General features: G+C 35.2%; 2 protein-coding genes, 1 non-coding gene and 2 pseudogenes across 3 annotated transcripts; all 5 read right to left on the minus strand.

Moving 5' to 3' along the window:
• Positions 1-41,321: 41,321 nt before the first annotated feature.
• On the minus strand, positions 41,322-46,919 carry LOC143621291 (callose synthase 12-like). Its single transcript, XM_077092762.1, has one exon. It carries the CDS (start codon positions 46,895-46,897, stop codon positions 41,612-41,614), a length of 5,286 nt encoding a protein of 1,761 aa, XP_076948877.1. The 5' UTR covers positions 46,898-46,919; the 3' UTR covers positions 41,322-41,611.
• Positions 43,873-43,948, minus strand: LOC143621293 (small nucleolar RNA J33). The gene has a single exon (XR_013151486.1). It is a non-coding gene; the product is annotated as a small nucleolar RNA J33 (small nucleolar RNA).
• Positions 46,920-56,288: 9,369 nt separating the features above from the next.
• LOC143621292 (26S proteasome non-ATPase regulatory subunit 2 homolog A-like) lies at positions 56,289-62,099 on the minus strand. The gene is made up of 24 exons (XM_077092763.1): positions 61,975-62,099; positions 61,798-61,898; positions 61,160-61,280; positions 61,020-61,079; positions 60,845-60,912; positions 60,489-60,531; positions 60,338-60,403; positions 60,170-60,208; positions 60,006-60,088; positions 59,726-59,840; positions 59,536-59,610; positions 59,281-59,439; positions 59,071-59,178; positions 58,886-58,987; positions 58,664-58,804; positions 58,479-58,583; positions 58,177-58,398; positions 57,961-58,074; positions 57,653-57,868; positions 57,397-57,570; positions 57,228-57,313; positions 57,037-57,145; positions 56,774-56,952; positions 56,289-56,697 (listed from the first exon to the last, which is right to left on the minus strand). Exons 1-24 carry the CDS (start codon positions 62,071-62,073, stop codon positions 56,622-56,624), a joined length of 2,661 nt encoding a protein of 886 aa, XP_076948878.1. The 5' UTR covers positions 62,074-62,099; the 3' UTR covers positions 56,289-56,621.
• A 12,165-nt stretch (positions 62,100-74,264) lies between these two features.
• On the minus strand, positions 74,265-75,141 carry LOC143621284 (riboflavin synthase pseudogene; annotated as a pseudogene).
• Positions 75,142-76,150: 1,009 nt separating this feature from the next.
• Positions 76,151-83,376, minus strand: LOC143621285 (DNA-directed RNA polymerase II subunit RPB2-like; annotated as a pseudogene).
• Between the last annotated feature and the right edge of the window lie 60,803 nt (positions 83,377-144,179).

Consider the following 144,179-nt stretch of genomic DNA (forward strand, 5'->3'; position numbering starts at 1 on the left):
CAAATTTGGTAATCTTTCGATAAATGGAGAATATTTAGCGAATTTATTACCATTTATTGGCGTTTATTCGGGAAAAATAGGTAAACTTCATCAAAAATTATGAAAATTGGTTTGAAACCTAGAAATGTTATGTTAATATCATTGGTAAAATTTTAGAACATTTGGAGATGTCTATGTATTTTTGTGCAATTGTCTTTTAATCAAGTTTTAACAGCCGAAAAACGCGCAAAAAGGAATTTTGGCCAAAGAGTTAGATTCTTAAGATTTGGCAGGGGCTATGTGATGATATTTATACCAATTGGAAAAATTATCGGATTTTTCGGATGTCGTTTGGTATAAACGGGCTATTTATTACTTAATTATAACACATTAAATGAATTTTTATAAATAGATAATTAATCATAAAATTTCTGAAAATAATTTTATTAAACTCTCTATATTTTAATTTATTTATACTAAAATTTCCATAATTTATATATAAGTACATAATTAGTTATGATTAATTAAAGATTTAAACTATAATTGCTTTAACGAAACCGGTAGTTTTGTGTTTAATGGACTGACTGGTACGTCAAATGTCAAAAGTGGTAAAATATCGTATTTTTTGATGAATTTTAAAAAAACGAACTTTCTACGAGAATTCCGGACAATTCGGTGGAATGTACGCGTTTTGTATAATCAAACCCTTGTGAAAACGGAAACAAAACATGCGATCAATCCAGATGCCGAAACTTCAAAATTCTTTCATAAATCAAATCATTTTATCAATCGATATGTTTACTCAAGTTTATGTGATCTTACCTAATCTCGAAACGCATAAACGGTCAACTTGGCTAGGCTTGGAAAACGGTGAAACTGAGCCAAATCCGGTTTTAAACATTTCATAGTGTACAACGTCACAATCTAAGACTATGGTCATGTTCTGGGCCTAACAGCTATACCCAGACTAGTTATGCAGCCCGATTTAGTTGAAGCATTGTACTGGTATTAACGGGTATATACCGGTTATAGGATTCAAGCTATAATTGAGACATTCTAGTTACTGATACGTACCACCAGCTCAAACAACATTAAGGTGAGTTTCCCGACCCCACTTTCTAAACTGTTTTACGAACTTTTGCGGTGGAAAGCTTGTTTATATATACATATCTATATACTTGAAAACGTGTGTTGATGTGAATTATCTAAGTACTAACACTTGAAAGTTGTCACAAACACAAGTGATTAACTTCGTGCCGGTGACGTGTGGATAGTACTATCGGTTTGACAAACCCAACAGGACAGAGCCTGAGGGGTATGCTGGAACATGTTAACCCAGTTGCACATTGTCATTAAATTTATTACATACTGCTATGTGGTGTTAGACATAGTAAATACTTGGGGCAAAGTGGTTGTTAAATGCCAACGGGAGTGCATGGGCAGGGGTGGCCATGTGTTTTAGCTCGTTTCGGTTTCACTTGTGGCTTAGTGTAAAAACATCAAACACATACATACATACATACATACATACATACATACATACATACATGCTGTGAATTTTATGAACTCATATACTGATTTTTGTCCGTACTCGTGAAACTTGAAACTCACCAACTAGACATATTTGACCCTTTTTAACATGCTTTTCAGGTAAACCGAAGTTGGAATGAGTTGCTTACATGCTTGGTGATAGAAGTAAAGTTGAATAGCTGTGAATAGACGCAAATACATAGTAATGAATAAGAAGCCTGTGAACCGGTTATGTGATTTTCATCTAGTTTGTAAACTTAGTACCTACCAATGTAATATGATGTAAATTAGTTTGTTTAATTTCTTTATAGACAATGTGGTTGATACCATTATTATCTGTTACATCCCCGTATTACGCTTCCGCAACTACCTAGTCGGGGTGTGACAGAAGTTGGTATCAGAGCCATTGGTTATAAAGAATTAGGATGTCCCTGGGATACCCTAATATAACCGTAGGCTCGATTAGCTCTGGGAATAAAATAATATTAAATAATATATACTGACGATTCTCATGATGAACTCGAATGGGCAAGTGGGTTATTAAGGTCCGGAACGTAATAACGGACTTGCTTGTACGTGGGAATTTGAGAAAAAGATGTTAAACAATCCAATAGGTAAAAACAGCAACATATGTGTATAAAATATAATAATAAATAATTATATATGTATATACACGAGTATCTATGCTTATGTGTATAAATACCTGCATGTATTTTATTATGATTAATATAATCCAAGGATATTATTCTTATTACTAACCATTGTGCAGGAATATGTCTAGGTCTACCGATCGGTTATCTATTGCGGTACCAGCATTACCTGAAGACAAGGAGGAACCAGAGGAGGATATGAGCGAGAGTTTAGGAGACGCGGTGGTCCCCCACGAGGTACCCACAGATCAACCCGACTTATCGGGTTATCGTTGTGACACCTATCCGCCTAGGGAATCCCCTAATAATGCTATAGGAAAGGGAGCCACTAGTGCCTACCGGACCCCGAGTGGTTGAGGGTGTTAACTGACCAAGTATTGGATAAAGCGATATCAATGAACCATCTTAATCAATTCAGACAGGAAACCCAAGAAGATGTTTGGTACCTTCACCAGAATATGAGGGATGTGAGAAGTTTGAACGCTGGCTACCGATGGCGTATGGATCAGATGAAATCTCAGTTGTGGATCGATAGGGCGATCATTGTAGCATTAATAGCGGTTGTAGTATGGTTGGTTTATCTTGTACGTATGGATAAGTAGAACACTAGTAGTAAAGTTTCATGTACATAGTCTTTTGATATCCCATGCAGCATTTGTAGTAGCATGTTGAGCTGGCTTGGGAATTGGTTACAGTTTAGTACTATTACAAGCACTAGCCCTTATCGGGTTAAGTCTATATGTTACTTAGTGACAAATTTTGATACGCATATACAAGCGCTGGCCTATACCAGGTTAAGCCTATGCGCTAATTTTGGATGCATATGTACAGTAATGATTATGATTAATAAAAACGTGTTTTCTGGCATAGTTGTGTGTTTGTGAATTGTAATATCGTGACATTGTGCATATTATGGTGGAAGAGATATTAATTATTATATATTTGAATATTTTATAGAATGACCCCAAAGAAAGCTAATCCTTTATCTGAAGCGGAAGTGGCCGCAATGATTGCTCGACAACTACAAGCAGTGATATCGACAATTGTAGCACAAGTCACTGCAGGCATACGTGCCAACAATACTGCTAATGAACCTACGAGCACCACTACGGCCACTGCTAATATACCCCCGCCAAATACTAATGTAGCCCCGGGTGTTACTATCCCGTTAACTACTGATAATGTGTTAGTGCACGGTTTTGGTGTCCGTAGTGATCAAATAAGTTATAGATAGTCTAGGTTGTATATTTAATGTAAATGACCCATTCACTATGGATTGTATAGTGAATGAGGCCCATTCGTTAGTTAACTAGACTAGTTCGTTAAGGTATAAGCCCATTCGTTATGGAAGCATAACGAATGAGGGCTAGTTCGTTAAGGTATTACCATTCGTTATGGAAGCATAACGAATGGAGTCTAATTCGTTATGAAGGTATAACAAACTAGACTTAACTTAACGAACTAGAGCATATGGCCTATATATAGGCCGCTCATGCTCATAATTTAGTATGTACATATTTAGAGATCTAGATCTAAATTATTATTCTCTCATAAGTTTTCTTCACACTAATGTGTTCATCACATAAATTATCAATAAAGTATCTATTTAAAGTATCAATTGTTCATGTGTTTAATCGATGTATCGACGCGGCTAGATCCGAGACGGGTTCAAACATAATGTTATAAACACTAATAATACTCGCCTGACTGTTAATGTTGTTGGGAACCCTGAAACCGTTTTGAACCCCAATAATGTCACGAATCCAAACCCCGTACCAGTTATCAACACAACTACTAATAATAACACTCGACCTAATACTGGTAACAATCGTAATAACCAAGAACCCCCACGTCAGGATTATGCGTATAAACAGTTCACATTGTGTAAACTGACTGAATTCAAAGGTATTGAGGGATCTAACGGATTGGTCAAATTTATTGAAAAGACCGAGTCCGTAATTAATATTAGTGAATGTCCACCAGACCATATAGTCAAATTCGCTACTAGTATATTTTTGGATCATGCTTTGATGTGGTGGAACATAGTGGTTCAAATAAGGGGACAAGATGCTATAAACCGTATGTCATGAACCGAACTTAAAACCCTTATGCTAGAGCATTTTTGCCCAAAAAGTGAGATTCATAGGCTGGAACATGAATTATGGAATTTGGAAATGAAGGGTGCTGACCATGTGAGATACACAAATCATTTTAACGAACTGTCTCACTTAATACTGTGGTTAGTTTCTCTAGAAGCTAAACGTATTGAACGCTATATTTGGGGCTTAACCCCTGCTGTGAGGAGTAGAGTTAACTCAGTAGCCCACCCAACATTGGAAAGTGTTGTGTCTCAAACGGGTGTTGTTACTTTTGATCTTATGAGAAGTGGTTTGATAAGGATGCCGGGGGAAACATCGAGTTTAAAATGATCTGATTGTGGAACAAGGATTGTTTGAACACCGGATCTCAGATCTGATGTATATATTAGACAATAACTCTAATACCGGATCTATTTCATTATACTATTGATTTATATGTTAATGTTATATATATTAGTATTTATAGTATATATGTGTATGTATAATATTAAGATGAAGATTGAGAGGAACGAGTTGGACAGAGGTTCGATAACTTTAACTCAATACTTAAATTAGACAGTGGAATAACACCACTATATATAGAAGACGAGTCTGATTCCTTAACATTCCATAATGAATCAGACACCGCCTTCGTTACATTACATATAACGAAATAAGCATTAACGAGTCACCCCCTGATTCGTTAAACATCCTTAACGAATCAGGAGTGATCTTAAATTAAGGGCTAGTTCGCTAAACATCCTTAGCGAACTAGCCAACTCCCTTAGCGAACTAACTTAATAACTTAAATGTTTATTACATTAATAAAACGACAAATACATTAACGATAGATACAAATACTCGAGACGCAAAACCGTGCACTAACAGACACCCCCTCGTCTTGAGCTCTTTGTTTTGTAAGTTACTTGAAACTTCTTGTCTGCCAATCCCTGCAGCTATGAATCCCATGTTCATGACACACCCTAACAACGCGTTGAAATTGCATTGCCAGATCATAGTCTTCACGATGCTCAATCAAAATCTTGTTCTTAAATAGCACGTCATTTTCGGTCTCAGTTAAATTAACAAGCCACATCGGATCGATGATCTTTATCAGCTCAGTCTTTAAACCTTTACCCAATACGATGAAGCCCTCACCAGTTTTGTTGTCGTAGTACCAGCGGTCGAAGGATAAATACATGTGTTGGTTTATCGTCTTCACCGGCACACGCTACATAGTCTTCGGCGGCTTTACTTTAAGAACCAGCTTTCTCCAACCTGTTTCGGATCGATCTCATAGATACGCTTGCGGATGGGAATTTGTGGTTTAAAATACTTAAAACCGTTGTTCACCTCAAACAGCAAGTGTTGGTGAAAACGACTTGCATGATAGTCCTCGCCACGATTAATAAATGGATGATACGCCAGAGTGCGTACATCCCATCACAGTAATGAGAGAAGATGAGATATTCGTTCATAATACTGAACGCCCTTCTCCCATTTAACAATACATACTTTTAAATCAGAATCAAAGAGCCAAGAAATGATATCACCTTGAACTTTAGACACGGCCTTGAAAGATGTCATCTGATTTGCTTTGGCGTGCAATGGCTTCTACCTTTAATTCTTGATTAACGTACCAATGTGCTTCAATAATCTTATGAGCCCTCTTGTCTCGACTAGCAAACCAACTTTGAATATCATCAAGAGAAGGATCGATCTTTGAGTCAAATCTCGTGTCAACAACGTCCTTTCCCTTGAAAGTCTTTTCCAGATGATCTTCTGCTTCTTTGACCGTTTCTTCATTAAATATAGGAGCACCCTGATCAACATTGGTATGTTGAAACAGATCAGGGTATTCCTCAGCAGTCACATCCTCGAACTCAGCCTCCTCATTCTCATAAATAAAACCTGTACTCATTTCAACATTCGGATTATTTAAGATCTCAACATCATTCATTACCTCAATGTCCTCCTCAGCCTCCAACACGGTTAATTCTTCATCATTCAGACCAAGCAAGATAGCAATCTGCTCTCGTGTTAGTGATTTCTCAACAAACTGCCCACAACAATCTCATCGGCATTAACCATGCCTCTAATCACCCCCTCACCATCAATAAAAATAACAGTATTGGCCTCGATCATCTTAATCGGTTTGGCAGCCGTAAAATCTTGATAAGTGATGATCTGCTTGCCTGAATCGTCAGCAGCACTTGTACCTGCACCAGAGGACGAGCCATGAGCTTGTTGTGGCTCACTACCCCCTGCACCCGACTCATTTGGATCTTCATCATCATTCTTGAGCTTCTTAAGTTCATCATCTTTACATGTAAGCTGCAAGATAAGATCTTCATGTTCTTTGATTTTCACCCCTGAGACTCAATAATCCCTTTTGACAGAAAGAAACATAACTTAGCAGCTTCCTCTGGTTTTCCATCATACGTTCTTGAGTCATACGATCAGTAGACATTTGATTTTCATACAAATGTAGTAGACTCAACACCATACCCATCTGCTGATCTTGAGGCAAAGCGTTAAAAGAAGGAGGAACAGGCTGAACTAGACCCATAGGACGACTGAGCCTCAAAAATGACATATCTGGTGGAGGCATCATCATTGGCGTTGGAGAAACCACCGATGTAGCAGTCGGAGGCCTTGGTATATTGGATATGATCGATTGGGGAATCATACCAATCCTAGGATCCGAGGTAAGCGTGGTCGTCAAAGTAAGCTCCGGAGTGCTAGTAGTAAGCGGCACAGCCAGGCGTTGAGGAGTGGACGACCTTGGAGATTAAACTCCAAACGAGATGCCAGCCCCAGCCGACACTCGACGTTTAGAAGAGCCTTCAGAAGCTAACTCTTTCCCTTTTCGCTTGCATTGAGCAGCAATTGTAGCCGCTAAATCCGCTTCAACCACAGCTTGTTGTTCAAGGATAGCAGCATCTCCATCACCACCATTACCACCATTACCACCTTCATCACCATCATCACCTCCATCATTCCCACCTGGTCCCTCCTCATGCTCAGAATCCGAATCGTCATGGATCCAGCGATCATTGTCAGGACATACATAATCTGGATCAACCAGATGACCAATCAGACGTTTGGTCGGAGGAGGATCCTTTCTGTAAATCTTCAAACATCGTACAGTATCAGCCGTCATATGATCTAGTGGTAGAACATCATTCACCGATGCTTGATCAATGACCAAATTGGGAATCAAGTCTTGAATAATTAACTGGAGAAATCGTGGATACATTAAAAACTTCTTTCATTGAACCGTTTGAAGACATTGTTCTTTAAGATGATAAAAAATCATCTCTGAAAAGTTGAACGGTTTGTTGAGAATCAATGCGACAAATGCCGACTGTAACATGATCCGGCATTCATCAAAACCACCCTTACGAACTCCCAAGCAGTGGATCAACACATGTAAGAGATACTTTTAGGTCGGGCATAATCCATTCTTGTTGTACATCAAATCATCAATGTTACCTCCATAATAAACCCTTCTAAACAAACCCTTGATCAATCCCTTGTCAAACTCACACGGATTGTCAATGTTGTCCCCAAAACGAAGAACACGTCTAATCACATCAGTATCCACAGTGATATCTGTTCCACTGATTGTAGCAGTAACGTGGTTGTCGGCTTCAACATACTGAGCGGTATTCAAAAATTGTCTAACTATACTCAGATAGACTTTAGGCCTTGCGGTTACAGCAAAATGTATCACCGAACGTCTCAGAAATGCTAGTAAAGTCCCAAATAAAGCTTCGTCTGCAAAGTTTGTACCGACAAAGGCACAAACATTATTCCTTTTGTCGTACGACAGTGCAGGCATCTCTAGTTGTTGTTGATGTTGTTGTTGTTGTTATTGTTGTTGTTGTTGTTGTTGAACAGCAGCTGGGGGATCTTGTTTCATATTATCAGCCATAATTTTAAACAAATAATGTCGAGAATCAGTAATATTCAAAAATTATATAAACATAACTTTGTAAACTTTTGAAGATTATCAATTTAAAGTATTAAATTACTTAAATAAAATGTCATTCGTTAGAAACAGACTGATTCGTTACATTATTATAACGAATTATTTGTTTCGCTATCAAGTAAATAAGTAACGAATGAGGACTAACGAATTACTATGAAAAAGGTAACGAATTAAGGTCTAGTTCGTTATTAATAACGAATTTAAATCCAATTCATTATAAATTATGATTCGTTGTCCTAATTCATTAAATTACTTAACGAATTGGGCGCGAATTAGTTCCAATTCGTTAAGTATAAAGAATGCCCAAAATAAGCTTAATTTTTGACTCAGTTAGTCAATTTCAAAATTAACCAAGAACTTCAAAAGTCAAATAAATAAACGGAAATCTGATACTACCCTAATCATCAACCTGAAACAAGATCAAAGACCACTATGGATCTCGAAAACAGATTCTGAGTACAATGACATCAATATAATGGTACTTAACATGGTATAAAGCACACAGATTAAGGTGTATATAAACCTCAAAAACACGGTAACAAACTTGCATAATTACCCTATCAAATCAATGTGAAATTTGACGAAAATCACTAAGATATGCTCGTCTATACCTTAGTAACTCATAGATATAATCAAAACAAAGAAAATCGAAGGTTGATAAATTAGTAAAAGTTTTGGCAGAGTAACAGTACTCAAGAGAAGAAGAAGATGATGATGAATAGGAAGGTGGTTCGTATGCACGCCGTCCTATATATCTGACATTGCACGATTCCCAATGTACGAATCAACTGATTCGTTTGAAATTTGAATTAACGAATCACCTGACTCGTTAAGTTAATTTTAACACGTGGCATAGCGAAATAGACTTAATTCGTTAATGTTGAAACATAAGACTAACGAATTAGCCTTAAGTCGTGTCTAGTTCGTTAAATATGCATAACGAATATAAAGTCATTTGTTACAGAGTGCGGAAGCGAATTAGGGTAACGAATTATAACGTAATTCGTTAAAATGACCTAATTCATTATTCATAATTAACGAAATACCATTTATTTAATTTTAAATAAATAAATTAATTAAATAAATGAATCAAATAACCAAATAAATTAAAGAATTAAATAATTGTAAATTTAACTTAAAATGAATTACCGAGGATCTTTATCTCGATAATCGAATATCTTAATGTGTTTTTCCGTTAAAAAACACTTAACTTTAATTAAAATAAATTATGTAAAAATAAAAACGAAAATCTTTTTGGAATTTTGAATTTTTGTTAAAAACGAAATATTTACCAGAAAATTATCCGAAAATTAAAACAAGAAAATATTTTTGTGTTTTTGTATGATTTTTCAAAAACAGTACAGATTTTTGGATTTTTGACGAATTTGAGCAGAGAATCATATTAACCAAATTGCCCTTCCATCACAGTTTTATATTTCAGTGATATTGTGACTGGGGTTAAGTCGGTCATTTGTATTGTTGTCCACTTAAATATAATAACAAACTTTCAAGCGTTTTTGTAATATGATTAACGGTTCAATTAAAGCACAGAATATAAGAACCTATCAGCCTCTAATCTCGGTTCAAGGTTAATTTGATTTTGCGATATCACACCAACTTGACTTAAACCATTCTATTGTTGATCAAAATTTGAATTTTATTGAAATTTATGAGCATGCATTGAGTTTCCTTTACTATGAGTGAGTATGCACGAGTCCATCTGTCGGCTTACATACACTGTATCCCCTGGGGTCCATTTCTTAATGGTATTGAGACACGCGCAAGGGAGGAACAATTTATGACTAACAACGGATTTTGATCAAGTCAGTAATTTGGATTGTACGAAGTACAGCAGTGATCAAGTTTAATGACTTTGGGTTTGCTCTAAAAGCGAGTGAAATATTCATGCATATGAATACCCAGATGATTAAGCCGCATAAAGACTCACAGTGTCCAGAACCTCAAAGCTTGTTATTTGCTTTATTTTATTTTTGGGTGATCAAACAAATATAAGGCTTGAGTATGACAGGTTATTACATTTCTGCCATCCTCGCCAAGACTTTTTCTAGAGACTAACACCTCTTTCAATTTGGCGTTTCTTTATGTTTATATCACATACTTTACTCTACTTGTTTGTTTTAAGACCTACCAATGCACCAATGCAATTAAGCACACAATCTTTTAAGCGTATTTCTTGCTGGATTTGGGGTCAAAAAAGTCAATGTACTATCATTTTTCCTTTTTGCTTCAAACTCAAAATTTTGAGAAGCATAAAACAAAATAAATTTAATCTCCCCAGTTACATTAAGTCTATAAATTAATGGCTAACCTATCAATTCACAAGTAAATAAGAGGACCAAGACATGCAAGCATGCTTCACAAACTTAAATAACCGACATAATTTTCAGCGAGAAAATAAACTAAAACGTATAATGAACGCCCCAACTACTTTCCATTATCAGGTGAATGGCTATCCCGATCATTTACAATTAAATGTCAGGACCAAACATATACAAGTATATGTCCTTCAAATTTGGGTAATTGACATACTTTTCAGCGAACATATGCAAAAATCTTTTTGGTTTTCTCTATACATGCTTGAAAACACAATTTTTTTTTGTCTTTTTCAATTTTGTTATAAACATAAAAACTTCACAATCTTTTTGGATATTCAGATTTTTCTGTACAAACATAAAAAGCACAATCTTTTTGTCTTTTCAATTTTTAAAATGTTTTTGGATTTTCAAAATATTTTAAGAAAAACAGTAAAGAAAAGAAATCACAATATTTTTTATTTTTCAAAAATTTTCAAATGTTTTTGGATTTTAAAATTTTTAATGTTTATGGGTTTTATCTATACAAACGAAAAACACAATATTTTTGTATTTTCTAATTTTTATTTTTAATGTTTTTGGGTTTTATCTATACAAACGAAAAACACAATATTTTTGTATTTTCTAATTTTTCACCCCCTAAAACCTAAAACCAAAATAAATTTTAAAATAAAAATTAACAGTAAAAAAAGATAGTCATCCTTGTTTCAGGATATCAGCAAGTGTCTTCAATCCATTTAAACCAACCAAAAATTGAAAACGATTTTTATCAAAGGCTTTGGTAAATAGATCGGCTTTCTGAAAATCAGTATGTACTTTCTCAAGGTCGATTAATTTCTTCTTAAAGCAATCCCGTATAAAATGATATCGAATTTCGATATGTTTCGTTTTAGAATGCTGTACGAGATTCTTTGTGATAGATATGGCAGCAGAGTTGTCAATCAAAATAGGAGTAGTAAGAAACTTCAAACCGTAGTCGCGAAGATGTTGTTGTATCCACAAAACCAGGGAACAGCAACTCGAGCCTGCAACATACTCAACTTCAGCAGTTGAAGTGGAGACCGTTGTCTGCTTCTTACACTGCCAGGAAACAAGCCGGTTTCCTAAAAATTGACACCATGCCGTGGTTGATTTGAAGTTGATCTTACAACCTCCGTAGTCCAAGTTTGAAAAGGCAGTAAGCTCAAAGTTATCGTCCTTGGGGTACCATAACCCGATGTCTGGATTTCCCCTCAGATACTGAAGAATTCGCTTAACCACAGCTAGGTGAGTCACTCGTGGACTTGCTTGAAATCTAGCACAAAGACAAACAGCAAACATAATGTCGGGGCGAGAAGCCGTTAGATACATTAAAGATCCGATCATTGCACGATAGAGGGTAGGATCAACGGTATCCTCCAATTCATCCAGTGATAAATTGTGACCCATGGGGAGAGAAGTTGAAGGGATTTTTCCGGCAGATATCTTGAATCGGCTCAAGACATCGTTCACATACTTGGTCTGGTGAATGAAGATTCCTTTCACAGACTGGTGAACTTGCAACCCTAAGAAGAAATTTATCTCTCCCATCGAGCTCATCTCGAACTTCGTTTGCACTGACTTCTCGAACTCCTTACACAACGTGTCGTTTGTAGACCCAAAGATAATGTCGTCAACATAAATCTGAACTAGGAGAAGATTATCACCAACAGTCTTATGAAATAAAGTGCAGTCGACAGTCCCTCGCTTGAAGCCATTATCAGTCAGATGGTCGGCCAAGCGTGCCATACCAAGCTCTCGAGGCTTGATGTAGACCATACAGGGCCTTGCTTAATCGGTAAACTCGGTCTGGATAATCAGGATCTTCAAAACTAGGGGGCTGTAGGACAAAAACTTCCTCATGTAATTCATCATTGAGAAAAGCACTTTTAACATCCATTTGATAGACCTTGATATTCTTATAAGCAGCATACGCCAGAAAGATTCGAGTAGACTCTAATCTTGCAGTTGGAGCATATACTTCAGTATAATCAATACCCTCTTGCTGATGAAAGCCTTGCACCACTAATCGTGCCTTGTTTCTTACGATCACCCCACGATCGTCTTTCTTACACTTAAATACCCACTTAGTTGGAATAGCTTTCTTGACTCTAGCAGGTTTGTCAATTAAATCCCAAACACCCAAACGTGCAAATTGCTATAATTATTCTTGCATGGCTTCTACCCAAGAAGGATCTTGAAGTGCCATACGAGGTGTCGTTAGCTCAACTTGGGATAGAAAGCAAGTGAATTTAGCAACATTTACAATTCCAGAGGAATGTAAATCTACATAAGCACACATTACGTTATTTTCACTTGACGAAGCGACTTAATGACATGTTTGTACTCGCACATCAAGTTCTCCAATGATGTTTTCTTGTGGATGATAATTATGAATCCGTAGCATGGGATTCTCAAACTTACTCGCATCCTTCTTCAGCATTGTACAAGGACACCCAAAAGGTTACAAATACTTTAAGTTACGCTTTCGATTGTTTAAAAGTTCGTAACTTTTCTTCTTGAGCCGTTTAACAGTTAAAATCCGATTAAGCGTATAGCAAGCTGTATTCACCGCCTCATTACAGAATTGGATGAGAAGCTTAGAATTAGCAAGCATAGTTCTTGCTGCTTCAATCAAGGTTCTATTCTTCCATTCAGCAACACCATTTTGTTGTGGTACATAGGGTGCACTATATTCTTGATTAGTTCCTTTTTGAATGCAAAGAAATCTAATACAGTGTTTTTGAATTCAGTACCATTATCACTTCGAATTCTCCTCACCTTTTGCTTGTATAGTGATTCGATCATGGTAATAAGGTTTTGTACCAAAACAGGTGTTTGATCCTTTGAACTCATAAATAAAACTCATGAGTATCTATAATAATCATCAGTGACAACAAGACAATACCAGTCTTCAGAGATACTAGCACGATTCACAGGACCAAAGAGATCCATATGAAGTCATTCAAGAGGAGTATCAATGGAATTCAATAACATAGATGGGTGAGACTTTTTCTTTTGCTTACCCTTCTTGCATGCAATGCAGTGATCAGATAACTTAAAGTTCTTCAACGAAACACCCTCAACTAAGTCATTTGCCATTAAATAGTTCATCTTTAGAACATGAATATGACCCATTCTACGATGCCATAGAATGGAGTCCTTCTCGATTGCTTTTGAAACATAACATGTTTCGATAGACGTTGATACTTTAGAACTCATATTTAAGACATAAATATCATTTGATCGAGGTGATCTCATGACAACCATGTAACATTCGTTAATTTTCAAACCCGAAAACCCGACCCATTTTAAATTTTCGGTTTTGTTTATGAATATATGTATATATATAAATGTAATTCAAGTTTCATTGTATGTATTTATATGTTCGTCAACCGATTCCTTTTGATGTTCCGATGTATTCGTATCATTCGTTTATTATATATATAATTTCCGTTATTTATTTAATAATAATTATGAAGTTTTATTGTCATTATTAACTCATGTTCTATTTTGTGTAATTCATTAACAAAATTTCAAGTTTTAACATGTTACTTAAATGAGTCGCAAACTAGCCCGGTATAATATAAAAATAATCCATAACATTTTATTTCATTTATATGATATTTAAAAGTATAAGGTTCAAATGGTAATTATAGTTTTATTATGTTTTAAATACAAAATGAAAGTTAAAGGGTTATAAGTGAAAATATGAAATTAATATATAATAATAATAATAATAATAATAATAATAATAATAATAATAATGAAAAGTAACAGTAGCAGCTCCCATTGTCTCATGTATTTCCGGTGAGCAACTCCGGCGGCCAGAAATCGGCGCCGAAGATAACCCAAGAATCGTTTTAACATTCGAACGATCCGTTAAATAATACCAAACGACTTCTCCATTATCGATAAACTTTATTATTCGATTAATTGCACCATTAACAACCAGATTAACTCTTTAATCGCCTCAACCCGCCGGAAGTAATTACAACGCAATAACGACCAATTTAAACGATAAGTCTTCAATCACTAGTATAAATAGGACGCCAAATATCAACTAAACTTGCACCAAAAAAATTTTAAGCCTCAAACACTCTCTATAACTCGTAACAATCTTTCAAGTTCATTTTCCGGCGAGGTTCCATTCTCCGTCAATCCGAAACCATACGAGGTAATTAGTATATGTTTTGTCATAGTTTTTGGCCGCCTAAAATAACCCCTAAACTTAATTGATCAAACATGGAACGGAATATCATATTTAAAATCTAGGGTTTCATGATGAAAAAGATGAACTTGTAGTAAAGTATATGTATATTCTTTTCTGACATTAAAACAAAACAAAGTAGTTGGTCCAGTGGTTAGAGCATATTAGTGTAGGCAGAAGGACCCGGGTTAGAACCCGGGTCTGCCCGTTTTCTTTTTATTTTTTTGAAATCATTTTTCTTTTAGATAATAACCAAACTAAAATTTATAAAACTTTATTAAATCAATAAAAACCATTTGTTTTTTTTAAACCATATCTATGATTTGTCACATAAAAACCAATCTTTCATACTCGAAAAATTCGTTTTAAACTCGTTTAAATTATATGTTATGTTTCGTACGTTAAAATTCTATAATTCGTTAACACTTTTAAAATAAAATATATCGTTAACATCAAAATTTCTGTAACCTTTATAATATTCAAACTTAATATTAAATCTTGTAATTTAAATAATATTAAATTAATAAATAGTTAATAATCCAATAAAATATAATATTATAATATCAACTTAATAAAATAATAAAACATACATTAAACACTTATAATTCCCGACAACCCGATTTATTTACTTTTATTGTTAGTTAATAATATTTTATTTTGTATATTCAATTCTAGTTCGTGAAGTTCAATTGCTTGGTTTCATTTACACGCTTTTGGTTTTATTTCAAGTTTGTCTTCAACTTCAAGGTGAGTTTCTCACACCCCCTTTTTACTCTTTTACTACTTTTGGGGGTAGCATATATATCCTATCCAAATTACAATTTTGTTTATTTATTATTTGCAAACTACAATTCGCATCATGGACTTGTGTGTTTACTTGTTACTAGCTACAAATTACTTGCTAATGGATTACTTCAAGATAGTATGATCATACGCCCCCCTTTGCGCTCAATACATTTGTTGTTATGAGTGGAAAAGGGCCTCATTATCCGAGTACGTTGGTGCACAATCCCAACTGGAAAGGACCTTACTTGCGCTTATCTGAGTACGCTGGTGCACAATCCCAGTTGGAAAGGACATTACTTGCTCATTTACACTTGTTCATGGAATTGTAGATTTTTATGTATTTATATCAAAACTTGTGTGAACTCACCAACTATTCATATAGTTGACCTTTATTTTATATATATGCTACAGGTACCTTATTTAGAAGATGTTGCCGTCACAAAGACATTAGTACTTATGTTATATTAACAAATGGTCAAGATGTTAGTTGTTCTTGTATTTCCTTGTATTTCTTGTTACAAACTTGTGTACTTGATATTTGAATTAATTAATGATAATATTGTCACTTAATAGTGTCACATGTGTTTTGGGCAATCTGTACGTCGCACCCGGGCGTATTCCGCTTTAGCCGGGGTGTTACAAACTATGTCCTCGGGAATCACGTATCCCGGTTTCAAGATAAGACACTCTTTATCAGTAAATACCGTGGTGTACTTTTTATCGCAGATTTGCGACACACTCAATAAATTATGGTCCACCTTGTCACAGTAATTGACCTTTTCAAAAGTAATGTGACCATTTGAAACTTCACCCTCTTGTGTTATCATTCCCCCAGAATTCCCAGCAAATGCTACATAACCCCCTTGAATATTTCTCACATTGGTTAATAGGTCGAGATTTCCAGTGATATGACGAGAACATCCACTATCCATTATCCAGTTTTCACCAGACACAGTCTTGGATGTACCCTACACACAAAGTAAAAGTGATTAGTTCAAAAAGGCAGCCCAGGCCTTAGTGTTGGGCACCTTTTGAGTTTCTTTTGGAGCATATACTTGAACAGATTTCAACTGTTGTTCAGCAACTTGAGAATAAGTTACCGGCTTTTTAGACTTTTGTCTTAGATAAGCAGCTTGAACGAGATTTGAATTTGTGTTCTTACATATGGGCTCAGTTGGAATAAATTTTGGTTTCACTTGACCATGTGTTTCATTCACATGAATCACCTTACGTGGATTCACGTTTGAAAACATAATGTGCGTATCATCCTCACAGGACACAGGTCGTTTCAGAATCTCCTTTATCACAGAAACCTGTTTCGAATGGTCCTTGACAAAAGGATGGAGATTTTGAGATTTCTGTGACTACAGTTTCTCACCACATGACCCTGTTGACCACACAGAAAGCAACTTCTCATGTCAACATGACCATGTTGAGGTTTGGCAGAAACATATGCAACAGAAGGTTGATAACTTACATTTTCAGTTAAGCGTTTGGCCAAATCATCAGAAGTTACAGACTTCTTTTTCATATAAAAGTCAAGGTTAGAACAATTGGAAAAACTTTTCAATGTATCTGTTCCAGTAGATTTCACAAACTGAACCTTTTTAGCATGTTTTAACAATTGTTTTGCTTTAATTAACGGGTCCGATGAGTTTGATGTTTTGGCACAAACATATTGACGTTCCAAATCTTTTAACTTGTCAGTTTCATTGAAAAAGTGTAGGTTCCTAGCCGGATCTACACAGGAGTATTTTGTAACACGAGGGTGCGGAATCCCCTACGTATACGATACAAGTTCTAACACGATGAACACGTAAATCACACGTAAACACACGAATATAAAGGAATACTTGTTATATTTCAAAGACAATAACCAAAGACACCAAAACACGTAACACCCAGGTTACCAAATATTGTCGTCCAAAAGTTATTTCCAAAGGAGCCGAAGTTAGGGTACATATAACACGACAACTTCGCCTAACATGCTAGGCGAAGTTGTCCTAACTTCGCTACCCCAAGTTCGCTAAATACTAAGGCAAACTAAACAAGTTCAACACAATAAGAACAATGTAACGATTACAGACATAAATAAACACGAGATAAATGAACTACTGGGATCATGCACCAACAGACTCCCCCTTGGCAGTAGCTTCATATCTCTAACACATTCGCTGTGTCTTGTAATCCAAAAATCACGTACCCACCGCCTTCAAGCATGAACTCTCTCTCACACAGACAGAGACCACCCTCTGGTACTTCTTTGCTTCGTCTTTCCATGCAAGAATATAGAAAATCTTTTTATCATTGTGTACCTGCAAATCAGCTTGAGAAAAATTAACTAAGTGCATTGGATCATAAACACTCAGGATCTCCTGTTCGTCTTCATCTTCCATCACAGCTTCAGCAGTTTGACAATCAACATACCACCACTTGAGATCCTTCAACACATCCTGGGGCCTTAGCTTCATAGGAACCTCTTTCAAACAACGAATCGGCTTGTACTTCATCACCATCCAGGGCTTGCCATCAGCCCGCATTCCCCGTTCCTTATCTTCAATCAACTTTCCCTTCTGAGGCTTCAAAAGCTCAAACTTTTTCTCCTTAACATTCTCCTTCCACACGATCTTCCCAACCCATCTCACAAAATCATCATCACTTCTATTTATCAATCTCAACCGAGCCAAATATTTCACTTCACATTCAGGAAAAGTGTTAAGCGATCTCAATGCCTTAGCAAAATATTGAATCCCATCATATCTTTTTATCACAAACAACTTTAACTGCTGATCATACAACCAGCAAATAATACCTTTCTTTGATTCAGCATAATCCTTGATATTATAACTCTTCTTGAACATTGCGGGTACCACTGGCTTCTTAGTTTTGAAAAACCACTGAGCACAGCCTTCTTTCCACCTAGGCTGCTCCTCCCACTCAGAATCACCTGACACATTTTCATCTTGAACCACATTTTCTTGATCAACACTTGGAATATCATGCTCAACACTATCATCAACTATCTCTCCTTCCTCTAATCCACTATCAATCTCTATCTCTTCTCCAATTTTCTCAATCTCACTAACAGTCAGCACATCATCACCCAACTCATCCTCATCATCAACAACCACTGTCTCATCACCTGCACTACCCGATGGACCAGCAGACTCCCCCTGAGATGTCGAGGCTCCAAAAGTTTGTTCAGTTATTGGCAGCTCACCACCTGCATCTTTCGATGCATTGGGATCATCATCTTTGTCCTGTCTTTTCTTCGTTCTTAACTCATCACCCTTGCAACTCAACTCCCCCTGAGATGCTAAGAACTGCTTCAGCTGATCAAACAACTTACCATGATCAACAAGCAGTGCAGTTTGAAGTTGATTCTCTGCCACCAGACGATTAATAGCCTGAGTCTGAATAATATTTACCCTCGACTGTTCCGCAACCACCCTTTCAAGAGCCGCAATCCTCTCAGAATCAGACAAATTTGAATCAAAATCAAAGTTAATGTGAGAAGTATCCTGAGCATACGGTGGTGGAATTTCCAAGCTTACAGGAATATCAGATGTCGGCCGTACAGTAGCTGTGGGTGAAATAGAAACTGACGACCCGGCAGTAGCTACCAATGTGGACTCAACAAACCTAGCGACCACTTCTGATGGAGTAATAGTAGGGGGTGGCAAAGAAACAATCTCCGGTGCTGACAATTAGAACATAGATGGAGCTATACCAGATGGTGTAGACACTAGCAAAGGGTCAGACGACGATGTTGGTAACATAGACATACCCGATAACGATGGTGGGGAAAAATGGACAACCCTTGAACTCTCTCCAGCTCTAGCCCTCTTTGATCTACGTACAAGTTGATACATCTCATCCTCAAAATCTGACTCACTATCATCAGAATCCTTCTTTCGTTTTCCTTGGATTCTTTCTTGGGCAACAAGAACACGATGTGCTTCCACAGCGTCATCGGTGGAAGAATCAGATAAAGTTTCCTCTGAATCCTCCACGGAAGCAATAGACGGACCCACCGATGGACCAACTGTAGTAGCAAGCATAGCAGTAACATCACTTGTTGAGGCTTGAATTTCAGCAGGATCAACCCTATCTATATCAAAGAAACCTTGCCCTCCAAAGTCAACCTCAAGATCAACCTGTTCTGTTGGAGCTGCAACAGGATCAACAATAGGAATTTCTTGAATAACCGGTGGTGGTGGAACCACAGGAGGTGGTTGAGGAATATCAACTTGTTGCGGTGCTGGATCATTAAATTCATCTTCTGGATGAGCAACATAAGCAGGATTCACTAAATACCCAAACAGTGATGTGTGCCTTGGCCTAAGTTCGGGCTTGCATCGCGCACTGGATGACCTACATTGTGCAAAAATCCTCTTGCTTATACTTTCGACGTAGCAGATAGGACGACGTTGTGGCAGATTAGGAGCAACATGATTGAGAATCATCTGTAAGAATCTTGGGTACATCAAGAACCGTTCCCGTGCCAATGCTCGTCGCTGACGATCGATCACATAAAATACCATCTGACTGAAACTATAAGGCTTGTTGTAAGTCAGTGCAGCCATTGCAGATTGCATTGTCGCACCCATACCATCTGAACCAGCCTTGCGACCAGACATGCATCAAGAAACGCCACTGGTCCAATAGAAAGCCCTTTCTCCTTTGAGAATCATCCAACGGACCTAAATACCCCATACGAAGAAACGCACCATTTCTGAAGGTAGCTGAAAACTCAGTAGGATCCTGAGTCGTCTCAACCCCAAACTATAACGCTTCCCTGATCTGATTAGCCGAGAACTGTACCACTTGATTGTTGACAGTAGCACCCATCACTAGAGGTTCAACCCGACAGTCATATTCGACTGTCCTCCAGAAATCTTCAATGTTCGGTAGAGATATCGATAGAGTAGTTGTAATAGCATGAAAGATACGTGAGCGAATGAGAAACGAGATGATCTCACGAAAGTCATCAGCTCCACAACCATCCAGATCCAAAGTGACATACATGTTGTGACCCGGAAAGAATTGTCTCTTATCATCTCCGCCTTCATCACCACACGTACCACCAGCACCAGCCACAGCAGCCATATCTGCAAAAACAAACGAGTTAAGTCAGACAAGTATGGAAACAGGTTACAACTTCGCTGATTATGATACTGGCGAAGTTGTAGGTAAAGCGAAGTTAGTTATCTTTGCAGAGAAAAGATCTTTGCTCGTCTGCAACACAACATAATAGGCAGGAAACGAAGTAGGGTCTCAACTCATAAGTAGAGTAACGAATACAGAGTAAATCACAGGTGACAGTGCAGCGAAGTTATTTCAAAGGCGAAGTTAGGCTTAACTTCGCTAAACTTAACTTTGCCGCAAAAGCAATTTAAATCCAGACTCTGTTTGATGTTAATATGGACAATCAGGCATTGATCACTTCTAAAGGATAATGCGATTTAGGTTCTGAACAACCTGTTATCCTCAAAATAATCGTTAATCAACCAAAAGAAGTGTTAATAGGTTTTGATAATAAGACCGATTAAAACAAGAAAGTGTGGAACGTATTACCAACTAAAATATATAAATTATGACACAACAAAGGCCGGCGAACCTAAAAAAACAGACGAGAAGTTGATAATAAGAGGTTTGAATCAACGGGTAAGTTCGCCGAGGGTTTAAGTAATAAAGGTTTAACCTAGTTCGACCATATGCTCACCATTTATAGTTTTTGAGAAACCCAGAGGCGAAGTTAAGTTAACTTCGCCCCTCTGTTAAGTTCGCCAGATACACAAATTCGCCCTAGTCAACTTTGCTTAGTGTAGTTCGCCCTTGTAAGTCCCCGGTGCGATGGTGATCGATACGAGATCCGCACGATGTCTAGGAGTGCGGAATCCTAGATTCGTTTATAGTGTTGGAGATGAAGAACACGAATAAACACAAACATACACACGAATGAAATAAACGAATCTGCAGATCCTTTATATAATATTCAAAACGCATTACATACCGAACGAGAAAAAAAACACGGCCGACCCGAGGTGAGCTCTACCTCGGGTCTGCCCACACGACTCTCTCTTTCTGTTTCTCTCTATGAAACTAAACAATTGAATAATTGAACTACTAACTTTTTCTGGATACCAAACCCTAAACATGACACACGTATATATAGATACACAAACTCGCGGGCTTGGGCTTGGGCCTATGGTGAAGTTGTCCTAACTTCACCAATAGGTGAAGTTGTTCCTAACTTCACCAACACGTGAAGTTGTCCTAACTTCACCAACACGTGAAGTTGTTCTAACTTCACCAACACATGAAGTTGGCTCCCTCCACAACTTCACCCAACTAGTCGGAATTGCATAGCAACGGTCACAGAATGCACCAACAGACTCCCCCTTGACCGTTGATCTCAATTCTAACAAACACAAAAGATCATCTGTTACAAAACATGCACCAACAAAAAGACGCTCTCGATTAGTTCCGGTTTAATGATACAAATCGGGATATCTTTTTCAGTGAACATAGTATTCATTCCCTTTAACTTAAAAACCCAAGCAGATGATGGCTTAGAACTAGGTGGATTGATGAAATGCATCAAGTCCTCATCAGAAATTTTTGGTTTTTCTAACATCATTGCCTTCACAGGTTTAACTTTCACATGTTCTTCCTTTTTCACATTAGGCTTGTGTGAACCATACACAGCTTCCTCAAATTCATGAGGTTCACAAAGAATGTGATTAGAACTTGAAATGTTCTTGTTTTTGTGTATAACCTCGGGTTCAAACACATCCACAATAATCACTTTGTCAACATTTTCAAAAAAGACTTTGTTGCTTTCTACATGAGGTTTTTGAGGTGCAAGTTGGGTTTTAATAGTTTCAGTTTTAACCGATTTAGCATTTTCTGAAATCATAGGTTCTTTCACGATCACATCTTCTTCTCTTTTAGCAAAAGGATTTACTTTATAATCATTGTGAAAAGGTGGTGGAATTTCAACAAAACATATACCTTTCTTTGAATCTTTTTGCTTACTAGATACTTCGATTATTTCGTTTAGCAAAAAGGAAGAGTTTCGAAATTTTCCCAACTTGTTTTTCAACTCAAGAACCTCATTCTCAAGCTCGGTTATCTTTGAACGATGTTTCAAGATTTCTTGAAACTTTGATCATTAATTGTCATTTTAACAGATAACTCAGCCTTGAAATCATGGTTACTTTTCGACAATGCTTCAATTTTTTCTCGGGATCTCATTTGAGATTCAAGAGATTGTCGATAAGTATCCTTTAGTGAAGCAATTTCTCTCACCAAATTATCATTATGATTCTTTAAAGACTCTAACTTAGGTTTGTTAATTTCACATTCAACACAAGTTAGTTTAACAGATGAAGTAGCAGAGATAAAATGACTAACCTCAATGATCTTAGCCATGCAAGCAAATGTGGTTGGAACATTAACACATGAATCATCATAATCGGATTTAGTGTTATTATCAGACGATAGCTCACTTCCGCTTGCATCTTGGAACACATCATTAGTCTTGAACATTACCAAATTTGCTTGATTGTCGTTACACAGCAATCTTTGTGACCAATCGGTTCCATTAGCTAACAATGCTTGAGACCTAGAAATAGATGGTTTCTTTTCAGCATCATTACCGCGTGGTGTAGAAGAATTTTGGTTTTGACCACGAGGACCAGTATACTCCTTTTTCGGCTTGTCACATTCTTTTGAAAAATGCCCGAACTCTTGACAATTGTAGCATTTCACCTTTAACTTGTCAAATCCTAATTTCTTGTTCAAAGCAGGAAAATCTTTCCCAGTCCTTTGCATGAATCTCTTAACCTTACGGATAATCATAGCCATGTTCCACATCAAGTCCATGATCTTTAATTCATCCGGATCAATCTGATCATAATCTTCATCAGTCAGATCACTTGTGGCTATCTTACTACTCACCAAATTCTCATATGAAGACATGAAGGCTGTCAGAAAAGCAAAGTTTTGTTCAGCTTCCTTCATGTTTAAACTTGGTGTTGGAGCAAATTGATTTATAGCAGATGAAATTCCAGACCCAACAGAAACACCAGGTGGTCCAGAATTACCAGTATTGTAAAAACATGCTCTTGGATCATTATAGATGGTTGTTGCATTCTCACTTGAGTTTTGAATAAGAAATGCAGTGATTGGTGAAATCGTTGAACTTAGAGGCATGCTACCACCATAAAATGTAGGATCTTGACTATCTTTTGAAGAATTTTGACATTTAAGATTGTATTCTCTTGCTTCAATCTTTTGCATAAATTCAGATGCAGTCAAGTCTTCATTATTGAAGTAATTGTTCTCCTTTAGAGCCATTAGAAATGTAGAATAAGAACTCGGTAGTGCACTCTTGATAGTGTCAATCTTATCAACCTTAGAAGTTTCCAATTTCATTTTATCCATCTCAGCAATCAAGTGATTAAACCTAGTCGTCATCTCCTCAACTGTTTAACCCTTCAATAAGTTAAAGTTTCGAAATTGAAACTTGAGCATTACCTTCTTACTCTCAGTTGTATTCCCCATACTCCTCATACGAATATGTTGGAATAAGGAAGCATAGATCTTTATGCTACCCAGTTGGTGAAAGATGATTTCGGGTAAAGCCATAGTAAGAGTAGAATAAGCCTTTGTATCAATCTCTAACGTTTTCTTCTCTTCTTGTGAATATTGAGAAATAGATTTAGGAGTGTAACCAATAGTGTCATCTACAATCATTGTAACAACATATACCTCATCTAAGAAATACGAACAGTCAGGGTGAACAGAACCCAAATGAGAACGAAAACGGGGTTCCCATTTAGTAAAATCGCAAAATTTCATCAACCTTGGACATTTCGAATGTGAACCTATCTCGGTATCAATTTGCAACATTTGTTGCATTAACATATTCTGTGAAGTAGTGCATACATACCAGCCATGTTTGTTAAATGATAATTTTCTCAAACTCTAAGGGTTAGAATTCAAAATTAGACTAACGAACTGTGAACAGTAGAGATAGCGAACTGTGAACAGTGGTTAATGAATCACAACTTAACGAAGTTAAGATTGATCAGGTAACGAATTAGAACTGATGTTTGACGAATTCGAAACAGTAACTTTGTCGAATTGGAAACAATATATAACGAACTGGTTCATGAATTGGGTCAAGTAATGAATCAAGTGATCAACGAATCAAGTGATTATCTTTAACGAATCACTAAGTATAAACTTAGCGAATTAATTAACGAATCAGCTACAATTGATAACGAATCAACTTATAGCGAATAAGATTGTTACAACGGTTGTAACAAACTCCTGATAACAATTGCCACGTGGCAAAAGTTGTTACAAAAACAGTTAACGAGGTGAGACACGTGTCACACAAATTGGTTGACACGAATCAGAATATGCAACGAGTTGGTTCACGAATTAACCAATACCCATAACGAATCAGCTTAAAATATTAACAAATTAGGCTGAAAGTTTAACGAATTAGCTTGAATCTTCAAATCTTCAAATATTCAACACCTATTTTCCAGATTTCTGGAAAACGTATGAATATTCAACCCAGTAACAAATTTGTAATACTCACTCGATACACAACCAAATCGTTCAAGTAAACTACCGAAACACTCAAAAACACAAGGCGAATTCAAATCGCATCATTTCGTAACCAATTAAAACTTAAATCAAAACCAATTTTAACCAAAACTATCCCCTGTTTCGGAAAAGTTCATATCCAAATCAAAATCATACCAAAACCAATTCAATTTCCAATACCAACTCACAAAACCTTCCAATACCTTAACAAATCACAAATCCAGTCCAATCAGTCCATATTCAATCCAACTTACACACAATTCGATTCAAAACTTAAACCGTAACAAACTTATACCAACATACCAATTATCAATCTACTAATAACAATTAACCACATGAATCAAAAGCAATCGAGCAATCGAAATCTCTGATACCACTTGTCTGAACATAAGATCTAGATCTGATGTATATATTAGATAATAAATCTAATACCGGATCTAGTTCATTATACTATTGATTTATATGTTAATGTTATATATATTAGTGTTTATAGTATATATGTGTATGTATAATATTAAGATGAAGATTGAGAGGAACGAATTGGACAGAGGTTCGATAACTTTAACTCAATACTTAAATTAGACAGTGGAATAACACCACTATATATAGAAGACGAGTCTGATTCCTTAACATTCCATAACGAATCAGACACCGCCTTCGTTACATTACATATAACGAAATAAGCATTAACGAGTCACCCCCTGATTCGTTAAACATCCTTAACGAATCAGGAGTAATCTTAAATTAAGGGCTAGTTCGCTAAACATCCTTAGCGAACTAGCCAACTCCCTTAGCGAACTAACTTAATAACTTAAATGTTTATTACATTAATAAAACGACAAATACATTAACGACAGATACAAATACTCGAGACGCAAAACCGTGCACTAACAAGGATGCAAGGGATCCCACAAAAAATAAACGAGCCCGTCCGAATACCCGAAATTATGTCATGACCAGTTCGAATGTGAAACAAGAGGCTTATAAAGGGACACTACCGAAGTGTAGGAAATGTAATTTTCATCATGCGGGTGATTGTAAACCGGTAATTTGTTATGGGAGAACTGGGCATTATGCCCCCAATTGGAGAACCCCCACCAATAATGTAAACCGACCACAGCAACCAACCTAACCACCTCGACCTCAACCAACCCGACCACAACTCAATCAACAAACCCCACCTACCATGAACCTCCGTACCTGCTATGAATGTGGTAGTACGGAACACTATCGAAGATACTACCCCAAGCTGAATCAGGGTGCAGTGAGAAGGCATAACCAAGCACAAGCATCAACATCCAACGCAACTAGGGGACGCGCTTTTATAATAGGATAGGGTGAAGCGCGTCATGATCCGAATGTGGTAACAGGTACATTTTTAGTTTCTGGTCAGTATGCTTCAGTTTTGTTTGATACGGGTGCCGATAGAAGTTTCGTATCTGTTAACTATTTACCCTTAGAAAATATGCCGGTTAGTGAGCTAACGAAACCATGCACTATAGAACTCGCTAACGGTAAGTCTATACTTGTTAACCGAATAGTCTGAAACTGTTCCTTTACCCTAAACGACCACCCATTTCTTATTGATTTACTCCTAGTGGAATTAGGAAGTTTTGATGTTATAGTCGGTATGGACTGGCTATCTGATGTCGTGCGTTCTGTGGTAATAAAACTATAACGGATGGAATGATTTGCTTTTGTACAAGATCGTGTTTTAAATTTATAAAAGTGATTTCTACAAAGACTAAACACACACAAAATAAGCAAGTGTACCTATCGTATATGTAGAATAGTATTGGTAAGAACCAAGTATCGATCCGTGGACACAAATGTTTCTAATGATAAATCGTTTTTTTTACTTTAATAGGAGGTTTTAATCATTTTGGGGTTAATTTTTGAACTTTTTATAAAATATAAATACTTATATATAATATATAGGTGACCAAGACAAGAGATTCTAAACGAGTTGTTCAATTACGTGAAGGTTACCATCTAAGATCAAGAATCCACTCCATTTTAGCATTGATAATTAATATTCAAACATGTGATAAACTTGCCATAGCAATATATGATAGATAGCTCCTTAAACCTTAAGTGAGCATCTTTGGCACTAAGGAGATAACATACGCATTTTAAAATCCACCCTTTCCTAATGTCATGCCATCTCAATGATGTCAATTTAAGTTGGCAAGTAGTTTCGTAAAATAGAAAGATTAGGATTGACTATGATTTCTCAAATACCAATTCTAACAACTTCGGGTGGTTGTAGTTTAGTCACACAACCTCCCCTTGGTTGATTTATGTAGGTTATAATTACACATTCCATTAACATATGATTTCTTAAACTAGCATGATATCCTAAGCAAAGCCATTTTCGGATTACCAAGACTTAGAGAAATACATCATAACTTATATCTCATCATTTCTAAGTACAATATAAGGATCCGTGTTTCGATAATGTATCAAAGTATTTCTATCTTTCAAGAACATGAATCGATCATGAACGATTGCCAATAGAATTGACAACCAAAAACAGCCTTCCGAACTCGATATGGTCGCTATGAATTTTTGGTAATGCCGTTTGGATTGACCAATGCTCCTACAGTGTTTATGGATCTCATGAACCGAGTTTGCAAACCCTACCTTGATAAATTCGTGATAGTGTTTATCGACGACATTTTGATATATTCGAAAAGCAAAGAAGAACACGAACAACATTTGCGGGTAATCTTGGAATTATTGAGGCAAGAAAAATTATACGCGAAGCTGTCCAATTGTGAGTTCTGGTTGCAAGATGTACAATTCTTAGGACTTATTGTGAACCAACAAGGAATCCAAGTAGATCCCAGTAAAATCGAGGCCATTAAGAATTGGCAAGTACCTAAATCACCGAAAGAAATTCGTTAATTTTTGGGATTAGCTGGGTATTACCGTCGATTTATTGAAAACTTTTCAAGAATTGCCCAACCTTAACCCTCCTAACTCAAAAAGATCGAACGTATGGTTGGGGAGAAGAACAAGAAATGGTCTTCCAAACGTTAAAACAGAAGTTATGTGAAGCTCCAATATTAAGCCTGCCAGATGGAACTGAGGATTTGGTAGTCTATTGTGACGCATCTCGTAAAGGTTTAGGATGCGTGCTGATGCAACGGAAGAAAGTAATAGCGTATGCCTCCCGACAACTAAAAGTACATGAGAAGAATTATACAACCCGCGACTTGGAATTGGGAGCAGTTATTTTTGCATTGAAGATCTGGAGATATTACTTGTACGGCACCAAATGTACCATCTATACTGATCACAAAAGCCTACAACACATATTTGATCAAAAGGAGCTGAACATAAGGCAAAGAAAATGGGTAGAACTGTTAAATGATTATGATTATGAGATTAAATACCATCCGGGTAAGGCCAATATAGTAGCTAATGCTTTAAACCGAAAGGACAGAGTTAAACCGTTGAGGGTACGAGCACTCGGAATGATTGTCCAGAGTAGCCACATCGAACAAGTACGTATTGCACAAAACGAAGCCTTAAAAGAAGATCAATTAGAAAAGGAAGAACCACACGGGAATGAAAAGAATTTTGAGAAGAAAATTGACGAAGTATTCTATTACAAAAACCGGGTCTGGATTCCAACACGTCATAAACTTCGTGAATTGATTCTTGATGAAGCACACAAGTCCAAATTTCTATTCATCCAGGTACTGATAAGATGTATAAAGATGTTAAGGAATTTTACTAGTGTCCTGGCATGAAAAAAGATATAGCTGTGTATGTAAGTAAATGTGCAACGTGTGCAAGGGTTAAGGCTGAATACCAAAAACCTTTGGGAATGATACAACAACCCGAAATTCCCCAATGGAAATGGGAACAAATTACCATGGACTTCGTGATGCACCTTCCCAAAACCTCTCGAGGGCACAATGCCATTTGGGTAATTGTAGATCGATTAACCAAATCCGCACACTTTATTCCAATCTGTAACACTTACTCTACCGAGAAGCTTGCCCAAATCTACATTGATGAAATTATATCTCGACACGGAGTACCTCTTTCGATTATTTCAGATCGAGACAGTAATTTTACTTCACATTTCTGGCAAGCATTTCAAGAAGTTTGGGAACCCGAATAGATCTGAGTACCGCTTACCATCCCCAAACTGATGGCCAATCCGAGCGAACTTTTCAAACCTTAGAAGACCTACGATGTCAAAGGGGCTTCTTACTCCCCAAAAAAATCCTCCTACATCTCTATATAAACGCTGGTTTATCAAGAAGACGCAAGAAAAGCACTTCGAATTATTTCGTGCTTGTGTACTGGATTTCAAAGGGAACTGGGATCAACACCTCCTGCTTATTGAGTTTTCTTACAATAACAGTTACCACAGCAGCATACAGGTGGCACCTTAGGAAGCCTTATACGGGCGAAAATGTAGATCGCCACTTTGTTGGACATAAGTGGGTGATACTCAAATTACAAGATCCGACTTAATTCAAGAAACCATCGATAAGATCCACAAGATTAAACAAAAAATGAAAGCTGCCCGTGACCGACAAAAGAGTTATGCCGATATTCGCAGAAAACCGTTGTCTTTTGAAGTAGGCGACAAGGTGTTCTTGAAAGTATCGCCATGGAAAGGTGTCATAAGGTTTGGAAAGACCAGTAAGTTAGCCCCGAGATACATTGGACCTTTCGAAATTATTGCAAAAAATGGTCCCGTAGCCTACCGATTGAAGTTACCCCTAGAATTAAGCACCATTCACGATGTGTTTCACGTATCGAATCTAAAGAAGTGTTTGACTGATGAAACGGCAATAGTACCACTGGAAGATGTTCAGATCAATGAAAAGATCAAATTCATAGAGGAACCGGTAGAAATTGTGGATGGGAAAACTAAACAATTACGACATAATAAAATTCCATTGGTAAAAGTTCGAACAAAAGGATGAATTCCGAAAGAAATACCCACACTTGTTCCCTAAAAAGAAAACCGTTGACATATCAAATTTCAGGGACGAAATTTCTTAACGGGGGGGAATGTGACATTCGTGACAAAACGAGGTATACCTTATTCACAACATAGCAAGTAAACGATAAATCGGTTAATTCGTAGTGCTTAAACGAGTAACTGACCGAAACTAATTATAACCCGTATATATACTGAGGGGTCATATACGAGTTATATATATATATATTATAGTGGCTAACATATTGATATTAGGCCCCAGTACGTTTTAAACCATCTAAAGAAAAAGGTTTCATTTATCGATACGCTATAAGTTTAAACGCAATCGTTAACATCAAAACGAGCATTGTAGCATCCGTTAATCCGAAAAAGATTTATAAAACACTTATATGACATGTTCTAAGCAATCCGTGAAAATATTTTGAATTTTTACAGCAAGTCAGTACATTTTTCTTATTTTACAAAAATGGGCTGAAAAACACTCGTTTTCGCGCTGTTTTTCGCACTCGAACTAGTTTTCGTGCAAAAAACCGAATCTGAATTAAATTTTGGACCTAGATTTACGCATGGAACGAAAACCGAGGAACCAATGGGCCAAAAAGAGGCCCAATGGGCCCCATATATAGGCCGGCCGCAAAAGGGTGGGACCCCCCTTTTGTTTCTAGCTTCTTGTATAAGTTATTATACATAGATATAATCACACATAAACCAACCTGGATCAATCTACTGCTGTTTTTCTTCATCCAGCATCCAAAACCTAGAGGTAAACACTTTAATTTTCATTGATTCCATGCTTGATTTACATGGTTTAAACATGAAAAATTAGTTCTTGATTAGTTTTAAGCATGTTTAACCATTCAAAAATCATAAAAATCAAGTAAAATCATGTTTTGATGTTAAACATGTCTACAAAGCAGTATCATATAGATTTTTGGTCAAAACGCGGATTAGAATATGAATGCAACGTTTTTACGGTTTGAAACCAAAACCGAAACCCTAATTAACAAGGTTGTTCCATGGATGATTTATGCTTGTTTTGATGTTACATAATATGTAGATACACTAAGTTCGCAACCCAAGACCCAGAGTGTAAGGCCCCGTTACCGGTGCCTCACTTTGAACGTTGGATTTACTCATAAACACAGTTCTATATATATCAGAGTTAATTAATACTTTCGCGAAATATTAAAAACTTTCATAAACATTACAATCACATCCATAACTTTGTATTTAACGAAAATATTGTCTTTCAAATCAAAAACATTAATTAAAAACGTCTTAGGTCTTCAGATGCCAGACTCTTTATTCTTCTGCCATGTGCCCCCGCTCAAGCTAGCTGTCTCATTCTACTCACATGTGTGCATACTAAAAGTCAGCTACGCTGAGTGAGTTCTTGTTAATCATACCACATAAAACATATTCATAACTACATACTTTCGTACATACTTCATACTTTCATACTTGCATAACTATACCTTACGTTTTAAAGAGCATTACACCCTATAGCCTTCGCATATATTATTAGGGTGTGCAACCCTTTAACCTTCGTATATATTATTAGGGTGTGCAACCCTTTTAACCTTCGCATATATTATTAGGGTATGCAACCCTTTAAACTTCGCATGTATTATTAGGGTGTTGTATTAGAAGGTGTTTGTGGTGTTTGATATTATACGTTCAATAAGTCTACCTAACTTACCATCTCATTTATGTTCCATTTTGTTTAACAGGACCAACAATGCTCGGCTACAGTTCATTTAACATTTGAGGTTGTTTAAAGAAATGGTAAGGCTCTTTTGCTCAATTCATTTGAGGTTTCTTTTAACAGGTCAACCAACAAAGACTTTTTTTTTTATCTATCAGGTAATCTGTCAATTAGGGATATTCTGTTGCAAATGATTTGGAATCAGTTTTGCGGCCTCTTTCCGAACTCGCAGATGCATTTCGAGCCCTAGCCACCAACCATGAATTCTAGGTAACTCATTTCGAATAGATTAGTCATTCATTTAGCTTAAGTAATTACTGACATTATAATAACTATGTAATTAATTTTATCAATTTTGTTTGCAGTTTGGTACAAAAGAAAGTCAAATTTTCAGTTTAGGCAAAATTTGGATGGATTGAAGAAATTAAAAGTGATTATGAAGAAAAGACACCTTCTGTATTTTATTGTCAACTTTGGTGCTTCCTTGAAGATTTGGATGAATTCAAGCATTTCAATTTCTTCTGCTTCAAGTGTGACGGTGAAATTATTCCAATGAGTTGCCTATCTTAAAACTATGTTTCTATCGTGTTTTACAGTTCTACATTTGTTATATATATACTGCAATTCATCTCATTTCATCATTTGACTAATTGACTTGGTGCTTTTTAAGTTTTGAATTGGTCGTGATTGCTATTACGGGCCTGGCGAGATTTGTCACTTAGATATAGGTTACCGGACGCTTTAGGTTGCTCAGCATCAACAACCACTTTTTATGTAGCCCACAAACCACATAGATCTAATGAATACAAAACAGTTTGTCATATTCATCATTTGACTAATTGATGAGTTTTGAATTGGTTTTGATTGCCATTACGGGCCTGGTGAGATTTTTTAGGCTGCTCACCATCAACCACCACTTTTTATGTAGCCCACAATTCCACAAACCACATAGATCTAATGAATACGAAATACTTGGTCATAAACAAGTAACCATAAAGGACGTTTAGTGTTGCTAAACTTCATACTCAAAATATTTAGGCCGTCATCCACTAATACTCAAAATATTTAGGCCACACACCGCCGCATCGCGGCGGGTCATCCACTAGTTGTAAAATAAAATATGATGTTATAGAGTACGGTAACATAGCAGTGAAAACAAGACATTTTTATTGATAACTTTCTATAGTGCTTACAAGGATTCGAAATATATAACAAAATACAAGGAAACTATTTAAATTCTCCAAACAACTCTTCTAGGTTCCTCGATAGATGTAACCTTCTTTTAACGATCCCTTGAAAAACACTACAAAATAATATTTATCGATTTTGACAAAGGTTAAAAAAACTATCAATATATTGAAATACTCATGCATTTTAATGAATTCCTACTAGAAAAAAAAATGATTTTGTAAGAGAGAACGATTATCATAATTCTCAACATATTATAATTTTAAATATAATAATAATAATAATAATGTAACCATCGTTTTTTTTCAAAGACAATAATGTATTCAAATAAGAACCAACAAAATATAGTTACCAACAATAAAAAAAAATATTAGGGACAATGAAACAACAAATTATGATTCTAGTACATCAAAATTGCATCATTTCTCCCAAACAGCACCAAATTTTATTTTATTTTTACCTTGCCACCGCCCAAAGGAAAGTTGACTTTGACTTCCGCTACTACTTTGCATGCATTCGTGTTAACTTCAATGAAGATATTGTCATTTCTTGTTTTCCAAATACTTCAAATTGTGACCCGAAAGATAGCTTGAATTAACTTTTTTTTTTGTTGGACTATGAACAGAGTGATTTTGATACTTTATGACGTCGGACATCGAGAAAGCGTAAAAAGATGGGAGTTCACACCACCTAGCAATTCCTTGCCAAATCGTATCCGTCTAGGAGCACATAACTATCTTAGCTATCCATTTATTCAAGGAAGACAACCACAACTTAGATAGTTGGATTTTTTTTCATAATAAACTATTAAAAATTTTGACACAACTAATATTTGAACCAAGGACACGTTTTATTAACTTATTTGTTCGGTCCCGTGCCAAGAAAATATTTGAAAATCCCTTGGAAGATGCCTCAACCTCAAGGTCCTCAATTATAAATATGAGAAATGGGCATTGGTTCATCAACAATAATTACAATTTCCAATAATTCATTTTGTTAGGGCACAAAAATTTAACACCGTGGATACGTTATCCTGGCATATGTTCTTGGATCAGTTATTCTTAGTCAGATCCTGTCAGAATCAAGGATCCTCAGTACTTATTATTTACTAACGATTGTTTCTCATGTGTAGGCTTGTATTTAGCAGGTGTAACGGCTATAAGACGTGGTCTACCTATTTATTCGCTACTGGAGACTTCTAGCACGTGGTCAAAAAGTGTTGAAGGAGTTAGTGGAAGAGTGGCGGATTTATAGGGAATATAGTTGTAGATATCTTTATTATTTATTGAGATTATGATCAATTAGGTTATACACTTGTTACTTCACGTTCATAAACATTACTCAGAACTCTCTCTAGCAGTTCACACACACTTAGCATATTTGTAATCATTGATCATAATCTCCACCATGTGTAACCCGATTTTTATTAATAAAGTGGTGATAGACAATTGTCATCACCTGGGGTTTTTGTGCCAGCGATTCGAACAAGATCAAGGGCTTTTCCTCGTAACAAATCCTTGTGTTTGTGTTTACAATCATTACCTAATCGTTATTATCATCATAGCACTAGACCTCACCTTACAAATTTGGTTACTTGATCCTAACGATTTTTGACCAAAACAATTTGGCGCCCACCGTGGGCAATTGGTGCTATAATCCATATTATTTCCTATCAATTTTCAACCTTATTACCTATACTGTTATCAATGGTATCTCAACAATATTATGCTTCATCCACCATGCCCTCATCCGTTTCTCACCCACCAAGAACTTTACCACCGATGCCTCCTCCGCTAGCAGCAGCTCCAAGGACCACCGCAGCTGGAAACAAGACACAAATTCCAGTGTTCCAGAGCTCAAAAACCACTGCTGCCACTTCGGTGGTTAACTCTAACAATGATGTTTCTGCTTTGTTTTCACAGGCAAAAGCATATATGGAGCAGCAAAGCAGGACGAACCAGAAGATCCTTCGTGAGATAGAAGATCTCAAGAATAGCAAGAGGTCACTGGAGGATCAGACTCCTTTGGTGCCTAGGATGCTGGATTTCACCACTCCAGGATCATTGGCTCAACTCGCTCAAGGATCGTCTATCCTTCAACAGGGATCCATGGGCCAGCAAACTCAAGGATCCTTGTTCATTCAGCCAGGATCATCTATCCTTCAACAGGGATCCATAGGTCAACAACCTCAATAATCCTCTTTCCTACAACAAGGATCATCCATCCTTCAACCAGGATCCTCTGGGATATATAACCAAGGATCCTTCAACTCCCAACCTCAAGGATCCTTCTTGCGAAATCAAGGATCCTCAAGACTTCAGCATCAAAGGTCTTCGGAGGTCCATGAAGGAGATATAATCCCCATGCAGACCATTGCCTCTGGTGGACCAACTACCATAGCAGATGCTTCTTGTCTTGGCTACACTTCTGGGATGCCAATACTCAGTCAACCGAGAGGTAACACATATAATCACATATCCTTAGACACTAACCTTGGCTCTATGCAGGATACAGGTATCAACCAGGCCATGGCTAAGTAGCTTCAGAAATTGAAGGATATGATATCCTAAGTACCGGGAGTGGTCTGACCAATTCCTGAAATACCAGAAGGGAGCCATAAGCTATCGAGGTTTGCTCCACCAATCTGTGATGCGGAGATTCCAAAACGCTTTCAAATCCCCAACATGAAGCTGTATGATGGGACCACTGATCCGGAAGAGCATGTGGCTCAGTATAGGGAAAGGATGGAGATCAATCCAATTCCTGAAAGGCTCAAGGAAGCTTGTCTATGCAAGGGTTTCGGATCCACACTAACAGAATATGCACTTAAATGGCTGCTAAGTCTTCCTCCCTATTCTGTTAATTCTTTTTCGCGTTTAGTTAACTTGTTCAACAGCCAATTTTCTTGTAGTAGGAAATTTGAAAAGTTAACTAGTGATTTGTATAGAGTTGTCCAACCTTACGATGAATCCCTAAGGGATTTTGTTACAAGGTTTGGTAGGGAAGCCCTAGAGATCCCTAATCTTGATATGGCTACGGCTGTTGAAGCACTCGAGATGGGACTTCAAAGGGGCTCCCCATTTTATGACGATCTTGTGATGACTCCATACAGGACGTTAGATGAAGTGAGAAACAGGGTACTCAGATTTATAAGGCTAGAGGATGACAAGAAAATCCAAGAACGACTAGGAGCCCCAACAAAATAAGAGTCACCTAACTAGAAACAAGGATCCTCATTCAGAGATAACAACTCAAAGCCATACTCCAAGTTCAACAACCAAATAACTACCCAAGTATTATGATATCCTTAGGAAGAATAGAAAGTTTGAGTGGACGGAGAGGCATGAGGTTGCGCTCAAAGCCTTAAAGGATTACTTATCCTCGAAACCGGCATTAATGAAGCCGGTGGATGAAGAATCCTTATACTCGTACCTAGTTGTCTCGGGAAATGCAGTAAGTGCTGTCCTTGTGAAGGATCATGAAGGTGAACAACATCCCGTTTATTATGTAAGTAAAAGTCTTCTAGATGCTGAAACCAAATATTCTCATTTAGAAAAATTAATTCTTGCACTTATTATGGTTTCTACTAAATTAAGACATTACTTTGAGACTCATACTATTATTTTAAGAACTAATTATCCTGTTAAGAATGTCCTTAGAAAGCCAGAGTTGTCAGGAAGTATGGCCAAGTGGGCTCTGAAGCTGAGTGCATATGAAATTCAGTATGAGCCCAGAACAACCATCAAGTCACAAGCCCAGAAAATTATATTAACTTAAAACGGAATAAAAGTTACACAACTGAAGGCACATACCTGATTCCCCCAAATCTGCCGGTGAATCGCCATGAATCATCATGGCCAATCTTTTTATGATGTCTGTCTTCTATTTAGTTAATTTCTTCTATTTTGATCTTCAAACTATTGAATTTGTATAAATATAACCATCAATAATCACAAAATCATACAAATTATCAAAAAAAAAAAAGTACAATGTCTAAATAATGGATAGCTATATACCACAACCGGATAATCCTACTTTCATACTAACTACCCTTAGAGTGTGAACCCTATGACCGGTCACCAAGCAAGGTCAAAACTAACAAACCTTTCTGCAAAAAGTTTTTGTTTCTCCAAATTCAAGTTATTAAATCATGTAATTATAACAGGCTTACAAAATGAATAAATACTATTGATAAACCATTATTACCTGTAATACGATCTTCAAAAGCCAACCTCAAAGGTATGGATGGAAGAGGAATCAGTCAAGAATTAGTTTAGGGTTTTGAGGTGTTCAACGATAGTTTGGGATATGGTCCAGAGGGAAGATGAAGATGGAGTGCCACCTACGGTTTCTTGATGCGATGATAGCAGAGGATATCGTCTGGGTTGAACGGGGGGTGATTTAAAGGCTTATGGTGAGAAGAGATGACGGTGGCTATGGATTAGGCTTTATGAGGTTGAATAAGAAAAAAGGATGGAATGTGTTAACGTGGAACGACGTGATAAATGGAGGGAGGTGATATGACCCGTTTAATAGTATCACGGGTCAAAACCGGGCTAAATCAATGACAGAGCTTCATTCAAAAATCAAGTAATTTGGTGGCTTTAGAGAGGGTGGGGAGCGACATGAGAGCGACACATAGGATTTTATGGTAGGCAATTATATAGATAGTTAGATATATATATATATATATATATATATATTGTATTTAATTTGTGAATTTATTTATATTTAATTAATATTGTAGATAATAAATGAACTGTAATTCTTTCTTTTTTTTAAATACTATTAAAACTTAAATAGTTTTTTTATTTTACGTGAAAAAGTTTTATTAATCTAATTTTGATATATTAATTTCATGAAATTATTTAAAATGTATATCTCGTGAAATCGTACTACTTTTCGTTTGCAAAAAGAATTCACGCCAATGGTATTGGGGAAGCATATTTAAACTCAAGTTTTCTTTTAAGTAATCATTAAATTATAAAGAGCTTGCCATTTCAAAAAAAAAATGAAAGTCAATAAACTTACTATGAAGTATGAACCGATGTATTTATGATAAGTGACAGGTTCAAGTGTTCAATTATTTTGAATGCCTAAAACTAAGTAAAAACCCGAAACTTTTCTTTTAAACTTCGAGGTTATAAGTTTGATTTATACTTCATGATTTCTATTTGAGATATAGATTACTAAGAACAAACCTATATAAGATAGTAAGATACTTAATCAATTTAAAATAATATAGCAGCAAGCCATCATTAACCTAATCAATACCAATTATTACCAAGTATATAACATAGAACTAATAGTACTCGAGATCTTAATTGTTTTCTATGATTTCATTTGTTAGCTACAACACGTAATTTATCCATTTATTCAATAAAGACAATTACTTGGCGGCCAAGGTTAGATCATTGGACTTTTTCTTAAGAAACTTTTCGATATTGTGACTCGCTAGTCACCACTAATATTTCCAATAATAACACCTTTTTTAAGGTTCTTTGATCGGTCCCATTTGGAAACACCTTAGAAGCTGTACGAATGCTCACTTATAAATATGTGAATACTGGCCATGGTTTCATTCACAACAACACATTCCAGAATTATTCACAACAAATTGCAGTTTCTTTGTATATCGAGTTTCTACAAGAAAAAAAAATGGCTATTGTATCAGGCTTCTTTAGCTGCTTCTTGGGTTCAAACAAAGTAGTAGACGATGGAAATGAAAAAACCGACGCGTCGAGCAAAGTTCAAAACAGTGATAGCAATCACGAAACAAAGGGCAAGGCAAGAAAAGGTGCACCAATCCCAGTTGCATACTTTCCTATTGGCTCAAACTTTTCACGCTTGTAAATCAACCAATATGATTTCATGTTTGCTATGAAGAGATCCCAACTGCAAGCGGAAAAATAGAGAAATGAATCTAATTATTAATTGATGTATATTTACATTCATTTTTATGTATTTACTATCTAATTTGTTACTTTTTTTATTTTTATCTAAAATTGTTACACATAGATAAATATTACACAAACACTTCAAATTATTCGGCTTCAACAAGATTTTAGAGTTTTTTTACTAAAACAGGGTGGGTGGAAAATTTACTTATTAAAATGGGTGATTTTAAAAGCATTTACCAAATTAGGTGATTTTTGAAAACCCTATTTTTCACTCCTACTTTTATTGGATAAAAGTATTTTCTATACAAAATTTTTATCTAAAATAAGATAGAAGTATAAAAAATTATTGAATTGAAAAATAAAAAAATATTTTTTTATTTCATCTTGTTTTCTTCAAATTATTAAATATTAAAAAAAACTGTTTTGAAAAGTTGAGTTATTGTAAACGGCTTCCTTACTAGGTGGTGCAAAACTAGTAACGTATACATGATTTTTTTTAAATAAAAAAAATCTTATGTTGTTTTTAACTATGCGAAACGTGTATTAGAAAAAAAAATTATACAAAACACATTTTTAAATTAAAAATTAAGGAATAGAAAAGCTCAACTAAAACAACTACATGGTTCAAAACTGCGCCGGCTTTGTGAGGCTCATTTACATATGTATGATCGAGCTTTTTTCAAATCGACTTTAATCAAGTGAACTTTAAACAAGCTGCTAGCCACGGACATTTAAAACAACCCTATAATTTTTTCGAGCTAAGTCTTTTCTCTTCATTAAGTTATAAAGACGTTTATTCGAACTATCTTGATTGTTTTCAAAAAGTTTTTGAAACATATATAAATAATAGTGTTACCATAACAAACATAAAACGAATGAGCTAATAATAAATCTTAGTCTAAAAACTTTGAATAAAAACGAGATGAGAAATAAACATGTAAAATTTATTTTTCAATTTAATATTGTGGCCTATTTAATTTAGATAAAAATAAAATTATAGAAAGTTTTTATGCCCAGTGAGGTTAGGAATGAGAAAATGAGGTTTCAAGAATCACCTAATTTGGTAAATACTTTTGAAATCACCTATTTTTGTAAATAAATTTTCCACCCACCCCATTTTGGTAAAAAATTTCAAAGATTTTAGATGTTTTTTTAATTAAACTGTGTTTTGAAAATATTTATAATAGCTTTTTATTTGACCCAAAATAAACATAGTTAATTAAGTTATATGATTTTGACCGTTCTAAAACATATAACGAACAAGATAATAAAACCTTAAAACTTAAAGAGGGGAAACCGAACTGATGATTATTCATCGTTAAAACTTTTATTTTTACAATTTTTACATACTTAATTTTAAAAGTTGATAATTAAGAACATATGTTACTACTAAAAGTATTTGTTATAAAATATATGTTTTTAAGGGGGTGGGAGTGGTTGTTTTTCCATCACTTGAAACACCCATTGGTTGTGCCATCTCATCCCACCACTAGTGATGGAATTTAGTGAGGGTGGTGGTAGTGTCAAGTGTGATGAGTTTTGGTATACATACAAACATATATAGGTTTTCATGTTAGTGAAAGGTGTGTATTTAGAGGTGTGTATATATATATATATATAGAGAGAGAGAGAGAGTGAAAGAATTGAACACGTGATCACCTTCATGCTAACCCATCCATCACTCGTGATGAAAGGGGTGGCGGCGGTGTTCCATTTGCCATCACTCGTGATGGGAGCCCCAACACAAACCAAACAGTTATAATCAAGAAGGTTATATATGTAATTGAGTAGAAAACAAAACAAATTATATAAGTAATTACAAAAACTTTATGATAGAAAAAATCCTTGTATAAGAAACAGAATATAAAATTAATAAACAAGACAAATGTAAAACACGAAAAGGTAAACTATCTAATACTGTTAAGATCAGGTGGAGGTGTAAATGAGCCAAGCCGCTAATTAACTACTCGAGATTGACTCGTAAATAAACTTAAATTGAGCTTTAGCTCAAACAACTGAATAAGCTCAAGAGTATAGCCCGATAATAAACTTGTTTAGTTACCGAGCCCGAGCCCGAGCTTAAGCTTCACTTATTGAGCTCATAAATGCACGCAATCGGACCATAAACAATACTATTTATTATTTATATAATTGTTAATGTATTATCATATATTTATCTAATAACTATAAAATGTAAAGTTATGATAAACGAGCCAAGCTGGAGCTTATGCGATAATCAAGATGATAAAGAAAACACAATTTGGAGGTAAATAACAACCAATAATGAAGCTATGTATGCTATGCACAAAACAAGTAATTCAGTTACAATAATTTCAAAGAGAACCAACCCTATATCATGCTACTGAACATATACTATAATAAGCCGAGTAAAATACCCAATAAAATGGTTCAAAAAAACGGTTATATGTCCTCTCATTTCACATACATAATAAGTACATGTGTCACAGACTAACCAAAAGAATCAAACCTTCACTGCATATCCACTTCTATACTCCCTTCATCTTAATAACATCAAACCTGCAAATTTTGCAATCAAATTCAGCACAAATGCAATAATTCAAACTGAAAATCATCAGATCAATCAAGATTAAGATATGATATATTAATTACCTCTAATCAAAATTCAACTCTTTGACTTCTTTCCAACTAAAATCTGGATAATACGCAGGCCCCTACTAAACGCATCATTAAACAAGATCCTCGTTTGCATCGACTGGAAGCCCGGCATCCATGACAAAACCGCCACTGGAGTCAACACAATCACACCAAACATAGTATCATACGTGCGCGCTACAGACACAACAGTATCCCAGATTATAGTTTTCTCCAAAATGGGCCGGAACACTTGTGCAATCAAAAGAAACCCCCAACCAGTCGGAATAAACGCCAGCAAGCTCGTGAACATATCAAGAAACTTAAACTCTGTAAACTCCAACAAAGCGATTACTATCAGGATCCCGAGAGCAATCACCAGAAACTGAACCAACCGGTAATATATATGTTCTCGTGCAGAATACTTATCACGCGCGTACACTATAACCGAGTACAACCCAAGGGCCACCACCACATAAATCCAAGAAAGTATGTAGACCGCAACGCTTTTACTACCCGCAGCAATACCAAGCTGGTAAACGATTCCATATTGAAAGAAGAAAAACCGCAAATCTAAAATAACTTCCAATATTTTCCCAAATAAACCGGTATTCCTCAAATGATCTTGCTCTTCATACCACCATCTTTCCCAACTCTCCTCGGGTTTTGCAAACACGCCCCCACGAAAACCGATCCAGTTCATGAAATCATCGTAATCATAAACTGTTTTTAGCCAATCGAACCCCGAAGGATTGAACACAAACGGAGCCATAATCCACGAAACCACAAGAAACCAACTTGAAATCGTTAACGCGATATACGTAAACGTTCCTTTCGCAACAGGACTGTATCCCGCGTAAACAGTTAAGATCAAACCGAGCTCGATTGCTTTTATGAAATGGCTTCGAGCATAAAGTCGGTAATTTTCAGCAAATTTCTTATGTTCCACCACAAACCCACGACCAGTTGCACGGTACTTTGCACCACCGTGAAGAATCGTTCGACCGAAATAGTGAGAACGGGTTCCTAAGGAGAACGTGTAGAATACAGAAGATAGTTGAAGCTGCATTGTTATGAAGTCCCATATGGCTGCAAGAAACCCTAACTCGAGGGTATTTTCGACAATCATCGGTAACGCGGTGAAAAGACCGAGCTGGACAATAAACTGCTGGTTTAAGATTGTCCCTAACGCTCGATTTGTTTGGGTATCGCCTGCAACCGAGTTCTCAACACCACTAAGTGCAAGATATAAACGGCCCCACAAGAAAGCGTAAACCGTTAATGAAATCATCATCGTGTTAAAAAAGAAACCAACGGTCGTGTAAAAAAACGAAAGCATTCTGAAAAAGTCGAGTCGGTGACCCAATCTATACACGTCTCGACTAAGAACTTGCTCACCGTTACCGCTTGCAACTTTAGCTTCAAACATGGATACTTGATTTAGCCCGACATCTCTTCCTTTACCGACTTGAATATACTCGTGGTGGGTCACATTTCCGCCTCTTAACGTGCAGTTAAATCCTGCAAAAATGTCTTCACTTAAGTTGATCAGTCTTGAAGCTTTACTGATTCCACCACGTGTTAAGAACCAAAACCGATCGAACACGTCGGGATGGCCATAATGCAACCGGATTTTCAACGGGTTGGCTAAGACCCGTTGACCCAATGTGACAAAACTCGTTTCTTGAGCTGACATGAACCACGCAAGCGACGAAACAGAACCCGTAAAGATGTTTTCTCGTACACCCAAAATGTTTGGCTTGCGAATACCGTATTTACTTTTGTATTCTTGAAGTAAATTCCTCATTTTAAGAGCTTCTTCAAAGTAATTATCTTGATTCATGTCAATAGTTTGAACCGCATCACCACGAGTGAAAATAAGAGCATGATTTTGGTTCTCAGGTTTGCCTTCTCCAAGCTTTAACGGGCCCGGTAACTTCACCCGATAAATTTCAACCTCTTTTTCCAGTTCCTGATCATACTTCACAAGAACAGAATAATAATCTGTAACATCCCGTGTCCCATCTTTTCTCGGCACCTCATCAACATAGGCAACCCGGAGAGCTTCACTGTTTTTCATCAGGTACAGAATCTCTTCAGCATGGGGATCTTTTTTCGCCTTTTGGGTCCCGTATATCTGACACGCAACAACATAAGTGTACTTCATCAATGCGGTTCCATACTCATGCCCCTTAAACATAGTACTCATAGTACTATCGGCTCTTCTTAAACTCTGGCCAGAGCGACTAGAATCATCCCCAATGCCTAACGGGACGAGCTCCCGTGCACCTTCACGAATGTCCATTTCAGAAGCCGAATCAAGAAAGGCAAGCATTTTAAGAGCTCGGTAATAGTACATCATCCCGCGAACTGTACGGGCCAGTGTTTGCCCCCTGTACGAAGCCCAAAGCCGAAGGTCTCTCAGCTTGGTGGTCCACAACTCCTTTTCCGACACCATTCCTTCACGTTTCATCCGTTGCAAAAAGTTGACCCATTCATCAGCATATATAGTTTGCAAATAATAAAGAGTCGAGATCCCATCTTCATTCTCGGTTTTTAACTGTTCTCTATTGTAAACCACTTCTTCATTGTAATACGGTGTCAAAACACTAAAAGCCATCATCTTTTCAACTTGAGGCGCGTGAGGAATGTTCATAAACAACGAGTTGCTAAAGAATGCAATTCGTCGTCTTGCTTCTAAATTCACGGGAATATTATTCATGGAGTCATGTGAGGTAAGAATCGTGTGAAGTCTTCGAGTCTGTCTGTAAAAACTCACATTTTCTGAGCCGGGTAACTCAACCGCGTTCTCGAAAAGCAAACCCGCTCCCGAAAGCGGTCTGTGTGGGGCCAGCCCGTCTTCTTTCAGCTCATTCATGGTTCGTTTTTCTCTAAAGAAGTCACGAATAACAACCTCGTACAGTGCTTGTAGTATGTTGACCACTTTGTTGACATCTTGATTGGTCTTTATTAGCAAACCCACGAGTGTGATCAGATGGGTGTGAATCTTTGGAAGAGAATACATGTTAAACGTCTTGGTGAACTTTCCAATATCGATTGAGTTATCAATTTCTTGAAAGATTGTGGTGATAATCGAGTGCTCTTGCGTGTTGTACTGTACGATTGTGAGCAGCAAGTGGCGGACGCTATCGTAAGTTTCGATGACAGAACAACGCCGGTACTCGTGTTTCTTGATCTTGGACCATAACCACTTGTCAGGAGCATCAACCAATTCCTTCGCTTGACTTAAAGCAAGAATTAACTCATTAGATAATAAGAAACATGGCCATCTTACAACACTAACATTCCATGTATTTTGAGGCAATTCAAGAAGCTCGACTTCACGGTCACTAATAATATCTTCTTCTCTAAACGTCAAGATTATTTCATTCCAGATCAAAGCAAACTTATGGGCCTCAATTTGATTCGAGTCAAGTTTCTTGAACGGTCTTCCGAGACCATATCGTAGCTTCAATCTATGAAGGGTATCTTTAAACTTACTCCTTAACGTCCCTCTTGTATTCAACAACTGTTCTTCAGGCATCAGATTAAACTGCATCGCGCTAGCAAAAAACTGAAACCGTAACTTCAACTGTTGCACATTTCTAATCTCACCCAAATGGCTCAACAACCCAACTCCCGCACCCACAAACGAAGAGTAAATCGAATACCAGATTTGTAAATCCATTAAGTAGATCAACACAACCGGTAGCCATAACAGCCCTACAGCAAACCGGTTGCTATTACCAAAGAACTCATGCCATTCATATCTTACATCATCAAGGTCTAAAATGGCTTTCGTGGGCTGAATCATAGGTTTTATCTGAAGAAAATAACTGAATATAAACTTGGTAGCGAGAACCACGATCCAAAACAACGTATACTTTATGTTATCCACCAGACCTTCTCTAAGCCCACGACCCACAAACGTTTTACTTTGAAACCACCAAGTTATCAAGTAAAAGCCTCTCCAGTTTGTGTTTTCAAGAAAGTTACGAACCCACGGGATAATAAACAAAGCAAGTGCTAAAATCTCCGGGAGGATGAACACGAATGCAGCTTCAAGAAAATCCACCACTCGTTTATTAGCCGCACCTGTCCAACGTCCGTCATCATTCCTTTGATTCCAAATCCTGGTGTACAAAACCAGGAACACAATAATCCAAACAACCGAAGTAATAATCTTCAACACCATTCTAACACCAAGCCACATCGTCTCTCTCGACACAAGCTTATACTGCATCACGACATCAAGAACCGCTTGTAAAAGCCTCAGCGCGCTCCACGTAATAAACACACTCAAAACCTTGGCTTGAACACTTCTATCCTCCAACGACTCCCACGGATACGTCTTCTCATCCCTCCACGCCACAATAATCGCAGCCTGTAAGAACATAAACAACATAATCCACAGCTTGTCAAAGCTCCTGAACAAATTCAAAAACGACCTCTGCTCCACGAACCCCGTCTTCCCGACCCGCTTCCCACGGCTCGTTGTCGCGAAAAAGTTACTCCCGATATCAATCGGCCACTTGAGTTTATCAAAACACCTCCTGCTCCAAAAATACTCGTTTATATCATCGTAGTTCCGCCAGTTGGAATGCGGCGCGGTCCCGTTCCTACTAAACTCGACCTCGGTTCTAACGGTGTCGTAAATGGGCTTGACGACACGGTCCAGAAAGGCGTTTTCGCCGGAAATGGAGGGTAAAACCGGCCTCCCGGTATTCTCGTCAATATAATCTTCTAGTATTCTGTTTAACTCCATGGCCATATGATGGAAGATATAACAGATGCATTCTGGCATAAACCTCAAATTGGCCGACTCGCCCCATATTAGCAGATACAAGGAGACATACAGAAGCTCACGACGGTGGTCGGAGTCAGAGTACTGCCGGCGGGAGTCGGAGATCCAGATGTTGGATTTGGCGCCGAGGAAAGAGCACCAGTGGGTGTAGTTGTTAAGCAGCTTCCGGCGGAACTTGCGTAGGACGGTGGGGTCGAGGGTGTCGATGTTGTCCGGCGGCGGCTGGAGTCGCATCTGGGCGTTGGAGAGGTGGAGGACGATGTGCTCGCGCTGGTTGGAGACGTTGTGAGACTGGAAGCCGAAGAAGGCTCCGAGCCAGTCCAGGAGGTCGTAGTGTGGCTGCCATGGGACGAAGGGTGGCCTTCGGAGGTCGCCGACTGCGCGTAGGGCGGAGGTGGCGGCGCGTACCTCGGGGAAGCGGAGGGAAGGGTGGTCGGCGAGTAGGTTGTGGATAGGGATGATGTTGTAGGTGGGTTGGTGGTCTGACGGCGGAGGACGGTGCCGGTGAGTCATGTGGATCTGGGTGTAGGGTTGAATGGGTTTGATTTTGAATTGAATTGAATTGATACAATAGGAATAATATAATATAATATATTATTGTCTATTGATATGCGGGTTGGATGTTGGATTTGGAGTGAAAAAGATAGAGGTGGGACCGGGGATTCGCGTGAGGGAGTGAGTCGACTTTTATTATTAATTCGGCGGTTTGAATTTGCCTTTGTTCCAGATTGTCATGTTACATTTTATTTTTAAATTTCCTATTCTGAAAAAGGGTTTATGTTTTTAAGGAAACTATACAAAGGGTTTTGATTGTGATTTTTCTAGTTTTGGTTTGCGGATATTATGGCTGAATTTGTGTCTTTGGATCTTATTGACACGCGTTAGATGGGCTTTCTTTGAATTTTATGCCAAATTACGTGTTATTATTAATATTATGTTGACTAACTAGGTTATTGTCCCGTGGGCGTCACGGGTGGAAATATATGAAATCGCCTAATAAACACATATAATTTCAAACGACAATATTTCCCGTCCTCGAAAGTAAGTTAATAGAACTTGTCTAAATTCGAAGGATAGACAAAGTCTGTTAAATCAGATATTGGATATAATGAATTGTTAATTAGAAGATCATCGGATATTGTACATTCATCTGTCGTCAATTAACCCCCCCCCCCCCCCCCAAATTCCCTTCACCTATATCCAATAGTCAATTCGCAAATTATTTTATCTCTTCAACATGTAAAGATTGACATCTAACTGTGAGCCTCGTGTTTTTTTGATAGTTAAAATATATTGTAGTTAATCGTGTTTAAAACATTATATCACCTAACCTAACTAAAACACGTATTATAACAATCTTTATAAAAACGTAAATACATTAATTAATTAACAATAATAATTTATTGGTTACCTTAATTAAAACACAGTAATTAAAAAATTATAATGTAGACATATTAAATTGGTCAAATGTATTAAAGATTCCATAATGTACGTGAGCACCGGATTATTAACTATATAACCTATTTTTGTAAGTGGTCAAGAATTCAAATTTCAAAATGGTTCAAATAAATAATTTTTATTATTCACTTAAGGAATTTAGTTAAAATTGACATTAAATTCACAATAACTTTAAATATTTAGAAGAAACTAATATTTTTTTTATTTAATGCATGAATATTGAATAATTATGAAATGAGTTTATATTTATGAATGGTATTCAAAAAAATAAAAAGGGTTGAAAAAAATTAGTCAAATTAGAAATGAGAATTATGTTTATATATGTAAATTTTATTTAAACCTATTCAATATTTGGTCAAATTGAGTCAAATCGTTAATTTATTCAAATTGTTGTTATTTAAACCTATTCAATATAATCAAATATGTAAATGTTATTTAAACATATTCAATATAATTGGACTTTGACCAATAACAATATAAGATTGATTATCTTACTATAGATAATTTAATGTGTTATAGAATAATAAACTAAATTTCATTTCGGGATTATATAATAATCAATTAAATTACATAAATTGTGAAAAATAAATAAATACATGAATACTAACATAAATATAAATCAATATTAAGTAAAAATAAAAGACATCTTATCAAACAATTCTCAATCCATGAAATTAGCTATACCAAGTTGGGGACAATAACCTGAAATGATAAAATTAAATACTAATATTAATATCATATAATAAATATATTACAAATTATGGAAGATTTGAATCATGTGATAAAATGTAAAATTGATGTTATAACTTAAAGCCGGAAATTTGAATCGTGTTACCGGAAAAAGGAAATAGTGAAAATCTCATTTGAATCTTCGATTTTGATATATAACCTAAAAAGATTATAAGAAAAAATCATATAAATATTAATATAAATACAAACAAAAATGGAAAATTATCAGTTTAATCTTGAATTTTGATATAGAATCTAAAGTTATTATAACAAAGTAATATAAAAATTAAAATAAATATAAAACCTTACCGGAAAACTGTAATAACTTCAACATATTAATTCAATCTTGAATTTTGATTTACAACCTAAAAAGATTATAAAAAAATTATATGGCAATTAAAATAAATATAAAACATTACCGGAAATATGAATACAAAAATGGACGATATAATAAAAACAACACAAAATAAAAACCTTTGGCACAAGGCTAATCGTTTTTGCTAAATAGGGTTTGATGGTGTAAAATTACCCTATCAAAGTTACGTATTTATACGAAATGAATTATGGGAGACTCATTCATAGAAGGAAGGTATATAGTTAATTGATTAGAAACAAAAATTTAAGAAATTTCAAAAATTTTCAAATAACTTTTAGTAAGAACGAATAAAAGGGAAATCATAATTAATGGAATTTTCAAAATTTGAATTTAAATCCGTAATATAAATCTAAATGTTGACTATATGTAAACATTTAAACATCAATTATAACACCATATATTATGTAATGTAATTTATATAAGGTGTGAAAATAAAAGTTACTAATATTGTTTTTATGTATTAACATTAACAGAATTTGAATACAATTGAACACTAATTATCAAATCCAATATAATCAATTAGAATATTTAAAATCAATAATTATTTAAATCAGTCAATAGATCAGCATTTGTATTTATAGTAAATCTTAAGGATGGTTAATAAAATATTTAATTAATTGGGACGAATTATGGGAGACTTTTTAATCTAGGAAGGTATACATGTAATTGATTAGAAACAAAAATGTAGGAAATTTCAAAAATTTTCAAAAAACTTATAGTAAGAACGAATAGAATGGAAATCGTTTAATCTAGGAAGGTATACAGGTAATTAATTAGAAATAAAAATGTAGGAAATTTCATAAATTTTCAAAAAACTTATAATAAGAACGAATAGAATGGAAATCGTAATTAATGGATTTTCAAATTTTGAATTTACTAAAATGCAATGTTACAAAATTAGATTAGTATACATGTAATGTTATTTAATCAAAAAGTTGACTATATTTAAACATTTAAACATCAATTGTAATGTAATTCATATAAGGTGTGAAAATAAAAGTTACTAATTTTGTATCTATTTATTAACGTGCGCCGGATACTATGATGTCTAGTGTTTTAATTTATCCAATATAATCAATTTTGTTATTATAAATCACCAATTATTTAAATCAGTCAATAGGTCAAATCACCAATCTGTATATCATTTGATTTGATTATTTGTTACGTATATTTGTTATGATTAACCATCATTAAGTTTTACTATATTCACTAAAATCAATTATTGTATATTATTTGATTTAAATCCAATATAATCAATTAGAATATTTAAAATCACAAATCTCTATATTAAATCCGTAATCTCTTATATATTAAATCCATATATTATATATTATCTATATCTATTATATAAAAAAAATTAAGCTTGATGTAAAGAAAAAAAGGTTGTGAATGAAATAAACCAAAAATAATAAAATTAAATTAGTTATAAAACATAATTATATGGAGAATTATTAAGTTCAAACATAATTATAAAATATTCAAAATTCAAAATTAAACATTTAATGAAAATGAAAGAAAATACTTTAATAGCATTGATGAATCTTATGTAAATATATTTTTGATTTATTTTATTAAGATGAAAAATAGAGAAGCCATTGATATACATGGTAAGTATAGTCATCAACCAATAGAAAGAGGAGATTTTGACATAAAGCATATTGCTTTAATAGTATAATTAGATTAGATATTCAAGTATACTCATACTAATCATCTTTACATTACACATAATAAAATTGAAGAAACACGGATCTACTCCCAATTAATGGGTCCTAGATCCAATGGATCCACAAGGTAGGATACGGTTAACTGCCAATACGATATGAATACAATTCCCAAAGTCCAATGACGTGAACCCTGCAAAACAGAACACCGTGAGCTCATTACGGGAAGGACAAGAGCGGGGGTCTTCCCGTAACCACCCTCCGGCGTGAGAATAAGTACAGCTCTGACGAGAATAAAGTACTTAAGTAAATTGAGAAAGTGCAGTGGGAGTGAATGAATACCTCATGATGATTGATAGGGTATTTATATCCGAAGGGTGTAGGGAAGTGATTGGGCCAGCTGTCCCTTTTTAGAAGATGTCTCATAACCGTCTGGACGCGTGTCCTTATATGATAGTTAAACTTATACGTTGCATGTGCATATATAACAACCTGGACACGTGTCGCCCTATTATTGGTTAATGGGGTAATATTGGCCATGTGCACGGTTATAACGGCCTTGTCACGTGTCACTAGCTAATTGGCTGAGTGATCACGTATTGCTCAAGAAAGCATCTTTGAAAGATCTTCTAGAAGGTAATTAGTTTATAACAGCTGTCCCGGGGCATTACATCGTGGTCATTTATGCGGAAGGGTATTCCTTCTTGCGGACGACTTTTGAGGTTGCCAGGATGCTTCCGCATGTGCTATGGGGGTGTTTCTTCCTCAGATGATTTATGCGGATGATTCGTATGTCCCGCGGGTGCCTTATGAGGGACTTCTGATTGACCCGCGGGTATTCCTTAAAGGTATTTGGGTCTTTTTGGTATCCTACCTCTATAAAAATTGAAAAGTAGGTAACCAACATTCATATAAACTAAATATTAAAAATGGTGATATGACACTCGCTATTTGTTATCACAAGGTTGATTAGAGAAATCTTACAACTTTGTTAGAAAATGGACAGATTGTTCTTAAATGAGATATATTTTTACGACATTGAGTATTTACTAGTAGCATAAGATAAATTAAAATAAGAATGATAGAAAAAAAAATTTGAGCACTTAGAAAGTAACCAGCGCCATATCTAGAAAGAAAGACAAATGAAAAAGACAAGCTAAGACACAAGATCAAATTATTTTTAAAATGTGTATTATCTCAATTTATCCTTAAAAACTTCATTTTGTATCTGGTTATCCACTCAAAATTCTTAACTAGATTATAATAAAGGATAAAGGGGTTTAATTAATAAACTTAAGTAGCATTATCCGTAAACTCTTACACATATCATGTTGATGACAACTAATCATATAAAGACAAAACCAAATGTAATGTGATCATAAAATTTTAGAAATTAAAAAAATACATACAAGTTACCTCTAAATATTGAAAAAAATACACATATTTCTAGGGTTGTGGATGTATTGTAATACTGGTCAAACTTAGAAAGAACTTGTATGTCATATCGAAACGAGTTCAATGGGTGCTAATTGAATTTTATACCTAGTAAATCATGGTCATACATGACATGATCAAGGTCAATGTCTTTAATAGTTATGTATATGTATCTTTCTCCAAATTAAATAATCTTTTGTTAACACTTGTCAATAAATAAATTCAGATAATATCACAAAGTCATCACTTTCTTTATTTTTTAATTATTAAATTAAGCATAGATGACTATGGCTAACATGCATGTAATTTAGCTTAGCTTTTTTGTTAAGAAACCACTTGATATATACAGGTAACAAGAAATTAAAATACTTCATTCATGGGACCCAACACCTTCCCTAGAGGTGCACAAATCGGGTTCAAATGGAAAACCCGAACCGGTTCCAAACCGGTTTTTTTACACCGGGTTGTAAAATGGCACCGGTTCCAATCAAGAACCGGTTCGGTTCCCGACCCGAACCGATGCCCAGATATGCGAACTTTTAAGAACCGGGTAGGGTATGAACCGGAACCGGTTTTTACGTAAAAACCGGTTCCACCGGTTTTTTTTGAAATTTAAAAATTAGAGCCGTTAGGAACCGGTTCCAACGGCTATATAGCCGTTTTTGACCGTTGAAACCGGTTTTTTAACTATAAATAGGTTATTTTCTTACTATGAATAGCAAGGTTTGTTTGTTTACTTGTTAAACCACTTCCAAAACTATAAAACACACTCCAAACCACAATTAACCTTAAACCAACAACAAATGGCAACCAATGATGACGTTGTTATGGTGATCGAAACAACAAGATGCCCCGATATTTGGGTTCATTACGATTTGTATCTCATGACCGACTCACATGAGTTGGCACGTTGCAAATATTGCTCGAAGTTTCTTAAAGCAGGGTCCAACTCGACATTACGAAAACATACGAATAAGTATTGTCGAGAGAAAAGAAGATTGGAAGCTAAAAAAACGGAAGTGGGAGAGTCGTCCGGCTCTACAACCCAAAAATAAGTATTCCCGGATTAAAACGACGGACTTTGTTTTTTATGTTTAGTTGTTATGTTTAGTATCGTTTATGTTTTAATAATGTTTGTAATAGTTAGTTTTTAAATAAATAAAATGTTCGTCGTTATTAAAAAAGTAACAAAAATTAATCATGAGTAACAAAAGTAATTATAATAAAACAAATCAAAACTAAATATTAGTTGAACAAGTTACAAATAATTTTACCAAAACAAATAATTACAACTCTTCTTCGTCTTCATTCTCGTCTTCACCCTCGTCTTCGTTATCAGAAGAAACCCCGTCCTCCGCCTCCTCATCATGAATATGACGCTCTATTGGTATTTCGTCTTCAAAGCAACCGTTGAGGCTTGTACGGCAAGCAAATCACGAGCCATGGCGGATAGAATGGGAAATTCGTTTTGTTTACCTTTCCACCAAGCCAACAAATCAATATTGCGAATTTCGTCGACCGTTGCGCCCTCAACATAGTTTGCTCCACTATATCGACCAAGTTCGCTACTTGGTGTGTTTCCTCTTTGCCTCTTAGATGCCGATTCATGAATCCCATTCATCAAGTTTATAAGTGGGTCATTGCACGGCCTACCAGTTGTTGTTTTTTTCACAAAAGACGATCTCGTGCTTGGACCATACATTTGAAAATAATGGTCATAAAGGTCTTGAAGGTTTTTGTTGAACTTGTCCTTCGCTTCCATCGACAACTTCGGGTCAATCTCGTGCATACCTAAGTTGTCGAATATTTCCTCAATCGTTGTTTCAACCCCATTAACATTCCAATAGGGGTTTAATGCGGCGGCACAAGTAAAGACCGGCGGTATGATTTCAAAATATTTTATGAACTTTTCTTTCATCACCGCAACAATATTTTCGAAGAGTTTGTTCTTCTCCGCAAAGCTTTTAAAAACACAAGACATATAGTACAATTCTTGCAAAACCCAACAACTAGTAGGGTAATAGACTCCCGATAATTTTGTTGTTGACTTTTTGAACACATCAAGATACTCCAACAAATAACCGACTTGGACCCAAACACTTTCCGGAAACATATCGGCCTCGCGTTCTTCAACAAGATTGTTATGAAAAGCTTGTAAAGTTTGGCGTTGGGCAAAAGCACACTTTAACATATGACAAGTTGAGTTCCAACGGGTTGGAACGTCCCAATTCGGCCCCAAATACTTTCTTTCAACCGACTTGCAATAGTTCTTATATTCAAGATGTCTTCTTTTACCACTTTTGAAGACATCTTGTAACATAAGTCTAAAGTATTTTAAATCATCACAAATGTGTTCATTGTCAATACCTATTTGAACAACCAAGTTGATGATATGTGCAACACATCGGACATGAAAAAAATCCCCGAAACAAGGTGGTGAATATTTAATGATAAATTTTTCAGCCGCCTTAGTATTGTTTGAAGCGTTGTCAAACGAAATCGAAAATATTTTATTTCTCAAGTTGTAAGTCGTTATAACTTCATCAAGTAATTCAAACAATTTTTCGGCGGTATGTGGGAACGGGAAGTTTTCAAAAGCGATGGTGCGTTTCATCAATTGCCATGTCACCGGATCAACCCAATGAGCGGTGACACATATGTATGATTCGGGCAACCCGTGTGGTGCCGACCAAACATCGGTAGTTAAACTAACCATGGCTTCTAAAGAATGAAAAGACTCGATTAACTCTTTTTTAGCACACTCCCACAACCTGATACAATGACGTCTTAAGGTAGTACGACTTACATGTGTGTATCTCGGTTGTAGAGTTTCGCGAATCAACGACGTCAACTCTGGGTCACCAAAGTGGTTAAACGGCAAACCTCGTTGAATAACGAACTTTGCCATTCTATCTTGAACTTGAGTCGTGTTGTAACGAAATAGTGTACCATCTTTACCCAAGTCAATTTGATCGGTCGCGCCAATCCCTTTCAACGCCTTGCAATATGGCTTCTCTATGTGCTTTCTCAAAGTAAAGTTGGAATCGTGCTTTAATATTGAACCACATAGTTTGCAACGAGCCTTTTGATAACCTTCGTCATCCACAATCAAATCCCAATTCTTCCATATGTCTTGGTTGCGGTTATGGTTGACTACCGTAACAACCCTTGGGTCCTCCATAACAGGAACGGGGGCAACAAAAACACTCTTCTTAGCCTTGTTGTTAGTTTTTTTGATGGGTGCCATAATAATATTTAGTTGGATGGTCGGGTAAAGGAACGGGTTTGCTAAAGGAGTAGTATTTTAGTTTGTTTTTGAGTTTGGTGGTGAAACAAGTAATGGAAACAAGTTATATATAGGTTTGGGCATCAAAAACCGGTTCCAACGGCTATATTACCGTTGGAACCGGTTCCAACGGATCTATTGTCTCAAAAACCGGTTCCAACGGCTATATTACCGTTGGAACCGGTTCCAACGGCTAATTGGTGTCTAAAAAACCGGTTCCAACGGCTAGTTTGACTTTTGTTTGACTCTTCAAAAAAAACCCGTCGGAACCGGTTTTTCCGGGTACGAACCGAACCGGTTCCAATTAAGAACCGGGTTGGAACTGGTACTGACATACAAATAGGAGAACCGGGTACGATTTTCGGGTACAAAAATACCCAAACCGGGTATTGTTCCAACCGGGTTGGAACTGGAACCGGTTCCGGTTCGGTTCCACCAGTTAGGTTCCGGAACCGGTTTTTTTGTGCACGTCTAACCTTCCCCACAGTCACACCACTATTTAAAACAACCGGCTGAACTGCACAAAACATGGTCCTGTCTCAAGTCTTAATTTTCTGTCTTCGCAGTACAGGCCCCTTAAAACACTATGCCCTCAAAAGTTTATTTACTTGCAGCCAATCTCTATTGTCATTTAGCTACTACACAAAAACAAGTTCCATTTTGTTCTCAATGTTGACATAAAACTACTTTCTGTCCCAACCATGCAAGTTAATGTTCATCATATAAACCTGATCACTAGTTAAGCATCAGGTGGAAATTTGAACACCATTGTTAAATTCATTGTAAATAACACAACAAAACATAGTAGTGCATGAAACTAAGCAGGCTTCGTTGTGATTGATGATAAAGCCAGAAGGTTTCTAGATGGGCCAGCTGCTACTAACCAGTAGTGGTTTGTGTATAGTTATCGGGTGCTATAAATAATATGCATTAATATCAGAGCATGACACAACATAAACCCTTTGTATCTGCTAAGCATGTCCAGGCTTTGTTAACGGATATAACAGACATCACAACTGGCAATAGAGGTCATCTGCTTCGTTTAAGAAAAATGGGCATACAACTTCATAATAGCTAGTTCATAAGCAAAACGTATATCTAATTTAACATCAACATTAAACACAACTTAAAACATATTCAAACCATCGTCCAACATGTCGGAAATTGCCTCAAAACCTAAGCTCGAGTCACAAAACAAGATACAACTTCATTACCATCATAATCGGGCACATGGCAGCCCGTTACCTGAGACTTCCAGTAAATCCTGTCTTGTTAACCCTGAATAATCTGTATCTAGGCTTCTTCTCTGTAATCTGGGTTCTCTTTCAGTATAACAAATCCTTCTAAAATAGGGGAGAGAGGAAGATACCTGCATATTAGAATATTAGAACATATGCTTTTACAATCCACTATAAGAGTCAATAAAGCTGTAGAAGTAATAGTACTTCTCTGTTGCAAGTTCAGCCCTATCCCCAGCAGCCAAGAGAACAGGGGTGGAATGGGTCTGGAACCCAGTAATTGTCTTGGGCCGACCTGCCTGGCCCACAACATCCACAGCCTGACCCACCCGAACCGGTACCGAGAGAGGTTTCAAATTTTCATCAACAGTCAGCAACATTCTAGGCTGTTGAACAAACAATCACAAACATAATTAGTTAATTACCATCTTGTGATAACAAAAAAACGAGAACAAAACAATGACACAAACCTGCATAGCCAAAACTACAAAGTAGAGAACATAATGATATTTTCCCAAAATGATTGCTTTCATATCAAGTGACGCGTGAAGTAGTACCACAAGTCCAGCCAGAGCCGTACTGCCAAGAAAAACATGTATAAAAATGCTTCATCATAATAATTAAAAAGTAGAAAATTATGTTACAAGTAAACTCTACTTACGGGGATAATAAAAATCGCTCCGAGTGATAAGGAGCAAGGGTCAACAAACCCTTCCCCATGTGTACAAAACCTTGAGCAATTCGCACCTGCAACAAAAAACAAAGTAAAATATTAAAATATGTATCTATAAATATGCAACTACAACAGTGGAAGAGCATTTGTCGATTACACAGAAGAGAAGATTGGCTTCTTTGTAATAATAACTTGAAAGATTTCGAAGCATGCCAGCTATTCTAGCGTTATTGGTTCCGGCACCTATCAATCCCAAAGAGATAACTGCTGCCATAGCAACTTCTGAATCAGCATCGTGACTGAGTCGACTCAGTGTATCCATAACATGGACCTAATCAATCAAAACCAAATGAGTATGCTTTCTTATAATTATTCTTGTTACTACTATTATTAACAAGCAGATTTGGTCATACCTTTGGATTTGATATGCAGAGAAGACCAAGAGCCAATGGAACAGCCTTTCTGATATTTTGTTCCCCGTACTGTAACAGATGCTCTAATGAACGAATTGCCATATCGAGCCCTAGTTCCTCAGCCATTGCTACCATGGCAATACCTAGTACAGCCGGACCTTGAAAAGTTTCACCCTTCTCAAAGTGTTGTGCGCATTGACCAAGAAAGTGTTGAACCTATGAAAACAAAAAAAGAAGCATATTACCAATTTCAATTACAATTTCAATGCATAGGTTATGCAGAAAAATCTTTAAGAACAGTAGATTACCTTCAAAACGTTTCCTGTCCCAGCATAGGCGCAAGACAACAGAGTCATATCACAATACTTTCTGATCTTTTCATTAAATGTCTTCGACACCTCAGCAGTAGCCTCCACACTATCCTGTAATATACAAACAAATTTCAAATTTACTGCTTGTTAGAAATTGAATTTTGCAACACAAACTCGAATTCATAGACTTCTATCAACTGCATATCTTCTTACCTGTTTCCCAAGGTAAAGAAGACCTAACCCAAGAGGTAACAGTCTGGTGAGTGGCTCTCCCAAATCTGACTCGCTTCGGTCCATAAGCGCAAAGATTATTGCCTGAGCCACCTCTTCATTACAAGAACCAACATACACCAAACCTAAAGCAATTGCAGTGAAAGCAATAACATCTAGTGGTGCTTTCGGGTCTCCAAGAATTGGAGTCAACTTGTCACGGATCTAAAAAGTTATTAAATCTAATTATATACGAATCCAAAGAGAACAAATTTTATGGAAAAATTAAGTGTTTTATAAAAAACCTGTTCATTTTGAGTGCCAGCATATGCAAAACCAAGACCAGTTATTGCACCAATTCTAATAGAAGCATCTTCTTTATCCAGATAATCAGCAAGAAGTGCCAAGGCCTGAAAAGAACCAAAAAATTGACATAAAAAATAATGTCACGAAAACAATGCTTTAGAAAGTAAATCTAAAGAATACTCACGGGATCACAGTCATTCTTGATGCCACAGTTGACAATCCCAACACCTAATAACGCACCAGCTATGACATGATTATCATTGCTGTGAAAGTACTTGTCAAGTTGGGCAAGACCAGTGTCAACATCCCAAAGATCAATCATTCCCTATAACAGTACAAACAAGAATTACAGTTCATATCATGTAATTATGCAATTAAGAGGAGAAATTTGACAGTTTTTACGTACCAAACTTGCAGCAGCACTTGCTTTCCCGTGATCTTTGTTCTTAAAAAGCCAGTTAGAAGAACCTCCAGTTGACGTCTCTGAAGCTACCGTCATCAATTTATCCTATAAACAGGATGGAAAAAAGCACAAATTATTATAAAATATGCAACGATAAAAAATAATATGTATATAGATAAATAATCCACCTGACCAAAACCAGCATTCACGAACGCATTTACAAAAGTTGCTGCCAGATTTTGTCTGGCTGAATCAACACTAGCACCAGCACTAGCGCGACCATCAAGTAAATGTGCCTGATAAAAGAAACAAACATTATTTAACTTATGATTGATCATGATTGAAATTTAGTTCTATATTATTACAACTTAATAGATATCACGATCAAAAATTTAAACCTTATAAATATCTTCAGGAGATTTGGGCTCCATAACCTCAATATCTCGAGCAAGGGTAAGATAACCTTCACTTAATTTAGTGTTGTTGACAATTTCTTGCAAGGCCTCCCTCTCTTCATCATCAGCACACATCTCCTCATCAAGCTCAAAACTTATTCCCTGCACAGTATGATCACACAATCATTACATTGCAAAATAAAAATACTACTTAACTGAAGTAAAATAAGTTCAAGGGGATATAAAATTCATGCTTACTTGTCGAGCGAGAATGTAACAGAACTGCTTCTTGCGCAAGAGATCAGGACAAGAAGTAAAAACCTGCTTCACATGCTGTCAAAGAAACATCCAATCAAGTATCAGAACACAACTTGAATAGAAGAAAAGCTCACTTATTCATAATATATCAAATTATAAAAATACATCAAAATAATAATGAAATGCAAACCTGCATGTTGTCAAGATAGAGTGCAATCTGAAGTGCACTTGGAAATTCTTCAAATTGTTTGTATATTGTGTATGCAATTTCCAAAACTGACACGTCATCCGGTCCAGGAAGGTATCTAAAAATTTTGAAAAAAAAAATCATACAAAGTTCATTAGCGCACATACATCATATAAGAACGCAGAAATAATGAAATCAAAAGACTAGACAAAAATATACAAATCAAAGGTCTAAGACTCTAAGCAACATGAACTATACAATCAATCTAAACTCTGTAGCTTACCTGGCTGAACTTGTCAGGTACAAACAAGTTCTTTTGTAATTTGTCTTGTCGACATGCTTCACTAGTAGATCAAGAAATTCAACCTGAATTTATTCAAAGGTAAGTATCATATTGATCTTTATAACCAGTAGATCATATATGTCAAAAATTATAAAACAAAATACCTCCATCAAAAGATCGACAGCCTCGGGTTCAGCATTATGCTGCAATGTGAAAAAAGTTATAGAAACAAATAAATGTTTTGATAAGACAAAAGGATAAAAAACAAATAATCAACAAAACGACACAGTAAACTACAACTCAAATAGACAAGCAAAATATATAAGGCATACCTTCATGTGAAAGGCAACAATTTGTTCTACAAGCTCTATTAGATCATCCACGTTTGCTTCCTCATTCTAAATTGGCACAAATCAAGAAACAAATAACTACACACGAAGACAATAATAAAGAGATGAAGTTGTTTTTAAGTAGAAACAGTACCACTCTTTTTGAATACTCTTGTGCAATTTCACCAGCCAAATTCCTACAGAGATGACATAATCAGTGACCAGACATTCACACTAACTAATCAAGTAAAAGTCATCTAAAAAATATATGATTTGTATAGTTGATTCTTAGATACAAATATTTCTGTAGCAAGACAATAGATCAATACAAAAAAACGCAGAAGATATGGAAGATGAAAGCATCGTCACATTGTAACATTTCACATATAACATGATGATACATAGCCTTCAACAAATAACACAAAGTTTAGCGATCTATCCCCTTAAAGCCCATAAACACATATATTGTATATAATATAATAATTACAATTTACAAAAAGAATTAATTACCTAACATACTCATGACCCCAGGAACCAATATCACCTTCAGAACCCAGCAATCGATACTTCAAACTCTCCTGATAGAAAAATGCAGAAAACAACATTAGCAAAAACATAATAATCAAACGAGAACTAAAATACAATAAATAAAAAGTAAATTAATATATGTAGATGGCTCCCTTACCCGATCACCCTCTGCAGACATTGTCAAAGCCAAAACTGATAGTATATCTGCAAGCAATTTCTGCATAAAAAATAAAGCTGATCAGAAACATCAAACAATAAAAATAATAATAACTTATATTGACAAAGTAAAAGAGATACCTTTACATCAGAATCTGGCATTGTCTCGTAAAATGATTTCAAAGTTCCATAATGTGGCCGTAAAAACTTCAGTGGCTTTGGAACCGAAGTCATGGAACTTGTAGACATCCTGATTTCTTGCCTACAAGCCAAGAATAAAAATTTAAGCATAACAACTTCAATCATTTTCACATGTATATGGTAATATCGTAAAAGTTTCAAATAAGAATGTGAATCTGTATATGGCAACCTTTTAAGTGAACCAAACCTATCGGTGATACATTGGTTATCGGTCTCTTGGAAAAATATCGGTCAGAATATCGGTACCGATAATATATCAGCGATAGTTGACTGATATATTACTAATATTCCCGTATTCCAGTTTTAAGTCTTAATTATCAACTTTTAATGTTCAGTGTTAGTGTTTTAAGTCTTAATCAGTTCCAACTTGCTACGGTTGTTAGTGTTTTGAAAGTTTCAAAAGGTTAAATCGTTAATGGTAGAATAGCATACTGAATTATTAGTGCTAAATTATATGATGCAATAACATGTTTCTGACTGTATAAGATAAAGCAATCTAAAGCCCTAACCATAAGTAACAAATCTAAATGAAATAATAATATGACAAATAATAATAAGATTACAAAAAAAAGTAGTACCTCATGCTCTCAAGAGCATTCTTTTGTAAGGCTGGGTTAGCATCCTGAGCTCTTTCAACATACAGCTCCAACTGCTGCTTCAACGCCAAATCCTCTTCCGACTAAAAGAATCACATAATCAATTATTAATAATAATGGTTAAACCTAAATACGAAAACAAAACAATTAATTAGTTACGAGATCTTCGTCTTTCTTCTTCGGATCTTTAGACGGAGGCTTCAAATTCGACTCGTCCTTAGTAGCTGTGTTGTTGTTGTTTCTTGATTCTGGATCCATCGTCTACTGAAAGCTGATCGGAATGAATGGGGGGTATTATTTTGTTTCTTTCTTATATTATTCTCTTTCTCTCCAACCAACCTTACTGGTTTTTCTTTTTTTCTTTTTAATATATATATACGATGCAGGCCAGTAAAGGGCCGAAAGACTTTTTAAGTTGGGCCTCAAGTGAAGCCTGGCTGGGTGCTATTAAAGACACCGGCTTTTTAACCCGATGATACGATACCATGGAGTAGAGGTGCACAAATCGGGTTTTTTAAATACCCGGGTTCGGGTATGGAACTAGGTTCGGGTATGATTGGGTATTGGTAATACCCAGGTCAGGTTCGGGTCGGGTATTGTTTCTAAAAACCATACCCTATGTATCGGGTTCGGGTCGGGTATAGAACCGGGTATTTGAATATCTATTATCGGGTATTGAATACCCTATTTACGGGTTTTCCGGGCATTTTTCATGTATATATTGGATTTTTTTTCAAATGTTTGCACTTTTTAGGGTATTATTCGTGTATTTTTAAGGTATTTTTCGGGTATACATCGGGTATTTGAAATACCCGGTTTCGGGTATTGGAAAAACCTGGTTCCGGGTATGAACCGGTTCAGGTTTTCGGGTATTACCGGGTACAAATCGGGTCTAGTTCTGGTTCGGGTTTTAGTGCCAAAATGCATACTCTATCCGTACCCTACGGGTAGGGTCGGGTACGGGTCGGGTATTAAAATAACCGGTTCCGGGTTTTTTTCGGGTCCGGTTTCGGGATCGGGTTTTTTGTGCACCTCTACCATGGAGAGATGCAAAAAAACCCAAACTGCATCTAGGTTTTATTATACCTGGGTTTTTTACTATCCGAACTCGTATCCGACCCTACCTGTATGGTACGGATAGAGTATGCATTTCAGTATCAAAACCCGTACCCAGTTTGTACCCACTAAAACCTGAAAACCGGAACAAGTTCCATATCCGGAACCTATCTTTTTTAATACCCGAAACTGGGTTTTTCAAGTATTCGATCTATAACCGAAATTACTTGATTAAATACATGAAAAATAACCCCAAAAAGTGCAGTCCTTTAAAAACTCTCAATCTAAACACGAAAAATACTAAACAAATACCCGTCCAAGTAAGGGATGAAGTTGCTTGACTTGGGGTGGGCAAGCGCCGGTCCTGGTATGGGTTGGAGTTGCTTAGGTTGGGGTGGGCAAGTACCAGTCCAAGTTTGGGTTGGAGTTGCTTGGGTTGGGGTGGGCAAGTACCAGTCCAAGTTTGGGTTGGAGTTGCTTGAGTTGGGATGGACTAGTACAAGTCCAAGCTTAGGTTGGAGTTGTTTGGGTTGGACTAGTACCTAGGGGTTGGAGTAACATGGGTTGGAGTTGCTTGAATTGGGTTGGACTCTTACATGGGTTAGAGTAATGCCTCAGTGGGTTGGAGTTGTGGGTGGGACAAGTACTTGGGTGGGATACTTTGGGGGGGGGGGGGGACGAATCTGAGCGACGCTGGGCTGAATCTCAGTGGATCGTGGCAGCAAGGCCACTCTGCCACTTATAATACCCCGTCATGTATTTAAGTCGTCCGCAAAGGATTCTACCCGTCGCTTGATGAGAATTGTACTTCAAGGCGGCCCGCACGGCTCATCCACCGCACGGGCTTAGCCCACGGCGCAAATATATGGTTTTTTTCAATACCCGGAATAGGGTATTAGAATATATAATTTTAGAATACTCGGTTCTATACCTGACCTGAACCCGGTGCACAGAATATGATTTTTGAGACAATACCCGGACCCGAACCCGACCCAAGTATGACCAATACCTGATTTTCCAATACTCGATCATACTCAATCCCGGTTCTATACCCGAAACCGGGTATTAGAAAAACACGATTTGTACACCTCTAGTACCATGGTTGGTTTAACTCGGGGTATCTTATTCATATGGCACATGATTATGGTGGGTTCACCGACAATATTTTGTCTGTGTGGCGAGAAATTGTGTCGGGCTTATTATAATAAAGAAACACTAATTATCATTCCGATTATCGCTATCATGGCGACAAATTATTCATTTATCATGGGCCACTCTGGGGCCACCTTTACATGATAACAAAAGGTAATATCTAGTATGAATGCTAGAGGACGATAAGGATTTCAAATCATCTACTTTCTCACCATACTCACTTCCGTTGATAATTTCTTGCACGAGTTTAACCTCACGCTGAAAGGTGACCGACAAAGAAAAATTCTACACATTTGTCATTTTACAGCATGCTCCAACTTTCACCCTTCAATTTCAACCAAGAGTTTTTACACTCTTTGAGCGGAAATCACCCACCAACAAATAGAGGTGTGCAACGGGTCAAACCCAGAACCGTTTACATTGAATTCTTAAACCCGAAACCGGGCCGTATAGAAATGGGTCGGTCCAGGTTTTGAGACGGGTTCTACGGGACGGGTTGGTGGTTTTCACGAGTTTGTTATAAACCTACAAAAACAGTTGCTATAGCTTTTTGACCGATTACACACCGTACATTGACTTTTCATTTAAAATATTGATCTTGTATTCGAGTGAAGAAGCAGAACCAGATCATTGAATTAACAGCCTAAACCTCGGTTTCGGGGAAAGCACAGGTTACATGATGTGCTTACAAACAAGACAGAATTACAGAAATTGTCCTTTATGTTTGGACCAAATTTCACTAATTGTCTTTTATCTTTAAAATTGATATGTTTTATCCTTTACGTTTATAAATCCTGCAACGTTTGTCCTTTGGCCCTAACCCAATTAGTTTTTCTCATTAAATCAGGTAATCTACCTTACACATAAGGGTAAATTGGTCATTTCACCTTGTTATTTTAAAACAACATTTTCAATAACTAAAACTAATATATGTATAATTAATTTAAAACAAACACACTCTCTAACACACACACACATATTCTCTCATCTTTATCTTCTGCATTTCATCCCAACCAACCACCCTTCACCTTCACCATCACTCTGTATCACTACCACCATTGAACCAAAACCAAAACGATAACCACAACCACATACACTCTCACCATTGAACCAGAACCAAAACGACAACCACATACACTCTCTCTATTTTTCTTTCTCTACACCGGAAAACCACCGCCACGGCGCCACAGTACCACCGGAGAAATACAAGAACCACATGACCAGACCACCACCATCGCAAGTACCACAACCAACGACAACACCTCTTTTTTTCAAAAACACAGCGTCTCCACCCCCTGCAAATCCTCTCTCTCTTTTGAAGCTCTCTGTCCCTCTCTAAATACACCTAAACCCTAAAAAAACAGGTCAAATTAGTTTCCATTGATGATTTTTGGTAAATCTTTCAAAATTGTAGAGGGATTTTGGCTGGATCGTTGAAGTGATGGAATCCAATGGTTTATTATAGGGTTTGCAGAGCGAATTTGAGGAATGGGGTCGATGAGGTTTGGAACGGTGGTGCTGAAGGAAGATTAGGGGATGAGGTTTATAATGCTCAACGGATTTCGTCTGAAGTTGCAGGTACGAGCGCCGCTTTTCAGACACATTTTTCGAGTTCTTAAGAAAACTTTGGCAAAGCACCGGAACTCAACGTCTCCGGTGACGCTGGAGTGGTTCAAGGTAGGGCTGTTCACGAACCAAACCGAACGCGGACATGCTCATACTTGGTTTGGTTTGAAAGCGAGCCGAACCGAGCGGATTGAATTTAAAGAAATGAGCGATATCTTTAGGCTCGAACTTGGTTCGGTTTGAAACCGAGCGGCTTGGTTCGGCTTGATTTCGTACAAAGTTTCCAATTTTAAATTTTTAAAACTTCAAAATATCATTAATTCAAGACTTTCAACTCTAGATTGTCTAAAGTTCCACATTTAAAATGCATAAAACTCAAAGTTAACAACAAAACATATATAAACGAGCGGCTATGGTTTAAATTTGAACTTTGAATTCAACACAAAAGATTGAAATTTAAAAAATAGTATATTTATATATATATATATATATTCATAAAGTTTATATATAAAACTAATAAATAAAAAAATAATTCGAGCAAATCGAACCGAACCAAACAGAGCGAGGCTTTGCTCGTGCTTGGATTGTTTTTAAACCGAACCGAGCCGAACGACTCACTTCCAAACCGAGCAGAAATCGAACGAGCATTTTTTGAGCAATTTTCGAGCGAATGACGAACGAGCAGCGATCATTTTGGATAGCCCTAGTTCAAGGTAGTGGTGGCGTTGCCTTATTTGATTTGAAACTAAGATATGACAAGTAATTGGCGGAATTAAAAAATTGATGGTGGTGGTGACAGGTTGTGTTTATATATATATATATATATATATATATATATATATATATATATATATACTAGCTTATATGCCCGTGTGCTACACGTGTTGATAAAATGTCTCTTTTTAAACTTTTTTAAACATATTAATAACAATATATAATAAAATATGTAAAATTTATAAAAATCAATTTCACATGTAACCATAAAATTCAATTAAAAATATATTGTGTTAAGAGATATAGGTTCTAGTTTCCATTTACTAATTTCTAAACGCATTGTTATAGAGGGTATGATGTTTGTATTTAAAGATTTGTCGCATCGAATAATCTATTTTGAGCTTTGAATCGGATGACAAAAAAGTTTCAAAGATTAACCCATAATGTAAAAATAACTTCATATGTATTTTGGTTTCATAACCTTTTTGAAAATAAAAAAGTATTGATTTCTCATCAAAATTGATATCAAGTACACACGATTTTATAAAACTTGACCGAAGAATAGGTCAGTTAAGTTTAAAGTAAGAAAATAAAACTTTCCATAAGAGTTAACATATAAATATAAAGTTTAATAACGTATTTGATTACAGTATCTAAAAAACATATTTAAACTTTCTTTTAAGGACTGTGTAACCAACATAAAGATTTAAACTTTTTTTTAAAGATTGTGTAACCAACATACAAAAATACATCTAGTGGGTTTTGTGATTTAATAAGAAACTGAAATATAATCAACAAAATGAAAATTAATTAATAAAATTATAGAAAAAACAACACATTAATTCAAAACTATATATTGAAGGCTTGAAGCAATAATAAGCATCACTATAAGTTAACAAACATTGAATTTGTAAGCATGTGTACCACATTTCATGATAATTAAACAAAAATAGTAAAAAAAATGTTAAATAAACGTGAACAAAAGACAATTTCAAAATACATGTTAAATAAACACAAATATACAACTCACAATTATCAAAACAACTCCTTAAACACATCCTTTCCTTTGTATTTGTGAATTGTGACACTATCACTCTTTTCTTATCAAAAATTAAAAGTCAAGTCCTTCTCTACTTCAAAAAAAGAAAAAGCTAAAAACAAAATACAAAATTATAGAGCTCTTGTAGCCTTCGATTTAAATTCATCTTCATCCTTGATTATATGTGGATGAATGGATAATGCTTTTTCTTAGCTTCCAAGTGAACATCTTCACCTTAAACAACATTCAATATGTTCTTCTCAATTGAATCTTTGTGGACATCATAACCCTATGAAATCAAGCATATTAGGAAATGCTAATGAAACTTGGATCAATAATTTGCCAGTGTGACACTCAAGTTGAAAAAATAGTTTTTAAAACAAATTAATATACATAACCTATAAAAATTATCTAATTGAATTCACATGTAATCAAATAACTTAAAGGCATAAAAGATTAATAAATATATAAACTTTTGTTTTACCTCGAATCATGGGGTTCTTGATCCGGGTGAAGCTGTCAAAACACAAACTTATAATATTAAATGAGCATATACCTAACAATGGTTAAAACATATTGAGAAATATATTATAGTGCTTCAAAAAATATAATATTAGATATATATCATAATATTATTAACTATTGAATAAATATACAAATGATTAAGCATAAATAAGTTAAATAAACCTAAACCTAAATTTGCAACGATTATGCTTAGATAAGAAAGTTAGATAGTACATGTCCATTTTCTTAATAAACGAACTTGAACAAAAACTTGTGTTCAATTAAATGTACACGAAGATGCTCCTTTTCATGTTCGTTCAGTTCATTTACATGCCAGAAGATCAAGCTTAAATAGGTAAATTAAACAAAGTCAAGTAAGCAAATGACAAGTGGTGTGTGATAATTAAAGGGTTTGGGTGTTCAAAATTAACATGATTCAGTTTCTGCAAACAGGTACGTGTATGGAAACTTTTTCTACATATGAAACATTGTGTAGATCTCTTTTGAAAATCACATGAATATGGTTACACAGTAGTAGAATGTAATCATCTGAACTATTTCTCAAAATAATGATTAAACCTAAATAAGTAATTTATTAAGAAATACTTTACAGTAGCTTAAAAACTAAATCCTTATTATTAATTATACCATAATACTATTAAATATTAAATACTTAGATTTGTTTATGAAATAAGGGTAGAAAGGATAGAATATCGTACCTGATTGATTGCATTGAGAGACTAAATATCGAAAGCGAAGTTGACGACGATGAAGATGAGATCAGCCTCCAATGGTCGTCGGCGAACGCTATCCCTCTCTTATCTAAATCTGAAGACTTGCATGTCTCTTTGTTTGTGTAGCACACATGTGCAGACAAAAGAATTTTTTCCAACTTCCAACTGGGCGTGTTCCAAATAGAAATATGCGTGAGGTTAACGCTAAATAGAAAAGCATCATCCAAATTCGGGTGAGACGCAATAGAAAACATTAAATTCAAATACAATAAAAACAAAATGAACGATAACGATTTCACATAATGTTTCAAACCCTTAATGTTTACACGATAGTGATTTTACCCGATTCGTTGAACCAAAACTTGATAATGGAAAACGTAAAGACCTTCTTTCAAACTCAACTGGACCCAGTCCCGACATGTCACAAATGGACACAAACCAACCTCTAGTCAATCCATGTACTGCAACATAGAAAACAAAAGAGATAAATGTAATTAAAACTTAAAACAAAAATATAAAATCAAATAAGAAAATAGTTAGATAGATACCTTGGGGTCAGTTACAGCCAAAATCACAGCATAATCCGCATCTATAGCCGTTTTTGGTGATATCAAACATCAGCTTGCATATGTTTTTGATCTCAGGATTCGGAAAAATTTCACAAATAAGCATGAGAAATAAGGCGAATGAAACTCCATATCTTTGATATCAGGATTCTGAAAAATTTCACAAATAAGCATGAGAAATAAGACGAATGAAACTCCATATCTCTTTATCTCTGGGAGGACAACTAATAAAAAGAAAAGAAGAAAGAAGAAACACATACACATGTTGAATTATAAAACAATAATCACAAATAAAAACACAATCATAAGAAACATAACCTTGTGACCAAAATCACATTCAGTAGCAACTCCTAAGATTTTAAATATATTATATGAGAAATGAAAATGCATATGATGAGAAATGTAAGAACTCCATAACTTGATTCAATCAGTTAACTTACAAATTTTTACAAACCAAAGAATCCTAACTCCTAAATGTCTTGTCTTTTAAAATTTATTTTAATAAGACCTCTACACTTTAAAGATCAATATACAACCAATCCTAAAAACATAACACAAGATCTATAACTGTATTAAATTAATAAAAAGGCTTATAAGTAAAGATTCACAAGATACCAAATTAAAAATCATTAGATATATTTTTTAATTCTTAAAATCATGATATAAAAGGACATGTACTGATAAACCTATGATATATACATTTTATTCTCTTTGTATCTCTATCTTTCTCGTATATCGGCATTTCTATGTTATTAAAAATTCATTCCATGTATAGTTACCACAATTTTTTTGTTAAGGTTATTAAAGATTTATTCCATGTATAGCATACAACAACATTTCTATCCAAGCATTCCAGTTTGACTTTATACAAATTTGGGCAACTTGCATTTCAATTATTTCTGCACAACATTATTACTTTTTATAATACCTTGTTTGTACGAGTTGTGCTTGATAACTTGTTGAATTCTGCAATTTTTTTTTACAACTTTACCTATATAAATCATACATCTTTTTTTTGGACATCTTGCATATAAGCCCAATGAGCCAAACCGTGAAACCAAACTGGATCCAAAGTGTTAATAACGGTTTGGTTTGGACGTTTGGTGCGGTTTAAGAATTTTACGGTTTGGTTTTGGTTTGAAAAACCAAAAACCATTACTAACTTGAACATCTTGTTAATTACACTAAGCTATTTTGCAAATACAGATGAACCTAAAAAATATTTGCAGGGTGAATCGTTTTTCTCAATTCCATGAAGAAATAGTAATCATACATGTAAAGTTTATTCAAAATGAAATTACATCATCAAAGCCAATTATCAAAATATGAACTGTCCAAACATTTATTTAAATTTACATATTATTTTATTTGTAGAATAGCATTATAAACCCTATCAAACATTCACAATACATCTAAGTATAACATAACACACGAATTATATAAACTATTAATCAGCTCCAAATTATGATCAAAAACCTTACAAAACAAATTTCAAACAGGAAAACAAAACAATATTCTCGTTCATATATAATTGCAAGTATAAAAAAGCCATACATCAATGTAATCTTAAATAAAAAAGCATGTAAACAAAATTTAACATAAATGCATAAAATTGCAAGTAAGAACATACCTATTGTTGTCTTTGCCATTATAAAACCTGGTCCACCATTTTTGAGAATGAACTTCGTGAAAGTGTAGCTTGCATTTTCTACTATTTTTCTACCCTTTTCACCTAACAATTAATGGAGAGATTTTGAAACCAATAATTAAATGAAAGTGATATGTGTACAACATAAAGATATAATGAAAATAGACTTGATTTGTGTCGGATCTTGGTCGCCGGAAAGTCGATTTCACGGCCGGACCGTAACTGTCGCTATCAAAAAAGGTTAATGATGAAACGATTACTGTGTTTGAGCATATTATGGAAAATAGGGTTCCAGATCTGAGAAGAGAAGGAGAGAGGAGGATGCGATATTTACCAATATCAATTGTGTTCGATATTTACCAGATAAACCAGATAGTCGACCCTCGATTTCGACATTTCTTTGCCGGTGATATCCGATGATTTCAGGAGAATATAATCAGATCAACTCTCTACCGGATTCACCGCCTTTTTAAGGAACCGGTGACAAAGAAACAAAGAAAATATCCATAGAAAGAAAAGAGGAAATAGATCTAGGGTTAAGAGAGAGAGTACTGATCTGTATTTCTTTCAAAATTTGAATTCTTGAAAATCTCAACAAGGTTTAAAGAATTTCTTCCAGAGGAAGCTTTGTAAAAAAATGAGGCGTGCACATCTTCATTAGCGAACACGATAGTAAATGAATTATGGTTGTGACACGTGACACGTGTCAGAGCATGTTTTCATTTATTTTAGGAAAGTCTAGAATAAAAACCCACTCCAGTTGAGAAAACCCTGGAAACTCAATTTATGTGGTTTAAAATGCATCCACATAGGCATGTGTATTATTTAAATTATTATATTGAAGAAGGTTAGTATGGTAATTTAACATTTTTTCTTTATCTCTCTTCTATCCCATAGATACGTACATTCAGCACCACCACCACCAGATTATTTGTTTCTCTTTCTTCAAAACTTAAAACCTCCAACAACAAATCTTAACATCTCTCCACCAAGATCAAGTTCCGGCCCCTCTACGACACCATCCACCACCGCCGCACACCACCTTAGCACCACCACCGCTTGCGATCGCCACACTATCAAATCTGCAATTTCTCTCTACCAAGATTAAGATCGGCCTCTCTACAACACCTCCACCGCCGCCACACACCACCTCAGGACTACCACCGCTTGCGGCTGCCACACCACCGGATCTGCAATTTCTCTTTACCAAGATCAAGATCTGGCCCCTCTCCAATACCATTCACCGCGGCCGCACACCACCGCTTGACGGATCTGTCTCCGGTGAGTTTGTACTCTACCACAGATCTGAACAACCCATAACTCGCCTCTCTCTCCTAAGATGAGTTTGTTTTTTGTCGGGTTTAAATGAGATCTAAGATCCAAATGATAGTCATTCCTAAGAGGAGTTTGTTTTTTTGTCATAATATTCTTGGTATATGGATTTTTTTCAATATGTTGTTTACTGATTATGGCGTATTTGATGCTTTATTTTAATGATAAAGTATGAGTTTGTTGTGTTGTGAGTCTTGGGATTTAAATGAGATCTAAGATATCATGAACGGATCGTTTATTATTGACACAAATTTATATACGTGTAATGATGTGAATTGATATATGTTGAACAATATCTCATATGCAAGTTTTTTTGTTGATATACGATGAACAAGATCTCATATGCAAGTGAAATACGATGTTTAAAAAATAACATATGTTTTCTTTAGTTAATTAACATATGTTTTCTTATTAACGTATGTTTTTTAAAAAATAACATATGTTTTCTTTATATTATTAACATATGTTTTTAAAAAAATAACATATGTTTTCTTTATACAATTAACATATGTTTTTTTATACATTTTTCTTATTCCCTTGACTTAATGTTGTTACAAGTAACATATGTTTTTTACATAATTAACATATGTTTTTCTTTGAACATATGTTTTTTACAATAAATAACATATGTTTTTAAACAAGTAACATTTTTTTATTTATACAATTAACATATATTTTATATTACTTTCAGACGGAAACCCGATAAGAGATCAGTTTGTGCTGTGACGGATTTTCAAAGAGTGCCGAAAAAACGCAAATTCGTTTAAAACCTGACAGGATCTTATAAAAAGAGAGAGATAGAGAGAGAGGAGAAAGAGAAAAGAAGAGTATAAAAGAGAAAAAATAGGAAAGATAATATTGATTTGATAGAGGAAAGAGAAAAGTAAAAAGTAAAAAGTGGTTATAGTGAATTTACTACCCTTTTTGTATTATTTTAAATGTTTATTGAAATTGATTTTAGTTTTTTATTCACTTTTAATATGGACCACACAAATCAATAGAATTATTTGAATATGTGGTCTAGGTAGAGTTTACATGGTTTTCACAACTCAACCATGTTTTCATTATGACCCAACTCTATATATATATATATATAGGAGCGATCACATCGCGACGCATAAGATTTTTATATTTTTGTTTATATATATTATATATATAGAGAGAGAGAGAGAGGGAGAGAAAGATATATATTGATTTTTATTGTTATTATATTTTTAATAAATAGGTAAATGACTCATTAGTCAAACGCTGCAAGACAAACGCTAATGGACAAACGCTGCAAGATTTATAAACGTAAAGGATAAAGCATATCAATTTTAAAGATAAAGAACCATGAGTGAAATTTGGTACAAAAGAACAAATTTTTTAATACTGTCTACAAACAATGATTGAGGTTGAAACAAAACAAAAACAGGTTTCAAATAGGATTTGTAGAACAAAATCAACAAAAACTAATAGCAAGTAACTTGCTATAATCAATCAGGTACGTGACTTTTCAAAAATCTTGTTGCCTTTTAAACTTCACAGGTTTAACGGGTTTTGACATTTCTGGCAGATATAGAACAGACCCGGACCGTGACCCATTTTGCTATGATTTGCGAAACCGGAACCCAGACACGGTTTTTAATCCGGGTATGTTTGGCAGGTCGGGTACACGGGTTTGGCGGGTACGACCTGTGAGATGCTCACCCCTACCAACGAAGATCATGGACAGAATATTCGCTTCAACGACACATACAACAGTGCTCACTTCAATCTGCATGGAGCTGGTCTGCTTTATGAGATCACTTCGCGTCACACTAAAACACCTCAGGCACACCTTTTAAAACCAATGCGATATGTATAAATTATTTTATCTGCGTCTAAACTTAAACCCATACATAATTTAACTTAATGCCGCCTATTCACAGGCAATATCAGAATCAATACATGTAACTACAATCTGCCATTTTGACATATGTACTTGTTTTGTTATCAAAGCATGTGTCAAATTCCAACTTCCAGAGTAAGAATTAATAGTGGAGCATGTTCTCATTTTGATAGTACAAACCAACACAAGATTACAGAACCATTATTCAAAACTTATAATTGTAAAAACTTGAATTACATAACACACGATACCCGCAACTTTTTAGCTCAAATTCAAACTAAAAACTGAAAACAAAGTACCTCCAATGTGATCAATCATCATCATCTTGATTTAATACTTTCTACAAACCCGCTGCTAAGCAGCCTCTCGACATACTTCCCCAATATATCCACCTCCAAATTCACCTTCTGCCCAACTTTCTTCAACGGTATAACAACCTTCTGTTGCGTATACTCGACCAACACGAAGTTAAAACACGCCTCATCGTCGAACACCTTCACCACCGTCAGACTCGTCCCATCCACCGCAATAAACCCTTTCGGCACAATAAACTTCAAAATCTCCCACGAGGTCTTCACCTTAACCCACAGTGAATCCCCCTCGGGTTCCATCGACACAATCTCCCCCGTCCCATCCACATGCCCCTGCACAAAATGCCCGCCCATCCGAGTGGACGGTTTCACCGCCCGCTCCAAATTCACAACCATCCCCCTCTCCAGCTCAATCAGCGACGTCTTTCGCAACGTCTCGGGCGCCAACCCGACTTTGAACTCGGAGCGTTGGGAGTCGAATTCGGTTACGGTTAAACAGGTGCCGTTCACGGCAATGCTGTCGCCAAGATTAACGTCTTCCAGGATGGTTGGTGCGTGGATTAGCATGTCGAATGATTGACCGGAGTCGTCGAAACCCAATTGCTTGACTTGACCCATTTCTTCGACGATTCCGGTGAAGAGTGATTTGATTTGGGTATTTTTGTAGGGGTTAGGATTAGGGTTTAGTGATTTGGATCTGAATCTGTGAGTGAGATTTGGTTTGGGCTTGAGACTGGATGAGGTAAACGGGTGGGCTTTGTGAATCGGTAGTCTTGATGTTGTTTTGGTTAGGGTTTTGGAGATTGAGGCAGCAGCCATGGATGATGAATACATCGCCATTGGTGCTGGTGCAGTGAGTGATTGAAACAAGTGATAAAATTATATTTTTCAACTTTATAATTACCTTTCCTTTTTCAAGTACGTTTTATTTATTTGTTTTTTTTCTTCTGAATATGATATTATGATGAAATTCACCTTTTTGTCGAATCACCACCGTGACGCCCGTCTTTGATATCGACCAAATTCATGTCAAATCACCACCGTAACGCCCGTCTTTTTTGTTTTAAATATGTAACTTGACAAAACTATTTTTTTTGTTTTGTCCTAACCATTATAAACATAACTGGTACTGATTAAATTCGTGTTGACTCGTCGCAACATCGACAGTGTTTTTCCAACCGAATAAACATTGTTTTAAGTATGTTAGCTTTTTTGTATCATATGTTATACAAGTGTCACTATTATTCTAGGAGTTTACTCATTTGTGTTTTGGGTTTAATATCAATACCGGTACAAACCTAACTGATTAAAATGCTGAATATAATAATATTAAAGTGAAATCAAATGGTTAAAAATTGTGAACAAACCGAACGAAAACAAACGGGGACATGCTCGCATGTTCATGTCCGTTCATTTAACTTAACCGAACACAAACAATTAAACAGACCGATTTCTTGTTCATGTTCGTTCATAATATTAAACGTGTATTAGAGTTCAACTGGTGATTTGGTGATGTTCGTTAGAAAAACTTATTTATCTTCCTTTACGTTCATTTATATTTGTTCATTCATGTTCACTGACTGCTCCTTTTAAAAATAATAAAATTACATAGTTTAATGGACTAAACGAACATAAACACACGGACTTAAACAAACAAGCATAAACGAACATTAACAAACATAAATGAAGAAACATGTGTTCATGGTTCTTCTATAATTAAATGAACAAAACTTTTTGTTCATATTCGTTTGTTTATTAAATAAACGAATATAAACGAACCTCCACCTCAACAGTTTACCAACTGTTAAATTAATATTCGGTTCATTTACAGGCCTAAAAAATGTTATGATCGGATCTTCTGATCCTTGGTTGACTTAACTTTAGTCAACAACCTTGGAGCTATGCCCATTGACATTAATTCTTGAATAAGAAGCTTGCAAGCATATGGCAAATGTATCTGAACAATCTCAGTTTTATTCTTGCAACTTTTACACTCAAACGTAACTTTCTTTAAATTGGTGAGCGCGATCAGGCCACAACACTCGCAAACATGAATCCTGTAAGCGTCGCTTTGGTCAAATAATCGCTCTTTCAAGAAATGGGCCGCTCCATGAGCGATCATGCAATCACGCTCCATTTCACCAAACCTTAGGCCACCATAACGAGACCGGCCCTCGGCTGGCTGCCTTGTCAGGATCTGAACCGGGCCTCGCCCTCGTGAATGGATCTTGTCATCCACCATGTGTTTCAACCTTTGGTAGTATGTCGGACCAAAGAATATCATGTTTGTCATTCTACGACCTGTGTGCCTGTTGTACATGGTCTCGAAACCACGCATTTGATAACCGCATTTGTGTAGTGCTTTGCTAATACTATCCACCTAAAATATGCACAATTATTATAGGCCCTGACTAAAGAAACACCACTGACACGCTATAGTATGCACATACCAGTGACGTTTCAAATGGGCCGTATTGCTTCCAAAAATGGTCATACGGGTTGTATATATGACAGATAAAAAAATTGTCATATGGCTTGTATGACTGTATGAGGTGCCATATGAGATGGTGCTCGCCATATCATACAGCCCGTATGATGTATTTGAGTGACATAAATGATTGATGTTACCATTAACAAAGTCATACAACATGTATGACTGTTTTCGCCATATCATACAGTCTGTATGACATGACACTATGACAGGTATGCTGATGTACATATTTGGGACAGTGCCTCTCTTTAACATCACCCTTATTATTACTTCTCTTTGTTATAACTTGGTTGACTTTTATGCAAACTTTTAATAGTATCATATGCTTACAGTGACATCAGTGAATGGAGTGGCGTCTCCTTCTTTTCCCATGTGAGCAGCAACTTTGCCCATGATGCACTCGATGAGTTGACCGATGGTCATACGAGAAGGGATAGCATGCGGGTTCACAATGATGCCGGGAGCGATGCCTTCAATGGTCCATGGCATGTCTTCTTGTGTGTAAGTCATCCCAACCGTCCCTTTCTGTCCATGCCTACTGCTAAATTTATCTCCTATTTGAGGGATCCTAACCGACCTCATTCGGATTTTAACAAACCGTAATCCATCTGCATTTGTTGTCAAGCAAACCTACCAAATTCAAAATTTTCATGCTTCACAAACTCAGAATGAATAATCATTTAAACGAGTCGTTTGGGGCATGAAATGAACCTGATCTACAACTCCACTCTCACTGTGTCTCAAACTTGTGCTATGATCAGTTTGTTTATACCTTGAAGCTTGACCTGGCCCGTCATCTTGCGGGACTGGACTCGTTTTTCCAATGATGACATCATCACCAGAGACTCGCGTGCCCTGACAGCAGGAAATCGATTTAAGATTAGCTATAGTTGACATAATAATTACGTAATATATAACTCACAGGAGGTGCAAAACCATCATCATCCAGCTTGTCATAACATCCATGTCTCATTCCCTGCAGTGTAAATAAGCGTGACATAATCTCTCGGTTTTGTTATAAAATGAAATGATAAGTATATATGCTAACCGTTGTGGTGTCCCGATTAGGACAACAAAAATCCTCTTTGACCAAAGTTCCCATCTTTTTTTCATCCCTATTATTATTATTATTATTATTATACAAAGTTCAACACAAGGTGCAGATATATAATTTTATTTGGTTGTATAAACATTACCTATATGAACGGAAGAACAGTGAACGAAAGAATCCCCGGTCTATGGAAGATTGATTCATGATAACAGAATCTTCTTGGTTATATCCGGAGTAACAAGCAATTGCAACAATAGCATTCTGTTGATGGTCAAATTCAGATGTATTTACAAGTTGAAGATAAAAAAAATTGAATTTAGCAGTCGGTAATTACAATGCCTGCTGGAAGCTGCCTGAAATGCAAATGCTCCATAGCTCTAGTGGTCACTAAAGGCTTCTGAGGATAATATAGAACATAGGCTGATGTGTCCTGACAATCACAAGAAAAGAAATCAAACATATTTTCACAATGAATAACAAAAGTCGACTTATCTTGCATACTGATAAACATCTTACCATCCTGGTCTGGTAAGTAGTGACGTACATACCCATCGCCTGCTTTCCCATTGCTGATTGATATGTGTTACGAGGCGACTGCGTCATTAAAATATTTTAAATATACACAGACACCAAAGAAATAAAACAAAATGAATTACCTGATTGTGGTCAGGAAATGGAATGATAGAAGCACAAACACCCAATATTAATGATGGATGTATCTCACAGTGGGTGTATGTTTCAGAATAAGCATCATCCGGGTTTGTTCTTGATTGTATAAGATCCTAAACAGAATAAAAGAAAGCATAAATTCAGTTACTTCAGTTATAAAATTAGTTACACGCAGCTAACAAAAATACGAGTTTTGTACTTTTGTTAACTAATACATTTATGGTCATAGAGATCATAGTAGTCTCCTCTTCCTCAGTATCAACATACTCGATAAAACCTTTTGCCACAAGATCATGCCACCCGCATTCCTCGACAGATTCCTTAAATAATATAACAAGACGATGTTAAATTGTACATAATATAACTAAAAGATTTATCAAGAGTATGAAATCAGGAAGTAAACACCCTTTGCTGCAAAGCTGTTATATCTCTTTTCTTTATGAGCAGTTTTTGTTTCTCCACAATAAACAATGGCCGACTGCAGCGCCCGTAGTCTGTATAAAGCCTCAGTTCTTTTAATCGAATGTCTCGTATCACTCCAACTTCAGTGTTTACATCAACCTAAAATATCAAAAATTCAGTAAACATTTCTATTATTTTAACACCACCTTAATAGCCGTGTTAAGTTATTAAAGAGAATATATAAGCTACAGTTTATTGTTATATAATAACCACAGTTAGAAATTATAATAACCACAGCCAGGTTTTCACGATTCTGTAAAGATAATAAGCAATAAGAAACTTGCACCTGTCGCCTTAGCTGTCTCAGGGTCCTCACAAGGAGCTCGGGGTTGCGGTGGATCCCTACCCAACTACCATTAACAAAGATTTTTGTAGATTGAGGTATAACTGCAGGTGGTATTTCCTATAAAAGAAGCAGGTCATTTGCAATAAGATTATTATAATATATATATATATTTTTATTTAAAAGAAGAAAATCAAAAAGAGAAAATGACCTCAAAACCTTCCATGCTCCATTCATCCAAAAACTCAAGGATGGGATTTGCTGCTGATCCAACTGTTATGTACACCATTAATGCCAGATTCTTTACCAGTCCACATGCCTTTATATTTTGAAGCACAAAATATTATCGAGAAATCTGCATTTTGTCTCCCTGGTTTATATAGTCGTGCGATGGGTTAACCCCTGAAAACTTATTTGCGAAGTTTCTACCTTCATGTTTTTTATAATTGTAATATAAGCCCCTAGTTGAGTGTATTGAGCCCCTGGTTGAGGGTATTTTAGTAATTAGACAAATAATAATAATATCTAATAATAATAATCTAATAATAATAACAATAATAGTAATAATAATACTAGCAGTTCATCATCATCATCATCATTATCATCATCTCAACCATTATCATCATCTTCTCAACTCTCTCATCCCTTCCCCGTCGCCACCGTCGCTGTCGTCGTCCACCGGAAACTTCCCACCACCAAACCCATAAGTTTTATACAATAATTTTACAAAAAGAGCATAGATCTAGATCTAAGGTGTGGATGAGATTTGAAAAGAAATATGGTGATGCCACTTTGGTGAGCAATAATGGTAGCGCATGGTGTTTGGTGAGTAGTGATGTGATGATGGATGTTGAAGATGTGAAAAGGGGCGAAATCCGATTTTCCGGCAAAGAGGTACGGTGACGAGTGAAGAAGATGGGTGGTGGTGATGAAGATAAAGATATGAGTAGTGGGTATGTTGATTTCCGGCAACATGTTCGTGATTTTCCGGCTACGGTGGTGGTGGTGTGGCGAAGGAATGGTGGTGACGGCGGCGGTGATGGGTTGCGGGTGAAGAAGATGAAGATGAAGATATGAGTTTGTGTTTGAATGATGATGTTAATTTATGTATTTGTATAAGATTTATGGGTTAGGGTTCTTAGAAGGAGATGGTGTTCTTGATTTTTTGGGTTTGTGTTTGTGTTAGGGTTCTTGATGTTGTTGATTTTCTGGGTTTATGTGTTTTGATTTTCTGGGTTTATGTGTTGATGTTCTTAATGTGTTTGAATGTTAATGATGAAGATGAAGGGTATAATGGTCATTTAACAAATTATTTAACACTGCAGGGAGTCATCTGTTCATAATAAACACTGCAGGGATCCAAAAAACCCGCCCAGTAAACACAGGTGCGCAAAATGCGCAAATTAGTTTTCAGGGGCTATTCCGTCTTCCGTCGATATAAACCAGGGAGACAAATTGCAGATTTCTCATATTAATATTAATATGTTAATAAAATGTAAAAAAATAAACCGATGAATGCTTATAAATATGGAATGAAATGAGTATTACTTGTCCTTCAGGTGTTTCTGTAGGACACATCATGCCCCAATGTGAGTTATGCAGCTGACGCGGCTTTGCCAGTTTACCTTGTCGTCCAATTGGTGAGTTTAATCTACGCAAATGGGACAGTGTCGATGCATACGTTAATCGATTCAACACCTGAATGCAAACATTATAAAAGTGAAAGGTTATAAAAAAAATATTATCCAAAAAGAAATATAAAATGACCTGTGAAACTCCAGCTCTTGACCCTGCTGAGTTAACTTGCCCCCAGTTCCCCGTGGCAAGAGAGTACTTAAGACCGCTAGTAATCGTTTTCGCTTTAATTGCAAATTGTAAGTTAACATCTTTCCCAGTATCAACACTCTACCTCATCCACGTAACTTCATTCATCATTAGGCATTAAAAATAATACTTTTTCGATAGAAAAGCTGATTAAGCAAGGAAAATAATGAACCTTCTGGACATATGATCGCACATCGCGTGTGAGCTTCCTGAATAACTGAATCGGTTATCAAAACCAAGTTCTAATAAGAATAGAAAGTTAAAAAGTTAAAAACAATCAACTCAAAAAAGTTTTATGAAAAAAACGGACCATACGAAACAAGCTTCCAACTAAAGGACCCGCGAGGTCCAGCCTTTTGTTTCTATAATGATCTCTATTATCTTGTTGCCTTCTTCCAAGTGCACATAACAAAAGTCTATGGATAATGTAACTGTTGAAGAAAACATCGTTAATCTTGTCACTATCTAATTTACAACATAAGCACATGTTATGAATATTTTAATACCCAAAATAGTAAGCTTTCTTGGTCTCACAATACTCGCCTACGCCAACATGTGGCAGCATCTCCCTTTGAAGGATCTCTTTCGCGTACCTAAAAGTATATTAATAAAAAAACTATATCTTAATAAAGATAGTTAAAAATTGCATACTTGATTCTTTTCTCTTTTGGGGTACCAGTTGTAGATCCCCTCTTTCCAATATAATCAAGAGCCACCTGTTGGTTTTGAATAACAAATGCCTCTTCTAAAGATGATCTAAGTAGCTCCATCATTTGAGTATCAAAAAAATCATAACAGATATGTTCCAGTATATCTTTATCTGCAACAAAACCCAATGCCCGAAACACAATAATTATCAGGATTTCAGTACGAATGTAAGGTAAAGTAGCCCAGATATATTGCCCTGAAGATCCTGCATTTAAACCAATAAAGGGTAATCAATTATCATTATAACTATCACTATTTACTGTATTTACCTCTTTGCTACCAGAACGGGAAAGCATACAGACAAACATCCCGCTTGGGGTTTTGTTTTGTGATTGAGAAACTGATCGGACTTCAGCCGCGTATGAGTATTTATTAGGTTGCCTTTTCTTGAACACATACACATGGTTTGTGCTCATCTTTTCTTGATCTATTAAAACTTTTTCACTTGCATTAATAATGAAATATCCTCCTTGATCAAAGGGACACTCTCCAAGCTCTGTCAAGTCCTTCTCAGATGTCTGATACAAACTACAGTAGCTTGAACGGAGCATTATTGGCACCTGCATGCATGTAATATTCAAGAAATCCAACTAGAGTGGGAAACACAAGGTAGAATTTGGGCTATCGGTGGAGTTACAGGCTGTGGAAAAAAATAGCTTAACGAGGCGGATCATATGGCAAATGCTATACAAAGTTTGGTCCAACTACTGGACCCGAATTTCATCATTTGGAGCTACGATTACGTAATTTGAAGATTTCCTCAAATTTTGCAATTTTCAATAATCCCTTTTCGAGTGTAAAATGTGTAAATCATTGATATTGCGTATATTTTTGCACGTTTATTTGTGTCTTTTAACCTCAATATCGTCATTTGAGATTTGACAAATTTCCTACCTATAAAAGGGACATGATGTAACTTGTAAGGTTTATTCATTTAGCAGTACACTACTTTCTTTAAGGATCAATATGTTATCTTTTGTGCTTCCGCTCTACGTCATTATTGAAGTAAAAAGTTTATACAGATTATAATCTCATACCTTGCCTATGAAAACTTTAGGAAATTCTTGCGTTTCAGCGACTTCCTCGTAGTCATGACCTTTTTTAATGACTCTTTTCGTAACATCAACGTATAATGGCGAAGAATATGTCACATTTCTTAACTTAGCCACTTTGGGATACAAAGAAGCAGTTTCTCCATCTGATTCTGTCATCATGGGATTACTCAGGTATATCTGACCAAATCTGATTCTATAAATGGTCTGCATAATAAATATATAATGTCTCTTTCAACAACAAAAAAAAACACCATGCATATTAATAACATTACAAATGTTAATTTTAAACGATCAAATCCGCATAATTAACCTCAACGAAATCTGAATGTCGTCCCGGATTGTGTTGTGATTCAGGACGGATCTCGATATCACCAGTCTCATCAACAATCTCTTGCATGGTGTTTTGTATGAACTCATCAAATGAATCTAATTGTTGTCTCACCAACCCTTTATCTTCAAAATAAGCACTGATCACTGCCCATGCATCATCCTGAGCAATCTCCTGGGATTCATCATCTTCATCCATAAGATTAATATTATTACCTGATTCATCGCATCTGTTTCGATTAACGTACGGTTCATTCCCATAATACCCACCATCGTACATGTTTCTGGTCTTTGACTTTTTGATTCAATATTGACAACTGGTTTTGTATTACTCTCGTTTTGTGTTTCAAAGGAGTTTTGTCGGGAAGATTGGTGGGGTTGTTTGAAAGCAAAGGCGAGTTCAAGTATAAGGTTTTAGTGAATCACAAAGATGGTCCCTTGACTATTTATCAATATTCATTTTCTATCCTTGATTTTATTTATTTATTTATTTTTTTTATTTGCTTGAACAATTCCTATATTAAAATTTAAGACTTACTATTCTAGTGGATTCAAGATGCTTTACCAAAAATATTCATCCACTCGAATTTAAGAACTTATAATAATAACCCTTTAAAAATGTAAGTTTACTCGAAACCAGGTTAAAGTATCTAACTTTAATATTTACTCAACCTATGTTAAGTAATAAGGTGGGTAAAATGCAAGAATGCAAGTCCCTTTGGAATAAAGATACTAAAAACGGGTTTTAACGAGTGTTCGGGTTGTTGGTTCGGGTCTTGACAATTGGTCAAACCCAAAGTCAACTTTTCAAAATATTAAATGTTATGAGATAACTCATAAAATCCAATAATACTTAACCAGGTATGTAGATATGTTGTTTTAGAACTAACAATGTACGTTAAGCGAGTGTTCGGTTTTGTCGGTCCAAACTTTGTTATGAGATCAAGTTGGATCCAACATTTCCAAGTACTTAAGAAAATAATTAAAACCAGTTTGTAAACTATTTTTAAAGAAATATACAAGTCTTGATAGCTAAAAACACACTTGTGTGTCTTAAGCGAGTAAAAATCGGTTTAATTCGGTTTGGTTCGGTTTCCATCTCACAATAAGTTCATAGATGGTTTCCACATGCCCAAATATCAAAGAACTTGTATAATAATGTACAAATGAAAAATACTTAAGTTTTACAACCAAAAAGTTAACAATAAAGTCTTTAAACAAAAGTTCGGTTTTCGGTTCGGATCTAGTTTCGGGTTAAGACCGAGGTTAGAATCTACAAACCCATAACCATAGAACTCATAAAAATGATATTAGAAACTTAGATTTAACATTAAACATGTTTAAACAATTATTTAACAAAAACAAGTAAACAAAGTTCGGTTTACGGTTTTGGAGCTAGTTATGGTTAAACCGTGTTTAGACTCTTCAAACCCATAACCATGGAACTTGTAAATAAACTAAAATAAGCAGAAGTTAAGCATGATTAGTATGTATAAACAAGTTATATTATATATATATATATATATATATATATATATATCAAGAACACGAAGTCCTTCATGAAGCCTTGCCTTACAAGGTCAACCTCACCGACTAGAATCGGAGAAGCAACTACCAAAAGTAATAATGGGTGTATATTATATATATGTTGTACTCCATATTCAAGTATTATTAGACTATATAAGCTAATTAGAATGAAAGATTAAACTCAGTTTGACTTTTGGAAGTCAAACCTTCAAGAACACATAAATAAACAATCTTGAATCAATGAAGTTTGAGAGAGAATTTGGAGTTGTAGCAGGGGAAAATAAAGGGAAATGGTGGTGTATATATAGAGTAATGTTGGTGGTCAAATATGGGTGTAATTATCTAGAGTTTTCATGCAAAATGGATCAAAACAAGACATAAACAAACATAAACGAGCTGCTGGTCTTAGAGGTGTGCATGGGTCGGTTTTGAGTCAAACCCATAACCATAACCGATATGGTGGTTAATGGATAACCATAACCATAACCGAACCATTATGGCGGCTTTGGTTAATCTTTTGTAGGTTATAGTGAGTCGGTTATGGGTCGGTTAACTGTAACCAAAACAATGTAATTGGGCCCAAAAGTTTGGTACCGATTATTGCAAAAATGTCATGACATAATCTAGTAAATTATATAATTCCTAATATTTATACCAAATATTCAAAAAAGAATGACATTATATAATCCAACATTGAAATGTTTGGTGGAAGTTAATCCCAAACATATTAAACATATTGTTGGTTAAATAAATGGGTCGATTCGGTTATAGCGGTTTTGGATTTATCTTTAACCAAAACCGACCCGGGTTTGGCAGTTTTTAAAAATTCATTAAACCGACCCACCGGTTATGTCGGTTATCGGTTAAATTCGGTTCGGTTATGCCGATTATGGTTCGGTTTAACGGTTATAACGGTAAATTGCTCACCCTTAGCTGGTCTGCAGGGGGTCACACCACACGATGAGGAAGGTATCCCCCATCGCGATACGCGATGGGGTGATTGTAACACCCCGTAACCGCAGCGGAAACGTAAACGGGATGCAACAGACACGTCTGATATCAACAGCATATCTTATAAAGAAAACACCACTACATTAATCTACATCATATTACATTGTTCCGAGTTCAGTTACCATCTAGGCGTTAACACATAAGTTTTACCAACAATACATTAACATATTTAATACAAAAAGATCATAAGCTTCCACAAAAGCACGCATCGTCAAGCATGTAGCACTTATTCCAGTTTGGGAGTACCTAGAAAGCATGTAAAGAAACGGGTCAACTACGAATAGTTGGTGAGTTTCACTAATTTAAACAACTGTGACAAATCATTATAATAATCATATATTAGCGATGTAATTATGCTGAGCCCAAAAGTGAAACCTTTGTTAACCCAGTACTGTACCCGTTTCGGGGGCAATGTTAACCCAGAAACACTTCTAGGGACATCTGGGGACACTGTTAACCCAGTACTGTACCCGTTCCGGGGGCAATGTTAACCTAGAAACACTTCTAGGGACATCTGGGGACACTGTTAACCCAGTACTGTACCCATTCCGTACGATTCCCGTACAATCAAATATTTATAAATACACGCCAATCCATGCGTTCAGTATGTACTTAAACATTTCAATAGTAACATGCTTTCCGCCCCGGGAAAATATTTAAAAACAATTCAGAAAAGGGGCTCGTGAAACTCACCTTATCGTAAACAAGTAGGTACACCGAACACAGCTATTAATCCGAATCTGTAATACGATCCCTAAGTTCGTTACTATACAATCATTATTAATATAACTTTAACCGTGTTAACCGGTACATCTGGGGACACTGTTAACCCAGTACTGTAACCGTTCCGGGGGCAATGTTAACCCAGAAACACTTCTCCGGACTCAGATTGTGATATCGTTTAGAGTTCAACAGTCAAAATTACTAATAGTTGTTTTCCCCGTTTTGCGTGCCTAGCACGGTTATCCGTTTTTACGTTTCAAAAATGAGTTTGGTCACACACGACCCGAAAATAGTGGTTGACTGATAATTTAATTAAAGATGTGAAATTAGAGCTCGGTTTAGTCGCCCCGATAGGCCGCGGGACCCGTTTCCGTCTTTAGTGCACCGGAAACTGTTAAATCGGATAAAAATACCCAAATCATCCGAATTATTTTCGGATGATTTATTTTTACTTGTTTAATCCAACTATATGAAAATAGTTCATTTTTAGGGTTTTTATACACCAGTCAGCTCGCTTAGGCGAACTTTACCGGTTTACGCGTTTTAAGCTTTAAAAGTTTGTTTTTATTTTCTTTTTTTAGCACAAATAATTATTCGTTTAGTCTCGGATCTTGAAATTTTGCACAAATCACTTTTTGACAGTGAGGAATTTTATAAAAATATTTCCAGAATTAATTTTTATATTTAAAATTTATTTATCTATTTTTAAACACCATTTAAACACTAAATATGTCGTAAATACCAAACGATCTTAGAAAAATCCCAAATTTTTCCTGGATGACCCCTGCCATCCACATAATCCCCTGTAATTTTTCCAGAACCAAAATCCCTTTTTATATGCCATTTTCACTAAAACCGAGCTAGAAAACTCTAGAACTCGTTTAACCGAAAAGCCTACTTAGACTTCTCCAACTGACCTAAAATTTTGTGTGTGACTTTTACATGTTATAAAAAGATTATCTGGAATTTTCTAGAATTTTTCATGATATTTAACTATTTTTCACCATTTTTGGCCAAAACCGAGCATTAAATTCACCAAATATTCATCCTTTGTCCAAAAATTACCAAAATTTCACAGATCTCATATTTTCATGTGTAGATCATCTCTGTGAAATTTCGTGACCTAACTCTAAACGTGTCACAATCTGTCCAAAACACAAACATCACACAAAAACCGAACTACCTTGTGTTCCTAGCTTCAAATCGCAAGGATCTCGCTTTCTAGCCTTTGCTAACAACTAGATACAACACCTAAAAGCACAATAACACCACACCAAGCAAGTTACACCCACAATCAAGCCATTTCTTTCATGGTTTCGGTTATGATATAAAAACAAAGATTTAAACCGTAAAAATTCGTTTTTGGTTCGTTTAACTCCTTTCTTGGACCAAGATCCCTTGTATAACCCGTATACATCACTTGATCATGCAAGAATCGGTTTTCATCTTTGAAACCTCATTTTCTTGCAAACAAACTCAAGAAACGAAGATGGAAACGTATATAACCCGATCATTACCTTGGTTTTCTTGCTAAAAATCTCGGTTTTTAGTTCATGATCTTGAGAGAATTGGATGAATGTTGGATATGGTTTACAAAATAATAAAACAAAGGGGGTTACACCCCTTTCTTTTTGCGACCGGAAGTGAGAGGGAGGTGGGGTGGGACCCACCTCTCCATTTCTAGCCACACATTCGGATATCGGAGATCTGGATAATGTTTTGGATAATCTGGTTCAGTTCGTTTTTCGGTTAAATGTTTAATTCGGCTTAAAACGAGGCTAAAACGGTCGTTTTTCGGCTTAAAAATGAAATTTATATAAAACCGATTTAAAAACTTCAAAAACTTAAATCATGACTTTCATTAACTTAAAACATCATATTATTAATAATTGCGCATCTTTTTCGGCTTGATCGATCGTCTCTTGCTCGGTTTGGTATTAAAGGTTTCGTTTAACGTACCGACGTACCATTAAATCGAAAATTCTTTTCTGTGCTTTAACTCACTTATCCCGAAGCTTTAATACTTCGTAAACATCACTAAATATCATATATCTCGTCTATAATGTAATCCTCGATTCGTTCGGGCTTCAATAACCGTTAATCGGTTAATCGTATTTCCAATACGATTAACTGTATAATCGAGTATAATCCGTACTGTGAATCATACATACTCGTATAAACACATTATAATTCATATATTCATTATTAAATAACACATAAATAGTATATACCGGTTAGGGTATACCTGATTCTGCCGGAATCGTTACAGTGATGATCAGACTTTTCCAACTTTTAAAAATGGCAGAAATGGAACCCGAAGTTCGTTTTAAGTGATTTTTACGCTTTTTAAAGACTGAAAAGGATGTTTTCAAGACCCAACAAGTGTAAAACAATATTTTAACATAAAATCCATCATTTTGATTATATCCAAGGTTTCGGTTTACAAAACGGGTCAGTTTACATGATAAAACGATACAAATCGAGACCCTAAATTGACAAATGTCAAAGTAAATGACATTTTTATGATGTTAAACAGGTTTCGGATACTAAGCACAAAAGGAAAATGGTTCAATCTGTGATTATGGTGGGTACTTGGTGTATATGGAGTACTAAAAATAATGTTCTTCAAAAATAAGCCATTGAAGATCGAAAACATTTTGGGTGATATAAAACTTCTATGTTTTTATGGGCCAATAGCTTTAAATTAGATCAGAGTACCCAAAAGATGTTGATTATGTAATGTTTCTATGTTTGTTTTCTACCCGCCCATGCTATCCTCTTGGTAAGATGAGCCTTTAGTTTGTTTAATGGAAATTTGTAGTTAAAAAAAGGGTTAATGAGGCCGAGACCGATTCAACCCTCATTAACATTTTATCCATTTGACATGTTTAAGGCAAAACATAGACCAAATCTGCATATGCATTAAACTGATAAAAATGTGCACATATCTCACTAAACATGGCAACAAATAGATGCATCATCTAGGGATGAGCTCGAGATGGTACCGTTACGAAATGTTCAGTTCGGGACCTGTATCGGTTTGGAACCGGTATTTCGTGCAAAATTCGAGAAATACTTGTGCCGTACCGATATCAAAAACTAAAAACTGGGTACCGATTCAGTACTGGCGGTACCAAATCGGTACTGGTATCGGTACCGAAAACACTCATCCCTAGCAGCATCTACTTGTACTCTGTGCACAAAAAATATACATTTCATGATTAATACAAATATATGAGTGCAAGTATTTTGATAACTAAAAGATATAAATTAGAATGGTTGTTATAATGCATCTATATTGCGTGAAAAATAACATACGATTCTCAAACTTGCGTATTTAGCGGCTAACAATTACTCTGTGTGAAGTGTAAACCGAGGTCAGGATGCTTGCAATTTTCCTTACATATGAATGATTTGATTTAAGTTATGTTATTGCTTGATATTTCTTTTAGACTTTATGTTTGAGATTATGTTTACTAGACATTATGTTTTGGGATTTTTTTATGCTTGAAGTAACTTAAATGTTTTATTTATGCAACTTTATTTTATTTTATTTGAAGCATATGGGGTGGTTAACTAAACACCCTATTAATGGCGAAGATATATGTTTAATAGACAGTGCAACTACACATACAATTATCAAGAAAATGAACTATTTTTCTAATTTAGTTATAAAAGAGGCAAGCCTTAGTACTATATATGGTAGTACAAAATAATTGAAGGTTTTGGAGAAGCTTGTAATGTGCTACCTGGTGGAACACAATTTAAATTTAACAATGCTTTATTTTCCACATTGTCTCAAAGAAATCTAATAAGATTTAAAGATATTCGTCTAAATGGATATCATTTTGAGACAATAAGTGAGGGGCATAATGAGTACCTTCAAATCACAAGTATGAAATCGGGTAAAAAACATGTATTAGAAAAGCTACATGCGCTTGCCTCCGGTTTGTATTGCGCTAAAATTATTGCAATTGAATCTAATATGATCATAAACATAAGTTTATGGACTAAAAAAACTTTATGGTTTGGCATGACCGGTTTGGCCATCCCGGTTCAATAATGATGCGAAAAATTATAGAAGATTCATATTGGCACTCTTTAAAGAACCAAAGGGTTCTTCAGACTAAGGACATTACATGTGTTGCATGCTCAAAAGGGAAACTGAATACTCGTCCATCACCAATTAAGGTGGGGATATACGTGGGCCCATACACCCTCATAGTGTACCATTTAGATATTTTATGGTGCGAATTGATGCATCAACTAGATGGTCACATGTGTGCTTACTATCAAGTCGTAATATGGCATTTGCACGGCTACTTGCTCAATTCATAAGGCTAAGAGCACATTTTCCAGATTGCCCCATTAAGAAAATTCGATTGGATAATGCAGGTGAATTTACATCTCAGTCATTTAATAATTATTGCATGTCTATTAGGATAAGTGTAGAGCACCCTGTACCTCATTTACATACACAAAATAGGCTTGCCGAATCGCTTATCAAGCGACTTCAAATGGTTGCAAGATCGATGATTATGAAATCAAAACTACCAGTTACTTCTTGAGGGCATGCGGTTTTTCATGCTGTGACATTCGTCAATTTCGGGTCACTTTTGTTATGTAAACCCGACCCGTTTGTAACCCGAACATTTCAAATATATAAAATATTGGATATTGTCATTTAAAATATATAAAATATTGTTTTTTTTATATTATGCATTGTTTGACCATTTAAACATACCCATTTTTATGCAAACCATAAAAGAATCTTTATACCCAACCCTTCACTCCTTCCCTATATATACACACCCATCTTCTTCATTTTAGTCTTGCTACATCTCCAAAAAACTCTCTCAAACTCCATAGATTCAAGGTTGTTATTTCTTATGTATTTTTGAAGTTTTGACTTCTCAAGTCAAACTAACTATAGTCTTTCATTCTAACTTGTTCATCTAACATTCTAACTCTTGAATATGGTGGTACAACATATATATAATACACACCCCTTGTTTCCTTTATTTGTTACTTCACCGACTTTGGTTGGTTAAGTTTCGAATGTCATAAGGCAAGGCTTCATGGAGGACTTCGTGTTCTTGATATATATTTACACACACATAACTTATTATACATATCACTTATGACTAACTTCTAACCCTTTAGTTTGTTCATCTTATTTACAAGTTCCATGGTGTGGGTTTGTATAAGACTAACCTCGGTTTAACCGAAACTAGTCCAAACCGGAAACCGAACTTTTGTTTACTAGTTTTGTTAAAATAGTTGTTTAAACATGTTTATTGCTAGATTTGAGTTTCAAAAATCATTTTTACAAGTTCTTTGATATTAAGCATATGGAATCCATCTATGAACTCGTTGGGAGATGGAAACCGAACTAAACCGAAACTTTTGCTTAAAAGACTTGTAGTTAACTTTTTTTGTTGTAAAATTTAAGTTTCTTCATTTATAAACCAATATACAAGTTCTATGATATTTAGGCATGTAGAAACCATCTATGAACTATTTGTGAGATGGAGACCGAACTATACCGACTTTTACTCGCTTAAGACACACAAGTGTGTTTTTAGTTATCAAGACTTGTATATTTCTTTAAAAAATAGTTTACAAACTGATTTTAATTATTTTTCTTAAGTACTTGGAATAGTTGGATCCAACTTGATCTCATAACATAGTTTGGACCGACAAAACCGAACACTCGCTTAACTTGCGTTGTTAGTTCTAAACAATAGATCTACGTACTTGGTTAAGTGTTAGTATGTTTTAATGAGTTATCTCATAACAATTAATATTTTGGAAAGTTGACTTTGGGTTCGACCATTTGTCAAGACCCGAACCGACAACCCGAACACTCGTTAAAAACCCGTTTTAGTATCTTTAGCCTAATGGAACTTGCATTTTAGCATTTTCCCCACCTTATTACTTAACATTGGTTAAGTAAATATTAAGGTTAGATACTTTAACCCGGTTTTGAGCAAACTTACATTTTTTAAAAGGGTTATTATTATAAATTCTTAAATAGTTACATTTTAAACCTTGAACTTTAATTGATTAGTTTTTGCAACAATTATTTTATTTAAAGATCTTCAAGACAACCTTTCTAAATCCAAGACCTTCTTTTATTTAGGCTTCATACGTTAAACTCGTCGTTCCGGCAAATCTCCAAATAATCAATCTTTCAAGTTTATTACTTGAACGTGAGTAACTTCATACCCTGTTTTCTATCTTTTATTTTGAGGGTGACATTTCAACTTATCTAAACTAAATGTTTTATACTTGGGTCTTAAACCACAAACGTTGTTGTATACCTTACTTGAATAATTGCTCGATTTGGTGTTCTATGCTTATTTGACTATGTGTTTATCGCTTTTGGATGGTGGAACTATAAATCCTAGACCATTTGGCAACCCCTCATGGCAAGGTGTCGTTAACGTAATGCAATTAACGATAACTATAAAATCCTAAACTATTTGGCAACCCCTTATAGTTGGGTGTCGCTAACTTGTTAGCGATAACTATTTATCCAAGTTTATAGCTATTATTTATGGTTTTGTATACTAGTTTTGTGGCTTTTCATACTATATATCTATTGTTCAAACTTATGAATTGCTCACCAACCTTTATGTTGATAAACTTTATTTTATGAAATGTTACAGGTTTGCATCTAGGTTGATTATGGAGTTCGGTGAAGAAAACATCACAAATACCGTTAGGATATTAGCAAAAATGAACAATATTTGATTTGCTATATTTTGTTATATTTTGTTGTATTTGAGTTATGAATATTTGGTTATGTGACATTTTCGATGTTGTGAAATGAAATGAATTTGTTAAATATTGTCGCTTTAAATAGTGTCATGCGCTTATGAGCAATCGTTGCACCCCGGCATGTTCCGCCGCCTTTGGTCGGGGTGTGACACATGCAGCAACACTACGCATCAGACCAACGAGTTATCATACTTCATCCCCAGTAAAATTGGTTTTTGGTCATGAACCAAATATTTCTCATCTAAGAATTTTTGATTGTGCCGTATATGTTCCAATCGCTCCACCACAACGCATAAAGATGGGACCTCAAAGGAGTTTAGGAATACATGTTGGGTATGAATCACCATCTATCATTAAGTATTTAGAGCCATCAACGGGAGATTTATTTACGGCTTGATTTGGTGATTGTCATTTTGATGAAACAACCTTTCCAACATTAGGGGGATATGAAAACCAGCTGGAAAATAATATAATTTGGAATGAATTATCATTATCTCATCTTTATCCTCGAACTAAACAATGTGAAACAGAAGTTCAAAGGATAATTCGTTTACAAGAATTAACAAATCAATTACAAGACGCATTTATAGACCCGAAGAGAGTGACTAGGTCACATATACCAGCTGTTAATGCTCCAATAAAAATTGGTGTCCCTGATGGACAAAAACGTATTGGTAATGAGTCTAATGCACGCCTAAAGCGTGGTAGACCAATCGTTCTAAAGATAAAAATCCTCGAAAGAAAAAGGGAGCAAGTAACGTAGATGGTCTTGTCGAGGTAACTACAATGCCTGAAAAGGAGTCTATTGAAGAGACATTAGACATAATGGTTCCAGAAGAACCTCAGGTGCCTAAAAACGAAGAGATTTCAATAAATTATATTATGTCTGGAAAGGCATGGAACCGAAATATAGTCGACGTCGATGACAATTTTTCATACAATGTAGCGCTAGAAGTAATGGAAAAAAATAAGGATCCAGAACCAAAATCTATCAATGAATGTAAAAATAGAAATGATTTGCCAAAATGGAAAGACGCAATTGAGACAGGATTAAATTCCCTTGCGAAACAAGAAGTTTTTGGACATGTAGTCCATACACCTGAAGGTGTAAAGCCCGTTGGATATAAATGGGCCTTTGTAAGAAACCGTAATGAGAAAGTGAGATTACACGATATAAGGAACGATTGGTAGCACAAGGATTTTCTCAAAGACCTGGAATTGATTATGGGGAGACATATTCTCCAGTGATGGATGCGACGGCGTTTCCTTATCTTATTAGTATGGTAATACAAGAAGGGATTGATGTGCGTCTAATTGATGTTGTGAAAACCTACCTTTATGGCTCACTTGATACTGATATTTACATGAAACTTCCAGAAGGATTCAAACTGCCAACATCATGTAAATCTAGTTCACGAGAACATCTATCAGTTAAGTTAAACAGATCTTTATATGCGCTAAAACAATCTGGACGTATGTGGTATAATCGCCTTAGTGAATATTTTTTGAAAGAAGGTTATAAAAATGATTATGTATGTCCAAGTATTTTTATAAAGAGGTCAGAATTTGAATATGTCATAATTGCTGTATATGTCGATGACTTAAATATAATTGGAACTCCGGGGGAGCTCCAAAAGGCGATTGAATATTTGAAACAAGAATTTGAAATGAATGATCTTGGAAAGACAAATTTTTGTCATGGGTTACAAAGTGAACATCTTAAATATGGGATCCTTGTGCACCAAAAAGATTACACGGAAAAATTACTCAAAAGATTTTATATGGAGAAATCAGATCCATTAAGTACTCCGATGGTTGTAAGGGCACTGGATGTTGAGAAAGACCCATTCCGACCTCCGGGAGATGGAGAAGAAATTCTTGGTCCTGATATACCATATCTAAGTTCAATTTGTGCACTAATGTTTCTTGCTAGCCGTACACGACCAGATATATCATTTTCTTTAAACTTATTGGCAAGATATAGTTCATGCCCGGCCAGGAGACATAGGAATGGGGTTAAACAAATATTTCGATATCTCCAAGGTTCTAAAGATATGGGTTTGTATTTCACTAACCAATCAAAAACAAGTTTGGTTTGTTTTGCAGATGCAAGTTATTTTTCTGATCCTTATATAGGTCGATCTCAAACTGGATATTTGTTCACATATGGAGGTACTGCAATTTCATGGCGTTCAGTAAAGTAGACAATCACAGCTACTTCATCTAATCACGCAGAAGTAATAGCAATATACGAAGCTAGTTGAGAATGTTTTTGGTTAAGGAAGGTAATACAATATATTTGTGGATCTTGTAGTATTTCTTTCGAAGACGAAGGGCAGACGGTTTTACACGAAGATAACGCGACATGTGTTGCTCAACTTAAGGAGGGCTATATCAAAGGTGATATAACTAAGCATATTTCTCCAAAGTTCTTTTTCACACATGATTTGCAAAAGAGTGGAGATGTTATCGTCCAACAAGTTCGTTCTAGTGACAACTTAGTAGATTTGTTTACCAAATCACTTACGACCTCAACATTTAAGAAACTGGTTCATGGGATCGGGATGCGTCGACTCAAGGAGCTTAACTGATTCTCATCAGGGGAGAAAATACACGTTGCACTCTTTTTCCCTTAGCGAATGTTTTGTCCCACTGGGCTTTCCTGACAAGGTTTTTAACGAGGCAACATAAAGCGTATGAAGTTGATAATCAAGGAGGAGTGTTATGAATATAGATATTATTGTGTTTATTATTATTATTATTATTATTATTATTATTATTATTATTATTATTATTATCTACTAAATATAAATTAGCTTGTTCCTTAAGTTTTCCTCCCCTTATAAATACCTATTGGTATTTCATTGTATGACACCAATTAATAATATAAGCTCTTATTCTCTCCCTAATTCTCTTCTCATTTTCTTGCCAGTAGGCTTGTTATAAAACAAGTCTTTCATTCATGTAATGTAAAACAATAGTTTAGCAAGTTATGATTTCCTGTATTGAAATTTTCAACTTTCCAAGTTCTAGTACAAAAACGGTTCCTCCTTAGTCCTAACAATGCCTTCTTCCGACTAGCTTTGTTCTCCTACTTTCTCCCGCTAATCATCGTGTTTGCATGCGTTATTTCGCCATTTAAGCCTAATATTACGCCATTACTAATTCATATTATAATACTTTTATGCGTTTTTTAAGTTCTTTAGGGCATAATGTGAAATTAAACTGAACTGGCTCAATTGTGGAAAGTAGACAAAATATCAAACTACTTAAAATTTTTAAAAATGGCTAAATTAAATAACTTATTTAGATTATAATCATTAGTCACTTAATGGATTATGATCGTTGAGCTTGATTTATTTTAATCCTTGACAGTTTGACAATCCATACTCCACATTCGAAATTATCTCAAGGCCCACGAAAAAAAAATGGAAATGAAAAATGAAATCTAGTTAGGCTTCATTAAATCAAGAACTTAATTAGACATGTGATTAAAGTTGTTGGGCCACAAACAAAATTGGTGGGCTACCCAAGACCCCCCTTTTAGACGAAGTCAAATTGGCTCAAAAGAGATGAAGTTAAATCTATTGTAAACGGAGATTCTTACTACTTGTACTTTTATAATTGGTTAATTTATCGTGTGTAATCACAACCACGTTAGGGCTTTTGTTATAAGTTTGAAAGTCTTGATCCTATTGTTTGTTTAAACTTTAGACTATTGTGTTCATGATCTAGTAAATGATCATGATTGTTTTCTTTTATTTTGTGTTTTTGTGTTCTCATGGCGTATTTAATTGCAATTAAGGTTAACATTAGTTTACTTTAAATTAATCTACATCTTGATTTTTTTTAATGAAATACTAGGTTAGTGTTCCGTGCAACATACATGTAAAAAATATAGTAAACGTCAAATATACATATATGGATTACGGGTCAAGTTATTTTACAAAGGATGACAAAAATGAGAAGTGTGAGAAACCATAAATAATTAACTTGTGTCAAGTGGGGCCAAAAGAAAAAGGGTATATGGGTAATTGTACACATTTTCTCTTTCCACATGCAAGACACATATTAATACCCCAAACATTTTAGAACGTTTATAACTTTTTCGTATGATATTTTTTTTTAAAAAAATATCATCATAATAACAAACGTTTTTTTATCTTTAATATGAGTATGATTTTTGTTATATAAAATTTAAAACAAAAATCACGTCATTGTGTCTTTTCGCACACCATTGTGTCTTTTTGCTTATCATTGTGTCTTTTCGCTTATCATTGTGTCTTTTTTCGTCATTGTGTCTTTTTTCGCTTATCATTGTGTCTTTTTTCGTCATTGTGTCTTTTCGCACACTATTGTGTATTTTCGCTTATCATTGTGTCTTTTTTCGTCATTGTGTCTTTTCGCACACCATTGTGTCTTTTCGCTTATCATTGTGTCTTTTTTCGTCATTGTGTCTTTTCGCACACCATTGTGTCTTTTCGCTTCTCATTGTGTTTTTTTTCGTCATTGTGTATTTTCGCACACCATTGTGTCTTTTTTCGTCATTGTGTCTTTTCGCTAATCATTGTGTCTTTTTTCGTCACTGTGTCTTTTTTCGCATACCATTGTGTCTTTTCGCACACCATTGTGTCTTTTTGCTTATCATTGTGTCTTTTTTCGTCATTGTATCTTTTTTTCGTCATTGTGTCTTTTCGCACACCATTGTGTATTTTCGCTTATCATTGTGTCTTTTTTCGTCATTGTGTCTTTTTATCTAATACATAAAACACAATGCTTAATACATGTTACACAATAACTTAAAACGTAAAACACAATGGTGAATACGTATAACACAAATGACCTAAAACGTAAGACACAATGGTGAATACGTATAACACAATGACCTAAAACGTAAGACACAATGGTGAATACGTATAACACAATTACTTGAAACGTAAAACACAATGGAAACAACATATTACACAATGACACAATAAACAACAAAAAAACACAATTAAAAAAACCCATTATTTTTTTTATTTTTATATAACAATATGATACTCATATTAAAGATAAAAAAACGCTTATTATTATGGTGAATTTTTTTTTTTAAAAATAATGTCGTATGAAAAAGTTATGGACATTTTAAAATGATGGGGGAATTGACATGTGCCTTGCATGTGGAGAGAGAAAGTCAACAAAGATGGGTTATTACCTTCATGCCATTTTCATCAACTTTTATTTATTAAATTAATCTCAGCCATTCAAATCTAAAATCAATGGACTAGATTTCTTCTCACTCTTCTTATTTTTATTGTCCTTTGTATTTTAACTTTACCCTATGAATTACCTAATAAACATTTTAATTTTATAAATTATTACATAATGAATATTAAGAATAAGTAATGCATATTTCCTAAAATACATATATTATACGAGTAAGAATAACTTGTATTTGTATTATTTATTTATTTTTGTTTTGCATAATAAAAAATATTTAAATTAATGACTCAAAATATAGCAGCAAAAATATACATTCCATTTCTAATTAAACATCTTGAATCAAAATATTACATATAATCCCCAAGTTAACAAATCGGTTAATATTTAATATAATACATATCACTAACGAAAAATAAATTGTGTCGTATACTCCTACCAATCTTCCCAAACCGCATCGAAATCCGCCTCCGTATATTCGTGTTTGCCTCCCCCAACCTAAGTTGAAAATTAAACAAAAAAAAACATTAGGTAAAACCATGAGCCAACGTTACAGGTTTTAGACTCAAAGATGATGTCATGAATAAAACCGTTTGCATATTTTATACTAAGTTAAAAAATAAAAACAGATTTGACATAAACTTTTATAACTAAAATATAATTGCTTTATATGCTTTATATTTTCATTTAACTATAACTGAATAAGCAATCGAAGACGAACAACTAAACGAACGCGGATTTAAGAAAACTTGAACATAAGTATAAAAAAAAAATTGTTTCAGCTTCTTCATCTTTACTAACCCAAACTATAACAGCAGCGTGCAGCCCATAAAAAAATTGGACTGAGGTACAATAACCATCATCTAGCTTATGGGTTGCACTTGAAAAGACAATTTAATAAGACCTATTGTCTCGGTTAATTTTCATCCATATCCATAAATAATGCAATTTTTATTACTTTCATCTGCAATTATACTCAAGTAATATTTTAATTAAGATTAAAAGCAATATTATTATCTATGGACAAAACTTACACGTATGCATATCATATGTACATACACATATGTTTAAATGTATATGTATATATAATACATACACGAATATGGCTTGCGCACGTTGTCAAAGACGTGATACGTATATAAAAGCTCAGTCAAAACACTTAGAAAATATCTAACGAACATGGAGTAGTTTATTACCTAAAAGAATGCACGATACACTCAATTACAAACATCACAAAAACTCATGGTGGTCGACAGCCATCGGTCTCCACCATCACTGCCCCAAGGGTTCCAAAAAAACCCGGAAACAGTCATCAGCCTTGGGTTTCCAAAATGGTTCTCCACATTGTTCCATCTGCATATAAAACCCATCATGACAAACATCAATCAAACTAAGCAAAAATATTTATAATTGAAGCAAAAAAGAATCATAGAAATACTTGCTTATTACGACTTATCGTCTCGTTACAACATTTTTCCGCATTCGATCACAGTAGTGTCTTTCTGCGAGTCAAATAACAACTATAAATGCATTTTTGGAACTTAAAAAATGATAATAACCTCAAAATAACATATATTGTAAGTGAATATCATGCGAACATTGAAATGATATCCAATGTTGAGGCTATTCGAACTGCCACACGTTGCGGCATGGCTTTAATAATCTTAAAATAAAAATGCCAACCCAAGGCTCAAGACGGTATCATGGCTACAATGTACGTTGCCACGCCAAAAGCCGAAGTATCATCATAGCCACAAAATAAATCTCAAAAGGCGTAATCACAATAGGCTCAGGTTCACACCAGCTGCAACATAAGTTGCCATGAAAAAGTGTGAATTATCATCACAACCATAAACGAATTAATTTGATGACCCAACTAAATGTCACACCCCGATCAAAAGCGGCGGAACATTCCGGGGCGTAACGTATTGATTGGACAGTAACTCAAAAAGTACTAATTAATGTGGCAATTATTATTTAATTTCATTAACAATAAATCAAGTACACAAATTACAATAATTAAAACAAATAAATCGTTCCTTTGTGTAATATGAATAGATATCATAAGGTTAAACTATTGTCTTCAATCTTGAATAATATCAACTACTTGTACCTGTAACATGTATGAAAATAGGATTTGTCAACACGAATGTTGGTGAGAATACATAAGTTTTAGTTTTATATATATATATATATATATATATATATATAGATAAATCACAATTCATATGTAAATGATGAGTATTACAATTCTTATGAAAATGTAAACAACTAAATAGATGTGGACCCGTTCTTATTGATACGAAATCAAAGTACTTGGGTAAATGTATGATCATACTAGATGAGGATAGATGAGGATGAGATACCAACCACCAAACATAAAATAAACAATTAAGCACATAGAGCATTATCATAGAGCATGCAATAATCACACATAAACATATATTGAATTGTGTTATGAATAGATAAATAAATAAAAATAAGTAATTTAAGTAGGGTATACATGCCAGCCCCAAAAATTTAAAGATGAAAAAGGGGATATGTAAACTCACATGAAATATATAGGTGTTGTTAAAAAGTTGTCGGATTAAGCGAGTTGATCGGTCACGCGGTGAATTCCACAGGTTATCCTAAGTTAAAAGTATAAATGAAATAAATATCTAATCGAAAATAAACAAAATAGGCACAACAGAATGAGTTTATAAAGGATTTGGATCGATAAAGTGTTAAATATATTTTATATTAACTTATAAAGTTGAATTGGAAAACTTAATCAATTTTTTGTCTCTTTACAAGTTTTTTTAAAGCCAATATAATATGCATATATTATATTTAGTCATTTATAATAAACGAACCATTGTTATGAAAGATTAGTGGTAAACGTATTGTTAATCGGGTAAAAATTATTTTTAATATAGTCACCTTTTAAAATTATATTAGGTTTTTAAATCGAGAAAATAAAAATTTATAACTATATGAAAAGTTGTATATATATATACATATATATACACGGATATGTTAAATCGAAATTTTTTTGGGAAGTTTGACGGGTTCGGTTCTTTAAATGAGTGAACAGAAAAAATATGTTAGTTTTAAAAATAATTATTTAATAACATAAAATAAAATAGATTAGTTAAGCAAAACAAATAAAAAAAATAAACAAAAACCAGGTCAGGAGGGATTGAACCCGCGCCCTGGCCGGTTTCCAAGATTTAACATACTACGCACGAGCCAACTGGGCTGGTGCTTCAACCTGTTTGAAGAATGGAACAAAAAAAATATTTAACCAGATTTCTCAATTGGTTCCCAACCCTTAAGAACCCTATTTCGAAGAATGAGTTATTGTAACATTCGTTACTTTTCAAACCCGAAAACCTGACCCATTCTAAATTTTCAGTTTTGTTTCTATTTAAATTTATATATTTTTATAATATTATTAATTAATCTCAATTTTCGTTAATGCATTTTATGTCATTATTTCTATGCAATTATACATACACCCTTGTAGTATTACATTCTCATTTAAAACATTCATAATCAAGATCAAATATTTATGTACATGTCCCATGCAATTTACTAGAATTATTATTTAACTACGACTACTACTTTTATTATTTATAATTATTATCATTAATTTTATTATTATCATCATATTTTCATATGTTACTTAACTAATAAAAACTAATGAATGTTTTAATTCAATAAAATTTATTAAAATAATTAGACCTTTTGAATACCCTATTAAACAATTTTTAATTTGTGTTTTAATTATATTAAATATGATTAATTTTCATAACTTCCTTAAGACATAACAACTCTATATTTTCAATATAAAAGGAGGACAAATCCTCCGTTATTTTCACACCTCAATCCATTCTTTTATTAAGTTTAAGAGCACTAACAAGTAAGTTGTTACCATTTCAAGCATTTTATAGCTTTCGTTTTGATTTTATCTTAAATGTTCATACTTGTTCATAAGTTGTTCTTCATGATCATCTTACTTTTATCATAAAAATATTATATCTTGGTTTTAAACATCATTATGATCATGGATATCCAAGATGAACACTTTGATTTTTCTAAATCTTGGATCAAGCCTAGTTATTTTGCAAGAACACACATGAATATATATATATATCTAAATCTTATGATTCGTTGATCATCATAACTTATAAACTTTCTTTTAAATAATATTATTTATAAAAATTTCTTTTATTTAAAATATTTTACAATAGATATAACATACTTTATATATTTGAATTAATAATTGAGTAAATTAATTATTGTTTATTTTATTTCAACATAACTACTATTTATAATTTTCTTTAAGAGAATTCATGCAAAACATTTAAGTTAATTAATTAATTATGTTACTTGGAAACAAATGTTTAATCATAAATTGTTATTAATATTATTATTTAATCTTATCTTAATAAGTTATAATTATTTGTCTACAAATCATTCTTCAACTAATAAACATCAAATGATTTATATAAACTTTATACATTTTTGTTAAACTCATTAAAAATCCCTAAGTCCCCATTTACCATAAGTTAATTAACTTTATAATTCCGGTAGCTAGTCCTTGATTTTTGTATCTTCGTTATTATTTATATTTTCGTGAGATTCAATTGCTTCGTTTGTTAACTCGCTTTCGGTTATTATATCAAGTTGTCTCCAATATCAAAGGTGAGTTTCTCACACCCCCTTTTTACCTTTTTACTATTTTGGGGGTAGCATATATATCCTATCAAAATTCAATTTCGTTTATTTATTATTTACAAACTACAATTCGCATCATGGACTTGTGTGTTTACTTGTTACTTGCTCAAATATTACGTGCATGGATTTCTTCGATAAGTATGATTATACGCCCCCCTTTGCACTCAGGACCATTGTTTCTAGTGGAAAATGGACTCCGATCTGAGTACGTTGGTGCACAATCCCAACTGGAAAATACCTTCATTTATTCTTTGCACTCATGGACCATTGTTTCTAGTGTAAAGAACCCTTATGTGTTTTTCACAAGTTTTCATGGAATTGTATGGTTTTTATGTAGTATTTAAACTGTGTGAACTCACCAACTATTCAATTAGTTGACTTTATTTTATATATATATATATATATATATATATATATATATATATATATATATATATATATATATGCTACAGGTACTTTCATTAGAGGATGAAATGAAGAGGATAGTAGAAGTTAGGTTATCTAGATAATAAACAAGAAGATGTTTGTTTTGTTCCCTTTCCCTTGTGTTTGTTCATTTGAAATAACTTGTGTACTTGATGCTTTGGAATGAATTAATGATAATATTGTCACTTAATAGTGTCACATGTGTTTTGGGCAATATGTACGTCACACTTAGGCGTTTCCGCTTTAGCCGGGGTGTTACAGTTGTTAAAATGAAAAATATGAGTTATTAAGAGTCGGGATAGTGTTGGGTTAAATGGATATGGGTTATGACTTGGGTTATGAAGGAAAGAGGGAAAGACCATGGGCTTAAGCCCATGACTCATAATTATATATGCCTTAATTACCCATTTAATTAATCATTTCACACATATTCCATACACCACCAAAACACACACTTAAGCTCTCTCTCTTATTGCTCTCCTTTCTCTAGCCGAACCAAGATAGAAAACCGATCCCGATCCAAGGTAATGATAGTATGATGTATGAACTCAAACTCGTTAGATTTAGTCACGAAACGACGAGCCGACACCGTTAAACCGTTAAAGTCACGGGATCCGGGTGGAATCGGGTATAAACCGAACCTAAGATGAGCTTAGGGGCCACCCTAGCTCAGATCTGGATTGAACGGGACGATAAACGGTGGAAAACGAGCGAGATCTCGTTTTTATGGTGAAGTCGCGGTTTTCCGGCGATGGCGACGCCAGAAAACGGCGTACGAGGTTAATGATATGTTAGAGAATGTCTGACATTCTTTGACCTAACCCTAATTCGTTAACGGGGAGTTAACGAACAAGGGGTGATTCGTCAAGCGATTCGTTAATGGAAGCTTAACGAACTAGCCTTAGTTCGTGTCCTAGTTCGCTATGGAAAAGATAACGAATTACCCCCGATTCACTATGACCATTCGTTAACAGAGATAACGAATTAGAAGGTCTAATTCGTTACATGGATTGATTCGTCAAAGGACCAGTTCGTTATAAGGTCCAATTCGTTTAAAGGACCAGTTCGTTAGAGGGTTCAATTTGTTATAAGGTCAAATTCGTTTAAAGGACCAGCTTTGCCCCTTGGACCCCGCTAGGGGTTGCCGCCCCTAGAACCCCGCTGTCAGGGGCGCTGCCCTGGACCCCCGTTCGTTGAGGGCTATAATTGAACTAGAATGTGATATGGATAGTGATAGAAATTAATACGCGTAATTTTTATACAGTTAGCCGTGCACAATTAAAGAAATGGATAACCATTAACGGTGAACTTAACAGAGTTCGGGTGAGTTTCTAGCCCCACTCTCTTGTTATGTTTTCGGGGCTGTGTGCATACTCGATGTGATAGTTAATACACTTACCTTAAGTGGTAAGTGTATGCTTGATATGGTTTATGTATGATGATTTCTTGATGGTGCGTGAATGATCTTCGAATATTGCATGTACCGTCAGGTGGTAGTTAAAGATATGATTGATGTATATATGATGTATGAATGATGTATGTATGTTATGTATGCTATGTTATGTATGCTATGTTGATATCACGTGAACGATCTTCGAATATTGCACGTATTATTAAGGAAGGTTTGTAAAGAAAGGTATGGTATTGTTGCACGGAACAAAGGGACCAGACCCTAATAATATTTGTGAGGATAGGGACCAGACCCTAATAATATCTGTGAGGATAGGGACCACACCCTAATAATATCTGTGAGGATAGGGACCAGACCCTAACAATATCTGTGAGGATAGGGACCAGACCCTAATAATATATGTGATGTTGGGGACCAGACCCTTATAATATTTGTGAGGTAATAGGGCGGAAGGGTTTTTACGTAGTATGGATAGTTATGTATGTAAAATAAAGTATGAATAATGTACACACCTTCGGGCATGTGTGCAAGTATGTGAACTGATTGTATGTTGTATGATTAACTAGAACTCAGTCAGCGTAGCTGACTTTTAGTATGCACACATGTGAGTAGAATGAGGCAGCTCGCTTGAAGGGAAAACACATGGCATTGAACTGAAGACACTGGCATCTCAAGAAAATTTTATGTTATTTAAAAGATAATGTTTTATGATTAAATGATTTGAATGCTCATTGAGACAAGATTTGTTGGTTATGTAATATATTGGTTTGAAGTTTTTATATCCCGCGTAAAGTTTCAATTAACTATGATATTTAGAACTGCGTTTATAAGTAAATCCAACGTCCAGTGTAGGGCACCGGTAACGGGGCCTTACATGATTCAAATTGACAGATAGGTTTTAACACTCAATCAAAACCGATTATAACCTATATATCAATTACCTGATACGAGTGCAAATTGAAGGAGATCGGCGAGATTGGGTTTCGGTTTGAATATGAACTAGAACTTAATCTTAAACAGCTTCTGGGTTATAGTTGATAAGTGGGATTAGTTCGGAATGGTATGAGGATGGTGCAGGACCAAGTAATTGTATTATGAACACGTATTTATAGAGTAACCGTGTCTTGATTAGGTCCGCGTAAATAGTTACAAAAATTGATTCGATTGGATTGTGATCGCTGTCAATTTGCCGAAGTTTCCATATAGATTGTTAGCGTGGAGGTTAAGAATCAATTAAACTAACATAATCCCGGATTATACGGCCATATTGGAGAAAATCGCGAAAGGGGGGGGGGTGCTGACGATGAGTAGCAGGGAAGAAGAACAAGGGTTTGGTAAGTTGGCATAACTGGTCCTGACTTATGGCTATTGTTTAAAAATTAGACATGTTAAACTATTGTAACATCCCGTTTTCTAGTTTCGGTTAACAAATGAAACATGAGTTATTATGAGTCGGGCTAGTGTTGGGTTAAATGGATATGGGTTATGGACTTGGGTTATGAAAGAAGGAAAAAGACCATGGGCTTAAGCCCATGATCCATAAATATATAAACCTTTAATCACCCATTTAATTTCATTTCACACATATTCCATACACCCTCAAAACACACACTTAAGCTCTCTCTCTAGTCTCTCTCTCTAGCCGAAATCACCAAGGGAAGCCGATCCCGATCCAAGGTAATAATAGTATGATATTGTGTGAGCTTAAATCCGTTAGATATAATCACGAAACGACGAGCCGACACCGTTAAACCGTTTAAGTCACGAGATCCGGGTGGAATCGGGTATAAACCAAACCTATGATGAGATTAGGGGTCACCCTAGCTCAGATCTAGATCGAACGGGACGAAAAACGGTGAAAAACAAGTTAAAACTCGTTTTTCCAGTGAATCCGCGGATTTTCCGGCGGCTCTCCGGCAGCGGCGCCAGAATAGTTAATACCGGAAAGGCGGCGCCGGAAAAGATAAAGGTGTCAGGGAATGTTCCCTGACCTAACCCTAGTTCGCTAAGGAAACTTAGAGAACTAGAGGGTGATTCTTTAGCTAGTTCGCTAAGTAAACTTAGAGAACTAGAGGGTGATTCTTTAGCTAGTTCGCTAAGGAAACTTAGAGAACTAGAGGGTGATTCTTTAGCTAGTTCGTTATGGGAGCTTAGCGAATCAGAGGGTGATTCGTTAGCTAGTTCGTTATGGAAGCTTAGAGAACTAGAGGGTGATTCTTTAGCTAGTTCGTTATGGGAGCTTAGCGAATCAGAGGGTGATTCGTTAGCTAGTTCGTTATGGGAGCTTAGCGAATCAGAGGGTGATTCGTTAGCTAGTTCGTTATGGGAGCTTAGCGAATCAGAGGGTGATTCGTTAGCTAGTTCGTTATGAGAGCTTAGAGAATCAGAGGATGATTCTTTACCCAATTAGTTAAGGGCAAAGTAACAAACTAGGAGTTTAATATAATGACAGAATGGTACCTGGACTTAGAAAAGAATTATATAATTACATAACAGCCCTTGGAGTTTGGCAATTTATGAAAGATACCTTTAAAGGTTAATGAGTAACGATTAACTAACCAGGTAATGATTTAATGAAGTAAAACAGCTTAGACGTGTAAGACTAATTAAGTAGCAATGAGATGACTAGAACGGTACTTAATACTGTAATTATTAAACAGTTAGACGCGCACAGCTCGAGAAGGAGTAACCGTTAGCGGAAGAAGTAACCGAGTTCAGGTGAGTTTCTAGCCCCATTCCATGTTATGTTTTCGGGGCTGTGTGCATACTCGATGTGTTGTTAATACATTTATCCTAAGTGATAAGTGTATGCCATATGTGATATATGTGATAGATATGAATGATTGCTTGTCGGTACACGAACGATCTTCGGATATTGCGCGTACTGTCAGGTTATAAATAAAGGTACGAATATTATATATGGAAGATGTATGAACATTACAAATGAACACTTGTCGGGGCGTGAACGATCTTCGGATATTGCACGTATCGACAAGGGGTATGGTTGTTAAATTAATGATGTAAAGAACGCCTAGAGTGTTCTTATGCTATAATGTAATTATTGTATATGTGAAGTATGTGTATACAGGTACACTAATGGTATGTTATTCCTACGTTCGACATAGTAAGTTAGGATGGTGAATCCCTCTAACCTATGTTGGACGTGACTTGGCAGGTGATGGCGTAGTTAAGGACTGCGGGCCTTATACGTGATGTAGATGATAGATGTAAACGTAGATAGGGACGGTGGGCCTTATATGTGTTATAGGAGATAGACGCCAACGTAGATAAGGACTGCGGACCTTATACGTAATGTAGATAGGCGTCAGCACAGGAAAGGACTGCGGACCTTATACGTGCTATATTTGTGTTGTGGTAGCATAGGGGAGGACTGCGGACTTCGTACGTGCTATGGTTTAGGTTGCAACATAGGGAAGGACTGAGGACCTTGTACGTGTTGTTAATGTAGGTTGGTATAGGGAAGGACTGCGGACCTTGCACGTACCATAAATGGTGAGCATAGGTAAGGACTGCGGACCTTTTACGTGTTCACAACCTTGAGTATAGGTATAGACGGCGGACTATGAACGTACTCTCGGTAGACTAGGATTAGTGATTGTATGTATGTATGTATGTATGGTAGTAGGGTGATTGGTTAAGTATGGATATGTATCTTCGGATATGTATGAAAGTATGATATGTGTATGTATTGTATGGCGTCTGATTAACTAGAACTCACTCAGCGTAGCTGACTTTTAGTATGCACGCAGGTGAGCTGATTATAGAGTTAGCATGAGGATGGCACATGGCATGGATTGAACGATTTGCATCCGAAGAAAGAAGAAAAGATGTTTAAAATATAAAGTTTTGTGTTATGGTATCAAAGAAAAGATTTAATGTTTTGTAACAAATGATTGATGTTTTGTATTCCGTGAAGTTTTAATAAACTCTGATTTGTAGAACTGTGTTTATGAGTAAATCCGACGCTAAAGTAGGGCTACCGGGAACGGGGCCTTACATTATGTTTTCGGGGCTGTGTGCATACTCGATGTGATTAGTTAATACACTTACCTTAAGTGGTAAGTGTATGCTTTATATGATTATGTATGGATGAGTGCTTGACGGTGCGTGAACGATCTTCGGATATTGCATGTACCGTCGGGTGATAGTTTGAAGATATGAACGATACGTATATAAAGTTAATGATTTCTTATCGGTACGTGAACGATCTTCGGATATTGCACGTACTGTCAAGTTATAATGTTATGTATAATGTACGAATGACACGTATGTAAGTTATGAAGGAATGTAAGAGATAGCTAGGTAAAGAGAAAATGGACTGAGCCCTAATAATACTCAAGGTAGAAAAGGGTTCGAGTCCTTTATAATCTCGAGGCAGAAAGGGACTGAGCACTAATAATACTCAAGGTAGAAAAGGGACTGAGCCCTTTATAATCTCGAGGCAGAAAGGGATTGAGCCCTAATAATACTCAAGGCAGAAAAGGGACCGGACCCTAATAATATCCGATGCAGAATAGAATAATGTAAAGTAGAATTTAGAATAAAGTATGAAGGTAAGTATGTATATTATGAACAGATTATGAAAGTATGAAGTACGTAGTTATGAATGTATTGAATGTTGTATGATTAACTAGGACTCACTCAGCGTAGCTGACTTTTAGTATGCACGTAGGCTAATCGACTGAGACAGTTGGCTTGAGGAAGACACATGGCAGGATCCGAAGAGGCTGGTATCTGGATATTTGTCGTGATGTTGAAATACTATGTTTTATGTTATGTTTTTGAAAGAAAAGTTATGGATGTTTGTAATGAATGGTTGACTTTTATATTATTCCACGAAAGTTTTTATTAACTCTGATATTTAGAACCGCGTTTATGAGTAAATCCAACATCAAAAGTGAGACACCGATAACGGGGCCTTACAACTATGGGGGTTAAAATGCACAAGTTAGATATTTCTAATATTTAATTAAATAAACGAAACAACTACGAGTGGTGTAATTAAATAAATGATCAATGACCAACCAAGATAATAAATTATTGGTTTTAATAAATAACAAACGCCCGGTTAATGATAAAAAAATTCAAACGGGTCAAATTTCAGTTTTGAAAAATAACGAATGTTACAGTATTTACAACTTTTTTGAAATTTCGTCCCGAAATTAAAAAAGAAAGAAAGAAAAGAAAAAGGAAAAAAAAACATAATAAAAAGAAGGAAAACAAAATCAAGAGAGATTTTTTTTATATAAATAAATAATAACACAAAACTTCGAATGGCCCGTTTAACGCTACAAATGGAAGATATGATAAGGACACTTATACATAGGATGTACCAATGGCGTATCCAGCATGTCCTTATCACATCTATATTTGTACAGTTACCCAAAATCACCCTAGGTTCCGAGTTATGACACACAACCGTATTCACCATGAGTTCCATGCGAGGATTTTGATAAATATGCGTGCACTCATAATTGTTTAGACAATCGCATGATGCACATGGTTTGTCCCGTTGTGCGGGTTCGAAAACAAGGTAAAAGAAAACCTTTTTTTTGTTTTGTTTTTTTAGGTTGATAATTAAAGGGAATTACTTGGTCAAGAGTGATGAAACAAAATAATTTAGTGGACTTTGATGACCATAAATAACTAGTAAACAAATTTGCAAAATATAACGGAATTGTTGAAGTTAACCATGGAAAGTGATAACAACAAAATGAAATAAATAGACAGAGGAAAATTATATAAGTAACTTACACATACGATGTAGAGAAAATACTTGAGACGACGACAATATTCACGCAATAATAGGTTCACACAACAAACGAATCACATGACTTATGAATATAATAATAGTTGAGGGTTGAAACCAAGATTATAAAATTGATGAGATGAGGTAAGAGTACCATGAGAATGTGGTGAGTTTGGAGGGTTTGGGTAGCAATGTATTAAAATATCGAAATAAAATTTATACATGTGACCCCTATTAGATAACTATGTACAACACATGTTCATAGTCCCAATTTCCAAAACGTTTGTAGGAAATCGGTCATAGGTAGTTTATGATACAAATACGGTACTATTAGATAACTATGCACATCAACATGCACATAGTCCTGGTAAATAACCGGTCATAGACCACTTAAATCACGATAATAAATTGTGTAACGATAAATAGTGCAATAAACGACAAGGTAGGAATAAAATGAAAGATTGAATACCATTATAAATAACCATAATTCTCATTTATACAAAACTGGAGATTTAATGAAGTTTATACATTTGATTTAAATGAAAAGAACTAAATAAAATACGTCTTTTGCGTAGCATGTCTTCATAAAGGGTTAGGCTTAAACTTGGGAACCGTTGATGTAACACACTTGTCCTTGAGTAGCTTGGTTACTTGTGGTTGGTTGGTTGATTGGGATTTGGTTGACTTGAATTGGTTGAATGGGTTGGGTTTGAATTGCTTGGATAGGTTGAGCTCGGATTGGTTGAAGTTGTTTTACTTGGGTTTGGTATGCTTGATATTGAGTGGTTTGGGTTGGGTAGGATTGAATTTGGTTCATGTGTGCGAGTCTTGGGCATGCATTGCGATAATGGATAGGGTCTCCATAATTGTAACTAGCTCTAAAAGTTGAGGGTGATTGAGTAAACGGTTGAGCATAAGGTAAGTTTGGGGTAGGGTAAGAGGTGAGGTAAATGGTTGCATCATGAGTTGGTTGCATTCACGACATGTGGTAAAGAGGTGACCAAATCGATTGCAATGGGTGCGTTGTCGACACTTGAGGTTAGGCGAATGGTGAAAGTTACACGTATCACATAATGGGTGGGGTCCTGTGTAGGGCTTCTTGGTGGGTTGGGTTTGCAATTGGGCCAAGACACAGTTTTGGGAATTAGACTTTCTTTTATTGTTGCGGTAGTGGGGAGAGTTGTTGTGCTTTAAGGATTGGGGCATAGAAGACTCGGGTTTGGGAGATTCGGGCTTGGGTTATTTGGTGGGCTCAAATGCAGGCTTATCATTGGGCTTCTTGGAGTTTTTCCGCGTCAAGGTCCCGACCTTAACGTGGTTTTCCGTGAGGGTACCGGCTAAGGCGATGGCATCATGGAGGGTTTTGATGTGCGAAACGGTCTATTAAAACCTAACCTAACTTAGACACTATAGTTTTAAATTTATAAATCTAGACTCTTCTAATGCTAGACCACTAGACATGCAAGTGTACATATCGACTGTAGTAAAGCCTAACGAAGTCCGGATATCGAACCCACGAGACACTAGCGACACTTAAACTAGACTCTGACTAATAACTTAAATAAATTGATTTTTGTCTTTTTTATTATTAAATATTAAATAATATAAAAAAATAATACTTACTCTAAACTAGACACGGACAAATAGAACTAGAACTCAAATAGGGGACACAACTACCTAGGTAAGGAATCCTACTAGTAAACTCGTAAACTCTCGGATTTGAATTTATGATCGGTAACCGGGTTCTAAAAATATAAAATTTAAGGAATAACTAAAGTATGCTAGATCACCTCCCGGTCTCACCAACAATACCTAAGAACCCTAAAAATCATGTAAAGCTCAACAGTTAAATGGTTCGGATCACCTCCCGGTCTCACCTTACCTAACTACGCTAAGGTACCCAAAGACTAAATTACCTCCCAGTCTCTCTAATCACAAAACACCCTAAGGTGTAAAAGGGTATTCTTATTTAATTCGGTCATAATTCGAATATGTAAGAATCTAAAGGAATCTAGGGTAACTCACTCCCGTGCAATCACTACCCAAACTCGCAAAAGACCAAAACATGCGACACTTAATTATCTCCCGGTCTCTCAAGTGGCAGAATAAAAGGTATCTCTAAACTCTCAATTACTGTTCCTATGGAATACGTTAACTATAAACCATAAACTAGTTGTAAACACACAGTAAACAACCTAATACGCATCCATACATGAAAGACATTCACAAAGATGCATATGGAACAAAAACTGATAATAAATTAATACCAAATACGCATAAGCATCATAACCAAATAAAATAAAAACTTTACCAAAACATGAATCAATCAATAAATAATCCAAAACCAAAAGTAAAACGAGTCTAAAAAGTGTTCATCCAAACCCAGGCAGTATAAAAGTTTAGCCAATCATAATTACGAATGAACCAAAGATAAAATATATATTGCAGTTCATCGTAAAAATAAATAAATATAGTTGAGCTACTAGCCTGCTTAATTAATTGAGCTGCCTGGTAGCTTAAATTAATTCTCCTGCCTGCCTGCTTGCTTTTTAATTAGTTTTTGAAGATATGGTCGTGAGCAATTTGTTGACCTCCCTGCCTGCTTCATTCTTTAACTTTCTCTAGTTCTTTTTAACTTTTGTTCGTAATGCAACGGCCTCCACAATAGGGGTGGCCCCCCTCTCTTTAACTTCGTGACCTACTTTCTTTATATAACGGTAAGTAGTATTCCAAATTAAGCCTCGTTGCTTTTCCTCCAAGTTTCATGCCCCCTCTTAATTGGATTTGGGTTATTATATTGTAAAACCAAGTACAATCGTTTATTTAGTGACGACCCACTAAACCTTTTTGTTCAGCCCAATATACTTCCGCTAATTTTCCCATTCTTATTCCTGGCACCATGAACAAATAATCATAAAAGTGTCATAAGTAACAATTTATATATATTGAGCTCTTATAATTATTATTTATAGCTTGCTATCAGTTTAATGCGACTTAATTAAATCAATTCATGTTTCAAGATGCATTATGAGTTTTAATTCTCATTTATGATTTCCGAAATATTAAAATGTGATAAACGGCCAATTATGAGACAAAGTTTATGAACATGTATTACAATATTGTTTACATAATATTAAACTCCTTTTTAATTATCACCATTTATTTGTATCGACAAATTATATTTATTATGAGAATTGTTATACTCGTTTTAGCTTGTTACATCTTGAAACAAATAAAATTTAATTATGAACCAATTAGGCAAATTATTTTATAAAATCAACCAAAAAGCTACTCAAAAGAATAGGGAATGGATATAATATATATATATAATTTAGCCCATATCAGGTTTGAGGGTCACGACTTATGAACGTTCAAGGGGAGTGACCATGTGGGGGATGAGAAGGCTCAGTTCATGGAAACGATCGTTGTAGATGGTGTCATTACCACTTTCTTGTTTTAAATTCCAAAACTCCTCTTCAAACTTCCGAAACTCATGTTTCGGGCAAAACTTCTTGAGCATGAGTTTCTTGAGCTCATCCCATGGCAAGGCCATGGCAACCTCAGTGCCAAGCATGCGCTTCTCACTGTTCCACCAATTGAGGGCATTCTTCTTGAGTACGCTAGAGGCGAAAGTTGTTTTCTTGTCCTCGGGACATTCACAGTGGAGAAACACGCTCTCCATTTCTTCAAACCATTGGAGGAGAATAGTAGCAACGTCGATACCGAAGTATTCGAGCGGGTTGGCACTCTTGAATTGTTTGATGGAGCAAGCAATTGGGTTCGGAGTTGTGGATGATGTAGGAGCATTTATAGTTTGGAGTTGAGAGATAATTGTTGGGAGAGCTTCCACGATTCCCTTAGCGATGCGGGATGAAATGCCACGGTCCGAGTTGCCGGTGCGACAGTTACGGTTGATAAGGCGGGAAGAAGACATGCTACAATGACGACACGTGAAAAATTTATTATGTTTTGGAAAAAAGATTTGTATAACTATGTGAAATTTCGAGTTTCCTGAAAATTCATGAGAATACAAAATAAAATTTTAATAACCTTAACTTAAAGTATTGATGAGATTGATAATTTGAGAAAATATTCATTCTTAAAAAATAAAAATTTTTTTTAAACAAAGTCTCATCGTTGATTTAAGAGTGTGATCGTCACATGACCACATTTGATACAATGAGGGTAGCGGATTCGGGTACGTTTGGAGTGATATGATTTGACCTAATAAGTTCCACACCCTTACGGAACACTCCAGGAAGGCAACTAGGTCTCGCGGTTGATTGAGATTTATGCGCATTGCACTTCCTTAGGCTCGCAAGCCTTGGTGTCAAGGGTTCGGTAAATAAGTGCGTCCCTCTTACAGTTACCACATATCCGTCTCACGAATCATCCTCAAGGAGGGGGGAGTGAAAAAGGCGAGATTTCTTAAGGAATGTCCCATTTTTTTTAAATCGTCCTGAAGTTTTGAAACAATTTTGAGAGTGAGGCATAGCCTCGATTAAGTGTGTGCTTTTGTGTACAAGAATAATAATAAATCATTAAATAGTATTTAAGCTACTGCAATCAATATTTTAATTCAGGGTGCAAACACGTAAAGGTATATCACGTATAGGGACCCTAAGCATGCTACTAGGCCGTTATATCTAACCACCTATCTTATAACCTTCGGCACTGATACCAATCTGTCACACCCCGACCAAAGGCGGCGGAATATGCTGGGGCGTAACGTATTGATTGGATAGTAGTTCAAAAGACACTAATTAATGTGGCAATTATTATTTAATTTCAATAACAATAAATCAAGTACACAAATTACAATAATTAAATCAAATAAATCGTTCCTTTGTGTAATAAGAATAGATATCCTAAGGTCAAACTATTGTATTCAATCTTGAATAATATTAACTACTTGTACCCGTAACATGTATGAAAATAGAGTTTGTCAACACGAATGTTGGTGAGAATACATAAGTTATATATATATATATATATATATATATATATATATATATATATTGATAAATCACAATTCATATGTAAATGATGAGTATTACATTTCTTATGGAAATGTAAAAAACTAAATAGATGTGGACCCGTTCTTATTGATACGAATTCAAAGTACTTGGGTAAATGTATGCAATAAAATAAACAATTAAGCACATAGAGCATTATCATAGAGCATGCAATAATCACACATAAATCTCAATCATACTAGATGAGGATAGATGATGATGAGATACCAACCACCAAACATAAAATAAACAATTAAGCACATAGAGCATTATCATAGAGCATGCAATAATCACACATAAACATATATTGAATTGTGTTATGAATAGATAAATAAATAAAAATGAGTAATTTAAATAGGGTATACATGCCACCCTGAAAATTTAAAAGATGAAAAGGGGATATGTAAACTCACATGAAATATATATTGGTGTTGTTAACAAGTTGTTGGATTAAGCGAGTTGATCGGTCACTCGGTGAATTCCACAGGTTATCCTAAGTTAAAATTATAAATGAAATAAATATCTAATCGAAATTAAACAAACTAGGCACAATAGAATGGGTTTAGAAAGGATTTGGATCGATAAAGTGTTAAATAAATTTTATATTAACTTATAAAGTTGAATTGGAAAACTTAATCATTTTTTGTCTCTTTACAAGTTTTTTTAAAGCCAATATACTATGTATAAATCATATTTAGTCATTTATAATAAACGAACCATTGTTATGAAAGATTAGTGGTGAACGTTTTGTTAATCGGGTAAAAATTATTTTTAATATAGTCACCTTTTAAAATTATATTAGGTTTTTAAATCGAGAAAATATAAATCTATAACTATATGTAAAGTTGTATATATATATATATATATATATACATACACACGGATATGTTAAATCGAAAATTTTTTTGGGAAGTTTGACGGGTTCGGTTCTTTAAATGAGTGAACAGAAAAAATATATTAGTTTTAAAAATTATTATTTAATAACATAAAATTAAAATAGATTAGTTAAGCAAAATAAATAAAAAAATAAACAAAAACCGGGTCAGGGGGGATCGAACTCGCGCCCTGGCCGGTTTCCAAGATTTATCATACTACGCACCAGCCAACTGGGCGGATGCTTCAACCTGTTTGAAGAATGAAACCAAAAATATTTAACCAGATTTCTCTATTGGTTCCCAACCCTTAAGAACCCTAATTCGAAGAAACCCAAAATTGATGATTATACACCCTCTGTTGATTCGAATTGACAGAGGGGTTTTAGCACTCAATCAAAAACGATTATAACCTATATATCAATTACCCGATACGAGTGCGAATTGAAGGAGATCGGCGAGATTGGGTTTCGGTTTGAATATGAACTAGAACTTAATCTTAAACTTCTGGGTTATAATTGAAAAGTGGGATTAGTTCGGAATGGTATGAGGATGGTGTAGGACCAAGTAATTGTATTATGAACACGTATTTATAGAGTAACCGTGTCTTGATTAGGTCTGCGTCAATAGTTACAAAAATTGATTCGATTGGATTGTGATCACTGTCAATTTGCCGAAGGTTCCATATAGATTGTTAGTGTGGAGGTTAAGAATCGATTAAACTAACAAAATCCCGGATTACACGGACATATTGGAGAAAATTGCGAAAGGGGGGGGGGGGGGCTGATGATGAGTAGCAAGGAAGAAGAAAGAGGGTTTGGTAAGTTGGCATAACTGGTCCCTGACTTATGGCTATTTTTTAAAAATTAGACATTTTAAACTATGGGGGGTTAAAATACACAAGTTAGATAGTTCTAATATTAAATTAAATAAACGAATCAAATATGAGTGGTGTAATTAAATAAATGGTCAATGACCAACCAAGATAATAAATTGTTGGTTATAATAAATAACAAACGCCCGGTTAATGATAAAAAAAGTCATACGGGTCTAATTTCAAGTTTGAAAAATAACGAATGTTACAATAAACACTAAAAGTTTAGAATGTAAAAAAAAATGTGACTTAAGTAAAAGAATCTTGGATCAGGCTCAGGTTGGTATCACCGGCTGCACCATATACTGTTACACCAAAAACTGAACATCATCATTGCCATAGATCAATCTAATGAGACAAAATCACATACATTGCCATTATACTTCTTATAGCCCAATCAAAGTCAAAGTTAATCCCTTCTAATAATTCAAGTGACAACCATAAACAAATATGATGACCCAATTAAAAAGTAAAGTAAACTTGAGGCTCTGGTCGGTATCTTGGCTACAACAAAGATTGATACGCTAAAAACCGGACATCATCATAGCTATAAACCGATCTAAGAGGTGGAATAGCAATAGGTGCAGCTCTGCACCATGGCTGCAACATAAGCTGCCATGCCTATGATCGAAATATCATCACAACTATAAATGAACGCCATTATATTTGTAATGAGGCGGTCTTCCTTTCTATCGACAACCTAGACATCTCAGTTGTCAATCCAAGACAACACAGGTTAAGATAAACGTCATTGTTGGGTGAAATTCAACTCGTTCAAATTATTCAAGAAGTTTTAGTTGAACGATAATGAGATACATTCAAAGTCACAATATAGCAGGAGAAACTTAAGATGAATTTGCAAGTGTCATAATAGAGCAACAGAAAAAGGGCAGCTCACCATCTTAGGCTAGATAGAGAGAGGCGGAAAGAGTCCACGGGACCACCGACACAACCAACAGTCGCTGCCTAAAAGCCACACAAACGGAATCATATTAATATCTAATCATAATTTTGGCTTATGATAATCTCATAGTAATCTGATGATGAACATCTCAATATTTAGGTTTATGATAGTCTCTCGTTAGTCGTATTTCATTATATTATAAACATAAAAAATTACTTTAATTTCCACTACAAATTGGGTCATTTAAAAATATGCTTAAACTTATCACCACACGCACTTCAACACCATAAGTCTCTATCTACAGCTATACCGTATGTATACCTTGATTTTCAAGAAAAGATAACGAAAACATGTGACATAAATAAATAATTATTTTATAAAACTTTATTTTTGTGCAGCTATAACCTGCGCAACTGTGCTTACCGATTGATTTGACCCATTAAATGACCTTGTAATTCTTTATTTTGAAATTCTTGAGAAACTAGACTCAATAAAGTTTCCAACACAAAAAGAATCACCTTAATCGAGTCAACGGTTGATTTTATACGGTTTTTCAAACACTGCCCAAAACTGGATAAAAAGCTGCGAAAGTAATGTTTATAGTTCTTCCATTTCGACCCATAGGCCATACCCTCAATTGCAGCCCCCTTACGTGGTTAAAACTCATAATAAAATCTCAGCAAGGGTTTGAAACATCTAATACACTAATTACATACTAATGTATTATAACACACTTCCAAATTACAAGCAATCGAACCCAAAGCTATTAGAGTTCCAAAAGCCCCAAACTGAATCAAGAGCCCGGAATTTCTTACTTTACCCAAAAATCAATCCCAACAAATAAAAAGATGATTTATATCCTCATGCAAACATAGATTAAGATGATTTATAACATAAATCGTTCAATTTCAACCTGAATTGTTTTAATTTGCAAGCATTATATTAAGAATCCATTAAACCCTAGCTAATTAACAGTAGAACGAGGTAAAATTGAAGGCATATACCTCAAAGAAGATGAAATCCTTCTAAAAAAAACCTTCAATTAACTTCAAATAAGTAAACCCTAGGATTGAACCCTAGCAAACTGAAAACTAACTGTCGTGGTGGTGTACTGCAGTGTTGGTGTAGTGTCGTGGTGGTTATGGCGTCATGGTGTAAACCCTAGCCGATAGACTGATGACGTTCATGGTCTGTAAACCCTAGCCGATGGACTGTGAGCGTTCAATTGGGATTTGGGAAAAGGAAGGTCGATGCATTGATGATATATGTTAACACATTGTAAAACATAGAGAGTCGGACGTCAAACGTCGCATAAACCATCGAAAACTGAAAATCGAAAATCTGATTATTGAAAATCCTTAAGAATCTTTACGTTAGGCTTAAGCCTTGGACTTGTGTGTGCTTGTGTAATTGAAGTAATTGAATCATCAGTATAATAGTATCAAGTAAATGCTTCGAACAATCACATAAGGCTCACATAATTTCTAATCATGCAACCTAAACAATTAAGCAAATAAACTATAACCAACTACGTCTAATGTCTTATCTTATAGTCACGGCTCTGATACCAATCTGTAACACCCCGGCTACAGCGGAATACGCCCGGGTGTGACGTACAAATTACTTAAAACACATGTGACACTATTAAGTGACAATATTATCATTAATTCATTCAAAAGCATCAAGTACACAAGTTTATCAAATGAACAAACACAAAGAAGAAGGAACAAAACAAATGTCTTCTTGTTTATTATTTAAATAACCTAACTTCTTGTATCTTCGTCATTTCATCCTCTAATGAAAGCAGTGGCGGACATACCTTATGCTACGGCTCAAATTTTTACGGGTAGTGTAAAAAAAAATAATTTGGTCGATTTTTGTGTTTTGTTACGGCTAGAAAAAAATAATGATCCGGCTAAGATTTTAACCCAATCAAAAGATAAAGCCCAAACAAAAAAACCCATTAACCCAACCCAACCAACCCATTAACCCACCTTTCACAACAATAAAAAACAGGAAAAGGATTAAATCAAGAAGTTTTCCTTGCATGAGCCGGAGACACGCGGTGGGGTTCTCATCATAGAACAATCACAAGTTTGTTAAAATTATTCCCGGAAGTTGTTGACGTGCTTCAATTTATTAAATTAGATGGAGATAGTGTGCAACAAAGATAAAATGCGAAAGGTATTTTATCATATTTTAAGACTCTTGAATTTGTGTTTTATATACACTTGTTGGACGAATATTTTAGGCCTCACAAATGTTTTATCAAAACATCTTCAAAAAAAGAGTCAAGATTTATTGGAAGCGTCTAAGTTGATAAGCGGGACAAATCGAGCATTGAATAATCTACGACAAAACGGATTTGACAAGATGCTGGCAAAAGTTACATCTTTTTGTGAAAAAAACAAGATTAAGATGTTAGATATGGAGGAAAGTTATGGTAATCAAAGAAACCGGAAATATGTCATTACTAATCGACATCATTTTGAAGTTGAAGTTTTCAATACGGTCTTGGATATGCAAATTCAAGAACTTGGAAATAGATTTAGTGAGGTCTCAACTACTTTGTTTGAAAATATGTCGGGTTTAAATCCTTGTGATTCGTTTTCCAAGTTTGACATATCTAAGATAGTGTAATGGTGGAAACCGGAAAACACACAACTTTTCATTTGGTTTATCAGATATTGAAGCTAGCATTGGTATTACCGGTTGCAACTGCAACCGTTGAAAGATGTTTATCTAAAATGAAACTTATCAAGACGAATTTGCGCAATCGAATGGGTAATGAGTATTTGAACAATGCTTTAGTTTGTGCGGTCGAAAGAGAAACGTTTGATAAAGTAAATGAAGAAGATGTAATGGGTCAGTTTCAAGCTATCCAAAACCGAAGAGGAGATATTTACAGCCCAACCTAGATCCGCCACTGTTGGTTCGTTAACCAAGTTAGTTTAAATTTATTTGTTGTCGTGTTCTTTATATTTGTTTCGTTAAAATTGTATTAAATATGGGGAAAAAAAATTTTGAGCGCTCCGGCTCGGTTTCGAGTCTAGATCCACCACTGAATGAAAGTACCTGTAGCATATATATAAAATAAAGTCAACTTAATGAATAGTTGGTGAGTTCACATAGTTTAAAATAATATAAAAAAACCATATAATTCCATGAAAACTTGTGAAAACACATAAGGGTTTTTTACACTAGAATCAATGGTCCATGAGTGTAAAGAATAAATGAAGGTCTTTTCTAGTTGGGATTGTGCACCAACGTATTCAGATCGGAGTCCCTTTTCTACTAGAAACAAATGGTCTTGAGTGCAAAGGGGGGCGTATGATCATACTTATCGAAGAAATTCATGCACGTAGTATTTGAGCAGTAACAAGTAAACACACAAGTCCATGTAACGAATTATAGTTTGTAAATAATAGATAAAATAAATTGAATTGTTGATCGGATATATATGCTACCCCCATAATAGTTAAAAAGGGGGTGTGAGAAACTCACCTCGAATGCGGTTTAAAATAGAAGTCACTGCTTTACGTCACAAAATATTCTAGTGCCTAAATCATACAAGCACTATAAGTATTTGCTAAGCGATTCATAGAATCCTTAGTATCCAAACAACCTCATGGATTATTAAAAGTTTGACCAAAGTTTGACTTTCCGTTGACTTTTGACCAAAAGGTCCAAGTTGTTGACTAAAAATATTGACCATTGACCCTAAATGTTGACCGACGACCTGTTGGTGACTTTTGACCAATTATCTAGACTTAAAATAGTCATAAGATATCATAGTCACAAGCTAACAATCGATCATGTAATTTGCACTTAATCATTATTCATGCAAACCTATGACTAAGTCACACTTTTACCAGTTTCATTTCTCATAAGTAAGACCAAACATTTAGTCAAATAATTTCAAGTTGACCAATAAAGTCAAATTTCAAAATAACACAACAATCTTTGTACAAACTACAATTATTTTTACCAAACATCATGCTGGACAAATTTGGACATATTTTAAGTCACCAAAACCTATTTTTCTAACCAGCCAAAACATGCAAATAATTTACCAAATAATTTACCAAGTAATAGGTACACCATAAAATTTTTCTTGTAATTTTCCAACACTCACAAACTTCATGAAAATTCATACAGTACAGCAACCTATTTTCAGCTACCTTATCGTCACAACAGAATGTAAATATGTGCTAAACTTTCCATATATGGCCAATTGATTCAAGACCAATTGGATTGAATTCCTAATTCAATTTATTACATTCAAAAGTGGAATCACACAATTATCCATTTTCAATTACAAGTTACACAATTTACAAAACGAATCCGAAAATTACTTTTTCAATCAAAATTGCAACCCGATATTGTAGATTCATAAATACTAATCAAACAGAGTCCAAAAAATATGATTTTTGACCTTTTGAAAAATAGACCCAAAGTAATTGACCGTAGCATCAAGAATCAACCAAAAACATGTAAGGCCCAGTTACCGGTGCCTCACTTTTGACGTTGGATTTACTCATAAACACAATTTTAAATATAAGAGTTAATTAAAACTTTCGCGGAATAATATAAAAGTCAACCATTCATTACAAATACCCAACTTGTCTTTTAAAAACTTAACATAAAACATAGTATTTCAAACATCATAACAAATCTTCAGATGCCAACCTCTTCGGATCCTGCCATGTGTCTTCCTCAAACCAGCTGTCTTAGTCGATTAACCTGGTTGCATACTAAAAGTCAGCTACGCTGAGTGAGTTCTAGTTAATCATACAACATACATTACTATCATAACTACGTACTTCCATACGTACTTCATACTTTCATAATTCGTTCATAATATACATACTTACCCTCATACTTTATTCTAAACTCTACTTTACATTATTCTATTCTGCCTCAGAAATTATTAGGGTTCGGTCCCTTTTTCTGCCTCGGATATTATTAGTGTCCGGTCCCTTTTCTGCCTTGAGTATTATTAGGGCTCAGTCCCTTTCTGCCTCGAGATTTATAAAGGGCTCGGTCCCTTTTCTGCCTCGGATATTATTAGGGTCCGGTCCCTTTCTACCTTGAGTATTATTAGGGCTCAGTCCCTTTCTTCTGCACCTGACTGTCTCTTACATTAACTCGTGCATTATACATAACATTATAACTTGACAGTACGTGCAATATCCGAAGATCGTTCACGTACCGACAAGAAATCATTCATACTTTATATACATATCGTTCATATCTTCGAACTATCAACCGACGGTACATGCATTATCTGAAGATCGTTCACGCACCGTCAAACATTCATTCATACATAATCATATAAGGCATCCACTTACCACCTAAGGTAAGTGTATTAACTAATCACATTGAGTATGCACACAGCCTCGAGAACATAACAAGGAATGGGGCTAAAAACTCACTTGAACGCGTTTACGTTAACCATTTATGGTTATTCCTTTCTTTAGTTGTGCACGGCTAACTATATAACAATTACGCGTATTAATTACTATCACTATCCATATCGTATTTCTAGTTTAATTATAACCCTCAACGAAGCGGGGTTCTAGGGGCGGCAGCCCCTAGCGGGGTCCAAGGGGCAGAGCCCCTGCTGGGGTCGAGCTGCAAGGTCAGCTTGGAAAAATTTTATTTCCATCACATTTTGCATTAGAATTCTAATTTATTATTTTATTTGCTACTCAAAAGTTCGAGGGTTTCTTTGTAATTAATCCATTTAATTCTAAGTTCAGGGACCTTTCGGTCATTCTTTCAAACTCTAATTTGTCCCAGTCCCTTTACGAATGGGGTTCATAACGAATGAACCCATTCGTAACTTTATAACGAGTTGACTATTAAAGCGAACTGGTCCTTATAATGAATTGGAATTTATAACGAACTGGTCCTTATAACGAATTGGACCTCATTCGTTTGGTCTGGATAACGAATTGAACTTCATAGCGAATTGAACCCTTATAACGAACTGGTCAGCATAACGAATGACCCCTCTGTAACGAATTGAACCTCGTTATCTCCTTTTAATGAATGGTCATAACGAATTGGGGTTAATTCGTCATCTTTTCCTAGCGAATTGGTATAACGAACTGGGGTTAGTTCGTTAGGTTCCCGTAACGAATTAGGGTTAGGTCACAGAATGTCAGAAACATTCTCTGACATTACCTTACCTCGTACACACATTCTCCGGCGCCGTCATTGCCGAAAAAACGGGCGGTGGCTGGAAAAACGCATTTTCGCACCGTTTTCACCGTTTTTCATCCCGTTTGATCCAGATCTAAGCTAAGGTGACCCTTAAACTCATATTTTGACCGGTTTATACCCGATTCAATCCGGATCTCGTGATTTTAACGGTTTACGGTGCCGGTTCGTCGTTTCGCGACTAGATCTAGCGGGTTTGGATCTATACAATATCATACTATCATTACCTCGGGTTGATGCTCGGTTTTCCTCTCGGTTTCGGTTTAGAGAGAGAAAGTAGGATGAGAGAGAGCTAAGTGTGTGTTTTGGGTGGTGTATGGAATATGTGAAATGAATGAATTAATGGGAAATTATGGTTTATATATTATGGATCATGGGCTTAAGCCCATGGTCTTTTCTCCTTTTCTTTTTAACCCAAGTCCTAACTCATATTTATTTAACCCAAAACAGTCCCGACTCGTAATAACTCGTAATCTATTTTATTAACCGAAATGAAAAAACTGGATGTTACAAAACACTAACATATCAACAAGTTATACAATTAACAACCTAGGTTACAGAATCTGTCAGCAAGCAGATCTAAACCTATGTGCACAACAATCATGATTTTCATATCTATATGATCCTAAATCACCAATAAATCATTTTATAAAATCAATACTCATGTTTTTCCATTACTAATCTAAATCCATAAAGAACATAAATATATATATATATATATATATATATATATATATATATATATATATATATAAATATTTATATATACATAAAAGATTCAAACTTTTATACCAAGACACAACAAACACTTTTAACCAAATCAAACTTTGATCATTCTTTATTTATCTCTATAATCCAAATCATTAGTATACAAATATCATGTTTCTAAGATAAAAACATAAAGCAAATATATGTTAAATATGATTACCTAGTTGCTTAATCCAAAGATTTAATCCTCTTGCTTCCAAAAATCACCAAAACAATACTTGTGCATGAGGATAATTTGAGAGAGGTTTTGCAAAAGTGTTTTGTGTATGTGTGAGTGATAGATTTCGGCCAAGTGGGACAAAAAGGAAAAGGAAAAGTTTGATTACCAAGAGTTTTTAACTCCTTGTTGAATTAATAACAAACATTTAATCGCACTTTTATAAAATTTAACCTTAGGTAACTTTTATATTAACATAGGTGTCATGATACAACTTTTTAAACCATTTCTATGTATTATATTGTCTAAGGTTTATTGGTCTTGCTAGGGAACATAACATGTAACATATCATATAATGTAACAAGTTTAATCATTTAACTTTCTTATAAATCACATAAGTATATAACAACTAGTCATGTAACATATTGATCATATAGCACATTATACCTATCGTATAAAGTACATGTAACATTGTAAGGCCCCGTTACCGGTAGCCCTACTTTCGTGTTGGATTTACTCATAAACACAGTTCTAAATATCAGAGTTAATTAAAACATTTACGCGGAATATAAAACTTTCATAAAACTTTACATAATTCATAACTTGTCTCAAAACATCCTTTTTCTTTCAACATTAAAGCATTAAAATTAAAACATCATAAGTCTTCAGATGCCAGATTCTTGTTCACTGCCATGTGTCTCCTCAAGCGAGCTGCCTCATCCTACTCACCTGCGTGCATAATAAAAGTCAGCTACGCTGAGTGAGTTCTAGTTAATCACATAATCATACAATATATTCTTACGCTTCATACTTAATCTCTTAACTTTCTTTCATATACACCTAAGTGCTTTTACTTTCATTTTTTACTTTCATACTTTCTTTACATTCATAATCATACGTTCATTTTTACCTTCATGCTTTCCTTACATACAAAATCATACTTTTTAAAGAGCCTTTCGCCCTATAACCTCACAGATATTATAAGGGTCTGGTCCCTAGTTTTCGAATATTAGAAAGGTTCGATTCCCTAACATCACAGATATTATAAGGGTCTGGTCCCTATCATCACAGATATTATAAGGGTCTGGTCCCTAGTTTTCGAATATTAGAAGGGTTCGATTCCCTAACATCACAGATATTATAAGGGTCTGGTCCATATCATCACAGATATTATAAGGGTCTGGTCCCTAGTTTTCGAATATTAGAAGGGTTCGATTCCCTAACATCACAGATATTATAAGGGTCTGGTCCCTATCATCACAGATATTATAAGGGTCTGGTCACTAGTTTTCGAATATTAGAAGGGTTCGATTCCCTCTTCGTTACCATACAACCATACATCATACCTCAAGTATTAGTAGGGCTCGGTACCCTTTTCGTAACCATACAACCATACATCATACCTCGAGTATTATTAGGGCTCGGTACCCTTTTCGTAACCATACATTATCATTTCTTTCTTCTATTATCTCTATCATGTTCATACACATAAACATACATAACATACTTACCTTATACATAGCGTTACAACCTGACAGTACGTGCAATATCCGAAGATCGTTCACATACTATCAAGCAATCATTCATACATTTCACATTATCCACATAAGGCATACACTTATCTCTTAGGATAAGTGTATTAACAAACATATTGAGTATGCACACAGCCCCGAACACGTAACACATAAATGGGGCTAGAAACTCACCTGAACACGGTTACGTTCTCCGTTGATCGTAATCCCTTTCTTCAGTTGTGCACGGCTGACTGCATAACAAGTATACATATCAATTTAACTATCACTACTTATAACATCATTCTAGTCTTAATTACTACCCACAACGAACGGGGGTCCGGGGGCAGCACCCCTGGCAGCGGGGTCTAGGGGCGGCAGCCCCTAGCAGGGTCCAAGGGGCAGAGCCCCTGGCTGGGGTCGAGCTGCCAGGTCAGCTTGGAAAAATTTTATTTCCATTAACTGTCTTAACACATTTTTCATTAGATTTTTAATTTATTTTCTAATCGAACTTGACTTTAGGCGAAGTTAACCTTAGGCGAACTTAGCTTTAGGCGAAGTTACCAGCTAGGCGAACTTAGCTTTACAGCGAAGTTGCCATCAGGCGAACTTGGCTTCAGGCGAAGTTGTCATCAGGCGAACTTGGCCTCAGGCGAAGTTACCAGTTAGGCGAACTTAACTTTACAGCGAAGTTGCCATCAGGCGAACTTAGCTTGCAGGCGAAGTTCATCAGGCGAACTTAGCTTGCAGGCGAAGTTCGTCGCTTTGAAGGCGAAGTTGCCCAGATGAAGGCGAAGTTGCCCAGACAGCCGCTGTTTTAGTTTCTGATCGGCATTTCAAGCGATTTTAACACCCTTGCTATGGTTCAATATCACCCACTACGCTACCCGACCATTTTTGGTCGTTTATACACTAAAAAGCTTGGATCTTTAAACTTCAAAGATCAAGAATCATACCTTTTTGGGCTTGTTTGGATCTCGTTTACTTGCTTATCACCACTAATCGCTCTCTCTCTCACTCGGGTCTGCCGGATCTGCCTTCGGTCCGGCGGCGAAGTTAGTGTGGTATGTGTGTGTTTTTGGAGTGTTAGGGAGTTTGGTGAAAAATGAAGATATTTTAGGATTTTGGGGGTATTTATATCCCTGAAATCCCATTCTCATTTAACCCCTCTCAATTAATCCAAGCCCAAGACCCGCTCCTTACCCGATATTAATTAATTACGCGAAATCACTAAACATAACTTCCTTTATTCATCATTAAAATTTTAGGATGTTACAAACATATTTCTTATAACATGTGTAACAAGTTACTTTTGTTTAGGTCACCAACGACACGACTAACTCAAATGCATGCATGCATACATGACACTACATGCATGAGAGTTCATTAATGTAGTTAACAGAACTAACTGGGTTTACTGACACAATCAACATGATTTAACTGGGTTTAGCAGAAAATGCCGGGTGTCACATTGGGGATTAGAAATGTTGAATGTATATTTTATTATGGAGTTGGATATTATAATATGTTTTTATACATATATTTATAAATAAAAACCGAAAATTTAAAACGGGTCCGATTTTCGGGTTTGAATAGTAACGAATGTTACAAGTAGTGTGTGTTAAACACTTAATCTATTTTTTTAATGACTTGATGTCAATCATAACTGTCACAAACATTGAATCTTATCTTATCAATTACAAACCACTATTGCTTAATCCAAAACAATACAAGAACGAATAAAACATATTTTTTAGTAAAGCAGGATTTTTTAAACATAATTTTTTTTTTCTTTCTTAGTAAAGACAATTGATTATTGAAGTTGGGTCGCAATCTAACATCAGACTTCTCATAAATAATAACCCTAAAACTATACATAATACGCCGATACCCATCCTTTCATGTATCTAATTTCCACATGTTAACAATTTAATTTTAATATAATAATTGACCGTAACAAATTTCCTTTCACAAGTTTTGGTAACCGATTTTAATTTTAATAAACCAATAAATATTTAAACCTTAACATTATAAAACCTAATATACATTTTTATTTCCCCCCCTCTCTCTATTGCCGGTATAATATTTCTTCTACGTTAATGTTCGATTCTCATATATTATTGATTATTGTCCAATTGTTCAATGTTCGATCAAGGGTTAAAGTATTATATCTATTCCTTTTGTTTGAGTTTTTAATAATTTTTTTTACACCATTACTTAATTTTATGTTCGTATAATCTATTTAGGTTCTACATCAAAATCCAATGTCAAATGGACATGTTGAAGTTTTTGTAACTGCTCCGTCTTCCCAACATGAATTGTTAATTTAGGTGGTGATTACAATTATCCTCTTAAATATGGTTGATGTAGGTGGTTATCGGAATTGTTTTTCAGTATTCCAGTTATACCAATTGATAATTCTTACTAAACCAAAATATGCGTTTTCTTTTATAATTTAGCACATATATTATAAAAAAAATATTATATAACATTGGTTGAATTTTATTCATTTAAGCTTCTGGCGTTCCAACTTGGTAGATTAGCTAATTGCCTAGAAGGGGTATTTGATGGAAAATGGCTTTGTTATATGAATGAGTTTGTTTTGATCATGACAAATGTGTCTTAGTTATTAACTTACGATTATTAATTTATTTTTGTAACTTACACAATTGATGTAAATTAATGCTTTTTTATATGTTAAAACTTTGTTTTGACTGTCAACATGTTTGAATTTTATAGAAAATTTCTATCAATTGTTAACATGTGTCTGAATGTTTCTTTTTAATTTTCTTTTTACATAATTTAGTTTCCAGGTTTATTATAGAATTCACTTTTAAGTTACAAATTAATGATTTGAAATTTTTATTTAAATTTCAAATTAAGATAGTCATCATAATTTTATTTAAAGTGTTACTTAATTTATAATGGTTTGTCGCTTAATTTATGTATAATATTAATAACATATTTAAACACGATTAAAAATGTAATTTGACCATTTATCAACAAACTTTATTTTGACCATTAACATTTGTCAATGTTATTGAAAAAATTTATAACAATTGTTTGTGAATTTTTGGTATAATATAAACAACCATAGATTACTGGTTAAGAATATCGATTATCAATTTCATTCCTGTATTCGAAATTCAAATTATCATTCTTATTATAATTCATTTAATTTTAATGTTACTGAAAATATAATACGATTAATATTGATAACATATTTAAACCCGGTTAAATACGAAATTTGACAAATTAGCAAGAAAATTTAAAGCTTTCCATAGTCTTATATTTGACCATTACCTATTTTTTAAACGTGTTTAAATGTCAAAAACTATTGTCTAAAATAAACCGCCATTTTAATATTTCAAAAATAAAAAATCTTTTCATAATTTTTGGAAGTTGACTAACTAACCAATTTGATCTTGATATATCTAATTATAAATTCATTGAATGTCTCTAAAACAAAATTTATAATAAAAATTCTTTTATAATAAATTATACATTTTGTATTAGGATTTTTATATACTTATATGTTATTCTATCAAATTTTGAATTTAGTTTTTTTTTATTTCTTTCAAACACAATTTATTTTGTTGACCTATTAATTTCAAATTTGAAAATCTTATTATATACAGATAGGAGGAACCTAACTGATTATAATTATTAAAAATATTAGTTTACTTATATTTAACACATTCCTTTATTTAGTATTTAAATCTTAATTAATTTCATTAACTGATTCATAATTTTAATTGGGTTTCCTTATTTTCCTCAATCACAATTTATTATGTTAACTTGTAGTTAAAAATTTGAAAATTTTGAATTATTGAAAATCATAAATTGATTTCCCAATTTCCCAAATTTGGTACAATATTAGTCAAACAATAATAAATTGATTAAAACAACATTTACGGCTATTAATCAGTACACAAAAAAAATATACAATTTATTTTAAAATTTTAAAATCTTTAATTTTATAATAGCTGGCTTTGTCTAAATATGTTAAGTTTAAAAGTTTAAACACCTAATCAATTAACTTTGTAAATTTGGAAAAAATGTTTATATCTTATAAATTATTTAAATTCTCTTTTAAAATCCATAAATTTTTGAAATAAATGTCTATTTAATAGGTTTGACTAATTCATTAAGTTTTAAACGGTTTCACCATATAATAAATATTTTATTAAAATAGAATGGAAACTTTCATTACTATTCATTTAAAATTATTTATAAAAATTATTAAAATCAAAATATTTTAAAACAACTTCTATATGCAATCTTATTAAATAAATATTTAATTTGTAACTAATTCAAATACATGTTTCATTATCATAAATTTTGCAGTAATTTAGGATATAACTTGTGGTATTGTTTGATTTTGTAACTAATTTGAGGTGTTGTATTCATATGTTTGGGCATTTTACTGGTTCCAAATTGCTTTGGATAATGCAAACATCATCAGTGTATGCTTTCTTCAATTATGTTTATATAGAGTTTTTCTTTTTTATTAATTAGTTTCCTTATCACTAGTTGTTTATTTTTTTCTAATGTATCTGTGTTAATTTACATAATGTTTATTTTTATTGTATTTTTTAGTTATTGTGTATGAGACATGACATTTTGGATGTTGATTTAATTCGATTATTAAGTTTTAATTAATATATGTTTTTTTCCTCATGCTATAAGTTATAAAAGATGTTTTAACTTTTGGGATAACTCCATAGAATAGTAACCAACTTTGAAAGTTGTTCCAATCAGGTCACTGATAAAAAATTTTGTTCCAATCAGGTCATTGAACTTTCATTTTTGTTCTAATCCTAGATATTTTACCTGGATTGTAACATCCCATTTTCTCGTTTCGGTTAACAAAATAAATTATGAGCTATCATGAGTCAGGCTTGTGTTGGGTTAAATAAATATGAATTATGGACTTGGGTTAAAAAGGAAAGAAATAAAGACCATGAGCTTAAGCCCATGACCCATAATATATAAACAATAATTATACATTAATCCATCCATTTCACTCATTGCTTACACCATAAAAAACACACACTTAACTCTCTCTCATCCTACTTTCTCTCTCTAACCGAAATCACCAAGAAAACCGAGCATCAACCCGAGGTAATGATTGTATGATATTGTATAGATCCAAACTTGTAACATCCCGATTTTCTAGTTCGGTTAATAAAATGAAAATACGAGTTATTATGAGTCGGGCTAGTGTTGGGTTAAATGGATATGGGTTATGAACTTGGTTTAGGAAGGAAAGAGGAAAAGACCATGGGCTTAAGCCCATGATCCATTATTATACAAACCTTAATTACCCATTTATCATTCATTTACACATATTCCATACACCACCAAAACACACACTTAAGCTCTCTCTAATTTCTCTCCTTTCTCTAGCCGAACCAAGATAGAAAAGCGATCCCGATCCAAGGTAATGATAGTATGATGTTGTATGAACTCAACCCCGTTAGATTTAGTCACAAAATGACGAGCCGAAATCGTTAAACCATTAAAGTCACGAGATCCGGGTGGAATCGGGTATAAACCGAACCTAAGATGAGTTTAGGGGTCGCCCTAGCTCAGATCTGGATCAAACGGGACGAAAAACGGTGAAAAACGATGGAAAACGAGTCAGGTCTCGTTTTTCCGGTGAAGCCGTGGTTTTCCGGCGACGGCGCCGGAAAGGCGGCGGCGGGTACGAGGAAGGTTATGTCAGAGAATGTTTCTGACATTCTCTGACCTAACCCTAATTCGTTAACGGGGAGTTAACGAACTAGGGGTGATTCGTCAAGTGATTCGTTAAGGGAAGCTTAATGAACTAGCCTTAGTTCGTGTCCAAGTTCGTTAAGGAAAAGATAACGAACTAACTCTAGTTCGCTATGACCCTTCGTTAAAAGAGATAACGAATTAGAATGTCCAATTCGTTACATGGACTGGTTTGTTATATGGATTGATTCTTCAAAGGACCAGTTCGTTATAAGGTCCAATTCGTTATAAGGACCAGTTCGTTAGAGGGTCCAATTCGTTACAAGGACCAGTTCGTCAAACAACTGAGTAACGAACTAGAAGTTTAACAAAATGACAAAACAGTCCCTGGACTTAGAAAATAATGATTTAATTACAAAGAAGCCCCTGAACTTTTATGTATGCAAATTAAATAATAACTTAACCCTAGCCAGGGGCTCTGCCCCTTGGACCCCGCTAGGGCCTGCCGCTCCTAGAACCCCGCTGCCAGGGGCGCTGCCCCTGGACCCCCGTTCGTGGAGGATAATAATTAGACTAAGATACGATATGAAAAAATGATAGTTGTTTGATACGCATAATCGTTATACAGTTAGCCGTGCCCAGCTAAAGAGAGGATTAACCATTAACGGTGAACGCAACAGGATTAACCATTAACCATTGTCAGGGAATGTTCTGACATTCCCTGACCTAACCCTAGTTCTCTATGGGGACTTAACGAATTGAAGGTGATTCGTTAGTTGATTCGCTTAAGGGAGCACAACGAACTAGCTCTAGTTCGTCTATGATTCGTCTATGATTCATTAAGGGAAAAGGGTAACGAATTACCCTTGATTCGTTATGATTAGTTTGTTAAAAGAAATAACGAATTAGAAGGTCCAATTCGCTACTTGGACTGGTTCGCTATATGGACTGATTCGTTAAGGAGTCCAGTTCGTTAAGGGTTCAATTCGTTATAAGAACCAGTTCGCTAGGATAATCCAATTCGCTATGAACCAGTAACGAATTAGAAGTTTAACTGAATGACAATAACCGTCCATGGACTTAGAAAAGAATGATTTAATTACAAAGAAGCCCTTGGACTTTAAGAAGCCCTTGGACATTAAGTAGCAAATTATTTAAGTAGCCAGGGGCTCTGCCCCTTGGACCCCGCTAGGGGCTGCCGCCCCTAGAACCCCGCTGCCAGGGGCGCTGCCCCCGGACCTTCGTTCGTTGAGGGTAATAATTAAACTAGAAAGACAATATGTGTAGTGATAGTTTATTGATACGTATAATTATTATACAGTTAGTCGTGCACAGCTTAAGAAGGGAATAAACATAAACGGTGAACGCAACCGCATTGAGGTGAGTTTCTAGCCCCACTTCCTTGTTATGTTTTCGGGGCTGTGTGCATACTCGATGTGATAGTCAATACACTTACCTTAGGTGGTAAGTGTATGCCTTGTATGATTTATGTATGATGATTGCTTAACGGTGCGTGAACGATCTTCGGATATTGCATGTGCCGTCAAGTGTTAGTTAAAGGTATGATTGATATGTATGATGTATGAATGATGTATGTATGAATATGTATGATGTATGAACAATGCATGTATGAAATGTTGATGGTACGTGAACGCTCTTCGGAGATTGCACATATTGTCAAGGAAAGTATGTAAATGACAGGTATGTTATAGTAGCACGAATGTAGGGAACCGACCCTAATAATGTTGGCGAATGAAGGGAACCGACCCTAATAGTATCGGCGAATGTAGATAACCGACCCTAATAATATCGGCGAACGTAGGGAACCGACCCTAATAATATTGGCGAAGGTTATAGGCGGAATACTCTTTAAAACGTATATGTATGAATGAAAGTATGTAAGTACGAAAGAAAGAATGAAAGTACGTATGTAAGTAAGTGTGTAAGAAGATATGAAGGTATGTACCTCCAAGTGCATATGCTAGTGTGTGAATGTATTATATGTTGTATGATTAACTAGAACTCACTCAGCGTAGCTGACTTTTAGTATGCACGCAGGCTAATCGACTGAGGCAATTGGCTTGAGGAAGACACATGGCAGGATCCGAAGAGACTGACATCTGGAGATTGTCGTGATGTTTGAAATGCTATGTTCTATGTTATGTTTCTGAAAGACACGTTATGGATGTTGTAATGAATTGTTGACTTTTATATCATTCCGCGAAAGTTTTTAGTAACTCTGATATATAGAACCGCGTTTATGAGTAAATCCAACGTTAAAGTGAGGCATCGGTAACGGGGCCTTACATCGGGGCTGTGTGCATACTCAATGTGATTAGGTAATACACTTACCTTAAGTGGTAAGTGTATGCCTTATCTTAATATGTATGAATGAATGCTTGACGATGCGTGAACGATATTCGGATATTGCATGTGCCGTCGGGTGATAGTTTGAAGATATGAACGATATGTATATAAAGTATGAATGATTATCTTGTCGGTACATGAACGATCTTCGGATATTGCACGTACTGTCAGGTTATAATGTTATGTATAATGTGCGAATGGTGTGTACTTATGTTATGAATGAATGTAAGAGATAGCCAGGTACAGAAGAAAGGGACTGAGCCCTAATAATACTCAAGGTAGAAAGGGACCGGACCCTAATAATATCCGAGGAAGAAAAGGGACCGAGCCCTTTATAAATCTTGAGGCAGAAAGCGACTAAGCCCTAATAATACTCAAGGCAGAAAAGGGACCGGACCCTAATAATATCCGAGGCAGAATAGAATAATGTAAAGTAGATTTTTGAATTAAGTATGAAGGTAAGTATATGTATATTACGAACGAATTATGAAAGTGTGAAGTACGTACGGTAGTACGTAGTTATGAATGTATTGTATGTTGTATGATTAACTAGAACTCACTCAGCGTAGCTGATTTTTAGTATTCACGCAGGTTAACAGATTGAGACAGATGGTTTGAGTGGGACACATGGAAGGATTGAAGATGTTGGCAACTGAAGATTTGTCGTGATGTTTGAAATACTATGTTTTATATTATGTTTTTGAAAAGATAAGTTATGGACGTTTGTAATGAATGGTTGACTTTTATACTATTCCGTGAAAGTTTTAATTAACTCAGATATTTAAAACTGTGTTTATGAGTAAATCCAACGTCCAAAGTAGGGTACCGGTAACGGGGCCTTACAAAACCCGCTAGATCTAGTCGCGAAACGACGAGCCGACACCGTTTAAACCGTTGAAGTCACGGGATCCGGGTGGAATCGGGTATGAACCGATCAAAATATGATCCTAGGGGTCACCCTAGCTCAGATCTGGATCGAACGGGACGAAAACGGTGAAAAACTGTGGAAAACAAGCAAGATCTCGCTTTTCCAGCGAGATCCCGGTTTTCCGGCGACGACGGTTCCGAAAAGTGGGTACGAGGTTAGGGTAATCTCAGAGAATGTCCTGACATTCTATGACCTAAACCTAATTCGTTAACGGGAACTTAACGAACGAATCTTAATTCGTTAGCGGGAGTCTAACGAACTAGCCTTAATTCAAGAGTAATTCGTTAAAGAAAGAATGACGAACTAGCCCCATTCGTTAAGGTCCAATTCGTTATGATGACCAGTTCGTTATAAGGTCCAATTCGTTATGATGACAAGTTTGTTATAAGGTCCAATTAGTTATGAGGACTGGTTCGTTATAAGGTCCAATTCGTTATGAGGACTGGTTCGTTATACGGTCCAATTCGTTATTATAGCAAATTTGTCATGAAGGCAGATTCGTTATGAAGTAACGAATGAGTTCATTCGTTATGAACCCCACTCGTTAAGGGACCGGGACGAATTGGAAGTTTGAAAGAATGACAGAAAGGTCCATAGACTTAGAATTAAATGGATTAATTACAAAGAACCCCTCGAACTTTTAAGTTAGCAAATAAAATAATAATTTAGAATTCTAATGAAAAATGTGTTAAGACAGTTAATGAAAAATGTGTTTAAGTTTGCAAAGAAGCCCTCGACCCCAGCCAGGGGCTCTGCCCCTTGGACCCTGCTAGGGGTTGTCGCCCCTAGACCCCGTTGCCAGGGGCGCTGCCCCCGGACCCCCGTTCGTTGAGGGTTATAATTAAACTAGAAACACAATATGCGTAGCGATAGAGAATTGATACGTGTAATTGTTATACTGTTAGTCGCGCACAACTAAAGAAAGGAATAACCATAAACGGTGAACGTAACCGCATTCAGGTGAGTTTCTATCTCCATTCCTTGTTATGTTTTCGGGGCTATGTGCATACTCGATGTGATTAGTTAATACACTTACCTTAAGTGGTAAGTGTATGTCTTATATGATTTATGTATGAATGAATGCTTGACGATGCATGAACAATCTTCAGATACTGCATGTACCGTCAAGGGATAGTTTAAAGATATGATTGATATATATATATATGATGTATAAATGATATATGAACGTATAGAGGTTATAATTATGAACGTATAGGAAGGTATGGGAGGTATAGTTAGAAAAGGGAACCGACCCTAATTGTAACGATTCCGACGAAACCCGGTATACCCTAACCGGTAGACAATAGTTACGTCATATTTAATGTCGGGTACTTGAATTACCATTGTAATTATACGAGAATACATGGTTCACTGTATTGATTGTACGTGAATATATAATTCATCGCATTGAATATGCGATTAATCGATCGATAGTTATTGAAACCCGAACGAATCGAGGGTTCAATTATAGATGAAATATATGATATTTAGTGATGTTACGAAGCATTAATGCTTCGGGATAAGTGAATTAAAGCACAGAAAAAGAATTTCGATTTAATGGTACGTCGGTACATTAAACGAAACCTTTAATACCAAACCGAGCAAGAGACGATCGATCAAGCCGAAAAAGATGCGCGATAATTAATAATATGATGTTTTAAGTTAATAAATGTCATGGTTTAAGTTTTTAAAGTTTTTAAATCGGTTTTATATAAATTTCATTTTTAAGCCGAAAAACGACCGTTTTAACCTCGTTCTAAGCCGAATTAAACATTTAACCGAAAAACGAACTGAACCAGATTATCCATAACATTATCCGGATTGCGAGAATCCAAATGATTGGCTAGAAATGAAGAGGTGGGTCCCACCCCACCCCCTCACAAATTCCGATCGGTCTAAAGGGGCAATACCCCATTCATTTCGTTTCTTTTTTACAACAACCAAATACATCATCCATCTTTCTCTCCACAATTCCACTTGAAAACCCAAGATTTTAGCAAGAAAACCGAGGTAAAAGTCGAGTTATTTACGTTTCCATCTACATTTCTTGAGTTTGTTTGCAAGAAAATGAGGTTTCAATGATGAAAACCGATTCTTGCATGATCAAGTGATGTATACGGGTTATACAAGGGATCTTGGTCCAAGAAAGGAGTTAAACGAATCAAAAACGAATTTTTACGGTTAAATATTTGTTTTTGGAATCATAATCGAAACCATGAAAGAAATGGCTTGATCGTGAGTGTAACTTGCTTGGTATTGTGGTATGTTGGTTGTAGGTTCTGTGTTTAGTGGTAGATAAGACGGAAAGACGAGTTTGTAGCTTGTAGTGGCGGAAAACGAAAGGTATATTCGGTTTATGTTCGGTTTTGGAGATTTGGACAGATTGTTGATGGTTTAGAGTTAGGTCACGAAATTTCACAGGGATGATCTACACATGAAAATATGAGTTCTGTGAATTTTTGGTAAATTTTGGATAAAGGATGAATATTTGGTGAATTTAATGCTCGGTTTTGGCCAAAAATGGTGAAAAATAGTTAAATATCCTGAAAAATTCTGGAAAATTTCAGATAATCTTTTTATATCATGAATAAGTCACACACAAAATTGGAGGTCATTTGGAGAAGTCTAAGTAGGCTTTTCGGTTAAACGAGTTCTAGTGTTTTCTAGCTCGGTTTTAGTGAAAATGGCATGTAAAAGAAGATTTTGGTTCTGGAAAAATTACAGGGGACTATGTGGATGGCAAGGGACATCCAGGAGAAATTTGGGATTTTTCTAAGATCCTTGGGTATTTACGACATATTTAGTGTTTAAATGGTGTTTAAAAATAGATAAATAAATTTTAAATATAAAAATTAATTCTGGAAATATTTTTATAAAATTTTCCACTTTCAAAAAGTGGTTTGTGCAAAATTTAAGATCCGAGATTAAACGGATAATTATTTGTGCTAATTATCAAACTTTTAAAGTTAAAACGCGTAACCCGGTGAAGTTCGCTTAAGGAGCTGACTGGTGTATAAAAACCCTAAAAATGAACTATTTTCATATAAATGAGTTAAACAAGTAAAAATAAATCATCCGAAAATAATTCGGATGATTTGAGTAATTTTTAACCGATTTAACAGTTTCTGGTACGCCAAAGACGGAAACGGGACCCGCGGCCAATCGGGGCGTCTAAACCGAGCTCAAATCTCACAACTTTAATTAAATTATCAGTCAACCACTACTTTCGGGTCGTGTGTGACCAAACTCATTTTTGAAACGTAAAAACGGATAACCGTGCTCGACACGCAAAACGAGAAAAACGACTAATAGTAATTGTGACCATGGAACTCTAAACTACATCACAATCTGAGTCCGGAGAAGTGTTTCTGGGTTAACCTTGCCCCCAGAACGGGTACAGTGCTGGGTTAACAGTGTCCCCAGATGTACCGGTTAACTTGGTTAAAGTTATATTAATAATGAGTGTATAGTAACGATCGTAGGGATCATATTACAAGATTTGGACGTGTTAGTTGATAATGAATGTTGTTACCTGCTTGCATGTGCTAAGGTGAGTTTCACGAGCCCCTTTTTCTGAATTGTTTTCAAATATTTTCCCGGGGCGGAAAACATGTTACTATTGAAATGTTTAAGTACATACTGAACGCATGGATTTGCGTGTAATTATAAATATTTGATTGTACGGGAATCGTATGGAATGGGTACAGTACTGGGTTAACAGTGGCCCCAGATGTCCCTATCAGTGTTTCTGGGTTAACTTTGCCCCCGGAATGAGTACAGTACTGGGTTAACCGTGTCCCCAGACAGAGGTTTCGCTTGTGGGCTCAGCATAATTACATCGTGTTTCTGGGTTAACGTTGCCCCCGGAATGGATACAGTACTGGGTTAACAGTTTCCCCAGATAATATTATATTTTGATATGGATTTATCATGGTTTACTCAAATTGTGAAACTCACCAACTATTCGTAGTTGACCCGTTTTCTCACATGCTTTTCAGGTACAACTAAGATGAAGTGATTGCTTATGTGCTAAGTGCTTGATGTGTGTAAGATTTGCGTGCGGGATGTTAGGATACATTATAATAAATAGAATTATGTATCGTATTGTATGATGTGTGTATCACCTAGACGGTAATGGAATACAGGATAATGTAAATTGAAGTATATTAATGCATTCAGTTTTCTTTATAAACAATGTGGTTGATATCAGAGGTGTCTGTTGCATCCCGTTTACGTTTCCGCTGCGGTTACGGGGTGTTACACTAATAATATCGGCGAATGTAAGGAACCGACCCTAATAATGTCAGCGAATGTAGGGAACCGACCATAATAATATCGGCGAATGTAGGGAACCGACCCTAATAATATCGGCGAATGTAGGGACCGGCCCTAATAATATCGGCGAAGGTTACAGAGCGGAATTCTCTTTAAAACGTATGTGTATGAATGTGTAACATTCGTTACTTATCAAACCTGAAAGCCCGATCCATTTTGAATTTTTAGTTATATAAATATACATAAATATATATTTCAAATTCCGTCTTATGTATTTTATAATATATTCGCTAAACCGACCCGTTTCGTCGTTTCAATGTATTCGTAATAATAGTTCATTGATTTAATAATAATTACGAAGTTTTATAGTCATTCCTCGTTCATTTCCATATTCGTGTAATTTATAAACGAGACATCAAGTTTTAAAGTGTTTATTTAGTCGAGTTACATACTATCCGGGTATAATACAAAAAAATAAGTTTATAAACCTTTATATCATTTTTATAACATTCAAAAGTTCAAGGTTCAAATTGTAATTATAGTTTAATTAATCTTTATGAAGATATTGAAAGTTCAGGGGCTGATAGTGTAAATTTGAGTTAATATATATTATTACAATATAAACCTCAACCCTCCTTCCCTGTATCCACGTTTTTCCGGCAAGCCTCGCCGCCGGCGACCCAAAAAATATTCCGGCGACCTTTTTAACACCATAAAAACTCGTTCTTTGACCAATATATCTCGTTTAAAATGTTTCTTCACTAATTAGGACGCGTAATCAAGTTCAATAATGTGTTATAACAACCTTAACTCGCGAATTAAAAACCGGGTAACCGCCGGATTTCCGTCAACACCATTAACGACGCATTTAATCCCTAAACGCTCCAATTATTAGTATAAATAGGACCTAAACCTTCATCTAAACTCGCTCACACCTTCATCTCTACACTAGTATACTCTCCATGATCCCGTCTTATTCATCAAAGTATGATTCCGGCCAACCATCGTTCATACCCTTTCCGGCACCATACCAGGTAATGTTTATATGGATTTGAATCACCTTGAGTCGTCTAACAAAACCTCTAACTCAATTTTAACAAACAAGAATCATATTAACAGTTTTGAATTTCTAGGGTTTGTGAGATGATGATGAACTTTAAACATATTCTATATAATTAACTTTTTTTCAGTTATTATACAAATATCCATCTGGCCTAGTGGTTAAAACAAATAAGTATAGACGGAAGGACCCGGGTTCGAACCCGGGTCAGAACATATTTTTTTGGTATTTTATTTATAAACATTTCTTTTATTTTCTTATAATTTTATCTTCTAATAAATCAAATAAATATATTAAAAATCATTATAAATTAAATAATATCATTTTATGTTAAATTAAATAAGATAAATTATATACACCACTTTTCACCTAAAAACCGACTTTTGTTTTCATTAAAGTTTCGTGAAACCCGACTAATATTATACTATTATTAAAGTATCTTTTCATTAACCTTATAACACATCAAAATAATTGTTTTCAAACTAAACTTTGACCGAATTAAGTCATGATCCTTGGATGTTAAAATTCTCAAAACTATAATAAATTCCTAATAAATATTAATAAATTGTTAATAATCCGTTAAAATATTATAATAAAATATTCATTGAACACTTCTAATCCTCGACAACTCGATTTATTTACTTTTATAAATGGTTAGTTAATATTTTATTTTTTTACATTCAATTCTAGTTCGTGAAGTTCAATTGCTTTGGTTTCATTTACACGCTATTGGTTTTATTTCAAGTTTGTCTTCAACTTCAAGGTGAGTTTCTCACACCCTCTTTTTACCTTTTTATTACTTTTGGGGGTAGCATATATATCCTATCAAAATTCAATTCTGTTTATTTATTATTTACTAAACTACAATTCGCATCATGGACTTGTATGTTTACTTGTTACATGCTCAATTATTACGTGCATGGATTTCTTCGATAAGTATGATCATACGCCCCCCTTTGCACCCATGGACCATTTGTTTCTGGTGGAAAAGGGACTCCGATCTGAGTACGTTGGTGCACAATCCCAACTGGAAAAAACCTTCTTTTATTCTTTACACTCATGGACCATTGTTTCTAGTGTAAAGAACCTTTATGTGTATTTCACAAGTTTTCATGGAATTGTATGGATTTTATATATTATTTAAACTGTGTGAACTCACCAACTATTAAGTTATTTGACTTTATTTTATATATATGTTACAGGTACCTTTATTAGAGGATGAAACAGATGAAGTCACTAGAAGTTAGGTTATTTCAATAATAAATAAATAAGACATGTGTTTTATTGTTTTTCTTTGTATCGGTTTTGTTGAACAACTTGTGTACTTGGGATTTGAATGAATTAATGATATTATTGTCACTTAATAGTGTCACATGTGTTTTGGGCAATCTGTACATCACACCCTGGCGTATTCCGCTTTATCCGGGGTGTTACAGATTGGTATCAGAGCCGTGACTATGAGATAGGACATTAGACGTAGTGTTCTAGTTGGTTATATTTTATTTGCTTAATTGTTTAGGTTGCATGATTAGAAATTATGTGAGCCTAATTTGATTGTTCAATGTACATTATTTGGTTATTATTGATGATTCAATTACTATTACACTGATGATTCAATTACTTCAATTACACAAGCACACACAAGTCCAAGGCTTATGCCTAAAAACAAAGTGTTTTTCCAACATTTTCAATGATTGATTTTTTTATTGTGGTGTTCCGATATTTATTCTTCTTAAAGATGGTTCTATATGGCGGGTATGTAGTAAACTGTAAGGGGGACGTGCCTGTTTCCGAAACTCTTGACACCAAGGTTATTGAAACTTAAGGATAAGCAATGCATATAAATCCCAATCAGACGTGGGACCCGGTTGCTTACCTGGAGAGTTAAGAAAGAGCATGAATCCTATTAAGTCAAAGCATACCACTTTCAACGCCGTATGAATCACAACTTTATGTTTTCAAACGCGACCATGTTCTCTTTGTGAAAAGAATATGGTTGCACTCCCCTATGTTTTACAATGTGTTTTAAGTGGAAGTCCGTACATGAATACCCAGCTTTCGGTTCGATTTAATTACACATTTTTATACGAGAATAGTTAAGTTTTAAAAAAAATTTTGTGACACGTTTACTTTATTTATACGCTCATTTACGGCTTAAACTTTTAAAAGTTTGCAAAGTAATAACCGAATTTCAAACGATTCCTTTGTTATTTTACTATTATGTGTTAGAAGTGAAAACTTAAAAAGTCATGGTGGTTTATGAACATTCGATTTTCAATTCGATTTCACTATTTATTGTTAAGTTTAATACTTTTTCCATATGATTATTCAATAATTTATGAGGTTTTCGTTTATTGAAAGGTGAAAACTCAAGACGTTTCATGGGAATTCCAATTTCGATTTCAAATTTGTTTCATGAGATTTCTTTTCTTTACTTGTTTTCATTGATGTATCCATTAGTCGTTTTCATACTTACGTCCCAAGTTACGCAAATTCTTCATGTTTTGTGTCACGCCTTCTCGTTTTCCTAGTTGTCGCACTCAACCGGCGAAATGACAATCCAAGTTATCAAGTAAATGGCCTCCGCGATCCCGATCACCCCATGTTTGACCGCACTTACCTTCATCGCTATAGTTAATTCAAATTTAAATCCATCACCATTCTTGGAAACGCAACCTAAACCCAATCGAAAGGCCTCACGCTGAAACACATCCTTTGTACAGTATGTGTAAATTCCACCACTTTACTACCCC

The sequence above is a fragment of the Bidens hawaiensis genome, unplaced genomic scaffold (genome assembly GCF_021521415.1).
Source record: "Bidens hawaiensis isolate Kalapana, Puna unplaced genomic scaffold, B.hawaiensis_p1.1 tig00002825_1, whole genome shotgun sequence".
Taxonomy (NCBI): domain Eukaryota; kingdom Viridiplantae; phylum Streptophyta; class Magnoliopsida; order Asterales; family Asteraceae; genus Bidens; species Bidens hawaiensis.

Excerpts from the sequence above, each read along its gene's own strand:
- LOC143621291 (XM_077092762.1), bottom strand. The coding sequence starts at position 46,897 with ATGACTCACCGGCACCGTCCTCCGCCGTCAGACCACCAACCCACCTAC.
- LOC143621292 (XM_077092763.1), bottom strand. The coding sequence starts at position 62,073 with ATGGATCCAGAATCAAGAAACAACAACAACACAGCTACTAAGGACGAG. Across the intron at positions 58,805-58,885 it reads CAAGTGCTGCTGCAAGTTTG|GGAATGATTGATCTTTGGGA; the intron begins GTACGTAAAAAC and ends GTACTGTTATAG. Across the intron at positions 56,953-57,036 it reads TTGTAGTTTTGGCTATGCAG|CCTAGAATGTTGCTGACTGT; the intron begins GTTTGTGTCATT and ends TTTGTTCAACAG.